Genomic DNA, 144179 nt, shown 5'->3' with positions numbered 1-144179 from the left:
GAAACCCCTCAAACCTTCCTATTTTTAGCTGTCTTACCAAAGACTAGCAAAGATAAAACCCATTTCTGGGTCTTCTTTCAAATCTAGTGTTGTCTATGTGATATAGCTTTTTACAGGAAACATTCCAGGGGAAAGCTATTATTTTACCAATAAAAGTATATGGATATTACTGGAAGTGTCCTTCATATGGGGGTGATGGGGTGTCACCTGGAATGAAAACAAGAAAGCTGTAGCTATAATAGTCAGCTTGACACTGAATAGAGATACACAATAATGGCAGAATGTAAAGATGGAGAAGACCTAGGTCTTTTTATAGAATTGTGGTGCAGAGAGATTAACATTAATCTCTAAGTTTCTTTCATGTGAGAAAATATAACAAGAACCCTTATTTGGGTTTTCAATGTTAGTTGAACTCATATTCCTAACCTGTAAAGTTTACTTTCTTGACAAGCAGATAGTGTAAGTTAATACTTACTATTTATTTTCTGGGTTAACATAATATTTGCAATGTTTAGACTCCTGGGGCATTATTATTAGTAATTACTAGTATGAGAAATGGAGAAAGAAATAGTTAATAATCAAATAGAACCTGTCCAAATGCAGAAAAGCTTGGACAATCAAAACTAAAATTTTATATATATACACTATATGTATAAATAGTATATATTTATATGTAGTATATATTAACATATATATCATTAACAAAATGTTTCAATAGACCTAGTCCTATCTTTCAAACTCTTATAGTAATGTCACCTTATAGTTATGTAACTCTTCTTGTAGGTAAAGTTATTTTCATGTATCATCTCAGTCATTAAAAAAAATCATGTGAGGGTGTATACCTTTATACCATTTTTTTAACAGATGAAAAATTCAATCTGCATTCTAAATCAAGCAAGAAACTAAAAAAGAAAGCTTTTCTTTTGCCTTTCTCAACCTACAAAAATAAAATTACAGAAATGCAACTAATAAACTTAAAAACTAATAGATCAGATAAATTCCCCCAAAAAACAAAACTATAAAGTTTCATTTAAAGATACAAACACACACACACACACACACACACACACACACACAAATAAGGGTGTCTGGGTGGCTCAATGTGTAAAGTGTCTACTTTCAGCTCAGGTCATGATCCCAGGTTCCTGGGATAGAGCCCCTTGTCATCCCCCCGGCTTCTCCCTCTCCCTCTGCCCCTCCCACCAGACTCATGCTCTCTCTCACTATCTTTCTCTCTCAAATAAATAAAAAAAAACTTTTTTAAAAGTCACAAATAAGGGGCGCCTGGGTGGCTCAGTAAGTTAAGCCTCTGCCTTCAGCTCAGGTCATGATCTCAGGGTCCTGGGATCAAGCCCCACATCAGGATGTTCAGCGGGGAGCCTGCTTCCCCCTCCCTCTCTGCCTGCCTCTGCCTACTTGTGATCCCTCTCTCTCTCTCTCTCTGTCAAATAAATAAATAAAATATTTTTTAAAAGTCGCAAATAAATTATAGGTACTTTTCATGTTTCCTTATGGACAAATTTGATATTAAATAATATTTTCTCCAAGATTAGTCCAGGAATTCAAAGTAATTCAAAATAAAACCTTAAAGGATTCCTCACAGAACTTGAAAATTAATTTTAAAGTTAGTTTAGAAAAAAAATTCAAGAACTGCTAATTTAGAAAATTAAAAGTAATAGAGCAGTGAAAGAACTCCCAATATAAACATATCTATGTGGTTTTGCCACAGAAAGACAAACAAGATCAATGAATCAGAATGGTGAACACAGATGCTGATTTCTGTTAATGTGAGAATTTAATATAAGGTAAATGGGGCATTTATTTTTATGTGGGTGAAAATTGAGACTGTTTCACAAATGTCTATGGGACAAATGGCTGTCCACTTGTGAAAACAATATTAGATTTCCATCTCAAAGAATTTATCACATTGTAGATAAACTACAAATGCACATTGAACAAACACACACTCACACATGCATACACTGCTATAAAAGGATTCAAAGAAAATACCTTCAGGCAGAAAATTTCTTCCTAGAGCAAAAGAAGGATTGTCAAATTTGACTTCCTAAATATTAAACTTTCTTTGTAATGAAGACAGCACAAAGTTAATGGACAAAAGAATACAGGGAAATGCTTGCAACATAAATTAATATTTATAATCTATGAAAAGCTCCTATAAAAATAAATTAAAAGATAAATGTCTAAATAGATAAATGCATAAAGGTTATGAGCCATGTAATTAATAGTAGAAGAAATATAAACAGCCAAAAAAAAAATAAGAAGTTCAACTTTACTATTTATCAGGAAGATACATATTAAAAACAACAAAAAGGGGCACCTGGGTGGCTCAGTGGGTTAAAGCCTCTGCCTTCAGCTCAGGTCAGGATCTCAGGGTCCTGGAATCGAGTCCCGCATCGGGCTCTCTGCTCAGTGGCAAGCCTGCTTCCTCCTCTCTCCCTCTCTGCCTGCCTCTCTGCCTACTTGTGATCTCTGTCTGTCAAATAAATAAGTAAAATCTTAAAAAAACAAAAACAACAACAAAGATAATTTTAGTCACCAAGAAAAAAATTCTATCATATCCAATGTTTGATAGGAACAATATGTCCTCCAATGTGGGGAGCCCAACATGGGGCTCGATCTCATGACCCTGAGATCATGACCTGAGCTGAAACCTAAAGTTGGAGACTTAACTGACTGAGCCACCCAGGCACCCTCAGAGTGCTTACTTAGTATTATTTATAATACTAAGTTGTTTATTTAGTATTATTTGTAATTGTGGAGAATTTAAGTATGTAGCAAAAAATAAAAATAAAAAAGAAAATGGTTAGAATGACTTCACATTTTTGATGGAATCTGACTGTACAAGTTGTTTTCATCTGTAAGAATTGTGTGATCATAATACTTTTGAGCTGTCATGAATCTGGAAATCCTCCAAAAGGAGACTGAGACCTTAGAAGACTTTTCTTTTTCTTAAAATCTCAGAACAAATTGTGCTTGAGCTGAGATGAGATGCTCAATCTAGAGAGCTAATTTATTTTCTACTACAAAACCAGAAATATTTACTATACTTTTTTAAAAAGATTTTATTTATTTATTTGAGAGAGAGAGTGAGACTGAGAGAGAGAGGTCAAGCAGGCAGAGGGAGGGGCAGAAGGAGAGGGACAAGCAGACTCCCCACTGAGCAGGGAGCCCAATGGGGGGCTCATTAGAGGGCTCAATCCCATGACCCCAGGATCAGGACCTGAGCTGAAGGCAGGTGCTTAACTGACTGAGCCACTCAGGTGCCCCAAACCACAGAGACATTTAAACAAACTACATTAAGTGCTTATTGTTAACTGCTAACTGTCATCACACTCTGCTTATTGATATGTTAATTTATTATTAAACATTTTCCACATTCTACTTTTTTTGTTCAGCTTATTTATTAGAAATCATTGTCAAGATTTTTACCTGATAGTAACAGTAGAAATAATAAACTGACAGTTCTATTTCATAACTATTGATTTTTTTAATTTTTAATTTTATAATTTTTCTTAGTTTATTTTTTATTATATTCAATTACCCAACATATAACACATCATTAGTTTTTAATATAGTGTTCAATGATTCATTAGTGCATATAACACAATGCTCATCACCATACATGCCCTCCTTAATACCCATCACCCAGGAAAGTATTTATTCTTTTTTTTTTTTTTAAAGATTTTATTTAATTTGACAGACAGAGATCACAGGTAGGCAGAGAGGCAGGCAGAGAGAGAGAAAGGGAAGCAGGCTCGCTGCTGAGCAGAGCCCGATGTGGGACTCCATCCCAGAACCCTGGGATCATGACCTGAGCTGAAGGCAGAGGCTTTAACCACTGAGCCACCCAGGTGCCCCGGAAAGTATTTATTCTTAAATGAACTATTTTAAACACCCAAACACCAGTTTAATCCATTTTAAGTTAATAGCATTATATATTTTTTAAAGATTTATTCATTTTGTTTTAGAAAGAGAGAGAGTGAGAACAAGGGAGCAAGTGGGTGAGGGGCAAAGGGAGAGGGAGAGAAAAAATCCTCAAGCAGACTCCTCACTGAATGTGGAGTCTACTGTGTGGCTCCATCCCACCCTAGATCATGGACCAAAACCAAGAGTTGGATGCCGAGCCAATTTAGTCATCCAGACACCTCAGAAGCATTATAAATTTGATTTACCCAATCACATTAACATTGACTCCAAATTTATTTAGTTTATTAATTTATTAAGGGAACACTGGAAGTGTCATTATGCTATTTATATAAATTTGCACTGTTTCCCACCATGTCCCTGATATATTTGCATAGCACTGATAAGAACACTTAATACCTTATGTAACCTGTCTCATGGGGTCTTGGAGATAGAATAGTGACTTACATTTGATGAGTTCTGTAATTCAGAATAAAGTGAAGCAGGTATTTTCAGGCAGGGCTGGTAGGCATAAATTCATGGAAATTCTCTGGAAAGCAATTTAAAAATATATATCAAGATCCACAAAAGTGTTCAGAACTGACTCAGAATTCTGTGAAAAATAATTTAAACTAAGGTGAAAACAGAGAAAAAGATTAAGATTTAGGTACAAATGGGATGCCTGGGTGGCTCAGTTGTTAAGTGTCTGCCTTTGGCTCAGGTCATGATCTCAGGATCCTGGGATCAAGTACTACATCAGGCTCCTGCTCATTGGGGATCTTGCCTCTCCCTCTGCCCTCTCCCCTACTTGTGTGCATTCTCTCACTCTCTCTCTCAAATAAATAAATAAAATCTTAAAAAAAAAGATTTAGGTACAAATATGTTCATCTTCATATGATTATAATAGCTGAAAATAAGTATGAAATGGCTGCAAAACAAGTATTCAATTTTAGCAAAATAAATTATGAGGATAATACAACAAGGCAAGGGGATGAAGCTTGATAGGGACATACAAAATATGAGTATACCTGTAAAGACATGGAACAAAACATTATTGTAGTTTGCAACATTAACAAATTCTTGACGCAGAACAACCAAAGAAAATCTGCAGGGGAGAATTTCAGAACAAAGACTCCAGTAATTTTTTTGTAACAAGACTTGACATCACAGTACATTATAAAATATAATAGTATATATTTATAATGTATTAGAATTTGTTTTGCTTCCAGTAAAACTGTTGTTGGTTTTGTTTCCTATTGCCCATGATAAAGGCAGTAGGCTAAAAATTCTCCCCATAGGTGAACAACTTAACAGGAATAGTGACTTCATCATGATGAACAAAGAAATCAGGAAGCTAGAACTACAAAGTTTTCATGGTCTGGTGCACAAAAGTTGCCAGTGTTTAACTAATGTATATTTATTATTAAATATATTGATGTTTCTGTTGAAATGATTAATGTTCTGAATTTTAAAAGGTTTTATTGAAACTCTGTTACTTATTTAACTTGAAATTTTAAAAAGTCTATTAAATATTGAGCAAAATTTTCTATATCCTAAACTGTTTGAGGGCAGGGTTAGCATGGGAGATCTCAAGATGTTGTTTTTTTTTTTAAATAGAATAATGTTAATAGTAGAAAGTAAATGCAAAAGGAAACTAGATCAGAAGTAGCACAATGAGCTTTCACAACTATTTTGCCCTGCCGACACTATTTTTAAAAAATATTTCTGAAATCTAAAGACTTTTCAGCATCTCTACCTCCACTACTCATAGTCCAAGCCACCAAAAATTTTTGCCTAGACTATAGTCTTGGTACTGGCTCTTTCTTTTCACTGTGATTCCTATAATCTTGATAAAATGCAAGTCACATTAAGTTCAGATCGATCACTTACCTGTTGAAAAACACCCAATTACTTAAAATTGCCTTAGAATAAAATAAAAGACCTACAGAGCCTTTGTTATCTGGCATCTGACTATAGCTGGCTGACTATAGTGGCAACAACAATTGCCACTCTTATCATACACGTCACTCCACTTCAACCAGACTGGACAACTTGAGATGCTTTAGAAACTCTCATCTATGTCCCTGACTCAGGGGCCTTTGCCAGTTCCTTCAGCCTAGAATGCTCTTCCTCCATGTATCTCCACAATTTATTGACTGACTTTCTTTGATTTTTCCCAAATACCATCTTCTCAGAAAGATAAGCCTCTATCATTTTACCCTGCATTCCTTTTCTTTACTGAGTATGTTATAACAAGATTTTCATATTATTTGATTAATTTTTGTCCCCCTACTAAGGCAGAGACTGTTTCTTTTAAACTTCCATATCCAAGGTTTCTAGAATAGTGCCTTACACCTAATAAGAATTGTGTTAGCTAAATCAAAAAATAAATTCCATCCTTACTGGAATATGATTCTAAAGGTATCATACTGGCTATATTGTTCAGGGCAGAGGCCAGAGAAGCTTTTACTTGGTAAAATGGAGAAGCCCTGTCTCAGAACCCACAGCTAAGTCCCTCCAGAAAGGATGCTCTTTGGCACCACGTTGGATGAACTCATTCTTCTTTATAGAGCTGAACCATCTGTGAGTCTTTATAAAATATACATATCTGAGCTTCATCCAATAAGTGTTGATTTAGAAGTTCTGGTTTGAGGCTCTACAGATGAATTTGGTATGCAACCAAGGTTGTATTTTTATTAGAATAATACAAATATGGTATAGACAGATCATGTTTAGTAAGTTGTTCTTCCAAAATAATTTTACTATTACACTAATGTACCTAATTCATTGAAATAATTGTTGTATATGCAAAGCCACATGCTTTCAGAGAGAAAATTACTATATATATTTATATAAACATTAATGTGTCACTATATTGACATATATGTAATAATATGTTTCTATATCGTGTATACATATATGTAATGATAGCACATGTGTGTAACATCACATGTTACATATCTAATAGTACATAAGCAATATCATGTCATATATAAAGTTATATATATATGATATTATATATATTAACTCATTTTAAATTCATAATATTATTGATTATATACCTGTTGAATTTCTTTTTAAAGCATGTTTTCAACTGGGAAAGAAAATAGGACACCAAAAAACTTACCAAAGAGGAACATTGTTTTTTCCAATTTAGAAGAAAAATAACATCTCATTTTGGACATATCAGGATTAGCTCATATTGAAAGAGTTTTTAAAAGCCAGCAGCTGGAGATAAACACAAAATGAACATATAGTTTTAAAGGGAGTTCCAGATAAAGCTGTATCCACTGGAGAGAAAAGTTAATAAGATGGACACCTTAATTTTAAGATCAAGTGACAGACTAATCTTACCAGAAGGAAAGATAAATCTATTCCTATACCAAGGCCAGATGTTCAGTGGTGCAGACCAGACTGAATCCTGCTTCTCCAACATGCTACTTACATGACCTTGGGCAAATTACCCACTCCTCTGTATCTGAGGTTTTTCAAGATCATTGTGAACATCAAATGACTCAATACATGGAAAGTGTTTGGAGAAATGCTTGACACATACTATGCACTTTGTGAATGCTTGCCCTTTTAATTTTTACAAGTTACATTACTGGGAAGTTATATCCCCAGAATAAATAAAGTGACTGACTGACTGAATAAAGGTAAACAAAAAATATACATCATTCCTCCGGGAATATTAATTCCTGTATAATTCCGGTGATTCAATAGTGTTAAGAGCTGTTAAAAATATTAAAAATGTTGGGAATTAAAATGACTATTAAAATCCAGAAAAACATAACAAATGGTGTGAACACAAACCCCTTTGTCTTTTTCTGACTTTAATATGACATATTTTTCACATTAAGCATAATGTTGGAATTTAGGATGAGATATGTACATAAAGTTGATATATTGAAAGAAATATTTACTAAGAATGTATCAAAAATCTACATTCAGTCAAATGTCCCTTTGGTATATATATAGACATGATTGTATGAGATTGTATGATTTTTCTCTTTAGGTATATTTATAGTATGAATTACAGAACTACATTTCCATTTCTGAAATAAATCCCGCTTGTTCAAATTATGTTACACTGGATTATGTTCCCAAAATATATTTTTAGGATTTTTGTATCAATATTCATATTGTGACTGATCTGAAATTTTCTTATCTGAACAATTTTTGTCAGTCTTTTTTATAAATATAATTCTTCCTGTGTGAAAATAGTGTGGATGATTTTCTTTTTCAATACTCTATTTCGTTCATGTTATAGTTATCAATTTTTATGTTTCATAGAACTCCCCTGTGAAGATTTCTGGGCATGCTTATTTGGGGAGGGGGAGAGGAGGATGGATATTTATTTGAAAACTTTCTTTTTCTTTTTAACGACTTCATTTATTTCATTTATTTGAGAGAGAGCGTGCACACGGGGTGAGGCGGGGTGCAGACCAGTAAGCAGGAGTGAGGGGAGCAGAGAGGGAGGAGCCCACCATGGGGCTCATCTGATGACCCTGAGTTCGTGACCTGAGCCAAAGTCAAGAGTCGCATGCTTAACCAACTGAGCCACGCAGGTGCCCCAACAATTTTCTGCACATTTAAAATTTTCTAAAGTCATTGGAAATTGATCCATTTACTTGTTTTCTGGGATAAGGTTCAGTAGTATAAAATCCTCTGATATTTCCTCTATTGAATTCAGTTTTAAATTAATTTTGAGAGAAGTAATTCCATTCTAAACAGAGTCCCTTTTTGCCATGACTTTTTGCCATTCTCATGCTGCTTGGTACCCACAAGCTTCCTACACTTCATTATCCATGGAACTCGGAAGCCTGAAATCTCCAGAGAACTGCCGTGTGGCCTCATTCCTGACTTTTGATTTTTTTCTCATACGAGCAACCACTGCAAGCTGTGGAATAATATTTTCTATCTTATCACAAAGAAACGCGACCAAGCAATGCCAGAGTTCTCAGCCTTCATCAGACTCTTGAAGGAGTTCATGACCCAAGAACATTAAGATCTAAGGGCTTTAATCCAGTTCTTTAAGGCTGCCCATGTAAGTCACTGCACAAGTCTTTTAAGCCGGGCCCTTCCTTCAGGCCCATTCTTTCCCAGCTGTTCTGCCCTCAGCCACTGTGGTTTTATCCTTACACTGTTTCTTAAAAGCCTTTGACGATACTCTATTGCTCCGAACTCCTTAGTTTAACACCCAGGGCATATGGTGAACTGATTCATTCCTACATTTCTCTAGCTTCGATCCTCCACTTGCCGTCTTCTCTCCAAGAGAAACCAACTCATTTCATGGGTCTGTGACTTCATATATGGCATTTTCTCTCCCTGAATACCTTCACTACTAACTCATCTACAAGTTAGGATAACTCATCTTCCCAATGTCAGATTATTTAGGAAGGATTTCCTCTTCCAAGCCTGCATAAAATTTCCTTTGTTAATGTCACCTAAGAATCTTCTGTAGATCACAACATTGCTGTTCATTTGTCCATTATACTCTGAGGTTCTTGAGGAATGAGACTGTATAATATATATCACAATTACTTTCAGGCACATAAAATGACCTCAACAACCTATGTTAAATAAATGAATAAATTTATTATGAACAATATACTTTTTAATTATTTATTTATTTACTTGAGAAGGAGAGAGAACAAGTAGGGGGAGCAGCAGAGGGAGAGGGAGAAGCAGGCTCTCTGCTGTGCAAGGAGTCCAATGTTGGGCTGGATCCCAGAACCCTGGGATGATGACCTGAGCGGAAGACAGACTGATGAGCTACCCAGGTGGCCCATGAACAATATATTTAATAAGAATTCTGAAGGTGATCTTCAGCTCTGTTTCTGGAGGTGATCTATGAAGATTTCGAGAGGCTAGAAAATACATTGCAGCAATTTTTCAATTGTATCTAATGGCCTTGCCTACTATGAATATGTTCCCAGTCAGAAACAATCTGGACCAATGCTTTAACAATGGTAATAGCTTGTACTTGGCTATAATGTACTTGGCTAGCTAGCACTTGGCTATAATGCAATAAATACAATATTGCAGAAGTCAGACAACCCTAGAGTGAGTCCTTATTTCTTTCTATTGACAACATATGCTTCTGGTTTTTTTTTTTTTTAAAGATTTCATTTATTCATTTGAGACAGAGAGATACGAGAGCATCAGCACAGGGAGATGCAGAGGGAGAGGGAGAAGCAGACTCCCTGCTGAGTTGGGAGTCCAACATGGGGCTCGATGTGGGGCTTGATCCCAGAACCCAGAGATCATGACCCAAGCCAAAGGCAGAAGCTTAACCATCTGAGCCACCTAGGTGCCCTGCTTCTATTTGGTTCTTATCTTCCAAGTAGTTTATTCAAAAATCACCAATATGTGGTGGCATTAAATTTATTAAAATAAATGTCACTTCACTATTGCAGGAGGCATTGGCACAACTCTATATAATTCAGATTGAGAATTCTGTGTACTTATTTTCTCTGCTGTGTTCCATTTTACTTACATCAATATTATACAAGGCCTCTGAATTGATAATCTGCTCATAGGAAAACATTATTATCCTGTAATATATAGTAAATATAGTTCTATTATTTACTGTTTAATGTAAATAAATGCAGCTTGTTTTCTTAGTTTTTAACTAATATTTACTCATGTAAATAGGCCCTGAGAATATAGAATTAATGATGTCCCACTGCTCACTTGAAAACTGCTCATATAAATAAAAGTATTCAAATAATGGCACAGAGGTAGTTATATTAATGTAGTGGAAACACTTTACAACTTTGAGGGGGAAAGCAATTGAATAATCAATCATAAGTCAACCACCATGTCCCCTGTGACAGACTTCAAAGAGAGCACAATCAGATCATGGATATAGAGACATATAGTGCTGATAAATATCTTAACACCCCCTATTTATTGCAAGGATACTTGAGGAAGAAAAACCATAAAATCTCTAGTTGACAAAGCCACAGATGCTAGTAATAGACCATCTTACTTTACTGGTTTTAAAGAATTTGAGAGTTTCCATTTAAATGTTCAATAACACTTTACATGGACTATACAAATATTTTTCCTTATCTTTTTCTCTTTGTGGTATCACTATTTCTTCAGTAGGGTTTGTAAAATTCAAATTAACTGATAATTTTTGTGTCTGTATGTTAACTAAATGATTTAGAGGGAATACCCTAACCAATCTTTCTCCTTCTAATTCCCTTCAGCTCCTCCCTACAATTCTGCTTACCTCTACTATAAATATGAGCTTCCCAAAATTGTTTTTAAAAAAGTGTCTAGCAGTATCACTCCACCTCTAAAGTTCCTCCCAATCATTCCTCAATGTTTTTAGGATAAAGGATCTAAATTCATAGCATGAGACACAAAATGCTTCATGGATCCAACCCTATTCTACATAATCAGTCTCAGAACAAACTACTTTCCAACACACAATCTATCCAACTACACTCTTGCACCTCTGTGTGTTCATACTCATCACGTTCATTCTTCTGGGAATAACTTTTCTTCATTCCCCATCCAGGTAAATTCTACTTATTTTCAAACCTTACCTCCAGTTGTATCTCTCCAAGGGGAACCTCACCAAGAGTTAGTAGATTCCCTTCTTCTTTGCCCCTCTGAATGCATCTAAAACAGGTATTTAACTCTCCATAATCTAGGCACAGCCCTTTAGGTGTGGGGGGGGGGCAGGGGGTATAATAAGCACGAGTTAATATATTTTGAATTAATTACTCAACACATTTCTTATTGGTAAAAATAAAAATATCTCCTTTGTCTATTCTTTATTCAGTTTACTAGCACAAAGTTTTGAAGTGCCTGGTTGTTAAAACTGACTCTCGGTTTTAGCTCAGGTCATGATCTCAATGTCGGGAGATCAAGCTCGGTGTCAGGCTCTGTGGTCAGTGTGGAGTCTGCTTGCAATTCTCTCTCTCTCTCTCTGCCCGCTCCCCCTGCTCATGCTCTCACACTGTCTCTCAAATAAATAAATAAATAAGATATTTTTTAAAAAATAGTATAGTACAACAGTAAAGAAAGTACTGTGTATTATTATATAATGATTTTCCTGGAAGCATTTTGTATGGTAGGAAAAACATGGGAATAAAATCAAACAAAATCATAACAATGTCATGATTTTTCAAGTTGGTTTCACTGTTATTTACTGGTATGTTAGTAATTATTCCATGAATAAAAGGATTCTTTGGCCAAAGACCTTTTTGAGAACTTCTAGAACTTAACAGATTCTGTAGTAACAAAACTCTTTGCTTACTTGGTCATTGCACGAGTTCAGCTGCATTTAAGAGACTCAATACCATGGTTTTAACCAACACTTTTTGTAAACAAGCAGTCCCGTATACAGTGGCTTCAGTAGGTTCATAAAGCATTGATGTCCTAAATTTGTTCTAAGTTCTGCTCTACCACTCTCATAATCACTTCATATTACCAAGATGGCCAGTCAGCCCTCAGTCTCTCATCTGAATGCCAGGCAGGAAAAAGGAAATGCCAAAACTTTTTCAGAAAACACCAAAAGATTCCCACTGAAGTCTGATTGTCCAGACTGACAACTTATCCTAGCTTAATGGAGGCTGAAGCTTAAATATGGCTGATGATATTGTTGCAATAAAAATTGAGCTTCTTTTAGTAAAGAATGTAGGCATTGGATAAGCAGCTATCAGTGACTCTATTATCATAAAGTCATTTTTATCCACAAATGTCAAGGAACATTAATATATCATGAAATAATTTTTAGAACAATGGTAGCTATGGTAGCTTTAAAAACAAATTAGTAACTGAATCCATGTACCTATCTTCTTCCATGCAACCGTCCCTCCCAAACTATCAAATATAAAATATTATGAAGTATAATTTATGAATTTCATCATATTAAATCAATGTAAAATTCTTGCAATGAAATATAAATTAAGACTTTCCTTGTAAGAAAAAAAAGCCTTTATAATAGGGACAAAATGATTATGAAAGCAGTTGAAAATGGTTTATGAGCCTTAGGAAGTATTTTTTAGAAATAATTTCTGCCTTTGTGCACTATAATGCTATGTTAAGTATATATGATAATGTAAATTCACATTTTATGTGTGTTTCTGACACTGTGTTGTAGTATTTAAATGACCTAAAGTGCCACTTCCTGATGCCCCAGAGAAGAATGAGGCACAAACAATTCAGCTGCAAGAGAAAGGGAACAGGGATCGGGAGTAGAGAAGACTGTCGACCTGAACAACTCCTCAGTCTCATATTTATTGGATATTAGACAGTAATCAACAAAGGAGCCAAAGAAGGCTATACATTAACCATATGCCTTATAGATAAACAAGAAGTAATATGAGTTATACATTGATTATGTCTTATAGATAAGCAAGAAGAAAGGCAGGATATATCTGGTCAAGCAGTATAGAATTTATAGTTGAGCAAGCACATTCAAACAGATCATCATCTCGGGAACCTGGGTGGCTCAGTGGGTTAAAGCCTCTGCTTTCGGCTCAGGTCATGATCCCAGGGTACTGGGATCGAGTCCCACATCGGGCTCTCTGCTCAGCAGGGAGCCTGCTTCCTCCTCTCTCTCGGCCTGCCTCTCTGCCTACTTGTGATCTCTGTCTTTCAAATAAATAAACAAAATCTTTAAAAAAAAAAAAACAGATCATCATCTATTAACCACAGGTGGTCTCTGGAGAAGGGGAGATAACAGAAAAAAGAAGCAGGTGGCATTCCACCCTAAGTGGGCCAGGCGTTCCCAGCTGCTTGGCTTCAGAGACGTATATCATCCTCTCCCCCAGAGACCTGTTGCTAATACATGTTTTTCCTAAGGTTATATTTAAGCATGCTTGGTGACTAGTATAATTTCTTAAAAGTTATATTTTAAGTAATACATTGTTCTGAGGAACAGTTACACTAAAGTTTAAAGTATCTTGCTTTTTGTTTAGAATATTTAGGAAAAATTTGCTGAGAATCCTTGTGAAGAGTTGTGATATCACGGGGTTTGTTTTACCTGCTCTGTGGAAGTCATAGACTATTCCTCCACTCAACTTTACATGTACACTGGGATCACCCTCTCAATTGTGACTATCTACCAGTTGTCTTGCATGTTTCAGAAGAGTAGACACTGCCATGCCTTGTTTACCAGTGTATCTCCACAATACCACACAGAAGACATTTAATGAATACCAGCTGGATGAACACCACGCTTTAATGAACAAAGGCATTGTGAGATTCACACTGGATTGGTATAGTTGAACACAACTGATTTCTTCATCATAACCTTTTGAAAATGTTGACTCTTCCTGGAACAATAAAAACTTTTGCTTGTTTTGATAATCAAAAAGTCTGAGATTTGGAGAACTGCCATTGTCAGAACATGGGAAGTATTTAAATTGTATTCAACGTCTGTAAAAGGAGAGTTATTATGCCAATAACTACATATTAACTGGAAATAATGATAAAGTTCCTAATTTAGCATTACCTAATAAAGGATTAACTAGAGCCCCCATTAAATTTTAAGTTCTTTAAATTATGATTTATTATAATTATTTCACTAAATTATCATTCTGTTAATTCAGTATTATCAAAAGGCCAATATTGTGTTACACCAGAAAGCCAAAGACACATTACCTAATATACAATTCAGAATCTTTTCATTGCCCTGAGGTCTTTGTGCTTTCATCAGCTCTCTAATGAGTAATAGTAGACCATTCTGTTACGTTATTAGTCCATATTTAAAACTAAAGAATAATTATTTTCTCCCTTTTATAGTACTATATATAAAACAGTATTTGAATTGTTTTATTATAACAAATTATTTTAAAAGCTAAATAAAGGTGTGCATTATGAGTACAAGTGGGGTGAGCAAACAGAGAAGAGAAAGGATAATGCAAGTAGAGAGAAAATGTTAATTTAGACACTAAGGGAATAAGGTAGAGTTGCATTGGAGTGGAAAGGGTCTGAGGAAGACTGATGGGAATGAGTTGCTTGTTTTAATTTTCCAGACAGAGCTGGAGTAAATTTCCCACTTTAACAGTAAGACAATATTCACAGGCATACCAAGGAATGCAGTCATTTCTCTATCTTGAACTGAAGCTGCAAATATTATTTCTAGAGAAAATAAGAACAGAGAAGCCAACTTAAAATTGGTTATTAAGGCAAATATTTCTGTTGAATCTTCACAACTATTGATAACTAATATTTTCATTTATTGCATCTCTATTGAGTATTTAATAACATTTTACGGATTTTTAAATTAAATATTTTTAATATCTGGAACTATTAAATTGAAATTAATGCAAGACAATTTATCACTATATTAAAAATATGTAATTGTGCAGTTGGGTTTTATTATGAAATTGTATATCGACATTATTTTGCCTTTGAGTGTTTTCATGTGTAATTTCAAATTTTTGTCTCTTTAGGTGTACCTTAAATCCTTAAATGGATATTATTTACAACCAAAGCATTTCACAAATAATAGTTCTCCTTTTAATTCTGTATGCAATCTTTTCTCAAATTTTCCTAGAAAATATATTATGCATTAACACATAAGTCTATTAGGAATACAAATAGTCAAAAATATAGAGAAAACTTATAGGCATTTCCATGTAGTAGAGAAAAAATACTAATGTCTCTCAAAGTCCATGACACAACATTACTTAATGTTCAGTGAAAATTTTAAGTTAGTTTGTGGGGCAAATAAAGTAACTACATGACATAAAGCAGCCTCTGTAATTACAGTCAATATATTGTGACATGTAGCAATATTTACAGTTGTAAAAAGAACCAGCATATATAATCTCAAGATATCTTCTTTTGGCATCTCAGCTTAATCTATCAGATATTTTATCAGGGCTAACTGCAATACTGCAGTGGATGACTATGTATTTAATATAGTTATCTCTTGCCTCCAAGTAATTCACTTCCCTCTATGGTCTATGTCTAAATTCCCTCAACTCTATGGGTGGAATATATAAATAAATATTATCTTCATATTTTTTTTTAATTTTTTATTTATTTTCAGCGTAACAGTATTCATTGTTTTTTCACCACACCCAGTGCTCCATGCAATCTGTGCCCTCCCTAATACCCACCACCTGGTTCCCCCAACCTCCCACCCCGCCCCTTCAAAACCCTCAGGTTGTTTTTCAGAGTCCATAGTCTCTCATGTTTCACCTCCCCTTCCAATTTCCCTCAACTCCCTTCTCCTCTCCATCTACCCTTGTCCTCTATATTATTTGTTATGCTCCACCAATAAGTGAAACCATATGATACTTGACTTTCTCTGTTTGACTTATTTCACTCAGTATAATCTCTTCCAGTCCTGTCCATGTTGCTACAAAAGTTGGGTATTCGTCCTTTCTGATGGAGGCATAATACTCCATAGTGTATATGGACCACATCTTCCTTATCCATTCATCCGTTGAAGGGCATCTTGGTTCTTTCCACAGTTTGGCGACCGTGGCCATTGCTGCTATAAACATTGGGGTACAGATGGCCCTTCTTTTCACTACATATGTATCTTTGGGGTAAATACCCAGCAGTGAAATTGCAGGGTCATAGGGAAGATCTATTTTTAATTTCCTGAGGAATCTCCACACTGTTCTCCAAAGTGGCTGCACCAGTTTGCATTCCCACCAACAGTGTAAGAGGGTTCCCCTTTCTCCACATCCTCTCCAACACACGTTGTTTCCTGTCTTGCTAATTTTGGCCATTCTAACTGGTGTAAGGTGGTATCGCAATGTGGTTTTGATTTGAATCTCCCTGATGGCTAGTGATGATGAACATTTTTTCATGTGTCTGGTAGCCATTTGTATGTCTTCATTGGAGAAGTGTCTGTTCATATCTTCTGCCCATTTTTTAATATGATTATCTGTTTTGTGTGTGTTGAGTTTGAGGAGTTCTTTATAGATCCTGGATATCAACCTTTTATCTGTACTGTCATTTGCAAATATCTTCTCCCATTCCGTGGGTTGCCTCTTTGTTTTGATGACTGTTTCTTTTGCTGTGCAGAAGCTTTTTATCTTGATGAAGTCCCAGAAGTTCATCTTTGCCTTTGTTTCCTTCGCCTTTGGAGACATATCTTGAAAGAAGTTGCTATGGCTGATATCAAAGAGGTTACTCCCTATGTTCTCCTCGAGGATTCTGATGGATTCCTGTCTCACGTTGAGGTCTTTTATCCATTTCGAGTTTATCTTTGTGTACGGTGTAAGAGAATGGTCAAGTTTCATTCTTCTACATATAGCTGTCCAGTTTTCCCAGCACCATTTATTGAAGAGACTGTCTTTTTTCCACTGGATATTTTTTCCTGTTTTGTCAAAGATTATTTGACCATAGAGTTGAGGGTCCATATCTGGGCTCTCTACTCTGTTCCACTGGTCCTTGTGTCTGTTTTTATGCCAGTACCATGCTGTCTTGGTGATCACAGCTTTGTAGTAAAGCTTGAAATCAGGTAACGTGATGCCACCAGTTTTATTTTTGTTTTTCAACATTTCCTTAGCAATTCGGGGTCTCTTCTGATTCCATACAAATTTTAGTATTATTTGCTCCAGCTCTTTGAAAAATACTGGTGGAATTTTGATTGGAATGGCATTAAAAGTATAGATTGCTCTGGGCAGTATAGACATTTTAACAATGTTTATTCTTCCCATCCAAGAGCATGGAATGGTCTTCCATCTTTTTGTGTCTTCTTCAATTTCTTTTAGGAGTGTTCTGTAGTTCCTCGAGTACAGATCTTTAACCTCTTTGGTTAGGTTTATTCCGAGGTATCTTATGGTTTTTGGTGCTATAGTAAATGGAATCGATTCTCTAATTTGCCTTTCTGTATTTTCATTGTTAGTGTATAAGAAAGCCACTGATTTCTGGACATTGACTTTGTATCCTGCTACATTACTGAATTGCTGTATGAGTTCTAGTAGTTTGGAGGTGGAGTCTTTCGGGTTTTCCATATAAAGAATCATGTCATCTGCGAAGAGAGAGAGTTTGACTTCTTCCTTGCCAATTTGGATACCTTTTATTTCTCTTTGTTGTCTGATTGCTGTTGCTAGGACTTCTAATACTATGTTGAACAAGAGTGGTGAGAGTGGGCATCCTTGTCGTGTTCCTGATCTCAATGGGAAGGCTGCAAGCTTTTTCCCATTGAGGATGATATTTGCTGTGGGTTTTTCATAGATAGATTTGATGAAGTTCAGGAATGTTCCCTCTATCCCTATACTTTGAAGCGTTTTAATCAGGAACGGATGCTGGATTTTGTCAAAAGCTTTTTCTGCATCAATGGAGAGGATCATGTGGTTCTTCTCTCTTCTCTTATTGATTTGTTCTATCACATTGATTGATTTGCGAATGTTGAACCATCCTTGTAACCCAGGGATGAATCCTACCTGGTCATGGTGGATAATCTTTTTAATGTGCTGTTGGATCCTGTTTGCTAGGATCTTGTTGAGAATCTTAGCATCCATATTCATCAGTGATATCGGTCTGAAATTCTCCTTTTTGGTAGGGTCTTTGCCTGGTTTGGGGATCAGGGTGATGCTGGCTTCATAAAAAGAGTCTGGAAGTTTTCCTTCTGCTTCAATTTTTTGAAACAGCTTCAGGAGAATAGGTATTATTTCTTCTTTGAAAGTTTGATAGAATTCCCCAGGGAATCCGTCAGGTCCTGGGCTCTTGTTTTTTGGGAGGTTTTTGATCACTGCTTCAATCTCGTTACTAGATATCGGTCTATTCAGGTTGTCAATTTCTTCCTGGTTCAATTTTGGGAGTTTATAGTTTTCCAGGAATGCATCCATTTCATCTAGGTTGCTTAGCTTATTGGCATATAACTGTTGATAATAGCTTCTGATGATTGTTTCTACTTCCTTGGTGTTAGTTGTGATCTCTCCCTTTTCATTCATAATTTTATTAATTTGGGCTTTCTCTCTTTTCTTTTGGATTAGTGTGGCCAATGGTTTATCGATCTTATTGATTCTTTCAAAAAACCAGCTTCTAGTTTCGTTGATACGTTCTACTGTATCTCTGGTTTCTACCTCGTTGATCTCTGCTCTAATCTTGATTATTTCCCTTCTTACGTGTGGAGTTGGTTTGATTTGTTGTTGATTCTCCAGTTCTTTAAGGTGTAGAGACAGCTGGTGTATTCTGGATTTTTCAATTTTTTTGAGGGAGGCTTGGATGGCTATGAATTTCCCCCTTAGGACCGCCTTTGCTGTATGCCATAGGTTTTGGAGTGAAGTGTCTTCGTTCTCATTGGTTTCCATAAATTGTTTAAGTTCTTCTTTGATCTCCTGGTTGATCCAAGCATTCTTAAGCAAGGTGGTCTTTAGCTTCCAGGTATTTGAGTTCCTTCTGAACTTTTCCTTGTGATTGAGCTCCAGTTTCAAAGCATTGTGATCTGAGAATATGCAGGGAATCATCTCAGTCTTTTGGTATCGGTTGAGCCCTGATTTGTGACCCAGTATGTGGTCTATTCTGGAGAAGGTTCCATGTGCACTTGAGAAGAATGAGTATTCTGTTGTTTTAGGGTGGAATGTTCTGTATATATCTATGAGGTCCATCTGGTCCAATGTGTCATTCAATGCTCTTATTTCTTTATTGATTTTCTGCTTCGATGATCTGTCTATTTCTGAGAGAGGCGTGTTAAGATCTCCTACTATTAATGTATTCATATCAATATGACTCTTTATCTTGATTAATAGTTTTCTTATGTAATTGGCTGCTCCCATATTGGGGGCATAGATATTTACAATTGTTAGATCATCTTGGTGGATAGTCCCTTTAAGAATGATGTAGTGTCCTTCTGTATCCCTGACTACCATCTTTAGTTTAAAATCTAATTTATCTGATATGAGAATCGCTACCCCGGCCTTCTTTTGAGGCCCATTGGCGTGAAAGATGCTTCTCCATCCCTTCACTTTCAGTCTGGGTGTATCTTTAGGTTCAAAATGGGTCTCTTGTAGACAACATATGGATGGGTCCTGTCGTTTTATCCAATCTGCAACCCTGTGTCGTTTTATGGGTGCATTTAGGCCATTCACATTGAGAGTGATTATTGAGAGATACGTTTTTATTGACATTGTGTTATCCTTGAAGTCTTTCTTTCTGTCGATTGTCTCTATATTTCTGTTCAATGCTATTCTTAGGATTTTTCCTCTTTTATAGAACCCCCCTTAATATTTCCTGCAGTGTCGGCTTGGTGGTTGCATAGTCTTTCAAGCCTTGCCGGTCTTGGAAACTCTTTATCTCTCCACCCATTTTGAATGTCAGTCTTGCTGGATAAAGTATTCTTGGCTGCATGTTCTTCTCATTTAGTGCCCTGAATATATCTTGCCAGCCCTTTCTGGCTTGCCAGGTCTCTGTGGACAGGTCTGACGTTATTCTGATGGGCTTTCCTCTGTATGTAAGGAGGTTCTTTGTCCTAGCGGCTTTCAAGAGATTGTATCTACAATTATGATTCCTCAATTTTACTATGAGGTGCCTGGATGTTTTTTTTGAATTTATAATCTTGGGGGGGGGACCTTTCTACTTCTAGTACATGAACACTTGTTCCATTCGCAAGATTGGGAAAATTTTCATGAAAAATTTGTTCCACTATATCTTCTAGACTTTTTTCTTTCTCCTCCCCTTCAGGGATTCCAATAATTCTGACGTTGGAACGTTTCATGGCATCATTTATTTCCCTGATTCTGTTTTCGTGGCTTCTAAGCTGTTTGTTCCAGGCTTCCTCCTGATCCTTTCTCTCTATGTGTTTGTCCTCCAGATCACTAATTCTATCTTCTGTCTCAGTTACCCTAGCTTTTAGAGAATTTAGATTAGATTGGAACTCATTGAGAGCTTTGTGAACCTCATCCCTGGTGGCCTTCAGCTCTGCCCTAACATTATGAACCTCCTCTCTGGTCGCTTTCAATTCTGCCCTAATCAATTCTGTTTGGTCATCCATGGCTTTCTCCAACCTAGCTATTGCCTGGATAATTGTTAGCCTGAATTCTCTTTCTGACATATTGTCTATGTTGATAGCCGTTAGCTCTGTTGCAGAAGGCCCATCCTCTGTATTTTTCTTCTGTTGGGGATTCCTCCTCCTAGTCATTTTGGTGAGAGATGACTGGACAGATGTAGCTGGATGTATTGACCGTGGTGCAGTCAAGGTGCACCCTGGAACGCTTCGGAGCACTCAGGATTCCCCACCCAAATGAGAGAAAAAAGAAAAGAAAAAGAAAAAAGAGGGAGAGAGAGAGACAGGAAAAAAAGGGAAGATAAAAGTGAAGGTTCAGCCCAAATGGGCCCCAGGGTAAGGTTTATGACGTATACAAACAAAAACAGACAAACAGAAAGACTGATAAAAGTATATGACGAGAGAAAAAATATATATATATAAGCAAAAAAAAGGAGGAGCCTCGTCAAGAAGAACCCCAAGTATAAGATTTATATACTATCCAGACCAACATAAATACACAGAGACACTGGCAGAAGAAAAAGATGGGAGCATGGTTATAGATTCTCGGTGTGGGCGAGGAAGGTTATTTTGATTCTTCCTGGATGTATCTTGATATCTTTGTTAAAGGACTCAACTTTCCTAAGAAAAAGGGGGATTAAAAATTGGTTCACCTATAGGGGTAGCATTGCTTGGAGAAAGGGGGTTACCTTGAAGTTTAACTCTATATGAATGTTAGAAAATAAAAATAAAAAAGGAATAAACTGGACTAAACTAAATTAAAAATTTTTTTAAAAATTAAGAAAATAGAAAAGCAAAAGAAAAACACATGTGTATGTATCAAAAAAATTCAGGTTAGAAGTTTATCATGGAATTTGATGTACTGGACATCTCACTGTGATGGTAAATAGGTTAAAAAATTATCTATATAAAAAAAGAAAAAAAATGAACCTGAATAGTGGGAAAGAATTAAAAATAAAAGTTGTATCTATGAAGTAGTGGTGGGTGTTCTCTTGTAGTCTTTTTTTTTTTTTTTCCTGATTTGTTTTCTGGGGGAGGGGGCTGCCACGTGGGTTTTCAGTCAATGATGTTCCCTGAGTTAAGTCCTCCCGACCCCCTCAAGGGGGTGGGCTCTGAGAAAAACGTTTTTTTCAGGTTTTTGTTCTCTGGAGGTTTTTATGTTTGTTCACTTCTTTTCTCTCGCCTTGACAGCTTTTGATGGTTTTTGGAGGTTTAGAGGAAAGAAAACTGCACCCCAACCTCCCTCTCAGAGAGAAGCCTCAGTCTGCTCCCCTGCAGGTGCTGCAGCCGCTGGGCCGCTGGCAGAGCAGGTTCTGAGTCACGGTCCCTGGGGACGCAGGATCTCCTGCTTGTACGCAAAACCAAGGCAGCTGTGGCTGTCTGGGCAGCTCCAGACCGCCAGAGAGGTTCCAAGCAGCAATCGCACACTGAGATTTTCCCGCTGGCTGGGGCTGAGAGCTCAGGGCTTGCGCGCACCTCTCCCAGGGGATGGTTTGGGGCGCGGCGCCTCCAGCTCTATCGGCTCTATCGCCGCGTGGGTCTATCACCGCGTGGGTCCCAGAACACCAGGCTGGGCGTTCGTGCACCTCTCTCAGGGGAGGTTGAGGCACGCGCGCATCTCCAGGAAGGTGCGCGTTCTGCCGTCTGGCGTGGCCCCAGCTCCTCACGGGAGCCGGACTCCACCCGTTCTCGGGCGCACTGGCGGCTCCGGGACAAAGACCAGGTTTCTCCGCCGCACTCTCCGGCTCAGCGCCAGGGGATGCTGCCCTGGGTCTGGGGACTTAAGCCCCTATCCCTATCCGCCCCGATTCCCACAATTTCCCCGCGCGAGTCTTTGCTCTTTTGAGTGCTTTCAACAAGACTCCAAGTTAATGCTGGTCCCCAGATGCCGGGCACTCTCGTATTGGGGTATTATTTTCCAGTCGGTCGCCTCCGGTGGCTCCCTCCCCCTTTTGTTTATCTTCCGATATCAGTCCGACGTTCCCACTCCACTTTACCTGCCCACTGGCGTCTTCTGGCCCCCGTAGAGATCCAGACGTGTATAATTCTGATCTCAGGCTGATTTCATGGGTGATCGGAGTTCTTTGGTAGGTAATCAGCTCACTTTAGGGTGCAGGTTGAAAAGGCGCCTCCTCCTACTTCCCCGCCATCTTGTCTCCCCATATTATCTTCATATTGATGTTAGGTTGATATCAAATCTTTCTCTAAGTCAATCAGAGGTACTAACAGCTGTGAAGTGACACAGCAGCTCCCACACTGTGAGATGTAATCAACTAAAGGATCAAAAAATTGAGCTTACACTAAGCAAATTGGTTTTCTGTTGAGTCCAGTCTAGGTAAACTCCTTTATGTGGTGAAACTTCTCATATGCTTTGTACTGAAAATTTTAAATGTGAGCTTTCAATAATGAAAGTATTTCATAAAAGAAAATATTTTCTTACTCTCGAATTCAGTCTTCCAATAGAATAAGACGCTAGTCATTATGAATGTGCTTAAAGATGTAAATAATCTTTGAACAATAACAACAAAAAAGCAAATTTCCCAAAACAATCTAATTCCAGTTTCAGAAAAATGCAGGATGAAGAAGCAATTCCTGCCTGTCAGATAGCCTGGGTTTATTCTGGTGCTTCAGCTCACTAGTGGTGTGATGTAGAAAAAAATGATTGTTCCTTAGTTTCCTCGTGTCCAAAATAAAAATATGTCATCTAAAATATTATCTAATGTTTGTCCCACAAGTCTGATAGAGCTACTAAAAGACAGAACACATAAAAAGAGTTTAGAAAGAGGTTGGCACATAGAAAGTTCTCAGTAAATTCTAGATGTGTTTTTGTTATTATTATTATAATTACCAATATTTTTCAAGGAATAGACTTCATTTGTTGATGATCAACCAATTAACCAGTGCTTTTTGAGTTCTCCAATTCAAAGTTAATGGATCATCTCTGTCTACTCTTGGAAAGTAAATTAGTAAGTAGCATTTGACTAATGGACCAATGAAGACCAGATATGCTCTGGCACTCATACCTGTTCTATCAAGAGAAAGAAGGCCTCACGGGAGTTGAAAGCACAAGATAATAAGTGATAAAAGAAAACAAAGTGCAGGGGGGCCGAGGTGGCTCAGTGACTTAAGCCTCTGCCTTCGGCTCAGGTCATGATCCCAGAGTCCTGGGATTGAGCCCCTCATCGGGCTCTCTGCTCTGTGGGAAGCCTGCTTCCCTTCCTGCCCCTCAGCCTACTTGTGATCTCTGTCTGTCAAATAAATAAATAAAATCTTAAAAAAAAAAAGAAAGAAAACAAAGTACAATCTAGTATAGTTGTATTTGAGCATCAAATCTTAATCTTACGAATAATGTGGGGATGGGTCAGAATACTGGCTTATGTAGAGTTTGAGGAACTTCCTTCCCTTCTAGGTCTTGATGTAATCTTTGAAATTTACCAGGATCTGGTTGGTAACTTTGAAGAAGACAGTAGAAGATAAGTGAGAAGGCCAGATGTTTTCCTGTGTGGGAGCAGTGTGGGCCCTTCACCACAAAATGGAGCAAGACAACTCTATGCTTTTGTGCATGACCTCCTAATCCAGCAGCTCTGCCAACTCACAATCATGGCCCAATCAGAGACTTCAAAGCTGGACAATCTGTAACAATTCTTTGGTGAAAGAAGGGCTTGTGACACAGATGGAACAAATTTCCTCCCTTATCTGTTCCAGAGAACTACACAGGAAGAAATGAATTGCAGTACATAGCTACTTACTTCCAAAGGTAACCATATCATGTAAGATTCTTCAAATTATTACCTCTATATAACAAAATACCTCGAGATTTAGTTGCTTAGAATAATTATTTTTATTCTTATGGATTCTATGAATGGGGAATTTGAACAGGACAGGGCAAATACAGTTTGGTTTTTGCTGAAAAGATTAGATAACTGACACTGATCATTCTCCCATAGTCTAGGACTGGAATCAACTATAGGTTTATTCACACATATGTTAATAATTGATAATGGCTGTTGCTGGATCCTCAGCTGAGACTTCCACATAACATTTTCACAAGGGCTGTACTTCCTCACAATATGACTGCATCGGAGTAATCAAACTTCTAAATAGCATTTCAGAGCTCCAAAAGCAAATATCACAGTGACCAGTTCATCACCTTTACTAAATAGCCTCTATAGTCATAATGCAATTGGCTTACAAGACTACCCAGAATTCAAGGGAAGAGGACAAGTTTCAAGGTCACATTGTCAAAGAACATAAAGGATGAGAAATATTAGTGTAGCCATCTTTGTTAAATAAAACCTGCCACAAAGGTATAGCATTATAATGAAAAATTAATACAAATCATATTAAAAGCAAACAAATTAATTGTCAAATTTTGGAGAATATACTATGAGCATGAATGAATTTCAGAAACCGCAGATGTCAGTGAAAGCAACTCTAGCAACAAATAACCTTATGGAAGAGACTGGCCCTGAATTGGGTCTCAAAAGATATGTAATATATTTAATAATCCCTCTATGCTTCAGAAAGGAAAAAAAAAATCCTGATGTCCAGCTGGTCTCCATTTTCCATTTAGAACCAATTATGGTTTGCCAATTTCTTGTTCAAGTTAGTTTTTAAAAGAAGAAGGAAACTTTGATATCATTGAAAATGACAAATAGAAGAGTAAGATCTTCTAAAATAGCTAGAAAATATTAAAATAATAACTTTTCCTAACATAACTAGCACACAACTTTGCTTAATATATGAAAAGGAATAAAATGATAGGTAGTCACAAAATCTCAGATTAAAGAAAGAATAGCGGAAATTATAGGCTACTCATTGAAAGACAACTGATAAATGAATTTTCCCATTTTCATGTTAAACATCTTTTGAACACTTTTTTTTATTACCATTAAGTAACTTAGAGCCTAAAAAATGAAAAATCCTGCCAGCCTACCTGATTCAAAACAAATGACTCACTTTGCAAAAAAAAATATTTTCTGGATATCAGTTGCTAGATAAAGCATTCTTTCTCTGAAAAACTAGAGAAGATTAATTTAGTTTCCAAAAAAGTTTATAATGAAGAAAACCATTATCTGAACAGCAATTCTGAATATGTTGTCTAGTGTCCAAGCATATTATGAATTGGTAGTGAGTAGATTAAGTAGATTAGTAGTAATAAGTTTCAAATATAAAAATAAAACAACTGAAGCTATTTCAAATCTTAAAAATGCTTTACATCATAAATTGCTATTTCTTATATTGAATGGTTATGTCTGTTTGCTGAACACATCTAAGGATGATGAAGCACAGTGAACCACAGATAAGATAGCTTAGCCAATAGGCCATTTTTGAAATACTGGTTCTTCAGCAGCTGGGTTTCATCGACCAATATTTGATGTAATTTTTTTTTCTGGACCATCATGATCTTTGTTTGTCAGTCCTGCTTTGCTCTTAACCCTCTTGCACTTTGCGCAATTACATCTTACACTCTTCTACCTGGCACAGTCCTGTCATAATGCTATTCAAATAATAGAACTCCATTTGCTCCCTCTGGACTACCTACATCTGCAAATTATATTTCTCACTAAGCAACGATGTCTCATTCCCTTTCTTGTCTGTCAAATACAACAAAGTGTTAAAACACACTTTGCCTTTTCCATTTTTGTTTCAACTTTCTAGGAGACCCATCTTGATTTTTAATGATCCTTATGAAATGTCATCTGTTCTAATTTCACTTAATCATTTTAATACACAATTTTTCATTGAATGGACTATGAAATACATACACACATGCACATATATATTTATGTATAAAACAATACATAGCAAAATCATTATTTTGATGGCATACAAAAGCATAGCATAAATATATGAAATATATGTTCTAAAACTTCATTAGAAAACTTCTATTTTCAGCCCCGACATGTAAAGAACTTAGAAGTCTTCATTCTCATCCTGGCAATGAAAACAAGTTGGACAAACTGAAAATTGGTGATTTCATTAAGATCCATCAGAGAATTGAGGTCACATGGCAAATGCCATTCCAAAATCTGGAAAAAGAGGTATTTCCACAAAGTATAGCAACCAAAATTTGCTTACCTGGAGCAGAAGTTTATGGAGCCACTATGTTGAAGAAACATGGTAATTTTGAGACTGAGACTAGAGTAGCATGAGAATAGGACTGTAGTCTTAGAGGAACTCGTGCTTTCATAGGCTGCCTCTCTAAAAATCCTAAGAAGTGTTCACTGTAACAATCCAGGAAAATTTCCCCTGTGGCTCTGGCAGGGTGAGGGGAAGAGTAGCTATTGTGAGACACTTCCAAAGCCTACTTTCCAGAGGGAAACAATTTTGCCTGAGCAAAATTTTGAAATTTTTGAAAATTTTGAAAGGAATTCCTGTCCATTGCAGTCCCTCTTGTCTCACCTATGGGGAAGAAATTATAATCAACAGGGGACAGGGCTTTAAGGATATAAATTAGGAATATAAAGGAATATATAAAGGAATATATTAGGATATAGACAAGGAATGTCTGTGTCGAAATGTCAAAGAAAGAAAGCTATAAAATAGAGAAGGGTCAGGAATACTTGTGAAGGACATAGTTCAAGTCAAAGTCCCACTAAAAGAATAAGGTTTAGTCAAAAAATTATAGGTTTACCCTTAAAACCTTACCACCACAGCAAAAGGGCTCTCCTATAATAATAATGATTACAACTGAAAGAACTCAGACTCTCTTTAGGGAATAATAGGGAAGTCACTAAGACAGGACAGAAGATAAAAGCAAGGTCATTAGGAGAATTTGAAGCCTCTGGCACCTATAACTACAACAAATGTTAAACACAGTCCAGCTCCAAAATAGATGAATATTAAACCTTTGCCCTGAAGGCCGGTTTACTTTATTTCCTATTACCCAAGATAATGTGTACAGCTCTCAACAAAATATTAGAAGGTATGCAAAAAGGCAAGTATACACAGTGGGAAAAGACAATACAATTATCCGAACTAGACTCAAATATGGCACACATGTTGAAGTTATCAGAAAGGAAATACAAAATAATTATGATCAATGTATTAAGGGCATGTGATAGAGTTCCCATGACAACCCTCGGGCTCACTGATTTACTAGAAAGACACCCAAGATGTGGACAAAGCTGTTATATTCATGATTAGGTTTATTACAGTGAAAGGATACAGATTAAAATCAGCAAATGAATCGATACATGGGGCAAAGTCCAGGAGAAAACAGACATGCTTCCTGGTATCCTTACCCAGGGAGTCACACAGGAATACACTTAATTTTCCCAGAAACGATATGCAACAACACATGATAAGTGTTGTCAATCAGGGAATCTCATGTGAGCCTTGATGTTGTGGCTTTCATTGGAGATCAGTCACACAAGAATGCAGTACCTACATGACTTATATCAGCTATTCAGATTCTAGATCCCCTCCTCCCCAAATAAACTACTACATATATATATATTAGAACAGCTACATTACAAAGAGCTAACAATACTAACTGCTGGCAAGAATGCAGAACAAAAACTTCCATTCATGGTACAGACATTTTGACAGGCAGCTGGGCAATTTCTTCCAAAGCTAAGCATTGTCTTACCATGATCCAGCAATGCCACTCCTAGGTAGCTGCACAACTGATTTGAAAACTCGTGCCAACATGAAAACCAGCACATTAATGTTTATAGCAGCTTTATTCATAATCACCAAATACTGAAGTAACCAAGATAGGAAAGTGGATAAACAGACCGTGAGACAGCCACATGATGGAATAACATTCAGTGATTAAAAAGGAATAAGTTATCAAGCCCCCTTAAAAATAGATGAATTTAAATTCATATTGCTAAGTAAAAGAAGTCAGTATGAAAGTGCCATATAGTTTCATTTTTAAGACATTCTAAAAAAGGTAAACCATGAAGTTGGTAAACAGATCAGGAATTGCCAGGGTTTTGTGGAAAGGGAAATTTTTCGAGTGGTTAAGCTATGATATGATAGTGTAATGCTGGATACATGATATTCTACATTTGTCTAAACCTGTGATAATTTATAACCACTGCATGAATCTTAATGTCTGAAAATTTATTAAAAATCATTTGGGGGTGCCTGTGTGGCTCAGTCATTTAAATGTCAGACTTTCAATCTCAATTCAGGTCTTGATATCAGGGCTATGAGTTCAACCTCTGCGTTGGGTTCCACATTGGGTGTGGAGCCTACTTGAAAAAAAATCATTTACAAGGTTGGGAGAATTGTAGAGTAGAATGCAGACTGTGACAAAGGAATTAAACTATATTAAAAATATGTTAAATAACCTCATTTATGATGGCAAGGAAGAAAGTTCTGAGCTAACCTACTTTGAAAATGACTGGGTTTGTATGTTTAAACTCAAAAGAAACTGAACACAAGCACTGTACTCTAATTGGCAAAACTGTTTTCTCATGATGGTATAAATTAACAATTTTGAAATTATTATATAGGTATAATGGAATTAAAGAATTAAATAAATTGATGGGTGATGATGAGATCCAGGTTTATCACAGTTGGAGTGAAACATTATGGTCAAGCAAAAAAAAAAAAAAAAAAAAAAGTGGGGGGTAGAAATATCCATGCCATACTAGGTTAGAGTTAGACACATCAAATACTAATACATGTCTAACTTAACAGAGAGAAAGATGGGTACATACAGAAACATTTGTAGATGTGTATACACAGGCTAGTATATACACATATAAATCATTTTTCTGTCCTCTAAGAGGGCCTAGTAACAAGGACAGCCCAACAGCAATGAACACACTCAGAGCTCATATCTCAATTTCTAATACCATTCTCCAACCAAAGGAAACAGGGATTCTTGGATAAATGTCTGATTCTTGAGCTGGGGCAGGAAATATACCAGATGAAGTTAGAACATCTTACAGTGCCAAAAAGTAAGGAAATGCTATAATAATAATAATTATACAACAATGGAATTTGTCAAAGAGACATGCAGCCCAATCACCACATTAGCTATGAACATAACCCTTTGTTCTATAAAATGGCTAAATATTGTCTTTCTCTTTTATAAATATAGCTGTGTCTGAAACTCATTTTTTGAAAGAAATAAGTGCAGTAGAAGAGAATATTATTGTCATATTTCATCAGGCAATTTGGAAATAACCATTCTGTGGTGGGGTTTTTGGTTTTTTGGTTTTTTTTTTTTTTTGGTTGAGTATAGCTATTGTCATGCTTTATCTCATCTCTCTAAAAACTACTGACTCGTCATTAAATAATGCCTACCTCAAGTCATCATCCTAAGGAATCAATTTTATGACAAAGTAAATTAAAAACTCTCTAAATATAAGAAAAACTGTTTCTTAAAAGAAATACCATTTTTTCAACCATGTGTTTTTAAAGGAATATCTCTATGTGAATGGAAAAATTAAACAATAATATATTTTTCTTTTTGTGTGCATATGAGAATCAGTTGATCATGGTTGACTGAATTAAATACTATATTGTGATTACAAAATGATGATTTCTCTAGCCATGTCATTCCTTATATATATGTTTTTGACATGTTTCTCTAAAGAAAAGTCTTCTGTCCCCAGTCACTTCTTTCAGTATTAAAATAAATTTATGATTTCATTGTATCCAATGCAGTGTGTGCATTGTATTTTTTATGCTGATTTGGCCCAATTTGACCATTAGAGTCCCCTTTGAACAAGTTCTCTTTTTGTTATGATCCTATTAATTTTTTAACACCTCCTTGCTTTCACCATAGTAAGACTGAAGAGTTCTATCTTGTACTTTCCCTACCCTAGTTCTGAAAGCTGCTAATTCTGTAATAACTCGTGGTTTCATTTAGTGGACAACAGTATTTAGAAACCAAGAGTTAACCTCTAGTTGTGCATATTGACAGTGGGATGTCATTGTTTCTAGGCTCCTTCAGTGAGCAAAGGGGAAGTCAAGAGTTCACACTAAGACAAGATACCAACAATTCAAATTCAACATTCTGAGTCCTCCTATCTCTCTATCATTCAATATTTGTGCCTTTCATCTCCCATTACGATAACTCTAGTTCCAAACATAACTAATACGTATGGATTTTCCCTATCTTACACTGCCTTTATTTTTTTTAATATTTTATTTATTTATTTGACAGAGAGAGAAAGATCACAAGTTGGCGGAGAGGCAGGCAGAGAGAGACAGAAGGAAGCAGGCTCCCTGCTGAGCAGAGAGCCCGATTCGGGGCTTGATCTCTGGAACCTGAGATCATGACCTGAACCAAAGGCAAAGGCTTAACCCACTGAGCCACTCAGGCACTCCACTTACACTGCCTTTAAAATATAGTTTCAGGGCGCCTGGGTGGCTCAGTGGGTTAAAACCTCTGCCTTCGGCTCAGGGCATGATCCCAGGGTCCTGGGATCGAGCCCCACATTGGGATCTCTGCTCAGCAGGGAGCCTGCTTCCTCCTCTCTCTCTCTGCCTGCCTCTCTGACTACTTGCGATCTCTGTCTGTCAAATAAATAATAAAATAAAATCTTTAAAAAAAATAAAATAAAATATAGTTTCATAATTACACAACTAATACCACTTACTTAGAGCAAATCTACTATATAAAGTTCAAAATTCCTTTGCAGTTCTTTCTGTCCTTACAGTTTATCTCATTAATGCTTTACAGTTAAGTCCAATATTTTGAATCTTTATTAGGACCGATTCAAAATTATTAGGATGAAACAGAGGGAAAAATTGATGGAGTGTATTTATTATGGCAGCAAAATCTGGAACGTTTAGAACAGGTCTCCTTTTGCTCATCTCTGAATATCACTGCAAGCATTTCTATTAATGTGTGAACCCAATAGCTTTCCAAAACAAACAAACCAAAAATCTTTTCTAAGTTAGAAAGAGTTGGTTTTGTTGCAACCAAAGAATCTAAGGCAATACAAATAAGGTACCCATAGTAAGACCATTTAATATTCCCTTACCACTTACATGCTTTTTTGTTGTCCTTACTTACTCTATCCCCTGCATCATAAATTTCTTTCTCCCAATATCCAGAGAGTTAAATGTATGGTGACTGGAGCCAGACTCCTGAGTTTGGATCTTTCTTGATCCACTTAAATAGCTGCAAGTTATATCACCTTAACCTCTTTCAGCCTGAATTTTCACCAGCCTGAATTTCACCATTATAAAATGGTAATAAAAGCACTTAATTTATAAGGTTGTTATGATGATAGTAAGTTAGTAAGTGTAATAATACCTGACACATTTATGAATATCACAAAGCATATTATAAGCAACCCAAATACATGACTTTCTACATCTCTGATTCTTATTGTGACTTCTGTTAACATACAATACATTTGTTATTTTAATATTATATTTCCTAACAGTGCTAGACACAGAGTAGATGTTTCAAAAATATATGTTGTAGAAATGAATTAATTGTACATTTGTTGACATAGTATTTAACTTTACTTTCCATAAGGACAAATTCTGTGCACTACACATAATCACTTTCAATAACATTTGTTGAATTTAACCTAATAACTAGAGACACAAAAGTGCTTTTTTTACTCTGGTGAAATAAAACTTCGATCCCATATAAATGGAAAGGGGTCTCATTTAAACAATATCTGAGAGTAAATTGTTTACATTATTTCCATTCTAGGCCTGAAATTTTTACTGTGATACCAGTAAAGCCAGGTAAGTTTTACACAGTTTGATATCTGATAGACTCCTTTTATGGAGAGGATTAAAAATAGTGTAGTATTTGTTGAGAATTACTGAGACAAATTACTGAGACAAAGTGTTTGAGCTATACACAATCTCTTATATGTGCATATAAAATTATCAGTGGGGGGGCGCCTGGGTGGCTCAGCGGGTTAAAGCCTCTGCCTTCGGCTCGGGTCATGATCCCAGGGTCTTGGGATCGAGCCCCATGTCGGGCTCTCTGCTCAGCGGGGAGCCTGCTTCCTCCTCTCTCTCTCTCTGCCTGCTTCTCTGCCTACTTGTGATTTCTGACTGTCAAATAAATAAATAAAATCTTAAAAAAAAAAAAAAATTATCAGTGGGTTCTTATGTATAGCCTTTTTCTAATCTCAGAAAGAAACAAATAATAACCCACTACCAATATGTCATTTTCATTCCTACATGTAATCAGTATAAAAAATTAAACTTTTTTCATAAGAAGTGCTTGAAGCCCAATGTGTAATTTAACCCAATGCACTTCTTAATTTGGACTGGCCATATTTCAAGGGCTCACTCGTCACAAGTAACTAGTGAATACCATGTTGGACAGGGAAGACTTAGTGTCTTAACATTTGCTTATGTCCTTGCTCAAAATAAAACCTTTTGAATACTTTTTTTGTCTGTTTGCTTTTCTGCCTATTGATATCTACTGAAGTTTCACTTTAGACTAGGAAACTATCCACTTCAAGAAGGTCAACTGCTATGCAGTTTATGAATCATTTTGTTCTGCTGAAGTTCTCAGTCTTGTATCGGTGTTACTCCAGTAGATATTGTATTCTTGGCAATTGTTTTTTATCTACATGCTTTGAAACAAAAAAATTTAAATAATTTTTAGTCATAAAAAGAATGGCCCAGTTCTGTAATAATCCTATGAAGCACTTCTAAATAACACTATTAAACATCCTCCTGGAAGAAAGTAAATTGGCATTATCTTATAATTACTTCCCAAGAAGAACAAATTTGATCCAATTTGAGCTCATTCAACTCTCCAAAATGTAAATTAATTGTTTAGCTTTCTAGAATATTACAAACAATTACTATGTACTTCTGACCAGCAGGGTTTTTTTTACTTACTCAACCCAATTTGAATACTCTCTTACTGGAATTGGTGATAATGACCTCTCTCATTTGAGATTACCAGACCCTCTCAAGTAGTGTCTTTAAACTTTAGAATGGTAGAATTTTTTAAAATAAAATATTTAAAGATAAAATCTAATGTTTGAAGAGAGAAAACAGGACTTCAATTCACTTTCTCTTATTGATTCCTTCTGAGGCTTCAGAGAAACTCTCCACGGCATCCCTATGGTGATGTTCAAAATACGGTGAGAAAATAGTTAAGATAAGATAAATAGATAAGAGAAAGTAGTTAAGAATAAAATCACATTCGAATTCTGAACTAGGTGTTTCTCTTATTTCTTCAATCTTAGAAATTAATGTACACAAAGAGAAAATCTCCATTTTACTCCAAATCCCCAAGAGCAGTTGTAACTACATACAATATCCAAAATCAGATCTTATCCAGTTAAATATAATCTGATGAGTTATACTTAAGTTTCATCATATTATGTTTCCACAAAGAAATTATACTGAAAACCCCGAGTCCTTATAGAAGTAGAGGACATTCACACAGCATTATCACAAGTTTCTTTCTTCTCACTGTCTTGCTTTTTGTGATACAGTTTGTGCTATATAACTTTACTGTGGTGTGGTGGAAACCAATGAGAAAATACCTCTCCACTATAAGCAAGCTATGTTCATACCCTTTGGTGGATACTAACTATAACAGGAGCCATCACACAACATTAAAGAAAATACTGTACAAAGTGGGAAGATAAAGTTGGCTATAACTAATGCCAACAATAAAGTGCATTCTGAGATCATAGACTCTAGCCTTAAGAACATTTATTGTTATTTATCTTCTTCACTACTTGATAAATGACTCCTTTCAGAGGAGTTATCCTAGTATGTTAGTGGAAATATGATATCGTTCAAAATGCTATTTAGTTTCAATTCCATGGACCAAAAAAATCTTTAAAGGAATGTCAGATTTTTTAAAAAAATAATACAAATTATTGAAAGAGTTCTGTGTTTAAAATACAATTTTTCATGAATTTTTCTATTGTATTTTGAAGCAAAAAGTCAGAATACAAAAAATATATGTGTAAATAGTTGTTTATATATACAGGTTTCTTTGAAATTGTTAACCTCTCATAAAAAAGAAAAGCAAAGGTTAAAAGCATATACATTAAATGAGGAAAAAAATTTGTTTCAGGTAGCAGAGGCTTAATAAACAAGTTTTTAAATGATGAAACATAGAATGATCTGCATAAGTACTCTTTTGAAATGCTGGCCTCCACAATCAATATTTATTTAGTTCTTAACATTGCATGCTATGTATTTCCTACTGAAGAGGTAAAAAATTTTTTAAGAAGATATAAAGCTTATTCTCTGTCCTCAGGAAGATTATAAGCATATTCTTGAATTTATATCTACTTTCACATGATGGCACTATTGAGGTAGATGTAAAGGGTTTCTGAGAACAAAACTAACTAAACAAGTGGGCCTGCCTTCCCACCCCCCACCACCGTCTGCTTCCTCTTTACTCTCTATTTCTCTCATGAACCAAATGGCTTCTGAGGCAGTCAGAATGAATGATTCAGGAGTTCTGGGGTCTGTTGGAGTCTCTATTGGGAACAGGTGCACTATTCACTTGAGGACAAAGGGGTGTGTTTGGAGACCTCTTTGGGAGAGATGCTATATTGCAAAGCCACAATTCACTGTCTGGACATGAATTTATTCCTAGAGATCTGCAGGTGTCCTTAGGAATAGAATAATATCTGGCAGTTCAACCATGCCTAGTTCTTCTGACTCTAAGAAGGTGATTATAATTGGAAGGAGTTACTCTATTGTTCCTGTTTCTTACAGTGAAAAGGTAAAAGAAATATGCTTTTATCTAGTACCCCAGCCAACTCCCAAGGGAGAGGAAGATGAGACAGAAGAATATTCAGCAAAGTAGAGCTGATGGCAGAGGCAAAAACTTGAACTTAAAAATGAGAATGAGGATGACGACGACAACGGCGACGATGATGATGATGACGACGATGACAACAGGAACTGAGAAAACTTTCCTGTGGCTTGAAAAAGTCTTTTCGAATCCAAAACCAAACCAAACCAAACCAAAACAACAACAACAACAAAAAAAACCATGATTTACCAGCTAAAAAAAGATGAGGAGATTGGAGAATTTATTAATGGCACCTAAAGTACAAATAAAAGTAGTTTTAAAAAGTCACAGATGCAAAAGGATGGAAATTAAGCCAAGAATATAAGAAAATATCCTCAAGGTGAAGAGAAACATAGGTTTGAAAATTGAAATGACTCAGACTGAATTCATGAGAAAAAACTCACAAATAGTCATGCCTTTTCTGAATTTTAAAAACTCTGAACTCTAAGAATAAAAAATATCATAAAAGTTTATATGATATTTTTTACTCTTAGAGATGTAGTGGAAAGAATTGGCACATGCACCTCAATGTTCATAGCAGCAATGTCCACAACAGCCAATCTGTGGAAGGAGCCAAGATGTCCTTCAACAGACAAATGGATAAAAAAGATGTGATCCATATATACAATGGAATATTACTCAACCATCAGAAAGGATAAATACCTATCAGTTGCATCGACATGGATGGAACTGGAGGGTATTATGCTAACTGAAATAAGTCAAAGAAGAGAAAGACAATTATCATATGGTTTCACTCATATGTGGAACATAAGGAATAGCATGGAGGACCATAGGGATGGGAGGAAAAACGGGGGGGAGGATCAGAGAGGGAGACAAACCATGGGAGACTCAACTCCAGGAATCAAACTGAGGATTACAGAAGGGACCTGGGGTAGAGGGGGTAACTGGGTGATAGGTATTAAAGAGGTCACTATGGAGATGAGCACTGTGTGTTATACACAACTAGTGAATCATTGAACACTACATCAAAAACTAATGATGTAGTATGTGTCAGTTAACTGAACATAATAAAAACAAAGAAATAAAAGAAATAAAAGGCTTATCTACAAACATTAACCCCCCCCCCCAAACCAGTATACATTTTGGAATTCTTCATTTATAATACGGGCAGCTGAAAAGTAATAGAATAGTATCTACAGACTATTGTGAAAATGGAATATAATCCATGAGACTTGATAAAGGAAGAGTAAGAAACAATAGCGATGAAAAATGAATTTTGCAATATATATCAATCTAGATATATAGATATATAGATATATATAGATATATAGATATATATCTAGATATATAAATATTAAAAGATAAATAAGATGTATTAAAATTGATGTCATTTTCTGAAAACAGAGAGCTATATACATCAGGGGATATTAAATAAAAATTAAAGATCCAAATTACCAAACTGTTTCATCAAAAGTTGGAGCAATGCTGAAGAGGGATAAGTATAGGGAGGGTGCAAAGAGAAAGAATGAGTCACACTCACTGCCCCAGTTTGACAGCCAGGTAGCTCCTCCATAGCTTCCTAGATGATGGACAAATGATTACAGGTAACATAAGCAAATAATATTACTATATATATGAAACATACTATACTATATATATCACACGTAATTTATCTTATATATTTATATAACCATAAAACATTTTTACATATTTTAAATGTACCTACATATAGTTTTGTATATGTGAGTTTAATATAAATAGGAAATAGCCGCATGGAAGAGAAAAAATCATTTTATTCTATCACAGATATACTTTAAAAAGCAATATACACTAATATTAATGGATATGTCTGCTTAGACATAGTCTGATATGAAAACCAAATTAATTTAAGCCACATTATCCCTGTTGTCATTCCATAAATGTTATCTTTGGAAATTGCAAGGCAGACAAAAATTTCTCATATGTAAGATGTGACCTGTTGAATTGTGAAATAATCTCATATTTAAGGGCTTCTGTCAAAGTGACTATTGTTAATCAAACTTTTTTTGTTATTATGGCATTCAAGGCACAATAGGTATCTCAGTTTTTAAATGTTTGCCATCTTTGGTACCAAACTCAGAGTGATGATTGCTGACTTTAACAAAATTTTAATTCTCCACAGTAATAACAAAAATTCTCCTGCAACATATAGTTAGAAGAGATCTAAAATTTCCATTTTGTGAACTGATGAAGGATAAATAAAATGAGGGAAGGGAGAAGGAGATCTGATAAAAGGGGGGAAAGAGGAAGAAGAAAGGTAAAGAATGAAAGAAAAGTGAAGTTCAGGAAAGAACCTGAAGCAGTCAACATTCAGAGTCCATTAACAGGGAGAAGGTATACATAAAAACATAATGTCTCAAACGCTTAAGTGTACAAATGTTGTTTACCAAAATACCTCACACATATGCGTATACATATATTACTTTTGCTGTGATGACAGAATTCTTTAGAAAAGAGACTACTTTTAAAAGTTAATATCCTTCAAAAAAACCCTAAACATCCTTCATTTCCATATATTAGATGGTATTATAATAATGTCATTGTTGAATATTATAGATACCATAGAATACATGTGTCTATTCATTTTTGGGTACCCCCATTAAATTTAGTAATTATGAGATCGTAATTACTATATTATGAGATCACTTCTTTTTTTTATTGTGTTATGTTAGTCACCATACAGTACATCATTAGTTTTTGATGTAGCGTTCCATGATTCATTGTCTGCGTATAATACCCAGTACCCCATGCAATCTAGGCCCTCCTTAATACTCATTACATTTCAATATCCCAAATAGTTTCTGGCTAATAGTAGTCTTCAACAAATGTTTTTAAATAAAAAAAAGAACATACGACATAACAATTCTCTTGCAAAACTCATTTTCTGACCTATTGTATGAGAGTTACAAAAAGAATGAGTAATTATAATAAACCATTCCCTTATGAGACCAAATTGATTTTAATGTTTTTAGAATCAAGTGTTTATTCACTTTTTCCCCGTATCATAAGGGTCTGTGTGTGAAACAGTGATGACAATGGAGCTATCGTTTAGAAAGTATCAATATTACATCTTTTTGTTTTCCTTTAGCACCGCATAATGAAATAATATTTAAAATACTCCATTTTGGGGGAATAAGCAGACTACTACTCGGAAATTTATATTTATTTTTTAAAATGTATATTTTTCTACTACAAAACAGAGACATTGTTGTAGTATTTGTAAAAAATGAGTTTATGTTGTTCCATAACCTTGACAAAATGAGACTATTCATTTTTCTATTATTCAGAATAAATATTATAGGTATTAAATATTTACATTTATTGGAAATCCCAAACATATGTCATTTAGCCAGTAGATTCTTCAAGATGTATCTCTAGTATGGACTTTTAAAAAGTACCACAACCATGCCACCATCATGCATAGTAAAATGAATAATTATTTAATTAGATAATCAGGCCTTATCCACATCAATTGTCTCAAACATGACTTAATTTATCCAAACCAAGATTCAAACAAGACTACACATTGCACATGGTTGTTATGCTTCTGAAGTTTCTCTTACTGTCTATTAGTTATTTCATTCCCCTCCTCTCAACCACCTCTTTTATTCATCTGAATTGTTGGAGAACTGAAATGACCAAAAGACACATGAAAAGATGTTCTGCATCACTCAGCATCAGGGAAATACAAGTAAAAACTACAATGAAATATCACCTCACACATGTCAGAATGGCTAAAATCAACAACACAAGAAAGAGCAAGTGTTGGCAAGGATGTGGAGAAGGGAGAAACCTCTTACACTGTTGATAGGAACGCAAATTAGAGCAGCCACTCTGGCAAACAGTATGGTGATTCCTCAAAAAGTTAAAAAAAGAACTACCCTAGGATCCAGCAATTGCACTACCAGGTATTTACCCAAGGGATACAAATATACTAATTCTTGGGGGTGCATGCACCGTAATGTTTATAGCAACATAATGAACAACAGCCAAACTATGGAAAGATCCCACACGTCCATTGACTGACGAATGAATAAAGAAAAGGTGGCACACACACACACACACACACACACACACACACACTGGAATTTTATTCAGCCATCAAAAGAATGAAATCTCGCCATTTGCAATGACATGGATGGAGCTGGAGTGTATTATGCTAAGCAAAATAAGTCAGTCAGAGAAAGAGAAATATGATTTCACTCATGAGGAATTTAAGAAACAAAACAGATGAACATATGGGAGGGGGGAAAAGAGAGAGGGAAACAAATCATAAGAGATTCTTTAACACAGAACAAACTGAAGGTTGATGGAGGGAGGTGGGTAGGGGTTGGGTTAAATCATTGTCATAATAAGCAAGGGGTATTGTATGTAAGTGTTGAACCTCTAAATTGCATACCTTACATTAATATTACACTGTATGTTAACTAACTGGAATTTAAATAAAAACTTAAAAAAATAAAAAATAAAAACACTTATACTTTAAAAAAGACCCACATTCTAGAACTTTAATACTAAAAATATTTTTCTTGTCTAGATTGTTATTTTGTCTAACATTGAAATTGACCCTTTTATAGTATTTTTCATTAATTTTGCAGGTACCTTGTTTACATGGCTTTTGCTTTATTAGACAAACTGAATATCTTTTATTATGTTAATGGCTGAGTTAGAGTCATTTATAGTCATCAATATGACCAAATATTTGTTCTCATTCCTGTCTCATTGTTTTATTTTATTTAAAGCCTACATCATATGATGTATTTCTTTTATTTCATCATATCTCTTGTTATGTAGATAAATTTGTATTTTTGTTTTAATGATTGGCTTTTTACTGCTAATAATAATTATATATAATATTCTAGGTGTTCTCCTTTTGACATACTATTTTATGATTCCCACTACCCTACAATAATTAATTAGGTTAATAAAATCTTCCTCCCCTTCTCTCCCTATGCCCCAGTATCTAATTAAAATCATATTATTTTAATTTTTATTACCTATAAAACAGCCAATAAACTTATTTTACTTCTGTATATTCTCTCTCTGCTCTACCAATTTTTGATAGTTCTATTATATCTATGATGTCAAAGCATACACATTTTTAATTTTCTCATCATCCTAAACATTAAGCTTGGCTGCACAGTTCAATACACTTTATACTTATCACCATACCTAATAATAAAAATTTTCTTATGATTGTTCAGATGCCTAAAGTAATCATCTAGAAGATTATTTATAAATAGTTTATGGGAACAATACTAGTCAATTACTCTCATGTTCATAATTGTCTGTGACTTTTTTATTTGGGCTGGATATAAAATCTTTGCTTCCTTGAATATCTTCAATAAGTTGCTTCACTGTATTCTATTATGAAATGCTATCTTGTACGTTTTTGCTTTTTTTCTCCTTATAAGTAAATTAATTTTTCCTGGTTTCCACATTCCTTTTTTAAAGACATTTGACATTCAGTAATCTTAATAGGTTATAACTTGGTGTCAATCATTCTCAGTTGAAAGTCACATGTAATACTGAAGTCTTCCAGTACATAGGTGTAAGTATCATTTTATTCCATAGTTTCTTTACTGATAATTATTAATATTTGTTTTAGTCCATTTCATTGCTTCTCATTTTGGCGATGCTAATCATACTATGTTGAATCATCTTTTCATGTCTAATTTTCTCTTTAAGAGTTTTTTTTTTTATTTTTTAGCTATTAATTTCATTTTCCTTTAGTGATATTGGTATGATTCATATTTAAAAATCACATCTTCTCCCAGAATTCATAAATGCAATCCAAGTTCACACTATAGAATCAGGGACAGAAAGGAAAAAAATACTGAAGTGGGACAGAAATTAATGCTATGTGCTTGTACTATCCCTCACTGTCTCTTTTCTGTTTTCCACACAACATCTCAACAATCTATCCAATTATGAACCCCCTTTACATTCACGTATATTAAGTTTAAACACACATTTATTCAATTTTGCAAGCCTTCTTTATAACATCTCAATGTAGTAAGAAGCTCTTTCAATTGCCCATTCAAGTTTTTAATTTTCTAATTTTTTGTGGATGGTAAGAGGCTATGTTTCTCAGTGCATTGTTCCACTGCACCTGCAATAAAATGAGTTTGTTTGTCAAATGCTATATAAGCAGAAAGTTCAAACTGAAATGTCTCTTGCTCTAGGCATTAAACAGTGTTAGAAGTATTTTCTTCAATTATTGTATATGTAAATCTAAATTCGTAAGAAGTGTCTACACTGATCAAGGCCCTTTGATATCCACCCAGCTTCACACATAATGAGTCAATGTAATCTATAAACACTGGGCCTGCCTAGATCTACTCAAAATGCAGCCATGACTTCTTTTAGTCTCTAATGTTCCTGTTAACAAAAAAGCAAATACTGTAAGCTTCTAACTCAGTAGAACACATAGTTTTTCTCTGCCAATCAATGTATTTCTTGGTTACTCCCCCATGCCAACCCACTTCATGTGTCCAAGAGACCACTTTCCAGGAAACATCAAGAGTATCTACTGGTTGGTTCCAACCCTCTTCTGAAATTGGTTGGATTGTCTGGGTGGGCATCAATTTGGCCCACTTTGATTACCCCCTCCTCAATCCACAACATTTTCCATAACATAGCACCCATTGAGATTCCTTTTATATTCCAACTATCTGTGTGTCATTTTCTAGATATATTGCTGGTTCATTAGCTATTGCCCTATAAATGTTAAAAACCTATATCATATTGTCAGCCAGTTACCATACAAATGCTTTCCAGATTGTTAACCTTCCACTCTTGAGACATCTATAAGCCATGTTGCATTTTTAGCACCTTCAGATAACTGATCATTGGGAGGGGCCCATTTAGCCAGAACATTAGGTAATTCCTCAGGAAGACCCAAAGATAGCAGCTGTGTGTTCATTTATGCAGTTGGTACCCTCAGTGGCTTTTCCTGTTGCATTTTCTTGAATATTTCCAAAATTCAAGAATATTTCCACTTACACTTGCTGAGGAAGTTCTCTATGCAATTCCCATCCTGCTGGGATGATGATCTGATAAAACACAGACCAAAATAGATATTTCAGGCCTCAAAATAACTGCACACCATTCAAAAATAGAAGTTTAAATTAAAACCCAAGAGGTACTTAGCAATTGTTAACTGAGTGTGACAGTACACTGAGGACCAGTGTCCACCCATACTAATATAGTTTCTTCCTTCCAAGACATTTTACCTATACAAAAGCAAATGACTTCTCAACTCCCGGTGACTCAATTGCTCTACCTCTAAGATATTTGGATTAAGTGATCTCTACAGTCCCTCTAAGGTAAGAGACTTTTGAATACTTCAATATTTCTCTCCCTTGACTTCATTTTAACCATCCAAGGAAATTATTCCTGCAGATCAAGTAACCACTTTCCTCTAAGCCAGGGGGAGAACAGCTGGATCTATAAACTTTTGTCTGAAGAGTCAGTTCTATAAATAACCTGCATTTTTCATAAATTTGCTCTCTAAGATTTCAGAAACAGTCTTAATTACAGCTCAGTAGGTAATACTTTTTATCATCAACAAATTGTAGCAACCTAGAAAGTACAGTAGTAATCACTGCAAAAACTAAAGTCAGAAATTTCCCATTTTAACAGTGATTTATTCAGGCATTTTTCCCACCAAAATTATTACACCTGATTTCTGCTAATGCAATAAACTAGGGGAAAAGTCAATAAATCTATTAGTCTAGTATTTCTAAAGAAATTTTTTTAAAGATTTTATTTATTTATTTGACAGGGAAAGAGAGATCACAAGTAGGCAGAGAGGCAGGCAGAGAAAGAGGAGGAAGCAGGCTCCCCACCAAGCAGAGAGCCCGATGCGGGCCTCGATCCCAGGACCCTGAGATCATGACCTGAGCTGAAGGCGAGGCCTAACCCACTGAGCCACCCAGGCACTCCTAGAGAAATAATTTTAAATCTTTGGATAAAGGATCAATACCAGCTGAACAGAATGCAAGACATCAGGATTGGAGTAAGGATGGAAATTATAAACATAAATTTGTGGAAATTATAATCTCTTAAATTTAAAAAAAATTCATTCAATAACCTTACTTTTCACACTACCACGAGGACTCAGGAAGGTGACACAAACAAGAGAAGAAATGTAGTTTTCTGTCATGCCAGCATGTTTATGTCCTACTATTCTAGGCCTGGGGGAAATCCTCCACGGACCAAATGCTATGCATCTTCTCTGTGGCCGGAGAATGTGGTGGCAGTGGAAGAAGAGACAGGAAAGGGAAGTATAGGATTAAGATGCTTTATAACAGATTTTCACCAATTAAAAATTGGTGTGCATAGACAGGGCATGCACACATACACATAATCGTTACTGTATAATTTATAACTTTGTTTTACTATGCTAATATATTATGCAAATTTTGAAATATATACCAATAGCATAAAACAGTTAAAGGGTATGGTGACTAACATAACATAATAAAAAACTATTTAAAAAAGAATAAAGATAATAAAACTTCTTATATATCCCACCACATCTTAACGAATCTTCTCTAGCACTCCATGCAGTATATGCACCTCATTTGGAGACCAATGGTATAAGTAAGAGATGCTAGGGTTAAAACAATTTATATTCATTTAGATGAAATAATGCCTCCCTTCTTATTGTTTTATAAATGTTGTTATTTCTAGAGAGTTTTAAATGTTATTTTTCTCAATCTTTTCAATTTTCACCCTGCTTTATTTTATATAAACTTAATACATTTTCAAAATCCTATAAGAATTTTGAAACTAAAGATTAAACTAAGATTAAACTACCTTGGAAATTTTGCTTTGTCATAGAAAACAATAAAAATAATAAGATTATGAGGGTTGTTTCCAAAATATAGGCATACCTCAGATCACCACAAGAAATTGAGTATCACACTAAGGGGAGTCAAATACTTTTCCTTTGGCGGCTTCCTAGTGTATATAAAAGTTATAGAAATTATATTTACACTATACTGTAGCATTTTAAGTAAGTGTGCAATAGTATTATGTCTTGAAAATATTTTATTCTTAAAAAAATGCTAGCCATCATTACGAGTTATAATCATTTTGTTGGTGGGGGTCTTGCTTCAATGTTGATAGCTGCTGACTGATCAGGGTGGTGGTTGCTGAAGGCTGGAATGACTGTGGCAATTTCCTAAAATAAGAAAACAACGAAGTTTTTTGCATCAACTGATTCTTACTTTCCCAAAAAATTTCCCTGTAGCACGCAATGCTGTTTGATAGCATTTTACCTAGAGTAAAATTTATTTCAAAATTGGAGTCAACATTCTCAAACTCTGCCACTGCTTTGTCAACTAAGTTTATATAATATTCTAAATTCTTTGTTGTCATTTCAACAATCTTCACAGTATCACAGAAGTAGACTCCATCTCAAGAAACTACTTTTTTTGCTCATTCATAGGAAGCAACTCCTCTGCTAAAGTGTCATAAAATCACAGTAATTCAGTAATATCTTCAGGTTCTACTTATAAATCTGGCTCTCTTGATATTTTCATCACATAATTAGTTACTTCCTTCACTGAAGTCTTGAACACTTCAAAATCACCCATGAGAAATGATATTAAATTCTTCCAAACTCCATTTCATGTTAATATTTTGACTTCTTCCCATGAATCACAAACTTTGTTAACAGTGTGTAGAATGGTGAATCCTTCCTAGAAGGTTTTCAATTTACTTCGCCAAAATCCATCTGAGGAATCACTATCTACAGCAGCTTAATCCATGGATGAAGAAGTCGTTTCAGTGCTTAAGTCTTATGGAAGAAATAACATAGCAGCATTATCAACAATATAACAATAGCAGCATTATCAACAACAGCCAAACGATGGAGAGAGCCCAAATATCCATCAACTGATAAATGGATAAAGATGTGGTATATACATACAATGGAATATTATTCAGCCATCAAAAGAATGAAATCTTGCCATTTGCAACAATGTGGGTGGAGCTAAAGGGTATTATGTTAAGCAAAATAAATGAGTCAGTGAAAGACAAATACCATAAGATTTCACTCATGTAGAATTTAAGAAACAAAACATATGAACATATGGGAAGGAGAAAAAAGAGAGAGGGAGGGAAACAAACCATAAGAGACTCTGTAAGACAAAGGACAAACTGAGGGTTGATGGAGGGAGGTGGGTAGGTGATGGGTATGAAGGAGGGCATTTGTTATGATGAGCACTGGGTGTTAAATATAAGTGATAAATCATTAATTCTACCCCTTACACTATATGTTAACTAACTAGAATCTAAATAAAATTTTGGAAAAAAAAGAGAAATGACAATGATCTGAACTTGTCAATGCAAATACAAAATCTTTAGATGTTTCTCCAAATCTTTTCCACAAGTGGATTGATTCTGATTTATTCTGTAGTCTCTTTCACAAAAAACCTCTGGAGAGGTCTGTCTACCTATCAGATAGAGCATTTTGACTCATGAGTGAATTCTCCTTCTACAACAAGGATAACATTAATAGAAGAAAACCCCTAACAAATAGATGTGAAGAGAGACTTGAACTTGAAATTTAAATAAAATTATAAGAACATCAAAAAAAATCTATCAAATAAAATGTCCTCATAGATGCTTTGTTTCTATGAGAAATTGATAAGAACAAATTTCGTTCAAAATATCTATCCAGTATGGTAATATAAATTAAATATAACCTGAAATACAAATATAAATGTAATAAAAATATATAATATAAATATAATATAAATATAAATGAAATATAAATATGAATGTAAAATATGTTCCCCTTTACTTTCCCTTTATTTTGTTGGTGTTTAAGGAATGCTGATTTTTTTTTCATTTCACCCTGTGTATTTTACACTCTGTGTGATAATTTGACATAAAAAACCGTATTAGTCTCTTTCAATTACTTCTCAATTAAGTTGAGACCAAAGAGTGGTTGATAAAGACTGTGGGATTTGCTTTTGAAACATCTGGGTTTGAATGCTGGCCCTGTCAGTTAAGTTTCAGATTACTTCTCTGTTACTTTCCTCACTCATAAAATAGAGATGTTAACAATTATACCACTACATTTCTGTATACATTTTTGGTCTATATACATGTCTATAGTTGACCTTTGAACAATGTAGGGCTTAAGGGCACTGACTCCCTACACAATCAAAACCCCAAACTTTTGACTCCCCCAAAACTTAACTATTAATAGCCTACGGTCTACCAGGAGCCTTACCAATAACAAAAGCAGCCAATTAACACATATTTTGTATGTTACATATATACTGCATTTAATACAGTCAGCAAGAGAAAGGAAAATGTTAAGAAACTAATAAGGAAAACACATTTACAGTACTGTACCGTATTTATTAAAAAAAAAAATCTGCCTGTAAGTAGACCCATGCAGTTCAAACGTTGTTGTTCAAAAGTCAACTGTACTATAATATCTTATAGATGTACCTGAAAGACTTCTATTCAGGAAAAATAAGTAGTTACATTTTAAAAAATCAGGGTATATAGGAAAAAAGGATCAGGAACATTTCTCAAAATATATACAATTTAGTTACAAGAGCACTATCAAAATGTACAATCAGTTCTGGGGGAGAGACTTGGACTACTGAAGCAAGCCAGTCAATATGACTGGAGGCAGCCTCAGCAGATATTAAAAATGCACCAACATGGGGCACCTGGGTGGCCAGTCTGCCAAGTGTCTGACTCTTAATTTCAGCTCAGGTCCTGATCATAGGGTTGTGAGACCTAGCCCCATATTGGGCTCTGTGGTAGGTGTGGAGCCTGTTTAGGATTCTCTCTCTCCCTCTCCCTCTGCAACTGAACCCTCTCTCAAAAAAAAAAAAAAAAAAGCACCATCTTCCCAGGAATAGAGTTATCATTCCCTCATTTGACAATCCTATGCAAACTAGCACCTTAGGTACGTCAAGTATGGAATGTTATATTTTTAATTGTTGGGATACTGAGGAACTCCAAGTGTATCCAGGAAAGAGGATAAAGCTTCCTAAAAAGAAAAAAGGAAAATACCTGTATTTCAACCAAGTGGGAAGCATATCAATATTATAAAATTTAGGACAACCATTTCTGCACAAACCTGTTCTCTCCCAACTGTGTAGACAGCCATGGAGTAGTAGAGTTGCTAATAACTTGTTTGTACAGGTTGTGTGAAGGAAGTACCTATGCAATACTATTATTATCACTTCAAGTTAATTACAGAAGGAGAATTTTCATATCCATGACCAAATATACTTTATGTGAATGGAGATTACATACTGAGATCCTATGGCTTTATCTTTCTTTATCATTAATATCTTAAATGTACATAATATGTTAATGCAATAATGCAATATATGTAATTTGTGCATAAATATAAGTATATTGATGCTCTCTTTTCAGCTCTTGATTAACAGCTATTAATCAGTCAGTTTATAATGGTACAAAGATTAGAAGGTAATTTGTACCTCCAGGGTATTAGGTATATTTGATTTTTTAATCTAAACCAGATTTAGATTAAACCACATAAAATGGTGATTTGATTATAGATTATGTTCTTAGAAATCTTAGACCACTAAGAACATTTTGGAATAAATGTATATCCATGAAATTTTGTGCATTCTTATGAGCAAATTTTACCTATTTTCTCTTTAATTTCCATTCCTGTAGAGTTTATGCAGTGATCGTATTTGAAATGAAAAATTATCCCAAGCATAATGAAGCATACATAAATAAAGATATCAACTTCTCCTGTACACACTAATTTCTGATTCCTCCTTTAAATGATAGTAAACAAATGTGTAGCACAGAAATTATATACCAATCATGGAATCCTATAATTGTACTGATTAACTTTGATTTAATTAACAGATAGGAGTTCTCTAAGGAGCTCTTATTTTGAAAGCTAAAAAAAGCTGAATTATCCAACTACCCCCAACTCATACACATTTAGCAGTTTTTAATTTAGAGTAATAGATACTTTAATGAGTTTTAAAAGATTAATTCTTCTCTTAATTATGTCACCTGTATCTTTTGAATCAACATGGGAAGTGCCAGTGTTTGCAGATAACCAACAGATGTCTGATCTACCACCCTCTATGTATTTGAATAGAACTCTTTCTCCCCTTAGACAAAAAAAAAAAAAAAAATCTTGATGTTATTAGAATTCTTTTAATGATTTTGTATGAATATTTTTTTGTTCCTTTGAAAATTGCCTCCAAATTACTTGAGGGTATAAAAGCACATAGCAAAACTATCATCACTCTATAATTCTATGGAATTATATTATGCATGCACTTCATTTTTCTAAAACTCCAATAAATATGTTTAGTAAATAAAGAAGGAAAGAGGTAGGATGAAAAAAAGAAAGGGGAGAAATAATTTACATTTTCAGGTAATGCACTTCCCATTTTCTTGATTTAGCATAATCCCAGTGAGAAGAGGAGATGAGAGAAATGAATCTTCATTTCAGGCATTCTCACCTCACATTTCATGAAAGTTCTGCACAAATAAGTATGATTCTAGTGTTTATTTTATTTTATTAAAAGATCTTATTTATTTGACAAAGAGAAAGAGACAGCCAGAGAGGGAACACAAGCCGGGGGAGTGGGAGAGGGAGAAGCAGACTCTCCACTGAGCAGGGAGCCTCGCTCTGCTGGATGCCAGGACGCTGGCATCATGACCTGAGCCGAAAGCAGACACTTAACAACTGAGTGACCCAGGCACCCAGATTCTAGTGTTTAAAATTTGCATTTTATACCATCCAGACTCTGAATACAATCTAACGCTTTATCTTGTGCTAAACTGAACCAGCAATAGGTTCCAGTTTGAAGACTAGCTATTTTTCCTTAGGAAATATAGTTTGTGCACATATCATACTTCATAGGTGATAGAAGATTTTCAAGGGCAAATTTCATAATGTGATTTTCTCTTGCATACGGACTGTAGTAGCTATTCCATACATGATCTGTGACTATGTTGTGCACACATATGTTTAGAAACATTGGTATGGAGGATACTGATCACCTCAAAGACATCACTGTGGCTCATACACAACTCTGGTCCATGGCTCCAGTCTTAACTGATAGCTACTCCAGTCTGCATTTGTTGGCTGGGTTTTAGTTGCAAAGAAATTATTTCTTTATTCACGTGCTTGCTTGTTGGTTGGTTTGTTGGAGTATTGTTTGTATTCTACAAAACTCTCACCAGTGTTATAATATCTGAGTCCCTGCATGTTTGAAAATGTCTTTCTGTTTTCTTTATATTTGAAAAAGTGCTACTCAATGGGATAAATTTCTTGAAACACATTTTTCTTTCCCAAAGAATTTTTAAGAATTCCTTAACACTCTTCCAGCAGGTAATGTGTAAAAGTTCAAGACCAAGTTGATTTGTTAAACTTAAAGGCGATTTAACTATCTTTGTCTGTTGCATGTAATATTATGTCCTTATCTGTGAGTCAAGGGATCTTTTACCTTCACTTGAATATGTCTTGACTTGATTCTTTTGTATAAACCTTGATTGTAACCTGACGAATCCTTCTGAATTCTTAGTTCATTGGTCTTTTTAGGAACTGTTTCCTGTTTTAGGTAAAATTTACATAACACAAAATCCACCATTTTAATCATTTAAAGTATACAATTCAATAACTTTTAGTACATTCACAGTGTTGTGCAACCATCCCCTCTATCTAATTTTAGAACATTTAAAACATGCTCTTCAAATGATAGGATAAAAGCCCATTTTTTTAAGATACTAGGATACAGGTTTTGGACATGCGAAAATTATTTTATGTTTACAGCTTTTACTTTTTAAATTTCATAAACATAACTCCAAAATACATCCTTATACATAAATTTTTGTCTGATTTTCCTAGTACTTCCTTAGATCAAATTACTAGGAGTGAAATTATTTGACTTGAAGAGTGAGATTATTATCAAGATTATTGATATAATTACTTTATATCATATCTTTTTCCACTTCTGTAATAATTCATACACTACATTGAGAGCTATTGTTTTAACAACACTTAGTATTTTGAAGGGGGGAGGGGTTCATGGTATCTTTACTCATATTCTCTTTATTCATTGCTTCCAACCCAGCACTTGATTCACAAAATCTATATACAACAGATGAGCTATCAGTCTCCAATTTAAAACCTTCCTTAATTATTATCTTCAATATTCTGTCCCTCCATGCCCCACCCCAGGTGTATTTAGTTCTAAACTCCCAGTACCTGTGAGTAGGACCTTATTTGGAAATAGTCTTTGTTCACATAATCAAGTTAAGATGAGGTATACTGGTTTGGGGCTGACCCTAATGCAAGACTATCTCATTATAAGAAGAAGTTAATTTGGACACAGAGAAGGTAATATAAAGACACACAGGAAAAACGTCAGGTGATGACGGGGACAGAATTAGGATGATTCATCTAGAAGCCCAGGAACACCAAAGATTGCCAGCAACCAAAAGAAATTAGGAAGGAGGCATGGGATAGATTCTCCCTCAGAGTCTCCAGAAAGAACCAACCTTGCCCACATCCTGATTTTAAGCTTCTAGCCCCCCAAACTGTGAAAAAATAAATTTCTGTTGTTTTAAGCCAGTTTGTTATAATTTGTTATGATGACCCTAGGAAACTGATATAAATGTCAAATGCTAATGCCACAGAGAGGTCAAGGAAGTTAAGGACAGAAAGTGACAGTTCAATTTAACATGCAGGCAATTGATAGGACAGTGCATTGACAGAAGAGTACTAAATATTTAATACTTCAGAATATTATTATAGTGAGGAAGTGAAAATAATGAGCTTAGATATTTTGTTAAAGAAGAAAATGTGGGAATAGAGGGAGAGAGAGAAAAGTGGTAACAAAAAGGGAATGTGGTCAGCAAAGAGCTATTTTAATGTAGATTCTTAGATGCATTTCAATCTTAAAGGAAAAAAAGAGAGAGATACTGAAGAGAATGAGAGAAGGGGAGTCGTTTAAAGAAGTAGCACAAATAAAAGAATGTGTTTTAGAAGATAAAAAATGGGCAAAATGCACAGAAATGTGAAATTCATGGCTGATGTTCTTTTTTTAAGATTATATTTATTTATCTATCTATTAATTTATTTAGAGAGCAGGAGGATGGGCAGAAGGAGAAGGAGAGAGAGCATCTTGAGCAGACTCCGTGCTGAGCACCCAGTACAGGGCTCTATCTCACGACCCTGAGATCATGACCTGAACCAAAATCAAGTGTTGGTCACTTAACCAACCAAGCCACCCAGGCACTCCAACTTGGCTGGTTTTCTGAATTTTTTTCAGATAAATTGGAGATAACTTGCTGAGCTGGAGAAAGATGATGAAGAAAAAAGAAAGTTGAAGGAAATTTGAAATTTGGGGAAATGAAAACTGATAGATCCACATGAAAAGGGTGTCTGGCAAAAAGCAAGTATTTTCAAGGAGCACCCGTCTACACAAGTGAGGGGAGTTGTATCGATTGTTGATTGTTGATTGATTGCCAGCAATACTTAGTAGCCTGACTTTGTGGAAATGACCCAATGTAACTGCAAAGCACCATGATGAGATAACAAAGGATAAAAGTGCCAAGCAAGAGTCTAAGTGTGGACTGTCAGATCTCAAATTCATAAGAAAAAAAATAAATCTCAACACAGTGGGAACACTGAACATACTAAAACCAAACTGTCAAAGAGAAGTTTGTTGTCGAAGAAATCTGGAATCTTGGTAAAATTTTTCTGAAAATAACTCCTCCACTAGCCAGCACCAATACCTGAAATTCTACCTTATTATTTTGAAGAGGACTGTTAAAATAAAAATACAAGTGTGAAATATGCCAATTGGTTTCCTTGAGTTTTAAGAGAGAGAAAAAAAAAAGAGGAGAAAAGAGAAGGGGAAAGCATGTCATCAGTATCCATTCTATTATTATAAGTTGTTAGCAAATTACTGGGGCACATTAGCAATATGTATTCTAAGCAAAATATGGAGAACCAATTAAACTTGAGAGAAATGTGATCTATTATACATAATAAAATAGATAAACATTTCTTGGTCATTAGGAATAAATAAGAAACATTCACATAAAGGATCATAATTTGTATTAACATTTATGTAGTCAAACCAAGATTTAATCACTATTATGTAAAACCTATTAACATCTCCTATGATACCATACTTGGCTTATTTCCTAGCGGCCTCATGCATTGGCAAAGGTTTTAAATGTGCTCAAACACATTCCCAAGGGTTTTTTTCTTACTGTATAATTCTCTTCATATTCTTTTGGTAATCTTTTTGAGTTAATTATTACTTTCATTTGTACATGATGAAATGTGTAAGGAGTCACTTCAAACATTGACACCACTATGAGCATGGTCTTTCCTTTTACTTGAACTCAGAATTAAGAATTTCGGGTCTTAGGTTTTTTTTGTTTTTTTGTTTTTTTTTTTTTTCTGGTCCAGTCCCAGAAGAAGTTTTCACTGTAGAAGTTATTTGCAGGTAGTCTTATGCTTTCTAGCAGTAGTCTATAACCAGGCCCTAGCTTCTCTAGGACACTACACAGGATCAATTTAAATTATGTATTAAGCTAAGAGGCAGTCTCTCAACTGAGTTTAAATACATTTTATCTTTAGATAACCTACATGATATGTAAATATATATGTATACATATATATGTAAATATATATATGATATATGTATATATCATATATATATATAACTTAAACACAATGCCTCTGCTCCAAATAAATCAAGGTCAAAATAAATGAAGAGCTCAAGATAACTTCAGGTCCATTTGTCTAAGTCCTTGTGCTGTATGGATGAAAAGCAGCAGCCAGTTATGACACCAGGTGATGCATTCAAAGCAATAGCCAAATTCGTAAACACTTTTCCATTTCTAAACCATCCTTAAAGAAAATCATACATGGGGTCACACCATTCGCACAGGAGTCCAGCAGAACAACCATGCCATCTGGATTTATGTCTTCCCCAGCAAAGAACTGGTAATTTTTGAAATTAGCTAGAATGTGCTTGATTTGTTCCTCAGCTCCTGTCAAAAAAGATTTTACTCTTTCTGGCCTCTGTTCTTTAAGTTTGCCTTTGACTGATTTCATGTAATCTTTGATGTACTTCTTGTAGGCGCCTTTTGTGAAGCTGGTTTCCTGCAAGTGATGGTTCATGACAATAGCAACATTAGTGATTACTGTGCTTCCAGTACCTTTGCCCTCAGGGACTTCAGTGGAAGTATTTCCATTCCAGTAAATCATCAGTGTTACCCTCTGTCCTACTGATCATCTTCCCCTCTACCTCCAGGCACAACCCATCTCTGATCTCCCAAATCTTGTAGATGTCGGAGAACATCTCATCATGGCTGAAGAAGTCCTGGTAGCTGATCACGAGGGAGAAAGACCACTAAGGAGCTAATTTAGCCAGAGCCTAGAGCTCTGAGCTAGTGGAACAGCCTGAGCAGTGCTGGCAAGGAGGAGGAAGTGAGCAGAAAAGCCACACTCCCAAATTTTAAATGTAAAAGTATAGGATCCTTCTCTAAGAATCACCTTCTGATATGTTACCATTTCCTCTGCCCGTCCTCCTTCCCTCGGGAGTCCAAGACTAAGACTTTGGAGTTCTTAGAGTAATAGAGAGAGGAATTAGGAAACCAGCAGAGTGCACTCGGATAAGGACAAGATTTAGATTCTGGGCCTATAATGAGAAGATTACTCATCAAATTCTCTTAGGAAGAAGTCTAAGGAAGTTTCTTTCTTAGCCATGATCTTCTAAACCTTCCCATGTTTCAAAGCATAATCTTCTGACAAGTCTATTTTTTGGCACTTCATTTCATCCTTACAAAAAAAAATTTGTTAAGTGGAGTAGAGTTGACACATAATATTACATTAATTTCAGGTGTGCAACTTAGTGATTCCACAACTCTATATATTATGCTATGGTCACCACAAGTGTGGCTATCATCTGTCACTATACTTCCTATTACAATACCAGCGACTACATTCTTTATGGTATACCTTTCATACCTGCGTGACTTACTCATTACATAACTGGAAGCCTTTATCTCTCATTCCCTTTCACCCATTTTGCCCATCCTCCCTTTTCCCCACTGGCAAGCAACAGCTTGTTCCTTATATTTATGGTTCTGTTTCTGCCCTTTTGTTGGTTTGTTTTGTTTTTTAGAGTCCACATATAAGTGAAATCATATGGTGTTTGTCTTTCTCTGACTCATTTCACTTACTATAATATGCTCTAGGTCCATCTATGTAGTCACAAATGGCAAGATCTCATTTTTTATGGTTGAATAATATTCCATTGTATATGTGTGTGTATATAATATATTACATTATATATTATATTATATTATATTATATTATATATATTACACCTTCTTTATCCAATCTTCTATCAATGGATACTTTGGTTCCTTCCATATCTTGGTTATTGTAAAAAAAGCTGCAATAAACAGAAGGGTGCATATATCTTTTCCTAACAAAGAAATTCTTTAAGAGATGTTTACAGAATCCAGAATCCAGTGAACACAATATCCTCCTGTTCAGTTGCACATTCCCATATTTCTCTGTACTTTCATATTCCACCATCCATAATACTTGTTCTAATGTCAAAAATAAAAAATAAAATAATGAATAAAATTTAAAAAAAATAATGTCAACATACTGCTAGACTGCAGGCTCAGTGAGGACAGGGTTCATATCTGGTTTATGTCTGTAGTTTCATGGCTCCATCCCTAATACTTGGCACAGCTCCTGGAAGGAAATACATTTCAGTACTGATGGGAGGAACAACTGAAACAATGAATGAACAATAAATCCTCTACTACGATACACAGAGATTCTCTCTGTGGAAGGCAGATCTAAAAGGAAAGCCATGACCTGGATCCTTCTCTTCCTCTGAAAGGAAAGAAGTCAATCCTTATGCCCTTTTCACTGGGGGCCTGGGTGTCTCAGTAGGTTGAGCATCTGCCTTTGGCTCCAGTCAATAGAGTCCTGCATTGGGTTCCCTGCTCAGTGGGGAATCTGCCCCTCCCTCTGCCCACACCCCCACCCCACTCTCTCCCTCTCTTAAAAATAAATTTTAAATTTTAAAAAAATTTTTTAAATAAACCCCTTTCATTGTAAGAACTTCTAATTCTATCATTATCATATATATAATATATATCATATATATCTCATATATTATATATATATATATATATATATATATATATAAAAATTTCCACTCAGCGAAAAATCTGCATCTCGGGTTTCTGATTTACCCTCAGTGTATTATGACATTCCAACGTGAGCAGAATCCTTCAGGAGAAACTATAGTCTCTGTCCGGAGGAAGGCGAAAGAGACTGATTTCTGGTGACAGAGATTATAAGAGGACAAATGGATAGACTTCGGAAGTGAGAGAGGAGAAGGGGTCTGAGAAGTGAGAACAGACACACAAGCAGAAAGTGAAGCGAAATTCCAAAGGCCAGTGACACCTACCAAAGTGTGCGTCTAGCTGTCCCCACAGCCTGCAGCAGGTTACACCCACACACGCTCTTGACAAATCTCCTGGGATCGTGCCTCCGCTTTAGGGGTGAATGGTTTAAATTGGTTTAGAAAAGAAATGTCTGAGAGCAGGGACCTCAGCAAAATATCTTGAAGTTGAAAAGAGGAAAAAACAATCTTGCCCAGATTTTAATTACAACTATGAAAGTGCAGCTTTTCTTGAGCGTCTCAACCTGGCGCGCTCCGGCTGGGCGGATACAAGTAGCGAATGAATGAAATGCGAAGAGAGGAAAGGAGCGCAATCGTAGCCCACGAAGGGGTTCGTCAGCTCCGCGGCCCCCACAACGTCACCAGAGCAGGGGATTGAAGGAGACTATAAAGCCCGCTGCCGCGCCTGAACCCCAGTGCTCCAGCCAGTGCCCGGGAACTAGCGCAGGGGCAACCCCGGACTTCCCCGCTGGTGAGGGCTCTTAACACCTCCCTTCCCTCGCATCTCATCCATCCTGCCTGCTCCAATCGCAAAGTCCTCGGAGAGAAAGTGACTCCCCTGCTACCCATCACCTGCTGGCTCAAAGCATCTCATAACCAGCAAGGGCAGCGGTAGCTTCTCTACCTTGCCTCCAGGCGGGGGCTGAGGTCCGCTCAGTAGCAAAGGGACCAGGCGGGGCTGAGGTCCGCCCAGTAGCAAAGGCCGAGAAGAACTTCGAGGGAGTCGGCTCCGGCTGGCTGGCGGCGGTGAGTGGGGAGGTCTGGGGCTGCAGACTTGCGGCGATGGGCTCTCTCCCCGCAGCCGCGAACTGGACCGACGGTGCGGGCACGGCCAGCGCGAACGCCGGGAACCTGAGTGCGGCGCTCGCCGCAGGAGTGGCGGTAGGGGCGACTGAGACTGAGTGGCTGCACCTGCTAGTCCAAGCCGGCAACCTCTCCGCCTCCTCCGAGCCGAGACTGCCCGCAGCCTCCCCGGAGCCTGCGCAGCCCCGAGCCAACCTCACCAATCAGTTCGTGCAGCCGTCCTGGCGCATCGCCCTCTGGTCCCTAGCATACGGCGTGGTGGTGGCCGTGGCGGTCTTCGGGAATCTCATCGTCATCTGGATCATCCTGGCCCACAAGCGCATGAGGACTGTCACCAACTACTTCCTCGTGAACCTGGCTTTCTCTGACGCCTCCATGGCTGCCTTCAACACCTTAGTCAACTTCATCTATGCGCTTCACAGCGAGTGGTACTTCGGTGCCAACTACTGTCGCTTCCAGAACTTCTTTCCTATCACGGCAGTGTTCGCCAGCATCTACTCTATGACGGCCATTGCGGTGGACAGGTGAGAAGAGAGTAGGGAGGAAGCGGGGAGAAAGGGGAGAGAAGATCTGGGCAGTGGGATAAGTTCACCAAGTGACATGGTGACAAGATGGATTTGATAAAAGAAAAGGGCCTAGGAAAGAGTTTTTGGAGAAAGGAGGTCACTAACCCATGGGTCCTCCTCCAACTGGCTGAACCAGTTTCTGCTTCTATGGCCTCCCCCACTCTCCCCAACCCTCGGTCCCATTAAGGGCATCTAGAGGGACTGAGAAGACCAATGAGGGAGATGGGGAAAATGTGTCATTCCCAGTAGGACAAACTCAACTAGAAACAATAGTAGCAGGTTTTCCCAAATGGCCTCAAACAATTGCTGCAAAATTTATGTTCTCTGTAAAACTACGTTTTGGTCTTCCTTCTGTTAGTCACTGTTCTGTCTGAGAAATGGACGATGAGTCACCCCCCACCTTTCCCCCTCTCTCTGGTCTGCTGGTCTTCATCCCCACCCACCCTATTCCCTATCCTGGTTGCAAGGCCAATACTGGCTTGTCCTCCCAGTCATGGAACATCCATTAGAGGTAACAATGCCCCTCCAAAAGACCACTTTATGCTGAAGGTTTCCACAGTTTCTTGGGTTGGATTTCACTTTTAATAATCTAAGTAGGCTATGAGCTGGGTACACCTTGTTCCTGGAAGATTACATACAGCCAAATGTTTCGGATGATGGAGGGAAGACCCTAAATAACAAAGGGTTTAAAAATGAGAACTGCCATTTTATAGCTATTTAAGATAATTTTTAAGAATGTTCCCGCATCTATAGTGGGGATTCTGAAATTCTTAAGCAATTAAAAGAAGCCTGATAGACCTCCAATATTTGTTCCCATATTTAAGTTTTTAAAATTTCTGTTTGCACCTACTTTCTCCTATTGAACATTATGAAATATGCATACTTGTGTTAAGACAATGGTAAACCCCCACTTATAATTGAAAGCTGGTTACACTTTAATCAATATTATTCTAAAAACCAACAACACTGGTTCACTCATCTCTATTCTATGACTGGCAGGCAGCTGCATGGGGGACAGAGGAGGGAGAATGTGATTTTAACTTCAAGTCTCAATGTTCTTTTTTTTAATATTTTATTTATTTATTTGACAGATCACAAGTAGGCAGAGAGGCAGGCAGAAAGAGAGAGGGGAGGAATCAGGCTCCCTGCTGAGCAGAGAGCCCGATGATGCGGAGCTCGATCCCAGGACCCTGAGATCATAACCTGAGCCGAAGGCAGAGGCTTTAACCCACTGAGCCACCCAGGCGACCCTCAAGTCTCAATGTTCTTAACCGTGAAAAGAAAAGAGTACTTTTTTTGGTATTAACAACCTGTTTCAAAATAAAATGAGACTTAATATTCTTACCACATTAAGACACAATTAAGAAATAAAATAAAAAAACAAGTTTTTTCCATAAATCCATCCTCTGTATTTGCTATTTTGAGCACAGAGATATTGAAAACATAAATCTGTAAGAACTACTGTCACATGCTAGACTCAGAGGATTAAATTGAAGGAGCAGTGGTTAGTAGCCACTAACTAGGATAAATAAGCACAAAATCACATTTTTAAAAAGCCTCTGAAACTGTTAATCTTTCCTTTATCTATGGTCTTCCGTATGTATCTAACCCCTTCACTTTTGTAGGCACAGCAGTGAGTACAAAGAAGGAACAAAATCAACTTCAATTGAGGAATAGAGGAAACTGCCTCTAATCTTGCTCCAAGATAGAAACAAATGTTCCTTTAGTTTAGTTTGAGCATCTTCCTTTTTTTTTTTGTTTCCTTTTCTTTTTTTTTTATTACTTGTAAACATGTTATTTTTTAATGGGATCAGCAGGGAAATTAGCATATCATGTTATAAAATTCTCACCGTCTTCTTGAAATAGTAATAATTCCTTATGAGGTTTAATGAAAATTTAGTCTGTGTGAAATTGGTTTTTCAATTCTGACGAGCGAAAAGGGTTATTTTTCCAGTTATTTTCTGCCAACAGTTAGACAAAATCTGAAGTGGTCTTGGAGTTATTTTAATTGATACAGTAAGACTTGACTCAATATTTAACCCAGATGATGAATGGGATGAGGTTAGCCTAAGAGTATTTGTTCTCTCTTTGCTTTATTTACAAAATAGTAACTAAAACTATGTTTGGGGAAATATTACCTCTAGGAAATTTACTGTGAATCTTTGGCTCTTTCTATAATTTGTAGTTGTTATCCAAAGATTTGAAAATGTCCCATTTTGGGACGCCTGGGTGGCTCAGTCAGTTAAGCTGCTGCCTTCGGCTCAGGGCTTGATTCCAGGGTCCTGGGGTCAAGTCCAGCACGGGGCTTCTTGCTCGGCAGGAAGGCAGGGAGACTGCTTCTCTCTCCACCTCTGCCTGCCTCTCTGCCTGCTTGTGCACTCGGTCTCTCTCTCTCTCTCTCTGACAAATAAATAAATAAATAAAATCTTTAAAAATTTTTTTAAATGTCCCATTATATCTACTAAAATTACTGCTGTAGTGAGCTGTGAACATTCTGTTAAAATTATGGGGCAAAGTCTTATAAAATTAATCATGTGCACATAGTGAAAGCGATATATATATATACACTAAGTGAATGGGTGAAACATACGATCATCATAGCATAAGATATAATCTCAAGTGGCTCTTCTATAACTAGCAGAACTCCGGTTGATATCAAGGTTACATTCATGGCAATGGGGAAAACTATGTTGAAAATGAGTTTGCAGCATATTTAACAGACCTAGTGTGGAGACAAACACATTTAGGGCGCCTGGGTGGCTCAGTGGTTTAAAGCTTCTGCCTTCGGCTCAGATCATGATCCCAGGGTCCTGGGATCAAGCCCCACATCAGGCTCTCTGCTCCACGGAGAGCCTGCTTCCTCTTCTCTCTGCCTGCCTCTCCGCCTACTTGTAATCTCTGTCTGTCAAATAAATAAATAAAATCTTAAAAAAAATAACACATTTAACACACTAATTAGAAGATACAATACTAGTATAAAAAGAACAAAATACATAAACTCTCTGTTTAGAAAAAAAAATGTCTAACAAGCATAAAATTATGGGCTGCTTACATTCCATCATTTCTTCACCTGCTGTTTGTTCCTCAAGCTATTCAAATCCGAATTGGTCTCCCAACATCCTCTCTGAAGATAAGTTGTGAAACTCAGTAAGCATTTCACTTCCTTGATTTTTCAGTAACATTTCTACCAGGTGGCTCACTGCTCCTTGCCTTCTAAATTCCCAGGTACCCATAGTCTGTCTTCCATGCTTGTATTTCTGATTCTCTGCCTCTTTGTAGTGGTTAAATACATAGGTTCCTGAATGCTAAATCCCTGGCCTGAGTTTGCCCTAACTTCGTTCTCTCTCCCCAAGTAAGTTCATGGCCTTATTTTTCACTTTTGAATAAAGAACTCCCATTTTTTTTCTATCATCTAATTGGTTTTCTTCTGGATTGTAAAGATATATAATAATCTGTGCAGTAGGCAAATATAAATGAATGAAAAATTAAGACTGGAGAAAATACAAACAAAATCACGGTGAAGTTATAGCATAGATATTCCCAGTTAGAGTTCTAATCATTAATGAAAGTTGAACTTCAGATATATCTGTGACTCTTGATATACCTGCAAAAAAATACAATTAGTAATAGAGCATACACTGTCCATAAAAGCAATACATACACATTCTTTAAGAGGTAAGGAATTTCTGGTATTGAGTTTTAAGAATTTTTTTGTATGGGTAATAATGGGGTTACTGTCCTCAAACACAACTGTCACAAATGCGAAAGCTGGTCTCCTACAGATGTTTGTAAAGTATTCTTCTGGGTGAGCTAAAGGCAGTTGCCAAAGCAGCATTCAGTGATTGAAGTCCTCAGGGTACCAATTCTCTAGTTGAACAGTTTCCAGATGTTCAGGTTTGATGCATTGAAGAAATTACAAGAAGGGATAAAGTACATTTCCCCCAGGAGTATTTTTCTCACCTAAACTTTGGATATAGCTTGAGAAGCAGATAACTCAAAGTTGTGAAGTTAGGGCTAAAGCTCTCCAAATCATCTTCCTTCCAGCTCCCAGTCTCTGATCCTTATCTATCCTCTATACCAGTCTTTTATTCCAATGTATTATTTCACTCATTCATTTTGAGAGGCACATATGCACAGTGCAAAAAATAAAAAGTATAAATGTTAGGAAGTTAAGTTTATGTATGCTTATCCTACTCCCCAAATATAGCCAACCTATGATCTTCATATTCATATTTCAACTCTCATCTGTGATATATTTATATAATCTCACATGTATGTATGATATATATACACACATACTCTGGTGCATAGTACTTTATATACACGCATAAACACAGATGTCCTTCCTTTAATTAATACAGTGTCACATTATTGTCATTTTTAATTTAATAAACTGTTCTTAAACTTTTATTGAAAAAATTATAAATATTGGACATTATTTACTGTAACTCAAGTGACCTAATCTCTGTTCCAGGCACTCCTATCTTCCTCCGAGTCCCTGAATAAAGTCTTTGAACACAATTTACCATTTCAAATTCTCTTCTGCCAACTCGTCATTAGTTACATTTACTTACTCTTCTTTTAAATAATAGCTAAATGTCACATTCACAGGGAAACCTTCCGTGAGCCTCCCAATTTAATTAGATGTCCCTTTATAGACTCTCTCAGCACATGTCAGTCATGGCAGCTTTCATATATTAAATTTCATATTTATTTTTAAGAATATTTGATTAATAATTTCCTTTAATAGACTTGTAAACACCATGAAGACAGGTTCAATTCTGACCTTAGTGCTTTTTGTATCCTTACGTTTATGACAGTGGTTTGCACATGGTAAGCACAGAATCCAGACTGCTGAATAAATGAATCATAAGAGTAATTAAACAAATGAAAATCAAAGTTTATTCAATCTCATTATAAATGAGATACAACTCCATCTACTAAAATTGGCAGAGATTGGTAAGTATGTAATGAACAGGGCATTTTTTACATATAGTTTTAGATTGAGCCATATACAATTGTCATTTTTTACAGTTTTTTTGTAAATTGTATTTATTTATTTGCAAGGGCCAGGAGCACAGAGGGAGAAGCAGGCTCCCCACTGAGCAGGGGTGGGATGGGGAGATTAGAAGTGATGAAGAGGACTACTGATGAACTATTATCATACCTCCCTAGGGACTCTGAACTCATTGGAGACTGGCAAGAAGTGGTACAAGTAAAGGTTACTAACTAAGAAAATTTGGATATTCATGTTAATATTACCATATTTATACACACGTGCCTGGAGACTTGAGAGGACTGATGTTATATTCAAACATGTGACTTTTAAATCTCATTTTGGTCTCATAGGTGCCTCATCATTTATTTGATCATTTTTGGGAGGGTGGATTTTTAATGTTCCCAGTTCTTTGAATTTTGGCTTGAAAAGTATCCTTGGGGGCACCTAATGCAGCTCAGTCAGTTAAAGGTCTGACTCTTGATTTCTGCTCAGATCATGATGTTAGGGTCCTGAGATTGAGCCCTGTGATGGGTTCCTACTTAGGATTTTCTTTCTCTCTCTCTCTCTGCCCCTCCCCTGCTCTCTCCTCTGCAGGTTCAAGCTTGCTCTCTCCCTCTCTCTTTCTCTCTCTAAAAAAAAAAAAGAAAGAAAGAAAGAAAGAAAAAAAAAGAGGGAGAGAAAAGAAAAAATCTCCTTGAATATATTGGCAAATTGAACTTCTGAAAGATTTTGACAAAATATATCCAACTGTTAGGCTAAACCATATAAAATATTGACATTTTAAACTATAAAAAACAGAAGGATGCCTGGATAACTCAGTCGGTTAAGCATCTGCCTCCAGCTCAGGTCATGATCTTGGCAACCTGGGATTGAGCCCCACATCTGGCACCCTAGGGAAAAAAGAAAAGAAAAAGTAGTGTCATCACATTGGTAGAGAGCATGACAGTTTCTCTGCAGAAGGAAGCCATGTCCTTCTCCAGATTGTTGTTTGGGGCATGTTACATCCAAATCTGCGGAACTCCTAAGTTACAAACTTTATGCTCTGCTGAAATTTTTGTGATGTCTATTTGTGTTGAAAGAGAATTTAGAAGAATGATCTTGTTCCTAATCTTTGTTCCATTAGCAATTTCTTAATGACCAATATTCCTTCATCTTCTACTTGCAAATGTCTCTCCTTGGGGCTCAGCTATAAATGTTATGTCCAGGATGGGGAATTGTCCATACCTCCTCTTCCCCATGCCTCATCACTCTGAGCATAAATCATTTGTATTGAGACTTGCTCACTGGTACATTAAATAAATGCTGCAAAATAGACAATTGGGGTTTGCAGCCCTGCCATTTCATTAGACTCAGTCAGAGTCTGAATCCCATTTTAAACTCAGCAGGATCTCTAACACGAGGGATTTTTAGACTATGGATTTAACAATCTGATATAATTCCATATGTGCAACAAGGTTGATTTGCTCTGAATGGTGAGACTTTGGGGAATTTTATTTTGTTTTGTGCTTTTTAAATTATCTACAACATACACTTCTTTTATATGAAATGAATTATTAATTAATTAAAGTTCTTTAGATAGTGGCGAAGGCCACACAACAATGGCAATGTACATAATGCCTGAACTGTACACTCAAAAATAGTTAAAACAGTAAATTTTATGTGTGTTTTACCACAGTACAAATTTTTAAAATATTAATTAAGTAAATATTTTTTAAAGAATCAATAGTGACTTAGATATATGCCAAAGAGCTGGGACTCCAGAACAGAAAAACTTGAATAAACTTTGTATAGACATTCTTGTGGTAGATGTTTTATGGTAACATTTTTAAACACATTTTCTAGACTGAATTCAAATTTATGAAGAAATCTCTGGCAAGAGAGTACTGTTAACCTTATAATACATTATTTTATAGGCTCTGAAATCTTTTTCCCAGGAATTGCATAATAATATCTCAGATGTGTAGGATAGTATAAAAGCCTGGCTAAAGGTACAAGGATAAACTTAGTTTGATATATGATATAGGTTTTTTTAAATATTTGCTTAAATCCCCCATTTGAGCTTTCATTATCACTTATGAGATTTTTTTTCTTCCTATCTGCCCAAGTATCAAGCTTATTTAAAATTCTCTTTTATGCACACCTATAATTAAGGAAAATATGTATATGATTTTTTGGGGGGGAGAGAAGATAGTATTATTTTATTTTATTTTATAACATTAAAAAAATTTAATTAAAAAATTTTTAAATTCCAACACAGTTTACAAGCGGTGTTATATTAGTTTCAGGTGTATAGTGTAGTGATTCAGCACTTCCATACAACACCCAGAGCTCATCATGACAAGTGCACTCCTTAATCCCCATTGCCTATTTCACCCATGTCCTGACACATCCTCCAACATAGTATTATTTTAAACCCACATTTAAGATCATAGACTAAATAATAAAAGAATAGGAAGGAATGGGAAAGTGGATTGAGAGAAGTCAAAAATCATTAAACAAGTATGTGATTATATCACTAAACAAGAGTGGTCCTAGTTTTATCCTGGATCTGGTTTATGCTGACGAGGGAATCAACTGCACACGTTTCTTCCCAACTCTGCATTTAGTGATGTTATTTTGGTAGTCTGAAATCATGGTAAGAGTTTACACCACGAAAATCTGCAAATACTAGAAATCAGAAGTTTTGTTTTCTGTTTGATTTTTTTTTCCCGGGGTGCTTATAGTTAAACATTTACCAGCACACAACTCATTATATTTGTAGTCACTTAACAGGTATTTCATGAGTACCTTCTAAGTACTAAACATTGTATAGGTATGGTACAATTGGGATAAACAATGTAGATATGGCTCATATACTAAATGAAACTAATTAATATATCTAGCTGAACCCCTCAGCTGTATTCCAGAATCTTAAATCCAACAACTTATTCTACGTTACCACTGAGATGTTTAACAAGCATCTCAGACTTTACTGAGATTGAGGTGTCTCCAGACTTTACTGAGTTCCTGATTTTCCTCCAAACTTGCTCCTCCTGCAGTCTTCTGAAGTCAAAATCTGAGCCTCAGGTCAAAACTCTTACACATATTCTTAACTCACCTCTTCTTTCATATTCTATATCCAATCCATCAACAAATCTAACACCTCTATTTTCAGAATATGTGTAAAATCTAATCACTTCTCAAGATGTCTACTGTTGTCTCCCTAGTCTTGGTCAATCCATTTCTCTCCTAACCTGTTTTCCTACTCCTACTCTTGCTCCTTTTTGGTTCGTTCTAAATGAAACCACCAGAGTGATCCTGTTAATAATGAATCTGATCATTTTCCCCTGAGCAAAGTCTCCATTAGTTCCCCAGTTCTCTCAAGGTAGAAATCAAAGTTCTTATAATGGTCTACAAGAATTTGTAGTAACTGGTCCTTTGTTGCTCTCTGTTCTTATCTACTGCTACTCACCACTCCACCACTCTGCTCCATCATCATTAGTCTCCTCTGTTTCAACAATATACTAGTCATATTTCCACTTCAGGATCTTACATGCTATTTTAAAGATGCTTTCTCCAGATAGCCACATTGTTAATTCCCTGTACTACTTCTTTAAATTGCTTTATTCTTTATCAAATCTATCACCTTCTGAAATACTATATAATTCATTCATCTTTATTGCTTATTGCTTTTTGTCTGTCTGTCCTACTGCGTTATAAGTTCCATGAGGACCAGACTAGAACTATATTTCAATTAAATAAGTGAACAATAAAGTTCTTGATAACTATAAAAACACATAACAGGGGAAAGCACATGTAGAATGTTAGAACAGAAAAAGAAATTATAGAAGCATCTTTAAAGTTCATTGTACACAGGAATAGAAAATATCTCCTAATAAACTGACTATGAATAGTTAATATTTGAATAAAAATAAAACATCTTAAATACCTACACAGTCTTGTGCATGATTATAGTATCCAGCTGAATTACATATAAAGAAAAAGACTTGGAGATTTTCAAAGCATAAGGAACAATTTTAAAGAAGACAAAATACTCATAAAATTGAGTGTTTATGTTGAATAAGTACTATTAATCACAATTCAGAATTCCCAGATGAATAAACCTCTTAAGTTTAAAAGATGGTACAGTACCATGTGTACTGATTTTTATGCCTTCAAATTGAATGGATATATGTAGGTAGTTTTTTCGAATTAGCTAACTACATGGTATAAAATATATTCAAAATTCTTAAACTATGCATCATGTTTTCAATAGCTGAAAATATTTCACTTCTTAAATCAAAATATTTTCAATATCTCTTCAAAAAAGACTTACATAATCTTAATTTCATGTTAAAGGCTGTAATATTTCAGAATCAAATAAAATGAAGATAATCCAATATTTTTAAATAAAAGATTAAAATATCTTTCCTATACAAGATATTACTGGTAATCCTCATTCACCAGTCACAGAACCATTGCTGATAAATATCTTTAATGAACAGCAATGAAACAGATCTGCTTAGGAACATATAAAATGGTACCAATTTTATAGCTTAGCCCCTTACAAACAGAACACATATGCTAAAGATTAAATAAATAGATGAATGAATATTTGTATGAACAGATAGCCAATTTTATGCATGCACTTCTCACTTTGCACAAATTTCAGTTACCGGATTTAGTTATATATCAGTCCTCTCAAGAATATAACTAAAGTTTTAGTTACCGAATCATATTAACTGTAATGTGGTGGTGAGATATGAGGAAAGGGCACATGTTCTCGAGTCCTGTGATTAGGTCCAGTCATTTTGTGTTTTTCTTTTTTTTTCCTTCCCCCTTAAATGACACAGAATGGCTAAAGTGGGCTAAGTGGAATACTTCCAAACTACTTTGGAGGCTATCTGGGGCAGATTTGGCTATAAACTTCCCGTGGGACAGTTAGACTCTGATAATTGTCTTTCCCTGATTGACTTATTTCGCTTAGCATAATACCCTTTAGTTCCATCCACGTCATTGCAAATGGCAAGATTTCGGGGGGTTTTGATGGCTACATAGTATTCCACTGTATATATGTACCACATCATCTTTATTCATTCAGCTCTTGCTGGACATCTAGGCTCTTTCCATAGTTTGTTTATTGTGGACATTGCTGCTATAAACATTCAAGTGCACGTGCCCCTTCTGATCACTACATTTGTATCTTTGGGGTAAATATCCAGTAATGCAATTGTTGGGTTGTAAGGTAGCTCTATTTTCAAATTTTTGAGGAACCTCCATACTGTTTTCCAGAGTGGCTGCATCAGCTTGTATTCCCACCAGCAGTGTAAGAAGGTTCCCCTTTCTCCACATCCTCACCAACATCTGTCATTTCCTGACTTGTTAATTTTAGCCATTTTGACTGGTGTGAGGTGGTATCTCATTGAGGTTTTCGTTTGTATTTCCCTGATGCTGAGTGATGCTGAGCACTTTTTCATGTGTCTGTTGGATTTTGACAGAAATTTTTAAAGGTCTCAGAAAATTTGTCATTTTTCTCATTGATTATTAAGATCATTTTGCACTGTTTCAACTTGCATGGTAATTTTGATGTTCTCATACTACTTTGCAAAGTGAGAACTGCTGGCATGTCAAGTATCACAACCTAATTGCCTAAGTTTGGTAATAAATAAATAAAGGCCTTTGCACACTATCTAGATAGCACATATAGACCACTCTTTTCACCAAACATAATTATTATATTATTCAAGAATAAATCTTGCCACTTGTAGTGACCTGGATGGAGTTAGAGTATAATGCTAAGCAAAATAAATCAGTCAGAGAAAGACAAATACCATATGATTTCACTCATATGTGGAATTTAAGAAACAAAACAAATAAGCGAAGGGGGAAAATAGAGAAGCAGGGGGCAAACCAAGAAACAGACTCTTAACTATAGAGAACAAACTGACAGTTACCAGAGCAGAGGTGAGAGGGGATGGGTGAAACAGGTGATGGGGTTAAGGAGGGCACTTGTGATGAACACAGGGTCATGTATGGAAGTGTTGAATCACTATATTGTATACCAGAAACTAATATTACACTGTATGTTAACTAACTGGAATTTAAATAAAAACTAAAAAAGTACCTTTGTCAGAGATACAAATTATATAGTTGTGCAACTAGAACTGAAAAGAAAATGGTAGAAATGAAATACCTAGTAGGAAAGACAACCCAGAGAAATAAGAATGGCTGAATACCAGAAACTATTACTATATGACGTCAAAAATAAGTAAATGATCATCTAAATGGATTTTGAAATGCATCCAAGATAACTCAATACACATTTCTAACAGAATTCTTGGTGAATTACAATATATGGTACTTTCTTAACATGAAAAACAAATATTTATCCCCAAATGCAATATGTGAGAACTATAAGAAATAAACTTTACACACACACACACACACACACACACACATGCACATGCGCACCTGCATGTACCTGAAAATAGAAGACATAAAGCAAAAAAACTAAAGAGTATAAATGTATCCACTGTCTTAAGGCTCTATTCTAGTAAAACCACAGTGGAAGTTGAATAGAATCTAAAATAGTCTACTACAATTTTTCTGACAATAAGTTGTTGGGTATAACCAAGAAATATTTGTTAATAATAAAAATAATACTAAAAGAAAATGCTAATAAGAATGAGAAAGTACTATAAATTATAATAAATGAAAAAATTTGGAACCATTGAATAAGAACCAAGTCAGGTTGATAATATATGTAATGAAATTCCTACACATATGAGATTATACAAAAAAAATCACAAGCAAATAAAAGCATAATTAGTCAAGATAAGAAATTTGGAATTTATCTAATTATTTCAGAAAAACACATGTTAGAGTCTCACTTTACACTGTGTGCTAATATAAATGTCAGATAGACCAAATAGTTAAAATATAACATTTAAACAATGAAGGAAAAAAACAGAAAAATTTATCATTAAATAATCTTGGGAAAATAATTTCTAAGCATCAGGGTAGCAAAAGAATACAGTGTAAGATATTAGTCGATGAGTGAAATAAGTCAAACAGAGAAAGTCAAGTATCATATGGTTTCACTTATTGGTGGAGCATAACAAATAATATAGAGGACAAGGGTAGATGGAGAGGAGAAGGGAGTTGAGGGAAATTGGAAGGGGAGGTGAACCATGAGAGACTATGGACTCTGAAAAACAACCTGAGGGTTTTGAAGGGGCGGGGTGAGAGGGTGGGGGAACCAGGTGGTGGGTATTAGGGAGGGCACAGATTGCATGGAGCACTGGGTGTGGTGAAAAAACAATGAATACTGTTACGCTGAAAATAAATAAAAAATTTAATTTAAAAAAAAAAAGATATTAGTCGATGTGACCGTAAGAAATTATATAACCAAAACATTATATAGTTTAACCACAAAATCAAAAGTATTAAAGTATAATTAAATAGTAAGTACACAGTTTTAATTATTTTCAATATAAATGATAGACACAGGGTTAATAATTTTAACTTATAATGAGTTCCTATAAATCAATAAGAAAATATTAATGCAAATATACAAAATATGACAATTTTTAAAAAACTATTACATAAATAAATGAAAATATTTCTTATTAAAGAAATATTAGATATTAAAATATTATCTTAACAATAATCAAAGATGTACACATTCATTTAAAATATTTTATGTTAATACAGTGCTACTGAAAGTTAGAAAAGCAGGCATTCTAATTTTTTGCTGGTGGAAATAGAAATCAGAACAACATTTTGAGAAATCAATTTGGTAACGTGTATACTAAAATTGCTCACTCCATTAAACAAAGCAATTCTAACTCCAGGTATCTATCCATAAAAAATAAAGTTGCGAAGAATGACTTCATTGTTTGCAATTTTTTCACTTTATAATAGGTCAGAAATAGACATTCTTATGCATGTTTTAGAATATTCTTTAGTGATTAAGAATAGTATTTGAGAATATTTATATTCAAAGAGCATGCAATATGATATTAATTACAGAGAATGTAGATAATTATAAACAGGTACAAGATACAATGACATAATAATACATGTATAAGTATGCATATGCATAAATAAAATAGTAAAAAGGAAATGCAAAATGAACCAAGATATATAGCAATGTTGTCTCTTAGTGGCAGGGTTATGGGGAATTTATATTTTCTTTTTTTAATTTGTTTTCAGTGTACCAGAATTGTTTATGTTTATGCACCACATCCATGCTCCATGCAATATGTGCCCTCCATAATACCCACCACCTGGCTCCCCCAACCTTTCACCCACCGCTCCTTCAAAACCCTCAGATTGTTTTTCAGAGTCCATAGTCTCTCGTGGTTCATCTCCCCTTCCAATTTTTTTAAGATTTTATTTATTTGAGAGAGAGAGAGCACGTGGAGGGACAAAGGGAGAGGGAGAAGCCGGGTCCCCACACAGGAAAGGATACCAGGACCCTGGGATCATGACCTGAGCTGAAGCTAGACGTTTAACCAACTATCTACCCAAGTGACCCTGTATTTTCTTAATATACCCTAGGATCCTTAGTTTAATAATCTGGGTGGGGGGATGTAACTTTCTATAAAGCAGGTTAAGAATATTTTTCCACAATTTATTTTATAGAAAGACCTGAATGTTCATATGCTTTCTCATTACTAGTTACTTTGCTTATTTACTGGATCATGGTTTTCCCTTTGTTGTAGCCTGTTCCTTAGAACTCATCTGAGGTTCTTTGCATGTACCTGTTCCTGCAAATCTCGGGATTTATGTAATAGGGGATATTTAATGACCCTTTGTACAGTATTTTCCATTCATCTGCTATTTGGATACAGTTTCACTATTTGATTTGTTAATTTTTAGGGGAACTCACTCTGATAGGTTGTTTTTAAAAAAATCCTACAAACACAACATATATAAACAAATGGAGAGAAGTGTTGACATTGTCTAATGTGAAGAACTCTCCTCTGTAATTACATCAAGTTCATTAATCATGTTCAAATTTTCTTCATCTTTACTAGGTTTTTTTATTGTTGTTTTGCTTTCTGTTCTATCAGTTACTGAGAGAGAGGTATGTGATAGTCCAACTGTGACTGGCAATGTATTTTTCATTTTAGTTCTGCCCATTTTTCTTTGCACATTTTAAAGCAATATAATACAAATCAGGATTTGTTATGCCTTCCTGTTGAACTTGTCCTTTTTATCATTATGAAATGTCCATCTTTATATTTAATATCACTTCATGCTTTCAAGTCTAATGTTTGTGACACTTACATAGTCAACCTTTTGTTGAGGGGGAGAAGTTAGTATTTACATGATAACCCCTTAAAACACAAATATTTTAATACAAAGAATATCTAATATGATTAGAAATCACAAATTTGATTTCAATGATGTCTGAAAATCTAAATTCCAATTATATAACCTTATTTTAAAATTAACATAAGGTAGAATTGACTTTAATTGATGTACCAATGCAAGATATTTAATGCATGAATAGATTCATTTAACAGCCACGACAATCAGAGCACAAAATAATTTTTTCCCTTATGCTACACCTTTGTATTCATACCTTCTCCCTGCCCTAAGAACTGGTTATCCGTGATTTATGTTCCACCACTGTAGTTTGGTCTTTTTAGAAAAGTATCATATTAATATAATCATACAACATGTAAACTTTTGAGTGTGGATACTTTCACTAACTATAACATCTCTGAGATTTATCTAAGTTGCTAAGTGTTTCAAAAGTTTGCTCCTTTTTATTTCTGAAAATATTGCATTGCATGGCTATACCAAAGTTTGTTTGTTCATCCACCACTGATAAAAACATTTGTGTTGTTTCTGGGTTTGAACAATTATGAATAGAGTTGCTATAAACACCCATGCAAAGATTTGCATGTGAACAGCAGCTTTTATTTCTCTAGGGTAATTAACTAGGAGTGAGACTGCTGGGCCATATAACAAATAAAAACTTTATAAGAGGGCACCTGGGTGGCTCAGTTGGTTAAGCAACTGTCTTCTGCTCAGGTCATGATCCTGGAGTCCTGGAATCGAATCCCTCATCAGGCTACCCGCACAGATAAATAAAACCTTTAAAAAAAAAGAACCTTACAAGGAATTGTGATATCATCTCATACCTGTCAGAATGGCTATTATCAAAAAGACAATAACAAGTGTTGGCGAGGATATGGAGAAAAAGAAACCCTTCTGTACTTTTGCCAGGAATGTAAATTGGTGCAGCCACTATAGAAAACGGTATGGAGGTTTCTTCAAAAAATTAAAAATAGAACTACTATACAATCCAGCCACTGCACTTCTGGGTATTTATCCAAATAAAACAAAAACACCAATTTTAAAAAATATATGTACCCCTGTGTTCATTGCAGCATTATTTATAATAGCCAAGATAGGGAAATAACCAAAGTGACCATCAATAGATGAATGGATAAAGAAGATGGGCTATATGTATGCAATAGAATATTATTCAGCTATGAAAAAAGAAATGAAATGATCTCACTGATATGAGGAATTTGAGAAACAAGACAGAGGATCATAGGGGAAGGGAGGGAAAAATGATACAAGACAAAACCAGAGAGGGAGACAAACCATAAGAGACTTCTAATTTCAGGAAACAAACAGGGTTGCTGGAGGAGAGGGGGATGGGAGGGATGGGGTGACTGGGTGATGAACACTGGGGTGGGAATGTGCTATAATGAGCGTTGTGAGTTGTGTAAGACTGATGAATCACAGACCTGTGCCCCTGAAACAAATAAAACATTATATGTTAATAAAACCCACAGATAAGGGGAAAAAAAAAACGAAATCATACGATTTGCAACAATATGGATGGACCTAGAGGGTATTATGCTAAGTGATATAGTCACAGAGAAAGACAAATATCATATGATTTCACTTATATGTGGAGTCTAAAAGGCTAAAGAAGCAAAACAAAAACAGACTCATAAATACAAAGAACAAACTGGTATTTGCCAAAGGGGAAGTGGGTGGGCAAATAAGCAAAATAGGTGAAGGGGATTAGGAAGCACAACCTTCCATTTATAAAATACGTTAAGTTATGGGGATGTGTAGCACAGTATAGGGAATATAGTCAATAATATTGTAATAACTTTGTATGGTGATTGATGGATAACTACACTTACCATGGTGAGCATTTTGTAATGTATATGAATGTCAAATCACTGTGATGTACACCTGAGAATAATCTAATATTGTATGTCAACTATACTTTAATAAAAAGAAAAGAGAAAAAAATTGTGAAACTATTTTCCACAGTGGCTGTACCATTTTTTATTCATATCCACAGTATATGAGTGTTCAGCTTATTCCAGATCCTCATCAGCGGTTGATATTGTCAGTAGTTTTGTTTTTATTTTAGCCATTCTAATGTGTGTGTAGTTGTATCTCAATGTGGTTTTAATTCACATTTCATTAATGGATAATTATGTTGGACATCTTCATGTGTTTATTTGTCATTAATATTTCTTCATCAGGGAAGTGTTTGTTCAAGCCATTTGCCCATTTTTAATTTTTTTTTATTATGTTAGTCACCACACAGTACTTCATTAGTTTCTGATGTAGTGCTCCATGATTCTTCGTTCCCCCACAATACCTTGTTGCAATATGTGCCCACCTTAACCCTATCACCAGGCTAACCCATCCCCCGACACCCCTCCCCTCTGAAGACCTCAGTTTGTTTCCCAGAGTCCATAGTCTCTAATGGTTCGTCTCCCCTTCTGATTCCCCCCCTTCGTCTTCCTCTTCCTTTTCCTAATATCCTCCATGCTATTCCTTATGTTCCACATATAAGTGAAACCATATGATAATTGTCTTTCTCTGCTTGACTTATTTCATTTAGCATAATCCCCTCCAGTTCCATCCATGTCAATGCAAATGGTGGATATCCATCCTTTCTGATGGCTGAGTAATATTCAATTGTATATATGGACCACATCTTTATTCATTCTTCTGTTGAAGGGCATCTTTTCTCCTTCCACAGTTTGGCTATTGTGGACATTGCTGCTATGAACTTTGCGGTGCATGTTCCCCTTCTTTTCACTGCATCTGTATCTTTACCTATTTTTAAGTTGGATTGTTTCCTTACTGTTGAGATATTATTTTTAATAGTCTTACTGAGTTATAATTTACCTGTCATAAAATAGTTATTTTAAGTACATATTTCAATAATTATTTATAAGTTTTTAGTTATGTAAACACTAATACAGTCTAATTTTAGAATATTTCCACAACCCCAAAAAGAAACTACACTCTAATTGCAGTCACTCCCTGTTTCACACCAAGAGCTACACAACCACTATGCTATTTTCTCCTGCTATAGACGTGGCTTTTCTGGGACTTGGTATAAATGAAGTCATACAATATATAGTTTTTGTGTGGACTTCAAATTGTTTTCTCTGTTTTAAAGTTGGGTTATAGGTCTTTTACTAAATTGTAAGAGTTTTTTGTGTATTTTAGACACAAGTCCTCAATTGGATGTATTATTTGCAAATATTTTTTCCCTGTCTTTGGCTTGTCTTTTCACTTTCTTCATGATGAATCTGAAGAACAAAAATGTTTAATTTTGATGAAGTACAATATATATTTTTTCTCCTTCATTGTTTGTGTTTTTATAGTCAATTCTAAGAAATCATTAGTTACCTCAAGGTAGTGAAGATTTAGTTCTATGTTTTTTTTTTCTGATAGTTTTATAGGTTTAGATCTTATATTTGTATATGATCCATTTGGAGATGACTTTTGTGTGGGATGTGAGGTGTGAGGTAACAATTAATCTTTCTGTTTGCAGTTATTCAATTGTTCCAGCACTGTTTTTTGAAAAGACTACAGTTTCCCCTCACTAAACTGCTTCAGCACATTTTTCAAATATCAACCAATAAATTTAAGTATTTATTTCTGGATCCTTAATATTTCTAGTTCATTGATCTATATGTCTATTTTTCTGCCAGCAGTATACTATCTCTTGATTACTGTAGCCTCATAATAAGTTTTGAAATATGTAAGTGTAAGTCCTTCAACTTTTCCTTATTTTTCAAAATTGTTTTGACTGTTCTCAAAGATTTGCACTTCTAAATTGTGTTTAGGATCAGATTTTTAAATTTTGAAATTATAATAGGGATTTTTGTAAGGATTATGTTGAACACAATCAACTTGGGAAGTAATGTTAGCTTAACAGTACTGAGACTTCCCATCCATGGACTGCCTCTCCATTTATCGAGGTAGTCTTCAATTTCTTTCAGCAATGCTTTGTAGTTTTCAATGGACAAGTCTTTCATTAAATTTATTCCTAATATTTTATACTTTTTGGTGCTGCTGAATGGAATTTTTCAATTTAATTTTTATTTAAATTCTAGTCAGTTAACATACAGTGAAGTATTGGTTTCAGGAGCGGAGCTCAGTTATTCAACACTTACATAGGGCACCTAGTGTTCATCACAAGTGCCCTCCTTAATCCCCAGCACCCCTCTAGTCCATCCCCCACACTCCTCCCTCCAATCAACCCTCAGTTTGTTCTCTATCTTTAAGAATTTCTCATGGTTTGTTTCCCTCTCTCTTTAATTTCCCCTTCCCATATGTTCATCTGTTTTGTTTTTTTAAATTTCACATTACTGAATGGAATTTTTTAAAGTTCATTTTCAGATTGTTCATAATTCATGTGTAGAAATGCAATTGAATGAACTTATATGATCTTGCTGCACTTATTTATTAGTTCTAATGGGTTTGAGGGTTTTTGTTTGTTTTTTTATATTTTAAAGATTTTATTTATTTATTTGTCAGAGAGATAGAGTACAGGCAGGCAGAGAGGCAGTCAGAGAGAGGGGTGGGGAGAAGCAGGCTCCCCACGGAGCAAGGAGACCAATGCGGGACTTGATCCCAGGACGCCGGAACCATGACCTGAGCCACAGGCAGCCGCTTAACCAACTAAGCCACCCAGGCATCCCTAATGGGTCTTGTTTTTGTGCATTCCTTAGGATATTCAGTATGGAGGATCATGTCATCTGCTAATAAAGACATTACTTTCTTCTTTTTAATTTGCATGCTTTTTATTTCTTTTTCTTTTCTTTATTTTATAATTTATTTTTGCTTGTTTGTTTTTTGCCTGATTGATTACCCTGGCTAGAACCTCCAGTACAATTTTTAATTGAAGTGATGAAATTGGACATCTTTACTTTGTTTCAGGTTATAAGGAGAAAGAATTAAATTTTTAACAATTAAGTATAATGTAAACTGTAGATTTTTCATCAGTGCACTTTATCAGGTTGAAGAAGTTCCTTTATATTCCCAGCATGTGGAGAGTTTTTATTCTGAAAAGCTTTTAGATTTTGGTAAAGTATTTTCTGCCTCTGTTAATATGATCACATGGTCTTTGTTCTTTATCCTATTACTTGGCACATTACATATTACATATTAACTGATTTTCAGACCAACCTTGAATTTATGACATAATTTGTTGGCATATTGTTGTTCAGGAAAGCATGGAAGAATTATGGCCTACAAAGAAGAAAGGTTATTAAAATAAAATTATCTTCTATTTATAGGTGTGTTGTAAGAAGACAAAAAAGCAACTCTTACAAAGAAATGAGTAGATACCGTCCATTTTTTCACTGTATATCATATGTGACCTGAGTAATCACCATCTGAATAGTAGCCTCATGTTACTTTCTATCCATGTATTCTGATTTATTTTCATAATTCTTACTATTATGTATTTTGTTTACTATTATATTCATAGCATCTAGGATAATGACTACATAAATTTGACACTCGATACATATTTCTTATATGACTGAGTGAATGGAAGAAATTTTTAAATTTTTTTCCTATCATTTCCTACATCAAATAATTTGAGCACAAATTACCTTAAAAAGATATAATGAAAATATAACTAGAAAGAAAAATAAGATATAAAAGAGCTTTCATTTTCCATTTTTATAATCCAAGTTTAAAGGTTATCTACTGCCTGTTTTCTTCCATTTGCACAGTTAAATAAGCCTTTACATCATCACAACTTAAATACCCAAAGATGTAGAAATTCTCCTGCTTGATGGATGTCATCATCTCTATGAGTTGAAAGATAACCTAGTGGAGCTGCTACATGCCATTATTTATTTCAGAAAGGAGTCTAATATGGTGTAGATCCACATTAGACAAAATTGAAGGGAATTAATTCCTAGTATACAAAAAGAATTTTAAAAATCTCCAAGCGTAACAATGAATATTTCCATTTAATCCTTGAATCATTGAGCATTAGATGTCCTTATTGAAGTTGCATAGAAAATCTCATTACTCTTTTAGAAAATTGCTTCAGATGGAGAGATTTAGAAGAGAAATAACCTATACTGTGCTACCCTTATGGGATAGGTGTGTGTTGAAGAGGTGCGCGCAATACCAAAAGATGTTTTTTCAATCCTGACATTAGAATTTTGGCACAAGTTTGTTTTTCTTTCCATGTCAATGACAAGTTCTAAGAACCATGTTGAATTGTTCTGTTTGTTTTTGTCTCAAACTTACCACTCTAGCTTCTTTGTTTTGCTTTTGTTTTTGTCCTAAGTGTTAATTTCATTTTATTCAACATAGTTTGGAATATTTTAGATTGAGTTTCTACTGTGACTGACATTAGCTAAGTCCCTTTGTATACACTGTGTTATTCAAAGTTATTTTAACCTCATAATCATACTCTATATTACATATATTATTCCTATTTAGCAAAGTTAAGAAAGCTATCCTTTAAAAACTGTTTACATGCTGAAGGTTTTATTTGTAAACAATTATTCATTCCATCCGAACATTCAACCACCATAGAAGTATTCAAGTATTCAACTGTCCAAATATGCAACAATCATTTGCAGTCACTATTCAACTATGATATCGACTACTATACTTTGTTAGGTGCTACAGAACACAGAGAGGAGTAAATCAGTAATTCCAATGAGCTGAAATCAAAATACAAGCATAATGCTCTTGATGCACTGCATAGGTTAAAAACTAGCTCTGGACAGAGAGAAGGAAAGGACTCTATGGTGGTCATTCTGTAATTTGTGTGGAAACTGAAGGATGCTGGAAGTTTAGCAGTTGTAGAACTTTAGAGTAAGGTAGGAGCAAAAGAAATCGTACCAGCAAAGAAACTACAAGGTGAGAAGGATGAAATTATTAAAGGCTATGTGAGCTGGACAATTTCCATTTCTCAGTTCAGATCTACTCTCTACTTATTCTACTCCTTTTTTTCTGTCCCTTTCCCACCAGGCTATTTCTGTGGACTAAATGCATCTATAGGGTTGCTTGCTCGCTGGCCTCTTCCTGGCTTTGCTTAATGGAAGACACTTGGAGGAGATAGGAGGAAGAGAGGAGAGAAAATTTGGGTAGTATCTACCGTTCTTTCCATTCAGGATTGCTGCAAATTTGCTAAGCCTCCAACAGTACCCATAGTTCTTGCCAAGGGCTCCTCCCCCAAGAGTTCATCTCCTCACTTCAGATTAGAGCATCCTTTCATCCTTCAGACCTGGCAAGGGGGAACACCCACTCCTCCCACTCCTTGCTATTGCTAGTCCTAAGAATGTTCATTTCAAGTTGATTTCCTTTAACACCTTTGTAAAATGGGGTTTATAAATGGCTTACTTATTTAATTTCATAAATGGCCTCTTTATTAAACTCATATCAGTTTTCCCATGCCAGTGTGCCATCTGTTTCTCCTGGAGCTCTGACTGATACAATGTAGTAAGTTTGAGCAAAAGGGAAGATATTTAGTGCCACTGTAGTAAAGGGTGTGCAGAATTGCAGTTAATCTTGTCAAAAGTGAAGAGACAGTGAAATAATTTAGAAAGATAACTTTAAAGACATTGTGAAGAAAGCTAAGAAAGAGTAGCATCTGGGAAACCCATTATGGTGATGTTCCAATAGTTCAGGAATTGAGAACTGGAGGGGAGGGCAGAATAGATTTGGTTGTGTCAGAGGATGAACTGGTAAGGTTTATGGTTGTGCTAAGGAAATAAAAAAATAAAGGAGTTCAGAGTAACTCATATGTACATATGAATAATACAATGAGCACACTTCAAAAAAGTATTCATTTTCCAAAAGGGAAAAACCTATTATTGAAACACAAATATATTTTCATATATGCATAGTAATATTGATTTTTTTCCTGAAGCCACTCACACTGTCAGAGTAGAAAATGTTTCCACCCACTCTTATAATTCTCTTTAATGTTGTTGTTAGTTAAGGAAAATGTCCGCCAAAACTATTGACTTGTAGTGCCAAGTATAACATGTAGCTTTACTTAATCAGTGCACATAAAAACCATATAAAATGGGAAGCCAAATAATTATGAGGGGAAGCTAATAGAGGGAAAGTGAATTTTGGCTCAATACCATTTGATATCTGAGTCATACTTGCAGTACTCTGCAAACTACACAAAGTAGTAAGTAACTTCACTCAGTTGTCCCAATAATATGCTTTCTGTCATATTTCTGATGATAAGGGCCTCGAACTATAATTAGTTTTCAGACAACCTCTCTCTAATTAAACTTAGAATCTCAAAGTTGTGTGGGAGACTACTTTTATCTATTTCAGTAATTCACCTTACGTTTATAATCCTTTAATTCACTCAATAAATGGTGACTCATTTTATTCCTGATTCCTGAGTGCCTCAACAACAGAGAGAAGAAAAAAAGAACTATTACCACCGAAGACAATCTATCGTCCCCTAGAGAGTTGTGATTCATCTTTCTCCAGAAACTGTAGTCTGAGCTCTACCTCCTATAGTGATCTAAAACTGCTCTATGGTTTTGACCCTCAAGCATTTTATACATTTACTAAAGCTAGCAAGTGTCCTGAGTCCTCTTTGAAATGTCTATTGTTCCCACCTGGGAGTTCCTTTAGCTCTTATCCCAACTCCTCCACTTTGGGGCAACCTTTTGAATTCCCTCTTCATCTAAAAACTCTTTTCCTTATAAAATGAAATTAAACTGGATTGAATATTTTTTCTTATTGCCTTGAAAAGAGGCTCTGTATGTATTTTAGGAAGCATATTACCATATAGTATAAATAGAATATCATGTGTAATTATATACTATACACAATTATGTATAGTGTATGTGTATGTATAGTATATTTTATATGTCTATAAAATATTGAATACTGAAAATATTTATAGATCAATTTAAACTTCAGATATATTTTAATGAAGGCATTTCTTCCAGAAAAATAATCTGCCAAGAGTTCAAAACTATTTTCAGGGGGAATTAGTTTCCTAATAAAGAAACTAATTAATTTTCTAATATATGATTGATAATATAAAGGTGACTTCGTGAAAGCAGTACTTTCAAAGTGATATATAGAAGTAGTGATATATGTTCCCATTGTTTTTCTGAGACAATACAGAGATGACACAAATGTTAGTAAATTGGACTTTCAAAAAGTGATTTAGAGCTTTACAGTATTTTGTGGATGGAATAACCTATTATGTTTGACTTTTTAATTATTTATCATCAGAGATAGTATAAATAACATGTGATATTCATTAGCAGCAAGTTTTATATTGTCTATTTAGAAAACCACTTCTAAATTCATGTCTGAAATTTTGAGGAGAAATTGTTTTATGTCATACTCACTAATGTGGTAACATTTCATTATAACTCATTTTGTAATGACTATAAATGGAATTTAAAGATTAAATGATTTATATATAAAGCTCTTAGAATAGCATCTGATACAGGTTTTAGCAATTATTGCTTTTATTGCCAAAAAAGAAAATCTAAATATATATTGGATATAAAATATCAGTGAAGTCATGGTTAATGCCTACATCTCCAGTTTCATTTGACACCTCTGCTTTTCTCTCCTCTGTGCTATAGAGAAGTTGGCTTTTTTAGTTCCTCAAATACCTCGTGCTTTCTCTAATATCAGGACTCACGATTCCACTTTCTCTTCCAGTCCCACCTTCATTCTAATTAACACCTATTTATCATTCCAAACTGATGTTGCTTCCCCAGGGAAGCCATGCCTGCTAATATCTCTACCATCATTTCACCTATACCCCAGACTAGGTCAAATTCCCTGTTTTAAGCTTTATAATTACTAGTACAGGTCTTCATAACATCATGGTGTACATAAGGGAGACAATTTTATTTTGCAGACTTCCTGAAGGATTATACTACAGAGACTAGCTTACTGACAGTACAGGGAACTGGTCTAAACTTCTAAATGCATTGTAAGTGACAGGGTCACCCATGGTACACATAGTATTTTTTTTTTAATTATAGAATATAAAGTGAGTATAACAAAGAGAAGAAAAGTCAAGGTTAGAATCAGAGGATGAAGACTGCTGGTAGATCCTCCCCTCCCCTAAACTCCTAAATCCAATAAAATTTTGAAACCTGAAATGCTTTATATAATTGGATTTGTTGTGGAAATCATCAGTACAATTTCTCAGCCAGGTCCACAGTGGGTCAAATGAATGTATTCATACAGATTCAAGAATAGAAACAGAGGGCATCAAATAGGTCAGATTGGATTTCACTTAGAAATCGTGGGGGAGGGTGCTGAGCTTGCCCAGGCCATTACAATAAAACTCCAAGGAAAATTTAACTAAATGTCCCAGAAGCAATATTTCCTAAGCAACATTTAAGTAGTAATTTCTTAACATATTTTGTGACTATCTGAATAACGTATTTTTTCTGTTTTAGACTCTGAACTCCACAAGAGGAGGAATTGTGTCTGTTTCATTTACCAATATGGCCAAAGATTGTAATACAATCTTGGGGGAAAAAAGCATTCAAGAAATAGTTGAAACAAATAGCTGATATTTGATTAATAAATGAATAGATAGACCTAATGGCCAAATTTAAATTGAAAGTATGTATAGTGAGGGTCAAGTACTTTCACTATTCAGAAATTATTTTTTAAATATCATCTCCCTCAAATGCCTGTTTATAAATTTTACTTATAAGAATCAAAAAACTTGGGATGCCTGAGTGGCTCAGTCAGTTAAGTGTCTGTCTTGGGCTCAGGTCACGATCCTGGGATAGAATCTCCTGTCAGGCTCCTTGCTCAGCAGGGAGCCTGTTTCTCCCTCTGCCTGCCACTCTCCCTGCTTGTGCTCACTCTCTCTCTCTCTCTCTCTCTCTGACAAATAAATAAATAAATCTTTTTTAAAAAATGTAAAAACCTGATTAAACTGGTTTGTTTCTCACTTAATAATATTTTGAAGTTCCTATTATATGTATACATATATTTGAATGTATGTATTTTTTTTTAAGATTATTTATTTATTTATTTGACAGACAGAGATCACAAGTAGGCAGAGAGAGAGGAGGAAGCAGGCTCCCTGCTGAGCAGAGATCCCAATGCGAGGCTCCATCCCAGGACCCTGGGATCATGACCTGAGCCGAAGGCAGAGGCTTTAACCCACTGAGCCACCCAGGCGCCCCTGTATATGTTTATTTTAATAAATACTTCTTCCCTTCAAAATTCACCAAGATTATATTTATAACAGATTAATTGGCTCACTCTTGCTTCTTTAAAACACACACACACAAAACACAAAATAAAATTTGTCTACAAAATGCAATTTCAGAAAAGATTATATTTCACTTTAGTGATTTTTCGAAGCAGAAAATGCCTTAGCACCAAAGGCCAGAAGTTGAACTTTTATGGGTCATGAACAGCTGTTGCAACTAATCTTAACTTTGCACAGACAATAGCTAAATAACATTTTATATATGGGCTTTACAGACTAAAACATTGTCTACTGTGGCCAGAAGCAAATTGGAAAATAGTCAAATCCATGTCATTTCAGGCAAATAGTCTTTGCATTGTTAATATAATCAAGTACCCATCTGAAGAGAACACTGTCTTCTTTTCAAAATTTTTAAAATTTGCAGAAGCACAAAAAGATCCAGAAACAGAGCTTAATAAAAATGCTAACAAAAGGAAGAATTATACCAGATATCAAGAGCAATTGCAAAATGGAAAAGGCTTACTTATTGAAAAAGTTATGTCAAAATATCCTGTTTTAGACATGAAAGGACCAGGAAAGACCCTTCAATTATGCCAAAAAAAAAAAGTAAGTGGTAAAGAAATTCATTAGAATGAAAAGGGAAACTGATAAAAGATGCATTAAAAATATGAGCTTTCAATGGATGCTTCAGACTCAAAAGATAATAAAAAGTAATTTTAAACTTGTTTAGGTGATATGCTAATTGGAAGAGTAAAGATTCCAATCTTAGCTATTACATACGAAATAATCATACCAAGGAGACTAACACATTTGAGAATCTGAGGTAAGAATGGTAGTGAGGGGGCACCTGGGTGGCTAAGTGGGTTAAGCCTCTTCCTTCGGCTCAGGTCATGATCTCCAGTTTCTGGGATCAAGCCCCGCATCGGGCTCTCCACTCAGCGGGGAGCCTGCTTCCTCCTCTCTCTCTCTCTGCCTGCCTCTCTGCCTACTTGTGATCTCTGTCTGTCAAATAAATAAATAAAATCTTTAAAAAAAAAAAAAAAAAAAAGAATGGTAGTGAGAAGCTCAGACAAAAAACCTAGGAACAGCTAACGTGATCACATCGAAGATACGTATTTCTTTAAAGGAGAAATAAAAGTCCTGACAATTATTTATGTGATATTATATCTCAGATTGGATCATTTCTTCTCAGGGTTCAGAGGATATCCATGTGGATGAGCCTAAAGATCCTTTTATTTTTTATGCCTACTTTTGAGCAAATTACTATTGCTGGATAGAGTCACAGAATACGAAATATTGATGCCACAATGAATTCCTAATTACCAATTTCAAATTGGCCTTGTCAGCAGTGCCTGGCAATTCTACCTACTTCTTTGGCCAACTGGCTCTCCCTCTCTACAATGTTTCAACATTCCTTTATTTTCCTCAAATCACTAACATAATTAAATCTCCCAGGTAACACCCTATTCCAAGCAGCAATCCTCTCATTCAAACCAAAACAACAGACAATTTACTTACTTCCCTGCTTCCATTCCTTTCTTTCCTTCAGTCCATTCTCCATACTAAAATCTGATTATTCTCTAATTACCTAATCACCTCAACAACATGCCACAGGACAAAAGACTTACAACCTGCTGTACAACTCCTTCTCAAACCACTTCGCTCTTCACTTTCTGTTTCTGTTACAGTAGTCTTTAATTTCTCAAGTGCCCAATGCTTCCCACATCCTTACCCATTGCTTTGGTTTCCTGGGGCTGTTGCAACAAAGTCATACAATGGAGTGACTTAAAACAACAGAATTTTATTGTCTTAACAGTTCTGGAAGCTAGAAGTCTGAAATCAAGCAGTTGGCAAGGGCCATGCTCCCTGAGAAACCTGTAAGGAAATCCTTCCTTGCCTCCTCCTAGCTTTTTGGTGTTTGCTGACAGTCTTTGGCACTCCTTGGCTTTTTTTAAAATTTAAATTCAATTAACGAAAATATAGTACATCATTGGTTTTTGATGTGGTGTTCAGTGATTCATTCGTTGCATATAACACCTAGGGCTCATCACCACAGTGCCCTCCTTAATGCCCATCATCCTGTTACCCCATCTCCTCAACCACCTCCCCTTCCACCACCCTTCCACAACCCTCAGTTTGTTTCCCAGAGTCAAGAGTCTCTCATGCTTTCTTTCTCCTGATTTCTTTAGAAATGCATCATTCAATTAGATGCATCATTCAATTCTCCATCTTTGTATGGCATTCTCCATATGTTTCTCTCTGCTGCCAAATTCCTCCTTTAAATCAAACATATTGGATTAAGACCCACCCTAATGACCTTATTTTGACTCAGTTGCATTTATAAAAACTCAGTTTCCAACTAAGGTCACATTCTGTGGTATGGGGGTTTAGGACTTAAACATATCTTTTTGAGAGACACACAAGTCAACCAATAAAAATCCATTAACACAGGAGTTTTTCACAGGTTCTTTGTTCTTCCACATACCTTCTGGCAATCTTTATTCTTCTGCTACCCTGCCTAGTCACCTTTCCAAATTTCAACCCAGAATGACTTTTCTTAAGGAAGACTGAGTCTCAATCTAAATATGTTTTTCCAAGTAAGTGCATTTACATGGTTATATATTGCTTGCCTTTGTAACACTTGTCATATTTGGAATTTTATGTTTATTTTGCATTATTTGGTTAGTATCTATCTACTTCACTGGACTCTGAGCTCTGTGAAGGTCATTTCTCTTCAGTGTTGTATCACTATACGTCTAGAATACTACAATAGGCATTCAATAATGTTCAGTTGAATGGATAATGGATCAAACCAGAAATGACAAAAACGTCAACTTGAATTTCCTAATTTTCACTAAATTTTCCTATTTTCACTAAAGTGTTAGTTAATGAGAATATAAATTGATTGTTTTCATATATTTCATATAAAGCAATATTCTCCCTGCCAAGAAATAATTTCTATAATAGAGAGTAATTCACCAAAACCATCAATAAACAACTTGTACCGTTTTTTGAATTATTTGTGCTGTAGTAACTGTATAGGACTCTAACCCGCCCATGTCACTCAAATTCTCTTTTTAGTCTCAAAAAATCAACAGTTCCAAACATCCAAACTGCATTCATACACTTCCAGGGCAAGCAAAAAAGCAAAAGATTATGATGGAGTTGAGGAATATTCAGTTCAGTACAACAAAATTTATTGATAAGTGCTGTGCTTGGCTCTAGAAACACCCACTAAGCAACAAGTCAATAGAAGAAGAGAAATGTGGTGGTGAATCATAATCAGCAGCAGTGGAAACAGAAATGCCCAACTACAAATATTACCTTTCTATGCTTTAATATTGCACATGCACACTTTTAGATTCCAAGGCAAAATGTGATTCTTTGGATAGCATCTACCTTGTAAATTTTTCTTTCTCTTCGACAATTCCTTATATGAGTCATATTCAAAGCTACGGTCTGTAAACATACTGACTTTGAAGACTGGCAGAACTGGTTTAGCATTCTAGCTCGTACTATCTGGGTCATTTTGAACAACTAATGTCTTTAAGCTTCACTTTCCTATGAAATAGAGATAATAATATTATTTGGTTGATTAGATTGTTCTGGATATTAAATAATGTATATTATAAATTGCCTGCTCATGGTTAGCAATCAGTAACTTGCTATTATTCGCCAAAATAATCACAAAAGGTACATTTTAAACTATTTTCAGTTTCAAACATATGCATCTTATTTTCTTGTGTAGTTCACTTAATTTTCTGAAACTATGGTACTGTTTTTATGATTTTTTTCATACCTAACATTCACTTATACCTATTAGCTGGCATACATAATACTAACTTTAGTTGAATTTACTTAAAGGAAATATCCTTAGTTTATTATTTGTGGTATATAGGTAAGTTCCAATATATCTATTAAAGGTCCAATTCTGCCTAATAGTTATAAAACAAAGAGCAATAAGCAAATTAATAAATTATCCTTATTTTGAAATATTTATTCTTAAGATTAAAATGTTTGGGTTTAATATTCATTCTTTGATTAAATTGTTGTCTTTGAAAATTTTGCATAAATCAAAAAATATTTGAGAAACACAGAATGGTCAACAGTAAAATAATTTAAATAATGTTTCATTGATAGTAATGCAGAAATATAATTCATTTTTTGTATAATTTATAGCTAATTTTCTGCTTATTGGCCAGAATTTGGCAATTAGACATATTATTTAAAACTTTAAATTGATTCTCCCAGACATAATTACTATTTTACCAAGTGGAAATAGCTTGACTTCCGCTACCATATTCAGAGTTTACAATTTCCCACAAACTCGCACTTTAAAAGCCAAGTATATTTTCCTACAACTATCATGTTATACATAGTTACATAGATACTATGAAGATTTTCATGATAAACCAAGAATTCAATTTTAGAGGTAATAGCAAGGCACAGCCTGCCTCAGTCAAACTTGACTTATTTATTCATTATTATCTGAATCCTGAACTTGTCTGTTGATATTTTTAAATGGAGTTGTTGATGATATCCTTTATAGGGGTTCCTCATCTTTGTCAGTCATAACCATATTAGTTCTCCAGAATTTTCTTGTAAACAGTTGAACATACAGAAGAAAAAGGGAGGTCTTGAGGTATAGAACTCATATTTTTAAGCACTTACTACACACTTTTCCAATTCCATTCAGCAGACATTTATGAATTCTGATAATGGGTTAAGCATGGCACCAAATAATCGATACCCTTCACTTATATTATTTCTATTAATCTTGACTTCACCTCTACGAGGCGGGTGTTCTTATTTCTATTTTTAAAATAATGAAGCTGGGTTTCAAAAAGGTTAAATAAGTGACAGAATAGGATTTGAAACGTAATCTGTCTGATTCTTAAGACTGTTCCACGATTATTATTCTATGTTACCTCTACATAAGCAAAATCCTCCTTAACTTGCTTACCAGAGAAGTAACTCATTTGAAACTCCATTTTTAACTCTGTAGCAAGAGAGACAACAAAATGGTTTTGTTTGTTTTTATATAGGTATATGGCCATTATTGATCCCTTGAAACCCAGACTGTCTGCCACGGCAACCAAGATCGTCATTGGAAGTATTTGGATTCTAGCATTCCTCCTCGCCTTCCCTCAGTGTCTTTACTCCAAAGTTAAGGTCCTGCCGAGCCGCACTCTTTGCTACGTGCAGTGGCCAGAAGGTCCCAAACAACATTTCACGTAAGTTGACTCTCTATTGTGGTTTTCAATTCAACTTATTAAATACTTGAGGGACTACAGGTGGGGAGCAACAATTCAGCAAATAAGACATAAGCATTTCCCTTAAGGGTTCACACTTTAGTTGGGAAAAAGAGATATTAAAATATTATAATACATGGAGTGCCTGACTGGCTCAGTCGGTAGAGCAACTCCTGATCTCAGGGATGTGAGTTTGAGCCCCATACTGGGTGTAGAGATTACTTAAAAATAAAATCTTTTAAAAAGGGGGGGGGGGCTAAAATACTACAATATGATATGATCAGTAAGTTTTATAAGTTACAAAGGCTTCTATTAGGAAAAATTTGATGACGTTTATATGGGGTTCAATTAGAGTTTCCTGGAGGAAGTGATAAGATCCCTGCAGATGAAACCATTACACAAACAAAAGCAGGGTTCTTATTGATTGAGAAAAGAATGAGAAGGGCAGAACTGAAGCCCAAAGGTGTGTCTTGCCCTTTTATAAAATCCTGGCCAGGGAAAGGCAATTCTGGAAACTATGCAAAACTTTATACAAACTCTAGTTGTGTGGTTATATTAACAGTTGCCCTCCTATTCTTCCCCAACTGCATCCTTACAATTTTAATTGAAAGCTATGAAGTCCTAGAATTTAGTTTGCTAATTTATAGTATCATGACACTGGTGTGACTAACACATCTGAGTGCTATTTACCAAATTAATAATGCTATCAGACTTGTCATGACATTGGAAAAAATGACATTATAAATGTCATTACCTGATTTTTTAAATTACAGTCATATAACTTGTGGATCCAAAGTGGCTTAGAGTAGTTACATTTTTTTATTTGGATAAAAAACAATTTGTTTCAAATATGACTGTTGTTGCAGAGATATATAGAACAATTTTACATATGAGAAAATATCTCTCAGTTGATTCATCTCTTTCTCTCTGATGATAAATTTAATTATATTAATTCAACAATTACCAAGCAGAAAAATGGCATTCATCCTGAACCTCTAGGCAGGGAGAACCGGGGTAGTAGTTTAAATCAGCATTGCAATACAGCTAGAGTTTTTGCATATGAATCAGAGATTGACAAAGATCAACTGGTAGCATTTGGATGACAGTAGTAGACAATAACATGGTATCTTCACAAATTTGTGAAATGATGACTTGGAGAAAATGTGGAAATAATCTTTGGAACTTTCAATTATGATTTAAAAGGTAATGAATGCAAAGTTCCATATGCAGTATCAACATTTGGGTTATTTTTTTTTTTCATTTTTTGCAGTTACCATATTATTGTCATTATACTGGTGTACTGCTTTCCATTGCTGGTCATGGGTGTCACATACACCATTGTTGGAATTACTCTCTGGGGAGGAGAGATCCCAGGAGATACCTGTGACAAGTATCATGAGCAGCTAAAGGCTAAAAGAAAGGTAATGTTCCATATTATTCTACATAGGATTTATGTATGTAGCCCAACAGAGAGGGGAAAACCTAGTCATAGTATTTTAATATGATTGAATGCTTTACTCTTATTTTTTGCCTGTTTTCTTTCTTTCTACCCATTTTTTCTTTTAGTTTATATCTTCTGTAAGCACTGTCTATGTACAATATCGGTCCGGATTAGATAATCACTTTCTTACAGCAGGACTTGTACAACCTTTTGCAGAGTGTTCTCAATTACTCCACCTGAAACTTTTGAAATCTCACTTGAAGTCCCAGTGATTATATTTCCGCAGTTGTAGCTACCTTTGTGCTTTATTGAACAGAATACCCCTGATGTCCTCTAATCTTCCAGAAGCTTCTTTTATCCCAGGAATCTCTCCTAGTATGGCTATAATTTCCCAATATCCATCTACCTATCCCTCTCCTCCTAAACATGCCTCCCCTTCTCCCCCCAGCCCCATCTAATTTCTACCAAGCCATCATGTATGTCTGATTAAGAGATGAGAGCTGCAGTATAGCTCTTCTATGACTTACTGGGTGGCAAGAAAAAGCTTATTTTTGAAAAATTCACATGAAACAAAAAGCCTCTAAAAATTATTATATTGACATTTTACTAGGATTTTTTTATGAAGATTTTTTTTTTCTATCATGTGACTCAAGTGAGATTTTTAAAAAATGTGTGGAGTTGAAAAGAATCCTAAAGTTGTCTATTCCATCTTCCTCTCTCCGGTTGATGTGTTCCTCAAACAAATCAGAGAGGTTTTCCCAAAAAGAAAAGAGTCATACTGATTATGCCAATTATTATTTATTCCATTTGTGATTCATTTATTTATGTAGAACTCTACTTACTACATGGACACTCCCTTAAAAAACACTCAACAATTTAAAAACCACTTACCTAAAAACCCTTGTTTAATAAAGATCCATCATGTTTTAAAATCTAATGTAGCAAATCGATTTCATTTTAGTTTTTTCCTCTGTTACCGATAAATAAAGGAAAACAAGATTTATATCCAGTTTACATTTTATCATGGTCTCTAGTATTTGAAAACAAAAAGTGCATGAACTTTTACACATTAATTTAGTCATTTCAGCCTACAATATGGATAATTATGGGTTTCTCTTTCAAAGAAACTTATCTTAAAAATGAAGTGTAGCTATGCCTTTAGCACACACAAAAAAAGTCCCTAAAACTAGAAGAACATAAATAACACACATCTTAAACGAACAGTTTCTCTTTCCATTTTGTAGTGTCAGCTCTTATTTTCCAACATCTTGCTCATATTGCAGTAAACTTGGGGGGGTAATTTTTTTATAGCTATGTTTTAGGTGTCATCACATTAAGTAACTGATAGGTATTTCGGAGTAACATCTGTCTCTGTACTGTACTGACCACTTAGCTTCCCATCTTTTATTTCTTTCTTTTGGTTTAGGCATATTTTTAAAAATATTTTTTCTTGTTCACTCCTAAACAAATTAAAATAAGCCCAGTAATTGTTGACGATAGTTTTCTTTTTCTCATATTCATGTAATGTTGTCTATTAAGAAATGAAAAGCTCGTGTGAGTGTTCCTTTTTATTTTTGATTTGAGTCCCAGAGGGAAGAAAAGCAAAAGACAGTATTTTTGTCTTTGCCCTCCTATAACTGATGATAGTAAGGCATAAATATTTACTTTTTGTTTCATTACTCTACAATTTCAAAGTATAAATGCCAATTCAAACTGAGAGGAACCCTTCTAGAACATTTCAAAAAAGTAAGAAATTTAAAAGTTCCAGTCCATATTTCTGTCATATTGTGTTCTGGGCTAAAATAATCCAAAATGACATCCATGCCACGGACTTCTCATAATAAATAACCTTACCCTTGGATTCCTTTCATAGACATGTATTAGAATGATCAAGTTTATTGGAGAAATAACACTCATTTTGTCTAACATTTTAAAAAACAGAGCTGGCTTTTCTCTTAATTTATGTGTACTTAAAATTAAAATACTGTCTTATGTGGTCTGGAATACAGTTATTTATCTAGTAATCATATGTTTTTTTATATTTTAATATGACAACTTAGGTCAAAGATGTAAATCCCACCCTGGGTAAGCACTTTAATAATATGCTATCTTCTAGGGAATACATCTTTGGTAATGCAGATTGGACTTCAGAGATTAAATAAGAGGGTATAAATTCTGTAGATGACTGTGGGGAAGAATGACTCCATAACAACTCTGAGTCAGCCTCCTAGTTATAAAAGAGTAATAGTGCTCCAAACACACATTAACAAGAATAAATGAAAGCTTACAAAAATTAGACAACTCACGGAGATCTCTGCTACCACTGAGAAACATTACTTCCATTTCTCTTTCTCCCAAAATCTGCAGGAATTGCGCCCAGTTTCAAATATTAGACATCAACTTCTCTGAAGAACAGTCAGTAAAATAAATTACTATGTCAAAGACATAATGAATTTAGCAACCTAAAAATTAAACTAACATGAAACTTTCAGATAATTGAGGATTAACTTTCCCATTCAATCTTTACATATGACCTGCCTAAGTATTTTTATAGTTTGAAAATAATACCAGTGGTTCTAGCTAGTACCAGGTAAAAAACCTAAATATTAGTCTTGAGAAGTAAGTTAATACCTCTAGAAATATTTTCTTATCATTAAAATTGGAGTGTTGAAACTGAAAATCAGTATTAAAATTTGAGGGCTCTAACCAGCTCACTCAACACTAGGAGGTAATAGGTAGGATTGTCTGACATTTGAGTCAGATATATAGAACTAGTCTTCCAAAAATATGTTAACAATCACATCAAGAAAGTCTTTCTTATGTAAGTGTATTTTATAACTTCAGAGTATTTTGTTTGCCTCATAGCACAGTCAGGTATACTTAATTTATGGTAAGTGTGCTAGATTTTAAAATATTGTATTTATATACCCACTGGCTTTCATAGAAGTTCATTTAAATATGCATGTTGAAATAATAATGCACCTTTAATGTAATAAAGTGGTTAACTTAAGAATCCAGGCACTCTGAATAAGAATATCTTCAAATAGTAGCAAAATATAAAGTTTCAGTTAATATCACATAATTCCCAGAGTCTTAACTCTCATTAGTTCATTTATTTTGGGTAGTAATTGGTTAATATTCTTGCCAAAGCTCTCTTTCAAGAAATGTGTACTATTTTGTGCACTGTTATAAATATTCAAATTGATATCATAATATTTTTACAAATTTTTAAGAGAATCCTTTTCTAACATTTTCCTATTTGCTGAGCTTGTTATACTAATGTTTACATTCCAGTGTAAGAATAATTTAGTGTCTGAAAGAAAAAACTGATCTTGTTCTACTTTGTTCTACTTACACTGGTGGATATAGTCACAGATTTGGGCTACCCTATGTATGAAAGCAATCTACTTGAAGTCATAACAATTATACAACAAAATTTGAAACTGTATCTCTTTATGTTGGCATATAAAGAGTCAGATTGTAAATATCTAGTGGTCAACTCACAAGCTGATTTTAAAACACATCTGCAGTTTAAAAAATGAACCACAAATCTGATCAGAACCTAAAATTTCATGAATCCCTTGCTTTCTGCTACTTTGGATTAAAATCAAATGCATTATAAGGAAGAAATGAGTATGGGGTGTTAACATCTCATATTTAGGATGTTTTGGTAAAAGAAATCTAGTGTGTTCTTTGACATTTTTTCAGTCTTGTCAATGATGTTCCATTTCCTTAAGTATCTAGAAGAAAACTGTAGATACTGTCTCAGAAGCCATGAGTTAGAATCTTATTTGAGTTAGAATCTTATCTACAACTAAATCTACACAACTACAATTTGAAAGTTTCACTTTGGAAACAGAGAGGAGTTGCTATCGGTCTCTCCCACTTAGTATTCTCATATATTGACTACTTTCTTGGCAATGTGGCTGAAAAAAAAAGTAGTGACATTCTCCTATAAATGATATTAAATTCTTGGCAATAACAAAATATATCCCAAAATATATGTGTGAGTCTGCTGGCATCTTGGAGCAACTATGTAGAAATAAATTCTAGAAGACCAGTGATAAGCAAGATGGAAAGAATAAATTCTATTTATTAATAGATATATGAGTTGGACATAAAGCATAGTTTAACACTTTAAATAATTATAATTATTAAAATTCATCTATAAGAAAAATAAATGGTGGCTAGAGAAGGAAAAAATGATGGGAACTATATCAGATCAACTTTAATTCATTCATCAAAGGTGATATATTAGAAGTTCCTATTATAGAAAGACCACTGACAAAGTTTATCGGATATCAGAAAAAAAAAATGTCATCTTGTGATATTCTTATAAATCAGATAAAGAAAAATGGTCTTGTTGCAAATCATATTAGTATTGATTTAATTAGGATGTTCCATGTGTGCCAATGAAGAGAATGATGTCAATCTAAACACAGGCTTTGAGGGGCATGCCAGAGAGCTCTATCCCCAGTACTAGCTCATTCAAAATTGATCAATAACTATGTGGCCATGATAAATAAGCCTAAAGATAGAGACAGAATATTAGATGAGGGGCACCTGGGTGGCTCAGTGGGTTAAGCCTCTGCCTTGGGCTCAGGTCATGGTCTCAGAGTCCTGGGATCAAGCCCCGCATCGGGCTCGCTGCTCAGCAGAGAGCCTGCTTCCCTCTCTCTCTGCCTGCCTCTCTGCCTACTTGTGATCTCTCTCTCTGTCAATAAATAAAATCTTAAAAAAAAAAAAGAATATTAGATGACTGAATTAAGAACTAGAAGGCCTAGAACATAGGGCCATGTGCATGCATGCTGTATGGTCTTGATTCCATGGCTCATGAAAAAGAGTGGGGTCTTGGATGTCAATGATCTCTATTTTTTTTTTTAAGATATTTATTTATTTGAGAGCAGGGGGAGGGGCAGAGGGAGAGAGAGAATCTCAAGCAGACTCCATGCTGAATCCAGAGCCTTACCTGGGCCTCGTTCTTATGACTCTGAGATCATGACCTGAGCCATGACCTGACCAAGAGTCAGGTGTTTAACCAACTGAGCCACCCAGCTGCCCCATCAATGATACATAGTTACTGCCCTATCAGTGTGATTTTAGACACATCTCTTTAACTTTCAGAATCCTTGTTTACTTAAGACTGTGGAGGTTAGAAAAAGGACTTTTTGTATTAAAATTCAGTGGTTCTAACACTCAGCATCATGCCTTTTACAAAGGAGGCACTTAATTCCTGTTGATATTTCCCTCTTCTTGAGCTATTTTCTAGCTTTTTCAATACGAAGAACATAAAACTGAATGCAGAATCATGTCCAGACATTTATATCTGATTCTCACTTTAGTCCTTTTAATAAACCAATGGTTTTTATTTAAGAAGGTTATAGATTTTATCAAGGCTTACAGTTGAGATAAAGTACATTAAAGATAAAATCCATTTCCAAGTGGCCTAGAGTTGTTTTTTTCTATGCATTAATTTAACAAAAAATATAAATGGGATATTTCCTGTGACTACATTTAGCCAAAGTAACAACAGCCCAACCATAAGGGGAAAAAGTGTTACTTCCAATTTTTTTAAATTTAGCCTAAAAGCCTCTTAATCTTGGAAAGTATCCATTAAAACAAGGTGAATCAATAGTATGATAGCACATTTCCTTCTCTGTGTTTTAATATTTACATCACATTTTATGCTATTAATCTCATTTTTTTCCTAGCAATTGTCTTCCTTTAGCTACCCAGCTGTAGCAAATAAAGTAACACGACATGTGCACATTTTTCTAAAAGAGAGCTCGCTATGCAATGTCAGCAGTGGCAGACGTTCAGATTAATTGAGAATCTGCTGAAATGCTGGCTTTGTGAATAAACTAGAAGTTTTGTGTCTGACAATTTCCCCATAACCAATTATTTTATCTTTGTGTACTTAACTTTCCTGCAATAAAAAAAATGATGTTATCTATATGACTTAGACTTCAAATACTAATACATTATGTAAATGTACAAACTAGTATATAATTCAGTGTGATTTTCCTATCTTTGTGTCTCTCCCTCATTTCTGTGCCTTCATGACACATTTCCACTTATTTTCATGCATCCTTCCCCAAAATTTGGTATAATAGTATTATTATTCATATTATTAATCATAAAACCATATACCCCTTTTAAAATTTTTGTATTTTAAGAAGTACATATCTTCTCATATTTTTCCCTTTAAAATGTATAGTATAGGCATACATTTTATATGTATGTATGTGTATATATATACATACACTTAAAGTTTATACAGGTATAAAACCAGTATTTTAGTAGTAGATTTTCTAGGGAAATGAAAATCAAGGACTATAAAATATATTTTTAAGTTTTTGTCATGTATCACAAAATATCTCCCCCATAAAGAAAAATAAATATTATAAGCACTTTTATATAGATGTTCATGATAATTTAGCAACTATATTTTATTCATATATTTTGAGAACAGTTTTGCTCTGGCTGATGAATCAATGAACATCATTAGAAAATATCTCCTTTTTTTATTTTGGGAAATACATAAATATTCCCTCAGAATATGATGAAAATTTATATGAATTGGGTCTTTGAAAACCGTGATATCTTCAAGAAAAAGAACTAAGACCAAAACAAAGTCAAAAAATACCTGAAATTTATGATAGATAGGAATAATATCGCCTTGAAATACTTTTAATTGAAATAGCGAAGCTTAAAGAAACCAATAGCTGCTACATCTCAGTAACTTCTACCCCCTTGGGGCTACAACTCCAGTCAGGAGTGCCTCCTACACCCGACCTTTGCACTGAATGCAGATGCCATTTGGATGCAATCTTTTGATTAAATCTTCTCCCTCTCTCTATGGATGGCAGTGGATAGCAATCATTTTGAAAAGCCTAGAAAAGTTTCTGTGTATTTCTTTCTGCTTTGCCAAAGGTTCTCAAGAAGAGGAAGTGTTTACTCTTTTTTGAAAAGATAGCACTTTCAGGAGAAATGTCTGCAGCCCTTCAGCGCTTGGCAATCACCTGAGAAGATTTCTCTGTGGATTATTTATTAAATAGTGCTCATTCTGCAATCACAGGTGCAGAGAAAATTGGGATTAGGTTCAGAAACCGTGGAATTCTCACAGGAAAATCAAGCTTAGCATACGAAATCTGTAACAAGTGCTACAAAATCAATATGCAGAAATCTGTTGCATTTCTACACACTGATAACAAACTATCAGAAAGAGAAATAAACAAAATAAATCCCATTTACGACCACATCAAAAAGAAGAACATACCTACGAATAAATTTAACCAAGGAGGTGAAAGACCTGCACACTGAAACTATAAGACACTGAAGAAAGAAATTGAAGACACAAATAAATGGAAAGATACTCCATTCTCATGTATTGGAAGAATTAATATGTTAAAATGCCCATAGTACCCAAAGCAATCTACAGATTCGATCCAATTCCTATCAAAATTTCAAGAGCATTTTTTACAGAATAGAACATATAATCCTAAAATGTGTATGGAACCACACACACACACACACACACACACACACACACATAGCCAAAGGAATCTTGAGAAAGAAAAACATACCTGAAGGTATCATACGTCTGATTTCAAACTATATTATAAACCTATATTAATTAAAACGGTATGGTATTAGCATAAAACAGACACATCAATCAATGGAATAGAAATGACAGCCTAGAAATAAACTCACATAAATATGATCAATTATTTTACAACAAAGGAGCCAAGAATATAAAATGAGAGAAGGAAGGGTAGCGTGTTCAATAAATGACGTTGGGAAAACTAGACAGCTATATAGGAAAGAATGAAACCGGACCACTGTCTTAAAATCCTGAATACTTCAGGACACACAAACACACAAATGCACAGATGAGAAGGGTATCATTTATTATAGGTTTTACAAAATCACCATATGGATAGATGAGATTGAGTGAAACTCTTCTACTGGCTTTATGTGTGTTTATTATTTAAAACTTAGATTTATCTGAAGTTTATACAAGTTGTGAAATGGGATAACTGTTTTATTTTCTAGATTCTCTTCTATTGTATAATATTGTAATTCTATCCCCTTCACTTATTTCATCCATCCCACTACCCGCCTTCACTGACTGCCTTCCACATATATATTACTTAATTCTCACAATATTTATGTGACTTTTTCTTGCTTTATAGAAAAATGAAACTGAGTCTCAAACTTATGCATAACCCATCTTTTCCAACACTAACTTAAAATGTCACAATTTTCATATCCTAAACTCTTAAATATGTTTGAAACTCAGTCGACTTTCTATTCTCTTCTATCTGGCTGTTCATGCATTATCACCACATAGGTTAAATTAATGAAACAATGTATCTTAATGTCTGACAGGGCAACTCTCCACTCCATTTATCTTTTTTCTTCCCAGAATTTTCCTAGCTGTTCTTACATGTGTATTTTTCCATAAAAATTTGATAAAATCATTTTGTTTCATTAAAAATGATTTTTGGTTTTGGAATTAGATAACACTAATTAACTTTGAGAGAACTGGACCATAAATAGTCAGTAAGGGAAAAATGGAATGGGTTGATGAATGGATAAACCAATGATATTCTTTCACGTTACTTGAGACAATCGAATGTAATGACTGGGAGCAGAGACTCTTTGTGCCAAGTTCAGATACTGACTCTGGCACCTGTCTTGAGCTGTATAAACTATCTGAGCCAAAGAGAGGTTACAACCCCTATAAAATGAAGGAAAAATAATAATAAGGCATACCCATGTGGTTGTATAGAGATTAAATGAGGCCATGAATGTTAAATACTCCAAAAAGTGCCTAGCACATAGAACTGTTCTCAGTAAATGATACCTGTTAATGTGGGTACTTTACTGTGAATATATAGTACCAGTATTGTAATGATCAGAAAGCATCACATGGTAGCAAAGTAAAGAGGTATAAAAATTGGCCATTTATCTTTTTAAACATAGTATTGACCTACATTGTGTTTGTGTGTGCTCTTATTCCCCTTCACTTAATTCATCCATCTCCCTATCCACCTTCATTGACTTCCTCCCGCATATATATCACTTAATTCTCACAATATTTATATGACTTTTTTTTTGCTTTATAGAAAAATGACACTGAGTCTCAAACTTATAAAACTAATAAGTGGCAAAACTTGGACCTGAATCCTCAACAGAAGTTTTTTAGGGCTGTGTTCTTTTAGAGAACTACTTAATTCAAAGAACCAGGTTTCAGAATGATACTTTGTCTGAGTATTATCTGTATTATACAAGGTACATTCTTACATACTGTCTGTACTGAGCTTCATAGTTTCCCTGAGGTAGTAGGCCTGGTGGAAGGTGTTTTCTTTAATTTAACAAATCAGGAATCTGATGTTCCAGGAGGTTGAAAGTGACCCAAACAGCTGAGAACTGTGTACATGAGCCCATTCAGTACTATGGAATGCAAGATGACCATTCCTTCCATCATATTCAACTGCAAAGAACTGGCAGCTACCCTTAGCTAATCTTTTGTGCTTTAAAAATTTTGCCTGGTCATTCCGTTACACATCCTGATTTACCCTAGTCTAGTGTTGTCCAACAGAAGTTTCTGCAATGATGGAAATGTCTGTGTCTCGACCACCCAATGTCATAGTCATTAGCCACATGTAACCAACAAATGAACACCAAGTACAGCCACTATACCAAGAAATGAAAATTATTTTATTAAGGTAGATTGAAATTTAAATGTCACATCAGGATAGTGACTACCATATTTTTACCAGTGCTACTCTAAAAAGGCATAATAAGCCAACTAGTTATTTTGCAACCAGTGTTTACTCTCATTTACTGTGATAATGTAGTAAGAACTGAAGAAAATTTGTAATTCTATCATTAAGTGCTTAAAATACTAAGATTCCTTTACTTTAACATTGTGCTCAGAATTCTGGTATTTGAAGTGTTTTTTCTCTATTCTTGATTCTTATTTTGTGTTGTGTGTATTTTAACTGTATTGTGTCACATATATATTTATTTTGGCTACTAAGTTTCTTGAGCCACAAGTAAAGATTTCTTTGTAAGAAAAGGCCCATTATGACTTCCTTAAATTTCTGACATCATGCCCAACACAAACATATGTAACATATTTGTACAGCGTTAATGGGAAAAACTAAACAAAACAAAACATGAACTGTGGAGTCAGATAGTCTGGTTTGATTCCTGGATTATTGGCTACTGGTTATCTCACCCTTAGTCTCTCACCCTCCATATCTCATTTATAAAATACCAAAATACTACTTCTTTTCTTGAAACTTTTTGATAAGGGCTAATCAAGATAATGTATGTATTAAAGTATCTGGTTCCTAATGCTCATAAATATGCAATTCCAGTCTACATTTACTTTCATTGATTTGTGAGACAAAAATAAACCTAATTATGATCTCTAATAAAAATAATGCTCATGATAGCTTTATAAAAGCAACAGCATTTATTGTTCTTGTTATATGTCAGACACTTGATTTAGGTGCTTTAAGTAGATGAGCCAATTGAATTCCGACAACCACATGAGGAAGATACTATTATTATTTCATTTTACAGATAAAGAAGCAGTCAATAGATGGGGTATAGAATTGCCTGGTCTACTGAGTGATAAAGTCAAGATTTGAACCCTGCAAATCTGATTCTAGAGAATGTGTTCCTATTTTTTTTTAAGATTTATTTATTTATTTTAGAGAGAGAAAGAGAAAGTACACATGCGCGCGTGTGCGCGCGTGCACACACACACACACACACACACACACACACACACGGGGGTGAGGGAAAGAGGAAGAGAGAGAATCTCAAACAAATTCCCCTGCTGAGTGCAGAGCCTGATGCAGGCCTTGATCTCATGACCCACAGATTATGACCTGAGCCAAAGTCAGGAGTCAGACACTTAACCAACTGAGCCACGCAGTTACCCCTAGAGAACATGTTCTTAACTTCTCTATTATACTGATTATTTCCATACTTTGCTCCAAGTATGGGGGCTGTAAATAAGATAAAAGAATTCTTCATTTATTTTTTGATTTGTTTAGTTACCAGTAGTATAATTGAATTATAGTATTGTATTATTTAGTGATCCATTCTGAATTAAAAGGCTTTTGCAGATTAAACTAACCAAAATACATAACATTGTTTTTAAAGAATAAGTATTTCCCAGTACTAGCAGTCAACTTAAAATTTATTCCCAGTGCCAGAAATCAACTTAAAAATTAATTCTTAGGAAACAATCCATCGGTAAACTAAGACTGCATGCATTTACCAAACTGAAGAAGCATATATTTTAGATATGCAAAAATGTGCACTAAGAATGTGTTGCTGATCGTTGAAAATTGTAAATCAGCTCAATATATGGCATTATTTTGTTTTTTGTTCAGATCAATTTTTAACATTCTGAAGCTCCTTTTAATACATAAAAAATAAAAACAATAGGCTCCCCCAACAAACTGCCCTTAGTTAATATAACACCCTAAAGCATACTGATATTAACTAATGGTTTTGCAGCAACTAAAACAATTTCACAATAATTACACTGCCATTGCCAAATATCAGTAGACAAATATAAGTACAACTCTTTCTTATATTTGGAGAAAATCTAGATTTCTTTTTTTTTAAATTAACATATAATGTATTATTAGCCCCAGGGGTACAGGTCTGTGAATCACCAGGTTTACACACTTCACAGCACTCACCATAGCACATACCCTCCCCAAGGTCCATAACCCAATCACCCTCTCCCTACTCCCTTCCCCTAGCAACCCTCAGTTTGTTTTGTGAGATTAAGAGTCTCTTATGGTTTGTCTCCCTCCCGATCCCATCTTGTTTCATTTATTCTTTTCCTACCCCCAAGCCCCCCATGTTGCTTCTCGACTTCCTCATATCAGGGAAATCATATGATAGTTGTCTTTCTCTGGAAAATCTAGATTTCTAAAGCCAAATAAGCACAACATTTTGTCTGTGCCAGAAAGCAAGATGAAAAGAGAGGGAGAAAGAGAAGGATTAAAGCAAGGAAAGAAAACTAGGAAGGAGAGTGATAGACATGATATGTAACAAAAAAGATGAAAGGCTTTTTAACGCAGAGGAAGGAGACCTGGGATTGAAGACAGGTGAGTGCTAGACCTGGTATTTTTCAGCATTCTCTTCTTTGATTCACCACTTTTCTCTGGGCTCATTGTCTTATTTGTAAAATGAGAAGATTGAGATATATCATCTCTAAATTCTCTTCCAGCTATAAATAACCATGATTGCAATTCATAAATTATTTATTCAATATCTAGTATATACAGGCATTGTGCACAAGTGGTTTTATTTAACCTTACAGAATCCTATAAAAAAGGTTATATTTCAGGTCAGAAATATTAGTGGCCCAAGCTCACTGGAAATTTTCCAATGGGTTCTGTGCAGCTGACTTTGCTTACACACCAAAGTTTTTCCTCATATCTCTGACCCCACTCAAACAACCAAAGCCACACATATTATATTATTATCCTCAAGTGATGTGTCATGCAGGGATACAGATGGAAAGACCCACACTTAAGCTCAGTTCAGTATGGAGTTCCCTGCACTCAAAAATAAAATTATTCTTCTTCAAATTTGTAACACTTCAGTCCCTACATTTCTTTCTCTCTGATCTCAGCCACCTTCCACCTCCTATCCCCAGCCCTATCTAGTTGGAAGGAAGAAAAATTACGTGCTTTGACATATGCTTAGGCAAGTATTTCATGGGAATAGTAATGGGACAGAACACAGGAAGGAAAATCACAGGAAACATTAATACTTAAGAGTATCAACGTATGCTTATAGTGCAAGGTAGTGTTTTTTATATGCAGTAGTTCTATTTCCATTACTTATATAAATATGTATTCATATAAAATATACATATGCATATACATATACTCTATGCACTGCAGTAGTGTAATAGATGATGAGGCAAAGAAGTAATAATGGCACCTGAAGTTAGCTCAAGATCTATGATGAAAAAATTTTCTAATTCCATAACCTTTATAACACACAATCTCTACATCATTTTACTTTACCTTCATAATACTGCTCCAGGATAGATAGGAAAGTTTCTTTTGTCGTACTTAAGAGCAGCATAAGCAAGAGAGTCAGCATTAGAGAAGGTAAAGGTGAAATAGAAAAAGATCAATGTGAAAAACTTAAAATAATCATCAGAGTTCAGTGACTGATTAGATATGAAGACAGAGAGAGGAAATTAAAAGTTCTATTTAAAGACTCAATTGCTGAGAAAACTGAGACAAGCTAGTGACAAGAAATTTGCCCGTGAGCAAATCCCACAATTTAGAGTGAAGATGAACTCACTTTTGGAAGAACCCAGCAAGGTGGACATGGTCCACATGCAGCTGGAGGTGTGTTCCAGCAGAGGGAACGCTTACTCGTGCTAAGGACGATGACAGCTTGTGTTACAACTGTGGGAAATGTCTCACACTTCTGTAATCTAAGAGCACCAGTTTTGATCAATCTATTCTATGCTGTGATTAGAAATGTTCATAAGCAGAACATTCTACCCCACCCTCTGAAGGGCATAATAATTGTGAATATGGGTGCACCACCTACTGAGTATCATGAGCCCGAATTCCTCTGCTCCTGTCCCTTTCTTCCTCCTATTCTCCACAGCACCAACCTCCCGAAGCCTATCAGAGGAGCGGAGAAAAATCATTTTGCCAGCACTTCCTGCTTCTATTTATATTTTTCATTATTTCCATTTTTTATTATTTCCAATTCTGTTAAATAAGGTCTTTCAACCCATGCAGAAATTTCCACTGCTAGCATTGCTCCTCTTTACTAGAGGTAATCAGTTAATAACAGGTTAGTAAAACATTCTTTGAAACAGGTGAATGGCTAACTGACCATTTATGCAGCCATTTTTGTGCTCTCAAAAGTAAGAGAGTGAGTATCACCTCTCTTTTTCTACTCCTATTTAATTTTGCATCATAATCATACAGTATTAATAATAATGTGTAGTCTTCTGCTTGTGAAGTCACCTGATGTGACTTGGTAAAAGCCAAGATCATGAAAGGGAAGAACCAGTTCTTGGAATTTAGACTTCCTGAGTTCCACAATGGAACTCTGCCCCTCATCCCAATACACACAGGAAATATTTTTAGTCTAAATTTGTGGAATAAAGTGCATGTCTTCAGGACTATATTATTATTCTCAGCACTAGAAATGAAGACTAATGATCTATTGCCGAATGAGTTAAACTGTTTTTGAAAATTTTTCATATTTCATTAAATAAAAATATTTCTTATCCTTGCCACAAGTAAAATAATACGCAGGACTCTCCCTGTTATACAGATTCTTGATTCAGTATTCCAGTAAGTTAAAAACTCTAGTCAGTAAAACGAGTTTATATGCATGCATATCATGGTCATTATACAATTCCAAATTCCTTTAACGTCAAACTATGTTGGAAAAAAAAAAAAAAAGCCTCCTTTCTTTCATAAAGAACAAAAACACCTCAGTGTTTTGTAGGACTAACTTTATCAATATCAAATATAAATTTCCTGACCATGTACAATAATTAATAGAGAGGTTAGGTTAACAGAATGATAGATTGCAGAGGGTATACTCTTCGGCTTATGTAGTGCATATCCCCATAGAAGGTCTGCCGTCCTAGCAAACGTTTCCACAAACCTCCCATTCTGCCCATGCCCTCAGCTGGCAACATCAGCTGTGAAGCTTTTCCTAAAAAGAAAACTCCTTTCCAAAAACCCAAAGAATACATGAAGAACAGGCATTTCTTTCTTAGTGTCCTTTTGGTTGACAGCTAGGAGACAGGAGCCGACAGAATCAAGGGCTTTCTCCGCTGGAGGTAAAAGGAAGAAATACCAGATTCCACGAGCCATTTCAGCCCTAGGAGCAGCTATGCGAACTGCGCATGTCTCAGGCTCACCGTGCATCTATCTAGGTTAGGCAACAGAATACAAATATCAGTTGTATTTCATAATACCTGCCACAAATGATTTAGAAGTGGTGAGGGGATGGGGGGAGAAAGGTGGAAAGAAAATATATGAGGTTGTTAGAGAAACCAGAGCAAACAACCAAGACTAAGTGACTTAAAAACAGAAATTTATTTTCCCCAAGTTCTGGAGGCTTAGAAGATCAAGGTGTCGGCAGGGTTGGTTTCTTTAAGATTTCTGTCCCTGGCTTGTAGATGACCACCTTCCTCCCGTGTGTTCATGTGACTTCCCTTTGAATATAAGGGCAGCGGTCACATTAAAGTAGGGTCTACTCATAGGACCTTCACTGTATCTTATTTAGCTCCTTTTTTTTAATAGTCTGTTAACTTGTTTATTCTTGATTTTTATTTTTTTTTATTTTTCATTTTTTAAAATTTTTTCTCACCATAACACATACCTTCCCAAACTTTTTAAAGTCCCTGTTTCCAAATACAGTCCCATTTGGGACTAGATTAGAACCTGAACATATGAATTTGAGAGAGGGGGGAACAATTCAACCCATAACAAAGATGCCATTCATAATTTTTAGAAAGGAACCCTCTGATAAAGTGACTTCAGCGTCCTGGCTGTTTGCTGGCACCAAGGAGTATTTTTGCTGTTATAAAGATGCAAGTTCCTCAACAAGGGACAGAGAGTACACTAAATGAGGCTAGGGTATGCTCCTCTCCACTTCATTCCAACAGGCTTATCTTGGGCTAAAAAAAAATTGAAACGATTTTTCTGTTTGTTTGACTTAAATGTTTTATTCTTTTTCATCCCTAGTTGGCAATTTGCTCATGAGAGCCTTTAGTACTTCCCCGTTCTCCTCCAGTCCACTTTTTACATTCCTGCCCTCAAAAAAACAGTTCCTTTTAAAACGATTTCACCTTCCCATCATTACATAATCTTTCTGTTAAAGTGCCTGGCATGATGCCCAAGCCCCCCAGCACAGCGTTCTGTGAGTGACTCTTACTCCCTGTGTGTTTAATGACAGCCCGTTCCCAGGACTCTCCGTTTTCATTTACCATTAGTTATGTGACCTGGTTTTTAACTAACTTCATATGTATCATTTTTTTTCATATGTCCTGAATGAAAAATGTTAAGTTTTCTGGAGGACTTTGTAGATTAGTTGAAAGGGAGAATTTGCCTCTTAGAACACAGAACCCCTTTAGCATGTCTTCTTAAGTCAGCAGCCAGGTAATTGTGTCCGTCTCGCTCCCTCTTCATCTTCTCCCTCCCCACCTTTCCTTCTTGCAGCCCCTCCTTGTTTCATTTCTCTGCTCCACAAAGACCATGCACCCACAATTTTCAAGGACAAATTTAGTACTCTTCCTTTAATTCAGATAGTCCCAAACCTGCAAATTCCCGTCTACATCCATTACCCTTCTAAACAAACAACATATCCTTCCCCGTGGAAGAGATTTTTCTCTTTTCCACGTCCGATGATTACAAACAGAAAAAAAATTTTGTTGTTGCTGTTGAAGTTGTTGTCTTCTGTCACACTGTTGCAGAGACCCTTTATGCACGTGATTCTAATTATTTGCTCTAAGTCTTTTTCAGATGTCTTTGTACTCCCTTTTTAATTTTTATTTCCTTTCTGAAAAGATTTCAGAGAGACTTGGCTACTTTGCTTAGGTGGTTAATCCTAAAGGGCTATAATTCTCTGTACTTCTATATGCTTTCCTCAGTGTATTTCCAAATTTATGTATTTTTCAAATCATTTGTATTCCTTCCAAACCTGTCTAATTTGTTTTTATTCAGAAATATTTAGACCTAGAGAAATAATACATTGTGAATACTTTTTACATTTTCATTCTCAGGTATTATCCTCAGATTATGTTTGCCTCGTTATTCCATCATTCTCTAACATGATCTGGCAGCATTATACAAATCTCTGAAATTGGAATTTCTAAAGCTTTTTGCCATAGCCATCTAAGTTCAGAGGAGAATAATGATTTTCACTGACAATTTAAAGGAACACAAACAAGCTTCACATATTAAATCTGTAAAGGAAAAGAACATCTTAACAAACTGAAAACAAGGGATAGAATTATAGTTGTATACCAAAAGGGAATACAAACTTTAGTATCAGTTAGAATAAACAACAGGTCCGTCAGCATTATCCATGCTGATTAAAAGGCAGAAGATCAAGTATGAGATAGTAATTTCCTTTATATTAACAGTGCCTCACCGAAAATTGAAAATGCATGATCGATGGCCATAAGCTCATATACCATGTTAATCCAGTTTGAACACCACAGACTGGTTTATTTTAAAACAAGCCTTCATGGAGAACTAGAAGACACTGTTTCATTCATTTCACTGTGAAAACAAACCAGGTCTCCATCATCACAACCCCAGTCTACGTTCTAGCCAGAAGATTTCTTGCGACATCTCAGAGAACATTTCATTGCCAGACCAGGCATTTCACTAGGAAGGACTCTGTAGAGAGAGCTCTAACTCCATTGCTGGGAGACAATAAATCAACTTGCATTTACTTGGGGATCACCTGTAATACATTGAGCGGGAGACCTCAGACCTTACAATTCCGTTTCTATTGTTCTCCTGTCTTCCTATAAGACATCTTAGAATTTAGGCAGCTTTGAGAAAATGATTCAAATGTAAAGGTCTTTACCCTCACTTTCCTCAAGTCCCATAGCCCAAAAGGGAAGCAGGGTTCAGGAACGTTTTTCTATAATGATTTCATTTTTTAGTGCACGTATGGCATACAAATGGCTGTTCTATTATATTCTGCGATGATAAGCCAAAAAATATCTTGCCACGAGCAAAAGGAACTATTTTCCAATATATGAAGTTGTTAATGTTTTTTTTAAGTTTTGGAAGAAAGTCATAGAATCCATATTTTTGGGTGATTGAACAACACAGATCAGATTCTCATCTCTCTGAATTGTGTTGCTTCACACATAATCATTCTTTTTTCATCCAGCTACAGTACCAGGTTATGTTAGTCTGCTGGGGAAAAAAGCTTCTAGTTGTTTGTTGTTGTTTTTTTTTTCCTTCTAGTTTAATTGATATTAATTTTAAGGAGAAAAGGGTGAATCTATTTATTTTTAATCCTTTTTCTAAGATAGTCATAGGTATGTTTATTCCAATTTGAAGACAGGTAGATCCAGCAAATGACTTTACAGCATTCCCATTAATTTTTGTCCTCCAATTCAATCTGATTTGAACTTCAATATGCATTTTAATTTAATTTTAGGAACTGTGGTTCCTTAAAGCTGATGAATGCCCTTCCTCAATGGCCTTAACAATGGTCCCTCTTGGGTCTTCTTGCCCCCACGCAACTGAGTTCCATGACTCCACAGCAACACATCGGTTCCACAGTCCAGAACGATTCCCAGCAAGGCACATCGTCTGCACACCTCATCAAGTTTCTACGGTCTTCCTCCAGTGACGGTGTTCTCATGTTCTTCATCTATGCCCTACCTGTGTCCTGGATCCTTGGCACCTCCTTCTCAAGAGTATGCTTCCATCACTTAAACCATCTTCCACTTCACTACAATTCCCCTCAAAAGGCAGACATACTCACATCGCTTTCACCTTGAGTTGTTTATACTTGCATTTTCCTCTTGTTTACCAATTGTTTACTCCTCTGTTAAATTTTTTGGGGTTCCAACATACCATTCTTCTGAAACTATCTTTGCAAAATTTACTTTTGCATTCTTTGTTGCTAAAATCATTGGAGATACTCAGTCCCTGACCAGATTGGAGCAATAGATATCTTCTGATCCCTCTCCATTTGAGAGGTCTCTCCTATGGTATTTATCTCTATTCTCCCCTCAGGCAATTCCTCTTCAGTATCTCTTTCTGACTCTTTTTCCTCTAACTACCACTAAAATGTTACTCTTGACCCCAGAGGCCCATTCTTCATATTTTCATAGCTTTCATATAGGGTTTTATTTGGATAATTTCATCTACATCAACACCCTTGAAAATGACTTCCAAATCTACATTTATATTATGCCCATTTCTAGACTTTTCTTCTGAGGTCCAGGCTCTAAGCTCCACATTAAAATTCTATTCATCTCTCACCCCAGCCAGAATATAATAAACACTTCAAAATAAGTGGTCAAAATGATATAATCATCTTTATTCCTGAAATTCTTTTTCCCCATTTCATAACTGAATAGCAGTTATCAAAACAAACAAACGCAAAAACAACAAAAACTGGGTTTAATCTGTTATATCTCCCCTTCACCGACTGAAATCCAGTCAGTAACAGGGTTCTTCAAATGAACTCTGAAAGCACTCAAATAGATTCCCTTCTTTCATAAGCTCCTGCTCTACTCCTACTTAGATCTACATATTTTCTCACCTAGATAATATCCTTGTCTACTAAGGATCCTCCTGCCTCCATTAAATCTCACTCAAATAAAATCCATTCTACACTGTCTTCTAAGTGACCTCTCTTAAGATCTGAATCTCTTAATACCTTCCCTAAAATCCTGTACTGGCTTCTCTGGCCTCTAAATTGCACCTACCCCTCCCTAAGCTCACTTTCATCTCTTTCTCCCAACTTCTCTGTCATGTATCCTGTATTATACACTACTTCCTAGTCGATCAAACCATGTGTAGTATTAGAGTGAGATATAAGTTTTGCATATTTTATTTTCTGTCACTAAGACACTCTTCACCCCTGCTCTTCACCCCTTTTCTGCTCCTCTCAATTGGCTATTTCCTGCCTCTTTCCTACGTCCATCCCCCGTTTGCCTTCAGACACCTGCAATAGCACATGGAAAACTCTAGCATGCAACTCACTACCTTATATAGAAAACGTCTACCTGCTCAACTTGCTTAACTCTCTCTTCCAACAAACTACAAAGCTTAAGAGCAGGGTTCGTGTCCCAATCACCTTTAGATATTCCACAATTTAGAGTGTCTAGCATAATTCAGGAACTCTATAAATGCTTTTCAAATGAATAAATGAATCTGTTTCCTTGGATTATTTTTTTCTGATGACCAAATGCCCTTGAAGGAAGACTGAAAAACAGTGAGAATTTGATTCTTCTAAATTCATAGACACTGATTTTTTTTTCAGTACATTGCATTATTTTTCACTCCTCATTTTTCTTCTTTACCTGTAAACTTCATTGGTGTCTTGAGGTACATTTTTTCTCCTAATTGCCTTTACTCCTGGATGACTGATGAACACAATTTCTTTTCAAGTGGGGATGTATCACAGTTAAATTCTTCTATTCCTCTCTTTAAATGAGTCATTACTCTAAAAATTATTTTCATATGTGAAAGGTTATACTTAATGTGGAGGACAGAATACTTCAAAATGAATCAAATTTTGCTGTTTTTTGCTTGCTTATTTGTCTTAAACCATAACTCAAATGAATCACAGTCTTCTAACGTTTATGACTGAAATATTAAAAGATCATGATTCATTTTGGCTTTCCAAATCGGGTTTTAATTTTTGATAAGACACTGCACACTGATTTTCATGTTTTGTGAGTTGCTAACAAGAATTGACTCTAGCCAAAAATGGCAGTTAATGGGAACTCAACACTTCAGTGATTTGCTAATTTAAAGGTTCTAATAAAATTATTTCTCTCTTCTAGTAGTGATAGAAAAAAAATGTCTTGTTATAGGAGTATAATTTTAGAAAGTGATAGGAGATACTGACAAAATGAATCAAGTATTATCAAATAATTATTATCAATATTCACATAATCATAATTGAAATGAAATCTAGTGCTTTGTATTGATTTCAGGTATTGACATAAGATTTTCATTTGTAGTAGCTTTGATAAATCTCCTGAGAGCCTGCATCTTTTAATTCATTATAACCAACTTTTCCTGTAACTGTTTTAACATATTTATCATAGTTATTTAAAGACCTTATCTGCTAACTGCAGAACCTATTGATTCATCTTTTTCGTGATTATGAATTACTTTTTATATGTGCATCATAATAATTTTTCGTTATGTACTGGATATTGTGAGATATGGTGTTAAGATTCTATATGCTATTACCTTCATCTGAAAACTGCTCTGCTTTCCCATAGCAGGCAGTAAAATCACTGGTGGGAACATTCAAATTTGTGGAAGCTGGTTTTATATTTTGTTAGAGTAAACCTATTTTAACTTTCCCCTTCATTTTAGGGTTATTCTCTTAATCGTGGGCAGAGTCTTTACTCCAAAGGCATACCTCTTCTGGGAAAACTCAAGGTGTTTACTGAGACCCTCTAGTTTGGTGAGACTCAAACTCTAAAACTCTGTCTCTTCTGTTAGAAGTGGCTGCTAGGGTGCCTGGGTGGCTCAGTGGGTTAAGCTTCTGCCTTCAGCTCAGGCCATGATCTCAGGGTCCTGGGATCGAGTCCCGCATCGGGCTCTCTGCTCAGCAGGGAGCCTGCTTCCTCCTCTGTCTCTCTCTCTCTCTCTCTGCCTGCTTCTCTGCCTACTTGTGATCTCTCTGTGTCAAATAAATAAATAAAATACGTCAAAAAAAAAAGAAAATGAATTTAAAAAAAGAAGAAAAAAGTGGCTGCTAAAATCTCCCCACTCTTGCAGCTTTCAGCTATTGTTCACCTTCCGAGTTGCTCATACGCTTAGTTCTGTGCATGTGCACTGCAGGGCAGCCAAGGACTTGAGAGAAGTTTATATATATAAATATAGTAGTCTCACCCGGGTTATATAGCTCCAGGTGCACCCTCCTTTTGATCAGTCTCGAATGCAATAAAACAGTTTTGTTGTTGTTACCATTGTTTATGTTTTTTCTCAAGAGTTTATAATTGTTCTTGGGGAAAAATGTTTTATGTGCATGAACACATATACATGTATACATATATACACACATATATATATATGTATGTGTGTATACATATACAAACTACTGTGTATATACTATATATAATAAAATATACCCTGTATATATACTTGTATATATTATATACAAGTTATATAACATATTAATGTTTCTTATATTAGAAATATTTTTATAATACATCTTGTCCTTTATCTCTGTACCTTTTGCGCTGTGTAGTGACCCACAAACTTGTACTAATGTTTCACTTCATATTCTCTAATATCCCACCTTGAAGTTTCCTCTGTAGCAAGTCACTAATTTCTGACATTACTGATATGAGTCCATAAAATTTAATTTTCTAGGTCACTACCAATTTTCCTGACACATTATGGAGAAGACTTAAATTTGATGTTTTAAAATATATTTCTGGAATCATTAGAGCAGAGGGTATCAGTCTTTCTCAGAAATTATTCATGCATCTAAAGGAGTAGATAGATAGGTTATTTTCTTTTTTCTCAGATGAACTTCACAAGCCAATTGAGATCTTAAATACTAATAGAAAAAAATCCAGAGATTGTTTTATTATTATATTATACATATTATGGTTAACCAATTAATTGGTTAACAATTAATTAACAATTAATATGGTTAACAATTAAATGACAGTCAAAGTGCTTTTTTAAAAACTTTTTAAAAAATTTATGGTCTTTTTACTGTTCAATTAATATTTTATTAACTAAGTTTAACATTGTTAATTTTCCAATGGTAAAACTAAAACAAATATCAAAAACAGAATGTTTATTATTTTTTTTCTTCTTGGCCATATAGTAGTTCTTTTTACATAGGAAAGCTTTTCAAGAAATACCTGTTATCCTGTTATTTTATAGAAATATGCTATGTAGGAGAAATGACAAAGTCACCGTAAGTATAAAATAATTAGTCTTGTTGTTTTTTTAAGCTGTAATAGAAAACATGAACTTGATGTTACTTCCTACTTTCTTCTTCCTCTCTCTCGCTATCTCTTTGTCTCTATCATTCACAATCACAGACACACACATTCACGCATAGATAGCAGGAATATGATGGGGAAAGAGCCATTCTTAAAATTCCTATTGTCTGCACACCTTCTGTTACAAAATTTGACAAAATTTCTTGGCTCTCTAGTACTGTGTGCATTTTACCCATTGCTCCCCAGCCTGCCGCCATAACCTTTGTTTGTCTTTACAAAAGGCATGTTTGCCACCAATTTACATGGTGCCAATGATTTAAAATTTGCTTATAAATTAGTCAGCTAAGGGAATGAAGTGAAAATGAGTATCTCAGCATGCCCAGAGTATCTAATGAGCCTGGTATCCATACTTCCATTTAATCTTCACAGTCTCTGCAAGAAAAGTGTTCTTATCTTTCCTTTACTAATAACACGATGATATGTAGAAAGATTAAGTAATTTTCCTAAGGTCACTAGCGTTTTATGAACAAGGCCTAGATATAAATCAAAGTCGTAGAGTCTAGTGCTTTTGACACTGCACTACATCACTGTGCAAAGAAGACTTCAAGGTTTGTTTCTGACTATTCCATAGACAGTGAATGCTTAAACATATGCCACTGGGAAGCCGTGGGATGAGCCATTAAAATTCTTTTGCCTCAATACTAAATAAAACCAAGTTAATAAAGCCTTAAAAATATTAGGGGGAAAATTCCTCTCAGCAACTCCTTAAAAAAAGTGTCTCTCCAAATTTGGAAATCATTTTTCCTAAGCCAAACAATGAATTACAGTATATTAATATAAATATTAAAACTGATATCAAAAGAAAACTGTTACTTTCTAGAAAACACAATAGATAATTAAAAACTCAAAAGAAAAAAATCTAGAAAATAAAAGAACTTAACACACCCATAAATGAGCACTTGAAAATATATTATCTTATATTTGTCATTGCTAAGGACAAATTGTGTCTCCCCAGAACTCACATTTTGGAGCTCTAAATCCTAATATGATTGTATTTGAAGATAGAGCCTATAGGGAAATAATTAGGGTTAAATGAGGTCATAGGGATGCAGCCCTGGTCCAATAAGAATAATGCCCTTAAAGAAGAGACACCAGATAGTTCATACTCTCTCTTTCTGAGCACACAAAAGAGAGGTCCTATGGGCACACAGTAAGATGGTGACTGACTACAGACCAGGAAGTCGACCTTCACCAGAAACTGACTATGCTGGCATCCTGATCTTGGACTTCCAGCCTCCAGAACTGTAAGAAAATAAATGTCTGTTATTTAAACCATCTAATCTATGATATTTTGTTATAGCAGCCTGAACTAAGACAGTTATTATTTTATTATTAGGTACTAAAATATAGTAGTAGTTTGGGCAGTTTTCCTCCATAGGATGCTTAAAAACATTATTTGAAATAATCTTCAATCAGAATCCATCATCTCATTTCACATTCGAGAAAGCTGAGGTTTAGAGAGATTAAATAACGTACAGAAGATCACACACATAATTTGCTAATGATGCTGTGTGTGACTAGAATTCATATCTCTTGGCTCTTCATCTATTCTTCTATCACAACACCCATGTTGTGAGACCAAATAATAACCACTTTGCATAGGCAAAGGCTCATTAGCGTCAGCACTATGACTTAAAAATATGACAATGTTAAAGACCATTTGTGCACACTGCAAAATTATCCATGTAACATTAATTAGTTTTATAGTACAGAGAGAATCCAAAGAGAAACTTTATAATGTCCTGTATGAAGATAAAAGTATATTTTATATATATTTTATTTATATTTTATATATATATTTTATTTATTTATATCACATTTTATTTATTTATATCACAACCCTGGACTGTGTATAAGAATGTCAATCATTTTATTTTCGATTACTCATACTATTCCATTCACATATAAATTTAATTTCATTTATTTGAAAAAAGGTAATCATGTGCTGTGTGTATTCTTCTAAACTCTAGAGATACTGGGATAAATTAAACTAAAATGTTAAAGGCCTTTAAGGAATTTGCATTCAAGCCGAGCAGAAAGACCTTCTGGGTAAATAAAATAATGACCAAATGTACTAAGAGTAGTACCTGAAACAGGAAAAAGGTTGATTGTTTAAGGACAAGAAATAAGAGTGTTGAAGTGTAAAGAACCAAGGGAAGGATGTAATGGGTAAGACTAGAGAATGGGGCAGAAGCAAAATGCAGTAGAAGTTTTAAAGAACAGTGAGAAGATTTTGTTTTATTCTGGATACAATGAGGAAATCATTTTCAGTAGAGAGTTACAGTATGTCTTTTCTTTTAGTCACTCTAGCTATGGAAGCAATGACCAGTTAGATGGTTATTGCTCTAGTCCAGGAGAAAGATAGTGATAACTTTCACAGAAGTAAAAGCAATAGAGATGAAAAAACTTGAGCATATTTAAGACATATTTTGGTGACTTGGCCAACAGGATTTGCCTCGGTATTGAATAGGGCAGTAATAATGAGGGGATGCAAAGACACAAGCACGGTATCTGAGTGTCTGGCTTCTGGTACAAGATGGGTAGTGATGTCACTTACTGAGACAGGGACATTCACAGAAAAAACAGCTTTGGAGACAGGGAGAGAATGGAAGGAGCTTTTTTTATACATAACATTTTGAGATGTCTCTGAGACTCCAGATGAATCATCCATCTGGAGGAAGATGGTGGCCTAAAAGTTCTACCTTCTGGTCTACAACTTGCTAATTCTCCTGAGTGAAGTAGCAACTAAGATAGGACAGTGGGCCAAGCTCAGAGGGGTGTGTGAAGCCCAGGGCTGCTGAAACCAGGAAAGAAAGGCCAGAGTTTTATGCATCAACCTCGTCATTCCTGAGACTGTGAGAATGCTAATGGTTCCACTGTGTCCACGTGGGGCAGACTGTCTTCTGCATCCTCCAAGAATACACGAGCAGATTTGCTGCTCGAAGAGAACACTTTCTGTTTATCTTTATAAGCAAGGATGAACAGGACCTGGAGTTGGACAAAAGAAATAAAAGCAGGGACGCCTAGCTGGTTCAGTCAGTAGAGCATGCAACTTTGATCTCAGGGCTATGAGTTCAAGCCCCATGTTGGCTGTAGAGATTATTTAAAATTTTTTTTAAATCTTAAAAAAAAGAAAGAAAAGCAAACTTCAGGGAACCCAGCTGCTAGAAATAAGACAAGCAGAGCACCTAGAATAAGCTGTATGTACTTCATGAACTAAAGCACAAAAGATAAGACCACTTAATTATGATTGAAAAATTATGAGCCTAAATACATGATTTTTAAATGTAAAACCCCAGTTGTTAAAAAGATGTCACCACTGCAAAGTAAAGAAATAAATCGAAACACAAATATACAAAATACCTAAGTATCATGAGGGAATAAGTAACAGGAGTTTAGAGGAGGGATCTAGGTTTGCAATATAAATTAATTCACTTGAATAACAAAGTACTCACTGTATAGAAGAATGTTTTATTTACCTTTATCTCCAGAATCAGCCCCTTCTACATCCTGATAACACTCCCTGTTAGAAAAGAGATGCATGCCTACTTGACATTTAACAGTACCATAAAACAATAATAACAGCAGGGCACCTCCAATATGTACCAAGTGCATCAATTAGAGTGAGGTAACACACAGAATACATGTAGCACAGTCTTTTTCATATAACGGGTCCTCAACAAATTTTAGTTTCCCTTCAGCTTTGGAGGCGACTATTTGTCCTTAATTTTTCTGAGGTATTTATTTATTTATTTATTATCCTCATTCTTAAACATTCTTATAAAACCAAATGCACCTACATGTTACTACCACATTCTGAGTTAATTTCTTACAATAAAAAGGCATTCCTTTCTTGATACCATTGCTGCTATTAAGAGAACAAAGTACCAGCTTCTAGAATATATATCTTGACTTGTATTTACTTTATGGTGCAAATAAATCTATACTGACACAAGATCACACTCTACAAAAAGAAGTTTGTGTGTGGAAATAGTTTCTGTAACCACCATTGAAATAAAAGACAGTGTACAATACAGACATGTATCTAACCTACTCTGTTAGTAGCATATCAAAATTAAATCCAAGAACATAATGAAATCTATGCTATTGTAATGGTCACTTTTATATATCAGCTTGACTAGGACACAGGATGCCCAGATAGCTTGTTAAACATTACATCTGGGTATGTTTCTGAGGGTGTTTCTGGAAGACATGAACATTTGAATTGGTAGACTGTGTATAGCAGATGTCCTCCCCAATGCAGGTGAACATCATCCAATTTGCTGAGAGCCTGAAAAGAACAAAAAAGTGGAGAATGGTTTAATTGTTCTCTGCCTGCCCATCTTAGTTGAGACATCAAATTCCTCCAGCAGCTTTCCTGGGTCTCCAGCTTGAACATGGTAAATCATGGGATTACTCAGCCTTCCTAGTTGTGTGAACCAAGACTATATATATATATATATAATCATTATATTTATATATTATATATCAATATATTAATATGATATAATAATTAATATAATTATATAATATATTAAATATAATTATTTAATAATAATTAAATATATAATATTATACTATAATTATATATAATAATATATAATATATATTCTATATATGCAAATATTATTGAACATCATATATATATGATGTTCAATAATATTTGCAGAATTAATGAATTAATGAAATATGAAGCAAGGGCATATGCCATTAGCTGAACTGATGAAGAATTGGTTATTTATCAGGAAAAAAATATATTCTCACTTAGATCAAACATATTTTTATATGAAAATGAAAGTGTTCAGGAATTGGCTGCTTCTAGCAAGGCCAAAAATATGGAAATATGTAGCATAGAATAGGAAACTGTGCAGTATAATGGATATCATAGCTCTGTTAGTCAGTGTTATCCAGAGAAACAGAACCTTAAGAAATATATATATTCATATATATAATTCATTCATATATATCTGAATATATATTACATATATAATTCATTTATTCCTATATTCATTCTTATATTCATTCATTCTCAAGACATTAAATATCTACAGGTCACTGACACTGAAATGTATATTATAAATCAATACTGCTTCTATGAGCTCTAGGTTTACATAATAAGGTACATACTTGATGTCCTTTCTTTGCCTATTTCTCAGATCTTTGAAAATTATGATGTATTTTACTGATCTCTGAGTCTTCAGGTGTGGCATAAAAGTAGACTTTTCCTGCAGTCATCCAAATGTCAGTGCATAGTACTTCCATTTATCCAAATATTAATTTCTAAGAAGAGTCATTCTTAAAAACTCCCCTTTCCCTCTCACCATTACCTGATCCATTACTAAAGCCTAATGGTCTTCCTCCCTAAAACAGCTCCTATCTCTATACTTTTCTCTGTATCCTTTGAAATAATTCTCCAAAATTCTTTCACAAGTCCACAGGTCCACCACAACAGCCTCTCCAACTCACTTCCCCAGGTCTACACTTGTTTCCCCAATTCCTCACTCAACAGCCACAAGGACTTTTTAATGAGATGTAATTTACATATAACATTATATTAGTTTCAGGGGCGCCTGGGTGGCTCAGTGGGTTAAAGCCTCTGCCTTCGGCTCAGGTCGTGATCCCAGGGTCCTGGGATCAAGCCCCGCATCGGGCTCTCTGCTCAGCGGGGAGCCTGCTTCCTCCTCTCTCTCTGCCTGCCTCTCTTCCTACTTGTGATCTCTGTCTGTCAAACAAATAAATAAAATCTTAAAAAAAAAACTATATTAGTTTCAGGTGGATAGCATAATGATTTGGTATTTGTATGTATTACAAAATGATCACTACATTAAATCTGGTTATCACCAATTTCCACACATAGTTAAAAATTCTTTTTTCTTGTGATAAGAACTTTAAAAACCATCTCTTTTAGTATCTTCCAAAATATGATAGAGTGTTATAACTATAGCCACCATGTTGTATATTACAAATGATGTTCTTAAAATGTAAATCAACTCATACAACCTCTTTGCAATTTTTCAGTAGTTCCCCCAATTTACTTAAGAAAATAAATAAAAGAAGTTGCAAACTCTGAAAATAACCTACAAGGTTCTACATAATCTTGCCACCATTCACTCTGCCAACCACCTTCTGTGCCACTTTGCCATTCATACACTGTGTTCTAATAACACTTGCTCTCAGTTGTTTGAACACATCAAACCTTCTTCCACTTCTTGGTCCTCACTCACACTGTTATCAGGGCCTAGAATGACGTGCCCTTTATTATTCCGTCTGTACATCCTCTAGGTTTCAGCTTAAATAGTGGTTCCTCAAATAGACCTTCCATTTTATTCTACAAATCTAGACGTCATTATTTTTCTCTATGGAATTTACTATAATTTGTAATTTCATATGTTTTCTATACTTACTTTTAAGAAATACCTCTTTGATAGGATATAAATGCTATGAAAATAGATAACATTTTTTTCTTTTTTAATTTAGCACTGTATCTCTAGAGTCTGGATCCTTGGTTTCTTTAGAAAAATGGTATTATTGTAAGACAATTGTCATATAAGTGTACAATAAATTAATTTTGCAAAAATAATTGACTTCCTTCCTAAGTCTGAGCCATCACCTGGTTCAAATCATCTTCTTAAACATTGTGCTAAACACAAAAGTCAAGGGCAATAATAATTATCTTAATTTAGATATAAGATATTTAAATGTATTTTTTGTTTTATTCACTTAAATAATACTTTTGAAACAGAATCAGAACTATAAATATAAAGAACAAACTGATGGTTGGACAAAAGGGATGAAGGGAAGTGGGAGATACAGGCTTCTGGTTATGGAATGAATAAGTCATAGGAATAAAAGGCATAGCATAAGGGTCTAGACAAAGAAGGAAAAAAAAGAAAAAGAAATTCTGCCTTTCTAGTTCAAAAATGTATATTTTGAAATCCTATTATGTGCATGATAGGGCCAAACACTGGTAAGATAAAGATAAATGATCCTTCTTGCAACTGAAGTGTCATTAAAATGCGTGAGAAAATTCAGTACCTTCAGTCAACAGGTAATTTATTCAATGTCAAGAACTATGCTAGCATGTCCACAATAGACAAACTATGGAAAGAACCTAGATTTCCATCAACAGATGAATGGATAAAGAAGATGTGGTATATATCTACAATGGGATACTGTGCAGCCATCAAAAGAAATGAAATCTTGCCATTTGCGACGACATGGATGGAACGAGAGAGTATTATGCTGAGTGAAATAAGTCAATCAGAGAAAGACAACTATCATATGATCTTCCTGATATGAGGAAGTTGAGAGACAAAGTAGGGGATTTCGGGGGTAGGGAAGGAAAAAATGAAACAAGATGGGATCGGGAGAGAGACAAACCATAAGAGACTCTTAATCTCACAAAACAAACTGAGGGTTGCTGGGGGGAGGGGGGGAGGGAGAGGGTGGTTGGGTTATGGACATTGGGGAAGGTATGTGCTACGGTGAGTGCTGTGAAGTGTGTAAACCTGGAGATTCACAGACCTGTACCCCTGCAGCTAATAATACATTATATGTTAATTAAAAAATTAAAAAAATTTTAAAAAGAACTATGCTAGGTTCTGGAGACATAAAAACAAATAATGCATATGCCCATATTTGGAAGGAAACAGAAACATGCTTGACTATAATATGCATCTGTGTTATAAGATGTAAGCATGATTTGCTGAATCTCATTAGGAAGTATTTAACAATACCTGCGTGAAGAAATGAGGGAAGCTACTGAGATAGGTGAGCTTGAGGTAACCTCCCAAAAGATGCATAGAGCATTTTACAGGGAAGGCTATCAGATCAGGACATTCCAGAGTAATAAGCACATGCTAATCACATAGGTTTATTTCAAGGTAACTACAAATCAGTACAATAAAATTATTTATAATCCATGCCTTTTTAGATTGTCACATATCATACAGAAAAATATGAATATTCAGTGGCTCATATCATTTTCTACCAGATTTAGCATAGCAAAGCATATTTTAAGTATTCTAGATTTATGCTATTTCAAAAAGCAATTAAAGTATGCACACCTTCAAGACAAAAAGCCAACTGCAAAAGTATGTTAAGACATTGGCTAGCATACTATTTCAGACCACAATATATTAATAACAGTGTATTTTTAAAAGGACAAGTTATGTCAACATAGCGCAAGATATAAAATCTCTTGGCTGGGCAAATGATGTCAGCCTCGCCTTTATCACCTGGCCAGGCACACTCCTGAGATACCAGATCCCCCTGCCCCAACTCCTGGAACAGAAAAGGAAGAGCTGACCCTAAATCATGTTGCCAGCAGCCAGAAGCTGATTGCAGCTGTTTGCTCTTTGACACTCAACTTCCCCACAAAGGTGATTGAGGCAGAAATTCTCTTCACTCAGAGCCCTTCTGTGAATGTCAAAGAATCTTAAATCCTAACAGGAACTATTTATTTGGGACTAAAGTAATCCTTTTCAGCAGACCTTCTTTATGGCTACTAGGTGAAAAGAATATAGAAGATTGTCAAGAATTGGTACTTCTTATCCATTTGTCTTTAAACATGCTCAACATAAATGAAGTCTGTGGAAGTAAGTGGTGCCACATGAGCCCATAAAATATATGAAGTTCTGAGTCCCTATTTCATAGCTTTAATGCAGATAAATCTGTCCATTTTCTCACAGCAATAGGTAAACCAGATTCCAACCTCAAGCTCCCAGCCCGCTCCACCATTCCAACTTCTTCTCTTGATCTTCCATCTTCCAGCTTTAGGACAAGATCTCATCTTACCTGAAGCTCAAATGGGCAATTCCTTGGCAAAAAAAAGGTTGTTTGACTATCCTTCACTTAGCCATTGCCTGAGCATGTTAAATGAGGAAAGAAGCCAGGGCTATTTCTAAAGGTCTTGAGAAAGAGAATGCATGCAGAATGAGCCCTTAGCTAAGGAAGAATTAAGAGACCCAGGAACCCTAGCTCCAAACTTGCCTTTGGGGTCTGGAGGAAGCACCCCACCTTCTGAGTCCTAAGCCTCTCATCCATGAAATGGAGAAGCTATATAGTCATAGGTTTGTCATGAAGGTTAGAGAAGGTTATATACTGGAAAGTTTATTTGTTAATGATTATAAAAAGCACTAAGCCTGTTACTAAAATCAAAAGGGAACACAACTCCACTGAGTCATCCATCAAGGTAACCCTCAAATGCATCTGCTGGCCTTGCCTCACCCAAAGGAAAATGTTGCTATCAGCATGATTTTCCTTTGCTGAGTCTCAAAATGAGTGTTAGAACCACCTGGCTGGTGCGTGGAGTGCAGCACCTGGGGTGAACACTGCATTCTGGAGCACAGAGCTTGTGGCACCAGAAGCTAGCACAGGGCGTTAAGGAGGGAAAAGATAAGGGAACAGAAGCTTTGAAAGGTGGGGTGAAATAAGCACAGGATATGTTTGAAAACATTGCTGTACCTTCTAGAGCTTAGAAAGGAGACATTTAAAATGCAAAGTCAGGAATGGGCTATTTACTGCACTCCAGTTAAAATGTAACAACCCAGGCCCTTTCCCTAAAAGCACAAATACTGATCAAAGAATTTCAAACTTCGTTCCCCTTACCAGACCACTATCTTGTAGTCAACATGTTGCGAATTATATTCTTGTATCACATTTTTGTGTTAATTTGCTAAACATACACTTTAACGTAATCCACATTTTTTAAACCATACTCATATTCCTTCCTGTTCTAATAAAACAGAAGCCTCAAACTTTGTCCCAATGGTCACAATATGTGACGATTTCTTTTCAAAAACTTTTGTTAAAATTGCTCTTGATTATTTGGATACTCAGGAAATGCTGGTAAATAAATCTACTTCTATTGTTTCTGTAAACCACAGAAATTGTTTTCTGGCTATTTCCTATTTTAATTTTCTTCCTCTAACCTAAGAAGCCATAACAGCTCTGCTCCTTCAGAGGTGAACACCCAAGTATAATAACAAAGAAGCCTTTTGCTTTAATCAGAGACCACTCTTCAGTTTAAGCTCAAGTGACAGATTCAATTGGATTTTTGAACTGTAGAACAACCAAGAAAAATCTATCATCTCATTCAGCAAGCAAGGTTTCTATATGCAGTGTCATTATTTCTGCTGCCAAGGAATTACCATGGAAAACAGTGCTCCTGAGGAAGACCATATATAACCTAAGAGAGGCTCATCTGATGCAAACGGAGATCCTAGTCTATTTCTGATATTGATAAGAGCAATTCTACAGGTGATCCAAACCTCTCTGGAAGTCTCCATTTCCTGGGACCCTGTAGAGTATTTGCTGGCATGAAGCTATATCATCTAGTGTTCTCCGCATTTCAAACACTTGCTGGCTGTTCAGGTGGCCATAACAAAATACAATAGACTGGTGGTTTAAACAACAGACATTTATTTTTTCACTGTTTTGGAGGTGAGTCATCTGAGTGGAAGGTGCTGTCGGAGATGGTTTCCTCTAAGGCTTCTCTGCTTGGTGTGCAGATGATGCAAACCTCTGTCTTGCATTGGCTTCCCTTTGTGTGTCAGTGTTCCAATCACTTTTTCTTTAAACAACACCAGTCATACTGACTGAGGCCCCCCCCTAATGAACTCATTTTAACTTAATTATCTCTTTTAACCCCCTATCTCCAAATTCAGTCTCATACTGAGGTACTGGGGATTAAGACATCAACATGAATTTTGAAGACTGACATCACCAAGATGACAAAATAAGACATCTCTTGTTATCTCTTTAATAACAATGTGGCATCCATCCAGAGGCAAAAGTGCTTTTGTGGATGCTGAAGGATCTAGATAGATCTGGTGCGGTCCAAGAAAGAGGAGAGTCATTTTGAGGAGGCAGGCCTGCATCCAGGAGGCTAAAACAAGGTCCCAGCTATAGACCCAAATCCTGGAGGATTTGGATCTCGCCTCATTTGGATTTGGTTCTTTCACCAGCACCAAGGCGAAGGGATCTGGGAGGAGTCCCACCCACCATGAGTCAGGTAACGGATATAGAGACCTCTGTGCAGCTGTGGACCCTACCATGGCCTGTGAACCAACTGTAGCTCCTCTTAGCTCCAGTCCAGGAGCCCTGGAAAACACTGATTTAGATAATCACCCATGGACCAGAGAGCCATGTGGAAGTCCAGGAGTCTAGCAGAGAAGTTCTAGCACAGCATTAGAGGAAAAAAAGTCTAAGGCAGATGCCGTGGAGAGGGTAACAGGAACAGCTTGACCGCACCCACATCACCTCTCCCTGAAAGTGATACAGCTCAGTGCCAAGAAGGTCTTTCTCAGGGGTGATTTCTCCCCAGGGGAGAAATGGAAGTATGTGAGTGAATGAGTGAGTGAGTGAGTACTCACTGCCCCAGCTCTGCAGGGTGCTGCCAAAAAGGCCCATTTCTCTCCCTCCAGTCAGAGAACTAAGTCATGAGCTGCTGAACTAGGAAGCAGGTGAGTGGCTGGGAAAATAGCAATCAGGGTACCTGGAACCCGGCAGAGGGGCTTGGATTCTACTACCGGTCATGGACTCTACAGGAGGCCAGTCCACAAGGAGCTTGGGATGCCTCCCTGCAGGTCTCCTACTGGCCCAGTTATAAGACGAATACAGTCTGAGGATCTGATGTGAAACGTGGGGACTATAGTTAACTAGACTGGATTATATACTGGAAGGTTGCTAGTAAAATTTCACTGTACTTACCACACATGCACACAAACCAAAAACGGTAATTATGTGAAAGCTTATTGTGGTAATCATCTCACAAACCATGCATGTATCAAGTTATCACATTGTACACATTAGATAACAATTATATCTCAATAAAGCTAGAGATAAATAAATAAATAAATAAATAAGCAAACCTTGTAAATTTAACCAAAGAATGGGGGAACACAATTTGCTCCATAAGAAACCTCCATACATTTTTATTTCCAACCATGATCCCATAACATCAGTCTTTACACATCTTGCTTTAATATACTTCCTTTTCTTAATTTCATTTCATCTTCCCTTTTGTGGGCTGCACCGCTTTCTTTGGCTTTAGACCATCATAAGCCTAAAATCTTATGATGCTCTCAAAGTTTAAGTTTTCAATGGAAAAAAAGAAAATACACTAAAAACAAAGCATAATAACATGTAAAGAAGGAGAGTCCAAATACAACACTGCACACACACACACACACACACACATGTTTTCCACACTTGAACCTACACACACACACACAGATTATTCTCATTTGTTTGGAGTTGACATAACTTCTCACAGACATGACTCTACACTAACTTAACTACATTCTCACATTGCTTGGGGATGGCACCAGTGTCACATTTCTTGGACGACACTAACAGGGTGCCTGTATACTTTTTTTTTTTTAATTTTTATTAACATATATTTTATTATTTTCCCCAGGAGTACAGGTCTGTGAATCATCAGGCTTACACATTTCACAGCACTCACCATAGCACATACCCTCCCCAATGTCCATAACCCCACCACCCTCTCCCTCCCCCCCACCCCAGCAACCCTCAGTTTGTTTTGTGAGGTTAAGAGTCTTATGCTTTGTCTACCTCCCGATCCCATCTTGTTTCATTTTTTTCCTTCCCTATCCCCCACAAGCCCCCACCATGCCTCTCAAATTTCTCATATCAGAGAGATCATATGATAATTGTCTTTACAGCACCTGTATTCTTATCTAACTCTAAAATCACTAGCAAAATTCAACTCGGCTTCTAGACCATGGTGCCTTTTTTTTCACAACTGTTATTACTGGGTTCTTATTTTCTTTCTCAAAACTGAAATTTTTATGCTTACCGAATGTAACTGCAACAGCAAAAGCTGAACCTAAATAGCCCGTGAAATGGTACTTTTTCTTTTGACGCTTTTGTTGAAATTTTTCCCATACTTACTTTGGAGAATATATATTTTAATTTGCTAATGTGTGGTTAAAATAAGCAGGTTTGCAATTTTGACTTAAAGAAATATAACGGTCCGTTTAAGAACGTTTGTGAGGATAAAAGGTTTGGTGAAGTGGTAGGGTGTGACCCATGGGACGGTCCTCCAGAACATACGTTCTGAGGGATTCTAATCCAAACAAGAAGCTTCCTGTCACATGGCGTTAAAAATTTCCAGTTCATACATTTGGGAAGAATAAATCCTCTACTAAAGAATATAATCCTAGATATATTTTATGGTTGGCACTATTCCATTTCATTTCCTAGACTTAATTTTTTTTCTCTTTTATGACCTAAACCCCAAATCATCTCTCCTACACTAATTTAATATGAATGATAAGAACAGCTGCAGGCATTCCAGTCTAATCTGTACAGGATACAAAAATCAAGGATTTTTTTTTTCCCCTTTGATACACAAAGAAAAGGTGCCCAAAGCTTATTTTCACTTACCAGGTCATGCATTTCAATCCTATCTATGTGAGTAAAGTGGATCCTTAACTACTAAAAACAGGCAATAGAACTGTAGGAACTACATCACTTATCCCACCTCCCTTCTTCCTCCTGCTCGTAAGTGTCTGTGCCAAGGACGGTGGGCAGCCACAACTGTTCTTGTTGCCATGGAAAATGGAAAATAAATCCCATTGCCTCAGAAGTGGGACACATCTCTGATTTATGAAATACCCAACATCAATCGATCGTTTGTATCAAGTGGTAACACATGGTGAAAGATTTGAATTGTCTCTACCCCAGTCTCTTATCTTGCCTAAAAATTTCAGGATTTTCAGGAAGGCTACCAAACTGAATACCTTTCCTGAATAGTATTTATATGCTAGTGCCATCGCCCAGCCATGAGACTCAGGGGAGCTGCTCAAGGTATTTGCGCATCTATCCTTGTTCAAGGTTTGTGCTTCAAAGTGCTCTTTTGCTTTTGACACTTGACAAAGCAATGCAATTTCTCCCACCAAAAGACCCCGCTTTGCATTTACATTACAGCTGGAGTCCCGAAAGTTTGATATTGTAAATAATTCCACAAGATTGTGTGAGCAGAGACTGAAGCTAACAGTTAAAATGTATTTTATAGAAATAAGTGAAGTATATTATAATCATGTGGAAGATCTTTTCGTTTAGAGTCCTTTTGATTTTTCCTTATTTTCAAATCTTTTAGGGTCTTTTAGGGTCTCTTAGATTTTTCCTTATTTTCAAATAAGTTTCTAAGTGTTTTATAACAAGGTCCATAAGGCCCTATATCCATGAATTAGAAGTTATCTGAAATTTCCATTCCAGAGGCATTTTCATTTAATTTAATTTTCCACATCCACTTTAATTTTTCCACACTATGGACTTCTTCCACACTGATGGCTGGAAGACACTTAAAAGATTCTAATAGCCTTTGTAGGTCTTTAATTACTATTGTTGGAAAACAATTTCATGCACAGGGAGTTTGTGGTCAGCCTGCAAAAAAAAGCATTCCAAGAAGCTCTTATGCATATTTGCTGATACCATATTTAACAGAGTAGCCTGTACCATGTTCATACTGATATAGATTTTTTTTGCCCTTAACATTAATTCAGAATAAATTTAATGCTTTCACGCACCTAAAATATTGATTATATGATTTGTACACTCATACTCTTTTGAATTTGTTTGCCTAGAAAAATGAAAGAGCAATAAAATATTGAGCTCATTTTATACATATATGCCTACTTTAAACTTAGAGGATAAATGATACCAGTAATTAATGACCAAGTAAAATCAAAGACATCGCTTCACCCCCATATGACTCTTAGTTTCTTTTTTTTTTTTATTCACTTTCATGTATTTATTTTAAAAAATTTCTGAGCACTGATTATGTATGAAATCCAATCTATGTTCCTGAATCCATCAGCAAAAAACAAAGCAAGCAGAAAATTCTTGCTCTTTTATATTCCAACATGAGGAGACAGAAAGTAAAGAACAAACATAAAAAACTGAAAATAAAGAGCAAGCTACGGAGCTGGGGCTGGACGGGCAGACTGCAGTCTTACATGGGTTGGTCAGAAGGGAGTCACAGAGAAAGTAACAGCTGTGCAAAGGCGAGAAGAGCATGAGGGTGGTACCCCGTGGGAATAACTGGGGGACCAGTGTTCTGGAGGGCAAATAATTGGGGGCAGGAGCTTGCTTGTCATGTTCAAGAAGTAGTATGATGTTCGTATAGTCAAAATTAAAAGGCAGTAGAACTTGTTTCGTTCAGTCTTCTATCCCAGGGCTAGTTACCAGGCACTGAATCATTCTTGCTTATAATAAACTAGTAATTTCTCATAAATATTACTTCAATTTCATACACACATGTTCATATTCACCACATTTCCATGTATTTTTTATTTACATTTTTTTCATTATATTGTAAGCTTCTTCAGGATAAGAGATGGGTCCTCTACTCATTATTTTTCTCTATTCTGTTTTCTAGACCCAAGAAACATTCAATAATGTTATTAATGTAAGTAGGAAGAGAAAAGACTTAGGAATCTTAGTTTTAAAACTCCAGCCTTGTTTCATGAATCACAGTGATCAAATCTTTTGGTCTTTGCCTCAGTTTCCTAAAGCACAATTGAAAACCAGCTAATCAGTTGTTAAATACATGAAGCATTGTATAAATGTGAATTATAATAAAATGTGGTTCTTATTTACATTCCACAAATATATAAATAAGAAATCAGAGAGATAAATGCAGAAATCTGAATACAGCTTTTCAGGGAAAAAAAATCAGTTTAAAGAGCATTGAGAAAAAAAAATGCTTTTGGTGGTATGGCCATTGATAACATTCTGTGAGCTATTGACCTAGATCTTCAGCTCTGATGACACTTAATACTAGTTACCTGGACGGTACAGTGATCAGGCTCTTGGGAAAGCTTTGCCTTCCACATTGATCCATTTCCTGCTTTGCCTTGTTCTAGAATCATGTCTCTCTTAACTCTTACCTTGCCAACTTTTCATCTGAATCCCTAACTTGCAGTGAAACGATGAGTCCAGTCCATAAATATTGTATTTTCTTAGTTCTAAGATGCCTCATAAATCACTGATGTCAGGACTCTCTCTGATTTCTGTGCTGATCTGACTAGGGATAAGCCCCCCAATTCTTTTATTTAACATATATCATTCTAAACATTTTACTATCTCCAAATTGCCAAAAGAAGTAAGGACAAATTTAGTAGGCAGATTGCTAGTGAGAAATATTAAATAAAGTCATCATATTATTATTATCTCCTTTTCCACACAAAGCCAAGCTGCTTTGAGTGTACCTTTCTCATAGTCACAGACAATGGACAGATTTTATTTCATTTAGGGACACATAAAATATCCTCCCGTTCAACCTACTATTTCAAATTATACATTGTCATTCATTATTCATTAATTCCATATCTAATTATTTATCTTCAGCTATATTCTTCATATTGTGCTAGATTCTGAGAATATTAAGATAATCAAGACATTCTCTCTGCCATTTAGGAAGTTAAGGCCCAGTGGTGGAGAAATAGAAGTTGATAGGTTACTTTGGCCAGGGCTTTCTAGAATATTTTGTTTCGAAGGTCTGGAAAGCAAGGAAACAATCCGTGCTTACCAAATTCATAAGACCTAATGTATAAAAGAGTTGGTTGTCTATTTATAAATTTAAAGTTAATGATATTTCCTCAGACTAATGTGAATATTCATAATCACTGTCCAGAGAAACCTTCCCCAATACCAGATTATGAGAGAAACCAAGTTGACATTCTAAAGGTTGACTCATGAGCATGGTATTAGAGTAAAGAAATCTGAATAGTCTTAAACTATATAGTCAGGCTATAGTAAATATGGAGGAACCAGCCCAGCCCTTACAGCCTAAATTACCTAGACCATGACTCAACAGTCAGTTTCTCTAGAAAATTTAATGATTTTTAAATTTTCCAAAATTGACCTCTTTACTTCTTTCTTTCTAGGTTGTAAAAATGATGATAATTGTTGTGGTGACATTTGCCATCTGCTGGCTGCCTTATCATATTTACTTCATCCTCACTGCAGTCTATCAACAGCTAAATAGGTGGAAATACATCCAGCAGGTCTACCTGGCCAGCTTTTGGCTGGCAATGAGCTCGACCATGTACAACCCCATCATCTACTGCTGCCTGAATAAAAGGTAGAAACGAAATTATCAAACCCAAGTTTCTTGTCCCTCCTGGCTTAGCTGAAAGCGTATGATGTTGTTCCAGCTTCTTGGTGCAAATGAAAAATGGCAAAAAGAAGGAAAATTTTAAAAATTCACTGAGGGGAGTACAAAGCTTGATTTTTTTCCTAGACTTCAACCTACTTTATGAAATATCCCACCTTAACAATTACACCCTCAAAACGGTGAACTTAGAAGTTTTAACTGGGAAATTTTTATATGGCCTAAATTCTCCCTCCAAACCCTTCCAAATTTTGTCTGCACAAAAAGAAAAAAAATTCCATCGTGATTGAAGGAGGTGAGTTGAATACGTGCTTGAGTTCTCAAAGAAACGAAGACACTTCATAGAAATATACAGATAATTTTTATAAGATGGGGAGAGAGGATGGCATATGAGTCTCTATTAACAAGGATATCTTGTAAACACCTTGGTTGTATGTAAAAACACATGGAGAGGCAGGGGTAAATTTCCTATGATTGATGATTCCCTAAAAAACCAATGTGTTTTGAGCACAACTAGAAACAGAACTTCATGTGAGTAACTGTGAGCCAAATCCTAAACTCTCTTTGCAGTGGGGCCTCCATTACACTGTCCCTTCAGTTTGTTAAACACTTAATTCTTCCTTTTTTTTTTCATTAATTGCATAAGCCATGAATCAATTCAAGCCACCCCACAAGCAGTACATCTGTTTTTAATCAACTTCACGTAATGGTTTACAAAACAAAGGATTGTGTGCTTTCATATATCATTAGATAAAAACCTTCAAGATTAGTAATTAATTCTAACATTAAATGGGACTTTAATGTGAAAATGTGTGATCATTTCTGAAAGAAGCGATTTTAAAATATGTCATTTTTAAGTGCCTTAACCACCAAGCCTAATTCAATTACACTTCTGCAAACGTATAAAATGACTGAAGAAATGTACACTGTTTCTTTGGCATAAGGATTACCTGACACCGTGCTTTCACTCTTCGAATACTTGCTTCTCATTGATAAGACATTAAAATTCAAACACGAAAACTTGAAGGACTAATACCAATACTGTGGCATACATTTTAAGAGTTTGGCAAACTCAAAACTTGATTTTGTTTAATTGCCTGAAGTAGGGCTTTCTGTGACAGTTGAAGGGGATTTCCACTTGAAAACATGATTTTTTCTTTCTGTGGCCTGCTTCTCTTCAGATTTCGAGCTGGCTTCAAAAGAGCCTTCCGCTGGTGTCCTTTCATTGAAGTTTCCAGCTATGAGGAGCTGGAACTCAAGACCACCAGGTTTCTCCCCACTCGGCAAAGCAGCCTGTACGCGGTGACCAGGATGGAGTCCATGACAGTGGAGTTTGAGCCCAGCGATGCAGACAACACCAAATCCAGCCGGAAGAAGAGAGCGACTCCAAGAGATCCGAGCTTCAGTGGTTGCTCCCACAGGAATTCCAAATCTGCTTCCACCACATCAAGTTTCATAAATTCGCCCTATACCTCTGTGGATGAATATTCTTAAGTTCATTTCATAAACAGGCAGATTATAAAATATAAGCCCTATTCTCCTGTTTAGAAGTCCTGTCCTACCTACTCTCTGGAAACAGAGGGCAATTTTGGGCAGCCGGGCTTCAACTGAGGAAGGTAGAATAGAAATGTAACAAAGACACTATTAAGATATTTGACCCCTCAAAAATTAAATGAGCTATCCATTTATTCTTTGAAAACTCTAAATTATTACATCAACAAACTAAAAATAGATTTGAAATATACTTCTAAAGTTTTTTCTCATTTAAAAATTCCAATTATATATTTACAACACAAAGTAACATATGATTTTTCCAAGAGATTAAAAAAGCTTTAAAAATATAATGTTGTGAGTGAATAAAAACAAAATCTATATAAATGAAACATTTTCATCTATAGCTATAAAACAGAAAAAAAAATGACTCCTATTCCCACTAGAATGAAGGAAAATTGCCTCGAAGAGTAGGAATTAATGAAAATCTTTGCTCAAATGAACTTACTTTCTAGAATGAAAAGTTTTAAAGATTTAAAGATTTTCTCCATGAAATGTAATTGGAAAGGAAATCTAGTAAAATTATTAGACAGCTGTACAGGTCATTCTCTTTATTATTTTCTCTGACAAAATGGCTTCAAAAGAAAAAAAATAATCCTTTACTTTTTGACCATTATATAAAGTACCAAGCTAAGAAATAGTCCAAGTTAGGGCTACTTTTTCCTTAAAAGGACAAAGCAAATTCCTATGATCCTCTTTACTTTATTTTTCATAAATATTTTTCAAAAATTTTAGAAAACAGGCAGATTATAAAACATTAAAGATGCCTTCTAATGAAGGAAGGAAGAATCCCATTTGTCTCTGAAACTGGCTACCAACTTTTAGGCAAGAATTAAAGATGTCATTCATAATTATGATGGCAGACAGGAACATCCACCAGCTCCAAAGGAGGAAGTACTTCTCCCCATAATTCAAGGAAAAAGCTTAAGACGGACATCGACTTTATCAATTTTACAGCGTCCTTCTCCTGTCCTCTCCCTCCATTGAAAATAAGAGTAAAGACTAGGGAAAAGTATCAGAAAGTAGACTCAAATGCAAGTCCTTAGAAAATAAGTCAATGTATCACCCATATGTACTAACGAACATGTGTAGAAAGGTGAGTCAACTGTTGGAATAGAAAGTAGAACAAGAGTTTGGATACATGTGAACTAATACCAGGCAAACGAGAGTATAATTTACACCTTTCCACAGAGAGATTTCTTTTTGTCTGTTTAAATAATTCAGACATCCCCCAGAAAGAAATGAGCTAATGGTCCTAAAGAAGCATCTGTTTACTATAAAAAAAAATTTACTATCATATTTCTGAGATCTCTAACAAAAAAAAAAAAAGCACACTTTAAGTGTAGATTTCAGCGCTATAAATATTTCTTTGAATTAAAGATACTGTCAATTTTGCTCAAAAACCGGAAACCTGAGAATGTGTATGTACAATACAAACTTCTCAGAAAGTTTAAACTATTCAGTTAGATTTTTGTTAAAGCTATCCAGCTAAACTAATTACTTGTAATGCTTTATTGGATTGTTATGCCTCCACCAATACAGAACCAACTATTATGAAGAACAAGGTAAAAGCAATTATTCAAAAGCAAATCATGGTCCATTGCTGCCACTACATTAAATTTTCCAATCCGCTTTCCTATTTTGGGCCCAAATCCAGAAATATCTAATTAGTACAAAGTATTAAAAAAAATCTATACAACTCCACCATGTGTTTAAGCTGATTTCTTCTGATTGTACCAATAAACAGACTCACATATATACACTCACAAGTGTGCAAATACAATCATTCTAATGTATGTAACAGCTTCAAAGAATTAAATTAAAAACTAAATGCTAAAATAGTAAATGGTTGTTACACAGTAGCCACAAAAAGATCAACAAAATCTATGAGGCTTGTGTGCATGCTCTGGATGAGAAATATATCATTGTTTAGGATTTAATTGTTGAATATAATTTTTTAAATGTTCATTCCAAAACATGTAAATGCTTATCCTACAATGTGAAAGTGTCAAGAAAAAAGTCTCATATTTTAAAGCAAACGATAATTATCTTCTTAAATTTACAAATGATTCTGAGACTAGCATTAATTAACATTCTAATTGCATAGGGCCATATTCAGCTGCAGCCCATGAACGTGAAGTTTGGCTCTCGGGTTCACTGTAGTTAGCCACCACCAAATACAGTTTGAAAAACCTAATTCCTGGCCTTCTTATGCTAGGAAAATTTAGTATAATTTGCTAAGACATCTAAGGAAAAATATTACTTCAATCTGCTGTTTTGTTTGGTTCCGTTTGTTGTTTGTTTGTTTGTTTGTTGGGGGTTTTCCAGGAGATTAGTTGTTGCTGTGCTTACCAACTTTCACCTTTCGAGTGTGACAGAAATACCTTAGGTCCAGATGGCACTAAGAAAACTGACATCATTCACTTGGTATTTATGACCTTAAAGGAAAGTTATGAAGCAGAATTTTTAAGGTTTAAAAATAATAATAAAATGAGAACAATGTGAAAGGGAGAGGATTTTAGCCCTTTTGTCTGAATTTTGACACTGAGAATTATGGAATAATACACATGGAAATCATATCCAATAGAGGTCACTTTAAATAAAGCTATGCTGATATGTTCACATGTATCAGGGCTTAGAATAATTTACCTCCAAAATTCACCCTACCCTCTGATGTGAAAGTTCACTCCAAATCTTTTTCATTATTTGAAGGTAAAAACTGACTAGAAATAATAGGCGGATGGTTAAAACATCCTAGGATATTTTAGATTTAGGTCAGCAACTGAAAAATACAAAATATTTTGAGAAAAGTCTGAGTGAATCAAAAAGACTTGCATCATTTTAAGTATTTTTTAAAAGACCAATGTAAATAAATAATGAAGGCTGTATTTTCATTATTTTGTGTCTGGAAAAAGTGTTTTTGAAATTATCTGCATAGGAAAATATTAAAGCAAACATGACTATTGCAGAACATTATCTAACATCTTTTATTTTTTTAGCAAGCTTAGTACTCTGCTGCATTACTCCATCTCCCAACTTCATGAGGATGACATTTCTGACCCAGCAGCCAAATCTGTATTCTTCTCCAGATCCTGCCAATCTCTTATCAACAGAGATCCGACCAACTTCAAAGTGACCTCCGTGCTTACAAAGCATGCAGAAGAATGCCAAGAAGCTTACCATCAAACCTCAGAAGCACAAAATAAAGATGAAAAAAATCAATGCTAGCCAGCTCGGATTTGAGCTTGAATTTTGTTAATGCAGAATTACATCAAAAAACTTCTATTAGTGTCTGGTAAATTATTCCATGGAATGCAAAGTCAGGAGAGTTACAATTTCTCATACTTTTAACAGTAACAAATTGAGATCCCACTTGTTGCTGGTAACATTCTAAAAGTTAAGGAAATGAAGCATGACACAGGCCGTGTAGAATAATGTTGTAATAATTTCCCTTAGGGCTAAGCAGGAATGAAGAATAGCTCTGTACAAGGTCAGTGATTGTGTGTTATAAAATAGTTAGGCAAAAATTGTGTACATAAGAAATAAATAAATATAAAGTTTGTAGCTAGTGAATTAAGTATTTTTAAGTTGTTCTGATTATACTGAATAGTTTAATACATTCATACCCTATGTATATGTGGTTAATATGTGACAGATTTGATTTTGCTTTTTTCTTTAAGAATATTAAAAATAATATTAAAAACAAAAGCAGTCCTAGTATTTCCCTACTGGCTAGCAAAATATATATTATGGAAGATCCTATATTGTCTAAACACACTCACCCTCAGAACTATATTGTGCTTTGCTTTCTTCCTTAGTTTTCCTCATTGAAAATATCTAGTTTCTCTAAGTTAACTTGATGCAGGAAAAAAGCATGTATGGAAAGAAAAGTTATCAAAATGCACAAAATATTCTGTGTGGAGGGTACATGAATTGGAATATAGAAGGGAAAGAGTATGAAGTTGAGTACAGAGCATAGCATTTTAGAGAGCATCAGATCTCTAATAAATGACAGATGAGTTTAAATCTAAGCCTCACCAACAGCTAGCTGGGGTAACGGGGGCAAGTAAATCTGCTCGAAGCCTCATTTAACTGATCAATAAAAAATAGAAAATGGTGATTTCTTCAAATGCTGATGTGAGAACTGAATGAGCTAATGCATGAATAGGGGAGGGCCAAACAATAAACACATGTTCAAAACATCATTAGTATCATGATGTGCATGAGGAGAATATTAAAGGAGCCTTTTCATGCCTGTATCATTCTGCCCCCATCCAATGCTCTTTGAGGCGTTAGTAGCCATATAGACTCCTATCCCTTAGCCCTGGGCCATTTTCAGAGTCTGCACAAGACTCTGGATTATGTATGAGTGTTCTGGGAATGTGCTACCTGGCCCTGGGCCCCCAGACAGGGGAAAACTGGATAGGTGAAGGGTTAGAAATGGCCAGTTAATAGAAGTAGCTTTGGGTGCATGAAGTTAAATCACTTCTTAGGAAAGATGCAGCCATTTTAGGTTGAAGAATAAGAATGTTAAACTTCAAAAGAAAACAGATGAAGGAGAGAACGCAGAAAAATTTCTTTTCAGGTTTCCTGGGCAGCTCCGCAGTCTGTTTTCTTTGTGTTCTCCCGTCTGCTCTGAGAAGAGTGCCCAGAGACAATTCCATGTCAGGTGTCAGCAGTGACCCTCATTGCCTATCCATTTCCAACAGCTGTAAAGACATCTTCCTCGATCTACTTCCTCAACCCCACCCAGATACAAGCCAAGTATCCTCCACCATATCTTACCAACTTATCATAAAGGGAAGAGAAAAAAAGAAGCAGGATGTCTTCACTGGTCCACCACACATCCAAAGCATCAGGACATCCTCTAAGCTCTTAAAATATACCCAAGGTTCAACTGATACCATGTCAACTGCTACAAATCTGGTTCAAGCTACCATCATCTCCTACCTGGCTTATTGCCAAAGTCTCTACCCCATGCATCCCTAAAATTGATTCTCAATAAAGCAATCAGAGTGATTCTTTTAAAATAACTTCACATCGTTTCACTCCTTTGCTCATAGTCCTCTTGGGGCTTCCCACTTCACCTAGAAAAAAATTTTTTCTTCAACCACACTGGAAGGAAACTAGAACTCAATAACCAAAAAAAGAGGGGGGGGAAGGGACTCGTAAATATTGGGAAATTAAACAACATGCTCTTAAATAATCAAAAGATCAAAGAAGAAATCACAAGGGAAATTAGAAAATACTTGAGATGAATGAAAACAAAAATACAGGGCACCTGGGTGGCTCAGTCATTGAAGCGTCTGCCTTCAGCTCAGGTCCCCATCCCAGGGTCCTGGAATGGAGCCCTGCATTGGGCTTCCTGCTCCTCCGGAAGCCTGTTCTCCCTCTCTGACTCCCACTGCTTGTGTTCCTTTATCACTATGTCTCTCTCTGTCAAAAAAATAAATAAATAAATAAAATCTTAAAAAAAAAAAAAAGAAAAAGAAATATGTATTTGGCCCTAGGTCCCATTTCTACCACAAAGCTCTTAAAACTCTTGGAATTTCCTAAATTCTGAGAGCAATAATGACTTTTGGACCCTGCCTAAGGACTGGGATTAGATGCCATGAGGACTAACCCTGTGATGAAAGGGTTGGAGCTTTCAGTCCTACCCCTTTACCTCTAGAGAGGGGCCAGAGAATGAAGTTGAATCAGTTGCCAATGGCAGTGATTTAATGCGTCGTGCCTATCTGTGTAAGGAAATCTCCATAAAACACAAAGGCACTGGGTTCAGGGAACTGCTGGGTTGGTGAACACATGGGGGTACTAGGAGACTGGCGCACCTGGAGAGGGCACAGATGCTCCACACACTTTCCCCACACCTTGCCCTTCCCCACACCTTGCACACCTCTTCCATATATCCTTTTATCATAAGCGGGTGATCTAGTAAGTGAAATATTTCTCTGAGTTCTGTGAGCTGCTCAAGAAAATTAGGTGAACCCTAATAGGAGGTGATGGGAACCTCTGATCTATAGCCAGTTGGGCAGAAATATAGGTAACGACCTGGACTTGCAATTGGCATCCTGCATGGGAGAGGGTTGTTGGAATTTCCAATCTGTAGCCAAAGGTAAGAAACACAGGTAATATAATAACCTTGGCTTGAGATTGGCATATGAATTGGAGGTGGGTGGGGAAGCAGTCTTATAGGGCCAAGCCTTTAACCGGAGGACTCTGATAGACTGTCCGAATTGAGCTGAATTCTCAGACACCCTGCTCCTGTCTGCGAATTGCTTGGTGTTGTGTGGAAAGACCACCTGCCACTACCTCCCCCTCAACACACATACACCATGTTTCAGTTGGGTCCAGGAACCCAAAAGACCTGAAATGGAGCCTAAGAATGTCCTTCAGAAAACCCTAGCTCAGAGGTAGAATTTACCCTAGACTCAAGCATACAGCAATAGGAGTCCAATTATATAGTAAAAAGTAATCTGCTGATTCAGTGTTTCTGGTTACAAGCAATAGAAATGAACTCAGGTAATCTTGGTCAAAAAGAATTGTATAAAACATGTTAGGTATCTAACAAACTCTCTTTAAGAGCTGGAAGAACAGACCTGGGTAAACGCAGTCACTGGCGACAGACAAAAGAACCTCTGAGAGCCAGGAAAGTAGCAATACTGCCGCCAGAACCACTGGGCACAATCATTCTTCACAAAACCAGGCAGCCGGCACGGCTTAAGTACTGTCGCTGCTTTAGCCTCTGGTCATTGCATGTCGGTGCCCCTGCAGCACAGCCTTCCCTGGACTGCGTCCTCCTGCGTCTCTGCTGCTTTACTTCACCAGCTTCGAACCCGAAGCCCATGGCGGCTGCATCCGATTGGTGTGGCCTCGGCTGCTGGGTGCATGCCCTCAGCTCCAGACCCAGTTGAAAATGAGGATTAGCTTTCCTGCTTCCAAAATGGGAGACAGGCTCTGCCTCATAGATGGAAATTCCCCAAACACTCAGGCTAGGTATTCAGTAAGGATGGCAGATGTTTGTAATAGGTGCCTTGGGGAAAGGAAATATATTTAAAGGTTACATAAATATTTTTAGTTAGTAGAAACACAGCTTGCAATTTTCCTTTTATTTTTGTGTTAACCATATTTTCCTTAACAAGCAAATACTGTATACGTTACAAAAATTTTCAAGAGCATCATTCTGCAGAAAGAAAGTGAAGCTTTCTATTTTAACTGAATTCATAGGAAATGCATCCACTTTTTTCAAGGTTATTGTTACCATGGCTTGCAAACATGAGAAACGATTGCTACGGTTTTTGGAGGTTAGAAAATTTGGCTATTGATTGGCAGATGACATCACTATTAGGGGAAATGAACATAATTACTCTCTAGATATAATGTGACATTCATAAACACATGTTTAAATTAAAGTCACTCCTGTGACTCTGACAAGCCAAACAAGGAACGGTGAATGATGACCCAGTCTCCTCCTGAGGAACTTGAAACTGCCCAGTCTGAGATTTCAGGAGGACAAGGTGAAGACCTTTTTAAATTAATTTACATCTTATTACCAATAAAACGTTCTTTTCAATTTATAACAAGACACCTATAGTTCCTTTTAAAGTATATTGGAAAAGCTATAGAAAATGATCCTAGTGTATGAATGAAAAGGTATCAGAATATGGTCCTGTGTTCTAAATCAGAATTCTCATTTGTACTGGAGGTCTCAAATGTTGGGTTCCATCTTTCTCCAACCTCCAAATAACCTAAGAATGGATCTGTATGGGCAGTCCTAGGTGGTCTGAGAGGGCAAATGCATTTTAACAAATATATCCCCCAAGCATATGCTTATGCATCAGACTAAGGAAAGTACAAAAACATGTAAAGTTTCAACTTTGTGTTTCTAAAAGGCAGACCCCAAAAGTACATGAGTTTTTATTTAACACTGCACCATTAAGTCTTAGATAAGCAAGTGTAGTGGGTGGAGAGAGTTCACAGGAGCATCCTTAACTAACTGATTTCAAAATAAGCAATCATGATAACAACAACTTCTGAGACCCCAAGAAGCCACTGAGGACCTGAACTAGGCAAAGAGAGATCAAGTGAAACTGACCTAGTGGGGAGTACAGTGGGGACCCTGGATCAATGAAGAGTAGTATGATTGTTTTCAGCAAGAGAAACTGACACAGACATGTTTAGTACTAGGGAAAGAACACAGACATTTCAAAGACAAGTTTGCATAGTTAAATATATGTTTATGTATTCATAGAATTTATGCTAACATGATAATCTTTACAAATATAGCTCATTACTAAAAAATGAAGGAATTTGGCTGAAATTAAACTTTCTCTGCTTATATAATAAATGCATAAGAGATCAAGAGCATTAATTTCCTAGACAACAATCTTTACCCTTTCATTTCAAAGCCTCATGACTATAGATCAGAATAACATTGTTTCTTTACTTAAGAATAGTCATCTAGACTAATTGGTCCAAAAAACTGTGAAATTTAATGTCTGTCATATCTGAAAACACACGCACCACAAACATGTATGTAGATTCAAATGGAAAAATGAGATATTATTAGCCTCCTTTAATATTGACTATGGATGTTAAAATATAAAATAAATAAAAATACTCCTTATATGAAAATAAGCCCACAAAATAATTAATCATTACATTTATATTTCACCAGTTACACAGAAGTTTTTCCTAATATTCTGGTCTGTAATTCAATTGCTTGCTCTTATATCCTGAAAGGTGCTGTATATTAGGTGATTAACAAATATGTTAGCGTGCTTTCTATGAACACTGAAGAATGGAACTTTTAATATAGAAGATTTAAATATTTTAGAAAAATTTGTTTTCAAGTTTTCAAAGTATGCATGCAAAGAAAGATTTTATAGGAAGTATCCTTCTTTGTTCTTGGATTATGGGAAACCTTCTTTCAGACTTGGAGGTCTAAGTTCCTAGTAAACCAAAATCAAGCAACCTCTTTGCAAGATCTTTTGACCCTGAGTAAAACTAAAGTAAACATGCTAACTGCTCACTTCAGGCTGAAAAACCTATCACCTTAAATTTAGAGATGGCTGCTTCCTCTCCTTGCTTAACCTCCCTTAAACTTCACCTCCTGATTTCTCCCAGAAATCAAAGGAACTTCTGCAACCATGAATCAGGTACTTCCCTTTCATGCCTGCCAGAGTCCATGGAGATGATGGTCAAATATAAAATGTAGTTCCCACTTACCGCATATGATAACAGAAAAGCCGACTATTAAGGACAGCCCTTTACAGATAAAGGTGAAAATAACTAAAACTATCTAAACATTATGTAATTACATTGCTAATATTCTTCAGTGATTACATGACATTTTATTGTTCAGAATGGGGTTGAGACAACAGTAATGTTTCAATTTATTGTTATGATCATCCCCCGAGAATATAGTAAGTATATAGATTATTAGGCAACATGCCATTCACAAGAATCTATATTTTTCCAGGAACCTAAAGATCTCCTTCCCACAAAGACTTAGGGAATGCTCAGTTATTCCTCTTATTTTGTCTGTTTTGAAGGGCAAACATTTGTGTGAAGGCAAGAGGATTTAGTAGGAGATTGCTTTTTAAGTTAACATGTTTATTTCAGCAAATAAAGTTCATCAATCAACCTCACACTCTTTATTACCAATTAGAGCACTTAGTCTATATTTTTAAAGTCATGGGTGGTTTACTAATTTTTTACACAACCTTATAAAGTAATAAATAAATTAAATTAAAATAATAAAGAAATTAAAACAGATTTTCAGTATCTTGCCCAAATCATAGCTTGCTACTAGTGAAACTTAAATTTAAAAAAAAAATTTTTTTAAGATTTATTTATTTATTTATTTATTTGGGAGAGAGCATGTGTATGCATGAGTGGGGGGAGGTGCAAAAGGAGAGAGATTCTCAAGCAGACTCCCCACTGAGCACAGAGCCCAACACAGAACTCAATCTCACAATCCTGAGATCATGACCTGAGCTGAAATCAAGAGTCAAACACTCAACTGACTGAGTCACCCAGGCACCCCTGGTGAAACTTAACTTTGGACCCACAAAGCTTGACTCCAGAAACTACTTTTGCCTTTGACTAGTAGTCTGAGATCTAGCCACATGAACTTGGTGAAGTAAATGCTGTATATATATATATCTGTCTCTGATAATAATCTTAATGTGTAGTGTTTTCTGAGAAGATGCTGGCCAGTAAGATGTTAAGACATTTCATGAGGTCTAGTTATCCCCATGAATAAACTCCAGTCGTGGTTCTTATTCTAAGCCTAAGGGTATCCCAGGGTTGATTCCAAATCAGGAGAGTTACGTTATTTTAGCAAAACTAGCAAGAAACTGGAGAAAATATCAGAATATTGGTTAACTAGCACACTAATGTCCTACATGGAAAAATAATTATTCAGGAAATTGATGAACATGGAATCACAACAAGGGTTATTATACAGTCATTTTCTTTTATTCGTTTTCTCTATCTTTTTCCCTTGGACTACAATACTTATCTGTGCCTAAGACACTGTTGATAATTATAGCATCTATCCTTGTTGAATCTATCTTGTTGAATCTTCAAAATGTTAAGCTCAGTTACATTTATGAATAATATTTTCACTACAACATAATAAATGATTAAGAGATTTACAGTAAGTCACCATGGGAACAGAGTAGGGAGAGCACCTCTGTCTCCCTGAAAAAATTGCAAGGAAAGTAAAGATGCATAAAGAATAATTTTCACAGATGATTTTTGAGCTGAATCCTGAAGCATAAAAAGGAATTCTCCAAAGAGAAGAAAAATTACAGAGAACAGAGAGCACAGAGGCAAGGAGGCCTTCAAATTCCACAAGTTTTTTTCTTTTTTCCACGTTAAATTACTTTCAAAGTTATGAGTAAAGAATACTAAAATTATCTTGGGGTTTGAATATACCAAATATTAGATTATTTCTGCCAGCTTTTCTAATACCATTTAGATTCACACAACCAAAGAAGTGCTCACATTTTCCTCACATTCTCCTTATGTTCTTTCAGCCATGTATCAAAGTCATATGAATGGACACTAATCTGATTACAAATGACCAAGGCCTTTCCTGTCTGAAACATTTCACATCAAACTCAGTATGCAGAGAATTTCCTGAATCATTACAAGCAATGAAAGGAATTTTTTATTATTCTACATGATTTGTACAAGCTGTTGGATTTATTGAGTACATAACATTTTATCTTGACTCTGAAACATTAATGCAATCATTTTTTTTTTAGTTTCAGGAAGACTTTAATATGAAATATTCAGCCTTGTTTTATTATCATACTATTTAAAACAGATGTGTTTTCTCCACGTCTGATACCAACCTCATCAGGGATGAAATGAAGGAAAAGATGAGGGTCAAGTTTAAGTGAAGAGTTAAATGGCTTAGGGTAGAAGAAAGAAATATATAGATATCGGAATTGAGTGACAGCAAGTTCAGAGTGAGTCATGGCTGGAATGAAGATCATGTATGAAGTAACTCTGAGGCATTACTCCATTACTAACAAAATCCCCCATATTTGTCATTTATCATTATTTAAGAGATGTATGCAATATGAGAATAACAAAATAGATGTTGATAGATAGATTGATAATAGAATTATTTTGCTACAGAACTATATATTAACTAGTGTGACCCTCCTTGGAATTATTATTATTTAAGTCAATATGACAGTCCAAACTTTGAGTAGCTTTTTTTAAAAAGTGAAGTTGAACACAGAAACTTATTATAAGTTCAGTAATACTAACAATTTTTAATTTACTTATTTATTTTATTATGTTATGTTAGTCACCATACAGTATATCATTAGTTTTTTGACATAGTGTTCCATGATTCATCATTTGTGTATAACACCCAGTTCTCCAAGCAATCCATGTCCTCCTTAATATCCATCACCAGGCGCCCCCATTCCACCAACTTCCTTCCCTCTAACCCTCAGTTTCCAGAGTCCACAGACTCTCATTGTTTGTATCCCCCTCTGATATCTGCCCCTTCAGTTTTCCCTTCCTTCTCCTAATATCCTCCATGCTATACTAATATTTTTTAAAACTATTCCAATAAGCTATCCTAGGCATAAAGTAAAATTCAAAAAACAGTTGAAATTGGTTTTGTGTTTATCCTTACTATTAAATGGTCCTTCCACTTCCACTTATGACTGAGAAGAGAATAATCAAAGTATTTACAGTTCATTCACACTATGCCAAGATTTGTGCCAAACACTAGAAATATCACTAAGAACAACAAAGAGATCAGGATGTCTTAGAACTTACGGTTAAGGAAGAACAAATTACTCAAATAATTACCTGGATATGTATTTAATTATGACCATCAAACAGTTGCAAAGGAAAATTTCACAGTGAGAATACATAGCAAAGAAACATAACCTAACCTGAGAGGTCAGGGAGATTTTCCCGAGAAACAGACATTTAAACAGAAAGCTAAGATGATCCTGAGTATCCAGAAGAAAATGGAAGATTATTTTTTCAGGCACAGATAAAAGCATTTGCAAATATTCTGAAGCAAGAACTTGTCTTGTTTGTGAAACTAGAAGTTTAATAAGGCTTCAGCGTAGATATTGAGGGAGTGTGACATCAGAGAAGGCTGGGCCGTGTGGTGGCTGCCAATACCTCTGCCTGTTGCAATTTCTCAGGTGATAAGTACTTACCCTGTTAGATGAGAAACACCCCATAAATTGTTACATCGGCCTCTGAAAGACAGATAAGGCTAACTTCCTATGGAAAAGGATGCTTCTTTTGTTAAAAGATTTCTTTATTTACTGGAGAGAGAGAGGGAGCACTTGGGCAGCGAGTGGGGGAGGAGTAGATGGAGAGGGAGAGAAGCAGACTCCCACAGAGCGCAGAGTCTAACTCAGGGCTCTATCTCATGACCTTGAGATCATGGCCTAAGGCTAAATTAAGAGTCCAATGTCCAACCAACTGAGCCACCCAGGCGCCCCTGAATGCTTATTTTCTATATCCACATGCCTTAGATTCCATAGTGGATTTTGTTGTCAAAATTAAACAACTA

General features: G+C 35.5%; 1 protein-coding gene and 1 pseudogene across 2 annotated transcripts; one reads left to right on the top strand and one right to left on the bottom strand.

The window, feature by feature from the left end:
- Positions 1-53366: 53366 nt before the first annotated feature.
- LOC308338655 (translationally-controlled tumor protein-like) lies at positions 53367-53974 on the bottom strand (annotated as a pseudogene). The gene has a single exon. The product of its transcript is annotated as a translationally-controlled tumor protein-like (transcript).
- Positions 53975-56866: 2892 nt separating this feature from the next.
- TACR3 (tachykinin receptor 3) lies at positions 56867-131056 on the top strand (the record flags this gene model as incomplete). Its single annotated transcript, XM_080797430.1, has 5 exons — positions 56867-57411; positions 87983-88171; positions 89460-89610; positions 129336-129532; positions 130744-131056. The coding sequence occupies 5 exons, from the start codon at positions 56867-56869 to the stop codon at positions 131054-131056; spliced, it is 1395 nt and encodes a 464-aa protein (XP_080653556.1).
- Positions 131057-144179: the final 13123 nt, after the last annotated feature.

The sequence above is a fragment of the Martes martes genome (genome assembly GCF_963455335.1).
Source record: "Martes martes genome assembly, chromosome: 2".
Classification (NCBI taxonomy): domain Eukaryota; kingdom Metazoa; phylum Chordata; class Mammalia; order Carnivora; family Mustelidae; genus Martes; species Martes martes.
The sequence above is the reverse complement of the archived record's forward strand: the minus strand, read 5'-3'. Positions and strand labels throughout refer to the sequence as shown.